We start from the raw sequence: 116,761 nt of genomic DNA on the forward strand, positions 1-116,761 counted from the left end.
AACAATATTTGGGCAATAGAAAAATATGTTTTTCAATGTTATGCCATTAAGAAATAGCTCTTTTTAAATGATACTTTTGGCTCTCTATTAAATTGTCCTTTACTTTCTTTTTTACAATGACTTCTATAATATATGGGACAGTCTATATGCTGTGTTTTCAAATAAATTTTTGTCACTTTTTAAAATAAGCTTTCCTCATTAATTCTCAATGATTGCTTCTCCAAAAGAATTTCTCAATAATGATTCAGGAAACTCAAACCCTAGTCATTCTAAGTATTCTTCAACAAATATTACTTCCCCTTTAATCTGCATTGGCAGGGAGAATATTCATTTCAAGAGTTTTCTAAACTAATGAGAAATCACAAGCCTAGTTCCACCTGTCCCCCCTCCCCCCCAAAAAAAACCCCCAGCCCAGGCCCTATACTTAAAAATAGCATTGGGCCAAAGTATCATTAAGCAACTGTAGAAAGCATGTATGAACAATGGAATGCCAGAAAAAAACAGTTAAGCTCTTATATTTGCTCCTAACCTTTGAACACTAGGTTAAAAATAAAACTTGAATATCAAAAATTGTTCTCATTTTTAAATAAATACTGTAACTGCTCCCTAATTTAGTCTAAATGAAAATATTTTTGCCAAAAAATTCTATTTTCAGACAATGCAATGCCTTTCTTGGACACAGCATGTCAGATCTGAGTTAAGGGGCTGGGCATTAATCAAGAATATTTTGTTACAGTGATTAAATGATCCAGAATGAAAAAGGTGAAGTTCTTTCATGTGTGTACTGCAGTATCAACCTCTCCCCTTCCCTCTCCCCCATAAAAAATGACTTAAATCCCATAAATAAGTGGAAGTAGGCTACATAGTCTCTATATTCTTTGATGTGGTTTTGCTTATCCTCCTTTTCTCAAGGCACCTTTGGGCATGGTTAAGGAAGAAACTTAGTACCTGACCATAGAGGGCTGAGAGAAGAAACAAATCCACATCGTCAATGCCAAGCAGCAACTTGTCTGCTCTGCTCTATCCCATGTCATAGTGGATTCATTTTCCAGGCTCACACAGGGCTTTTGTGCCAAAGGCCACCCTGGCTCCACTGAGATGACAATTGTACTTTCAGTCATCTGAGATTTTGCACCTAAAAACAGTAAACTCCATCATTCTGTGAGTTAAGTAATCACCTAGCTGGGACAAGGTGACTTCTGGTGACCTAATATATTGGATGTTAAACTTAAAGCTTACCTGGAAACACTTCCAGAGTGGTAGTTCCTGTAACTTTTCCATATCTATTAGCAATACCATGTATGAGAATCCTGTTTGATGGTGCTAATCCCACTCACTCATCTTAACTTTTATGTACCTGTTTCTGGGCACTGCAGGTGTATTTATGTTTGACAAATTTAGAAGCAATAAATGGTTTGTATATTTAGATCACAGAGAAGCATTTTCCCTAAAAGTATAGATCCATATTTTAAATTAAGTAATGCCTGGAAAAGGGATGTCAATTTGGTAGTGATATTTTAGGTAGTATAATAGGAAGAGTTCCTTGGAAAAAAAAACTCTATTAATATAGGAAGAATTTATAAATTTGGATTCTAACAGTCTATCAGTTAAAAAAAGGGCTTTCTCCTTAAAGCCAAATTCCAAACATAGTAATCATCACTGATTGTGAATATAGAAATGACACTTAAGATATATAGCATTTTTTTTCCTTTCCAAGACAGGATATTTTCTAAGTAGAAAGCAAATATTTCACTAATATGTACATTTGCAACTTATGCCCACACATGGCCCTCACTGTGTGATGGTGCCTTGTACCACCATGTCCTGTCATGGAACAAGAGGCACTTTGAGATGAACAAGACAAACCAATGTTCATTTTCCTTTTTTACAGAAGAAACTGTTTGATCTTCTTCTGTGCACTTTCTCACAAGGGTTTGAGAAAAGGGACCCGAAAGCCCAATTATCAGCTTCTGAGATCCACAGGAAAGCTCCACTTTAGCGTTTTATCACGACTTGCTCATATGCGCCGGATCCCACTCTGAAACAAGAGTACAAAAACAAGGTTTTAAATCTGGAGCCCAAAGTTTGAGACTTTATCACGGAATTGTGGTTAAATAATCAGGAAATTTTAGCAGGGAATAATGGTTAAAAACAAGCAAACACCTCCATATTATATGCATTTTGGGAGGAATCTAACTTAGGCCAGTCCCCCTAGTAGTTTAGGTTTGATATTAGAACAAGGCTAGACACTTTTACCTCATACAACAGTTAAAAAAAAAAAAGCAATTCACTTAACCATAGCAGGAAAAAGATATTTAATGAGAATAGTCAGTAAAGACACCTTGAGTTGATTCAACAAAGTGAAACTCCCTTGTCCACGTCACCCATTGTAATCCACTAGCCAAATCTATGAGAACACAACCCTTTCTCTCTCGCACCCAACACCAGCAGATGATGAACTAAGGTCAAAAGTCTGAGCTCTTAGTCCACAGAGCCAACCAAGTTACAAGGAATGTTTCAATACTTTTAAAGGAAAAACTACCTTAATCTGCATGGAGGAAGGAGTAAAAGACATTGCTCCCATCACAACATGTTTTTATGATGAATTTTCACACATGAAAGATTTCATGAAAATAAAGCATGCAAAATAAATTAGTGGATTAATGTGTTTAAATTTCTATCAATTTCCATCACCCTAATTCCAGGTTCTGATCATATTAGACTACCGTAAGAATAGGGTGGTAACTGCTTTCCCCTGGCTTCTTCCCTTTCCAAACCATTTCATATTACTGAAAGAATATTAAGAAGATAAACATCATTTCACAAATGAGGAAACTGAGGCGCAGTGAGGTTAAAAGACTTAGTCAAGGCCGCACAAGTGGTGACAGAGCCAGGATTTGAACTTGGGTCCTCTGATTCTGGGTAGCTAGGTGATGTAGTGGAGAGAATGCCAGGCTGGGAGTCAAGAAGGCCCGAGTTCAAATCCAGGCTCAGACACTTACTAGCTTTGTGACTCCTGGGCAATTCACTTAACCCTCTTTGCCTCATCTGTAAAATGAATTGTAGAAGGAAATGGCAAACCACTTTAGGACCTTGGTGAAGAAAACACCAAATGGGGTCACAAAGAGTCAGACACAACTGAAACAACTGAACAACAACCACCTCTGATTCTAAATTCAGCATCCTTTGCACTACACCATGCTGCATTCAAACACGATAATACCACCATGTGAACAGCAACAACTGGGAGGAGTATAGTGTAGAGGAAAAGCGCCGGTGTGAAGATGCTGCCTCCATTCAACAGCAACAACTGGGAGCAGTACAGTGTAGTGGAAAAGCACTGGTGTGAAGATGCTGGCTCCATTCCTTACTAAATGATGTGAGCACAGGCAAGTCAATTCACTCGTCTGAGCCTGTTTCCTCATCTGTAAAATGGAGATGCTGATGCTTGCTCTATGCACCTCACACGGACATCTCAAGGCTCAGATGAGAGGGAGCTTTGTATAAATGTTGGCTTTCATTATCATTGCTATCATTCTCATTTTTTCATATGATATAGATTTCAGCTAGAAATAGGCTTGGGATAAGTGGCTAGCCTGTTATTATTGAAAACTTTTCATTCTATGTAACTTAGAGATGAATATATGGGATAGCAACATCTATTAAAATATCATTTCTTAAGTTTTTATGAATTAATAATTTGCTCAGGCAATTGGGGCAACAGCTTGATTTATTATGATGGTCTAGTACCAGTACAATTTATTGGCTGAATTTTTCAGGCTATTTTGAGGTCTGTATTTGTAGCACGGGAGTTTGCCATCTGCAATTCCATAAAAGATGTAGAATTCTGATGCCTAATTTTAGCCACCAGGCCATATCTTGCTGGGCTTTTGAAAGGTGTTAAATTTTTACAGCCTGCAGTGTTGGGTTACACAGTCTCCACCATTTCCTCTCAAAATCTCCTTTGTTCACTAAGTCCAAGATCCTTAAAAATAACCCTCTGTAGTTTCTTGTGCAGTGACCTGGCCCTTAATTGACATCATAAATCCTGTTTCCACAAATAAATACACAACTCAGCCAATTTGTTGGACGCTTCTTTGTTAACATTGTTGGTGACTTCACATGGATGTCTCCCTTTAAGAGCCTTTTGCTTCCTCTGTTGGATCTTAAGTCATTTCATAGGCTCTATCGAGAGGTAAGTCACTTTCACTTACATTATACAAATCCGATGGTTCAGATCATTCAGGAAAATGATGTCTGCTTATAACCAAAGCATCTTTGTAGGGTTATGACCAGTTTAATGTGCTCTAAGAATGTCTATCCTTTTTAGCATGGAAGTGTTCATCTTTTTATACCTGCCTTAGGTTGAAAGGCCTTCTGTTTTGTTAATATGGTGCAGGTTTTTGTTAGAGTACTTTCCAAATGAGTGATGGTCCATTTTACAGTTCTGAAAGGTATATGTTAAGAATGGTATTGAATAAATGTTAATAACTTTTTTCCCATTAAGTTTGATTTCAGAATGCCAGTAAATCTTTTATCCTATCTGATTACCTTTTATCTCAATGTTGGTTTTTTTTTCCCTTTTTGCCTACAGAAGACCAAGCTATTTGTAGGTTATCTCACTTGCTCAATATAAACTTTGCATTTGAGATCAAAATCTTCAGATTGTATCTTTCCTTATCATATGTGTCTTATACTTACCAAGTCCAATGACATTTTGATGTCGCTGGAGAAAAGATTCCATGACATGAAGGAGGTGTTTAATTTTTTTTTTGTGGAGTCATATAGCTAGATGTCATTCACATACATCCAATAGGTAACATGGTGTTTTGGTTTGACTTCTTTAATTTGGAAGCCATATTCAGTTCTTTTTAGAAGAGATAACAGATTTAAGGCTAAAAAGAACCATAAGGGGCTTAAAGAAGTTCACTTAAAAATGCCAGATCCAAGTCAAAGCCTTTGCAATAATCAGTGAAGGGAGTGTGTATGTTATGGCCTTTTGGAGCAGTTTGTTTAATAATTACTGATTGATAATAAGTCACCTTCTATATCACTGGACTTTGGGACACACCCTTTTTGCTCTTCAGCCAACATACTGTTTTCTAATTAAGTGTTTTTTTTTTTTGTGGGATGCAAGTTGAAATGCTTTGTATAAATTATGTAAGCATGGAGAGTTTTGGAGAGTTGCACTGCTATTCTCCTTCATGATAACAGCCATGTAATGCCTTTTGTTAAGAAAGCTGGTATCAGCCTTATGTCTTATAGAAAGCTGGTAAAACGCCTTTCTAGTAATTCACATACCTCTGAGAAGTATTTGAGCCAATCATTCTGGATCTTATCAAGCCCCACTGCCACAATCCAGATGACTATACGTTTTCTACATGTCTTCCAGGGTTTCTCTCTTTCCTTTGATTTCTTTACCTCCTAAGTCTTCACAGTAAAGTTGCTGGCTTCTATTGAATTGTTCTGATTGTATCACCTTAACCTTTTGAATTTTACTTTCAGTTGCTGCTTAATGGAATCTAGGATTTCTAATATGCTTTTGTTTTCTAGATTTCTTTCCATGTGTGTCTTTTTTTTTTGCCTTTAATGGGGTGAATTTAGCATTCATGTTTCTCTTGCATGTAGTAGTTATTGCTGTAATCTTCTAGTGCCTTTCCAAAGATCTTCAACAGTTCTCGCAAGCCACTTGTGCCAGGACAGTGTTTGATGCCTAACTATAGGGTTTTATTCCTTGATAGTACCATCTTTCCTTATATGGTTCTTACTGTGGCAAAAGCCAGCACCCAAACTACTCTTTGTAAAACTTGAAATGTTTTCATATTTTCTATCGAATACCAGAGAAGACTATTACCACCAGTTGTTTTCATGTTATCAAATTCAAAAAAGGCTTTTCAGAATTCTAGTTTAAGCATACCCATCTCCTTTTCAAAATCATTTGAGACTCTGGTGCTGTTGCCAGAAAGCAATATGAAGCTTCTGATTATAGCTGGTAAGATGTTTCTAATTTTGTTATGATATAGTATTGGTGCATAATTAAAATATTTATCTCTTCAGTCTATTTTATGTGCATTTGTGGTTTGCCTACTTTAGTGGTCAGAATTATCTGGACTGAAGCATTTTCAACAAGTGGAATGTTGGTATTTGATTTGTTCCAATGTATCTTTGTCTTTCTGTGGTACAGAACACAAAGGAACACAACTCAATTTGCTATCCTCCTACTTAAGCTAATCACCACAAATACTTTAAACAGGGCCAGCCTGAAACTCTATTCTGCCCTGTCTACATCTTTGACTCTCAGAAGCAGTTACATGACAATGACTGGGGTATTAACATCATCAGTGGTGTCACCAGAGCCCAATTTGCCAGGGTTTCAGAGTTCTTGACAAGTTTTCAAAGCAGACGAAGATCTACCCTATGTTGCTACTTACTTTCTCATGACATTGAGGATGGGTTGGAAATTAAGAGGGTTATTATTATTACCTTTTGGAAATCATAGGATCATGGAAGGGACTTTAGAGGCGACTGAGTCTAAATCCCTTATACAACAGATGAGGAAACAGGCAGGGAGAAGTTAAAGGACTTGCCTAAGGTGATACAACTACTGTCTGAGACAGTATTTAAATCCAGATCTTCCTGGCAAAAAACCCAGTGCTTTATCCACTATGCCATGTTATCTCTTGTATCATTTAACCTTTCTAGGCCTCAATTTTTTATCTGTAAAATGAGGGAGTTATATTGGTTGATCTAAAGACCCTTTCTACCTCTTAATCCCAGGATCCTCAACATTGTACAATTGTCTGGAAGATCCTTGAGGGCAGGGACTGTCTTTTGCTTCTTTTTGTATCCCCAGTCCTTAGCACAGTGCCTGGCTCACAGTAGGCACTTAATAAATGCTTATTCACTGATTGATAAATGAAAATCTTCTAGCAGTAAAGTCGGCATTCCCCAAGGCTCTGTCCTCAGACTCCCTTCTCTACATAATCTCTCTCTTGGTCATCTTATTCTGTGGATTCAATTATCACCTCTATGCAACTCCTAAGTCAGTCTCTTGAGCCCTGACCTAAACTCTGATCCTATATCTTCAATTGTTTGATAAGATGACTAAATCTGGACATCCTACCAACACATCAGATTCAATAGATGGGGGTTTGACATGGATGTTGATTCAGCAAAGGAGACTGAAAAGGAATAGTAAGATAGGAGAGGAATCAAGAAAGAGCAGTGTTGTGAAAACCTAGAAAAGTGTTCAGTCTCCAGGAGGAGGCTGGTCAACAGTATCAAATGTTGCATGAAGGCGAAGAATGAAAATCAAGGCTATCATGATTGGCAATTAAGAGATCATTAGTAACTTTGGAGAGAGTAATTTCAGCTGAAGAGTGAGGCTGGAAGTCATATTCTAGAAATTTTAGAAGAGAGTAAGAAGACAGGAAGTTGAGGCATCAAGTACAGATGTTTTTTCAAAGAGTTTGGCTGAGAAAGGAAGAAAGGATATAGGATGATAGCTAATCAGATGGTGGGATCTACCGAGGGTAGTGAAGGATGGAGGACACTTGGGAATCTTTGTAGGCAACAGGGAAGGAACCTAGGGAGAGATCCAAGATTAGGGAGAAAGGGAAGGTAGTGGGGACAATCTACTAGAAAAGATACAAAGTGATGGGATCAAGGATATATGTTAGAGAGGTTGGTCTTGGTGAGGAGTATGGCCATTACTTCATCGCAGACTGGAATAATGGAAGAAACAGAGGAGGGCACACTGTGCCACCTAGCTGCCCCTCTATAGGGACTCAGAAAACCACAAATAAACATTATCTATCTATAATGTCACTTGTATTCTCCATACCTTCCAGTCATTTGTGTAACAGTGAAGATGCAGTCTATTATGGAATAACTGTTGTAAAAGCCTGCTTCTGCCCTTCATCAAAGATGCCCTGGATGTGTGTGTGTGTGTGTGTGTGTGTGTGTGTGTACATTATTTTCAGTGGTAAGGGAGGCACTGGGAAAGTTGGTAGATGATGATATTCTCTCAGTCACCTATTTTGGGTAATAGTTGGTCTTTTCCATTTCTTGTGTTTTCTGTTCCATCTCCAGTTTCAACCTTTAGTATTTTGGGGATAATTTGTTTATTTTCTCTCTTGTCAAGCTTTCCTTATATTTATTGCTTTCTCCAGCACTTCTCTGTTTTGAGTCAACAGTGTTCAAAATCTTCTACCATTTTTCTATATGAGTTTATATTCTACGATGTGTGGTGCCCTTCATATTTAAAAGCAACCCCCCCAAAACACTGGGGGTAGAAGTAGACTGTAAGCTCAATATGTGGCAAAAACAGCCCCTCAGAATTAATGTAATTTTGGGCTGCATGAAAACGTGTCCAGAACAAGGTTGGTGACAGTCCCATTGTATTCTCTTGACATCACTTCTGGAATGTAAATACCAGAGGTGTCAAATTAATACAGAAACAAAGGCCATTTAACCATACATAAGGATTAGTGTGGGCCATACAGTGACAGGTTTCTCTTTTGTTTGGTCATTTCATTGTGTCCTATTCTTCGTGACCTCATTTGGAGTTTTCTTGGCAAAGACACTGGAATCGTTTGCCATTTCCTTCTCCAGCTCATTTTACAGATGAGGAACTGAGGCAAACAGGATTAAGTGACTTGCCCAGGGTAACAAAGTTAGTAAGTGTCTGAGGCCAGATAAGTCTTCCTGATTTCAGGCCCGGCACACTGCCACCTGGCTGCCCCTCTATAGGGGCTCAGAAAACTACAAATAAACATTATCTATGTTGTGTTATATTTTTATTTTGTTAAATATTTCCCAATTACATTTTAGTCTGATTTGGGTTGCACTCAGGCCCACAATGTGGTCACATGTTTGACACCTCTGTTGTACAGAGTTTGGGAGCTACATTTTAGGAAGGTCATTTATAATTTGCAGAGTATCTGTAAGTGACTAGGGCAGGTTGGCCAATGCCTTTCCCACTGTGTACTGGAATTTAGAGGATGCAAAAAATTTTAAAAGATATTAAAATGTAATTGTCATGTAATTAAAAATTTTGTTATGTTCATATTTTGACAGCATTGAAGTTAATAAGCAAGAATAATTAAATTAGTTATACTAGGAAGCTACCAGACAGTGGCTATTGGGATAGTTACTCTGTAATCCTTGCTCTCTTCAAGTATAAAACAAGGGCTAGATAACCTATAGGTTCTTCTATCTCTAAATCTATGATTCTATGATAAACATCTTGAGCTCTTCTTTCCCTTTTCTTCCTCTCCTCCAACCTTTACATAGCTACATACTACAGGGCTGTCCAAAATACGGCCCGCGGGTTGCATGCAGCCCACAGTGTGATTTTATGTGGCCCATCTATGGGTTTTAATTTTCACGAGTGAAAAAATAAAACAATAATTTGCATGAAATGCATATTAGATTTCTTAATTCCATCACTAATAAATAATCTCGTTGATGTTAATTTTCTTTGGTGTTTTTAAGCAGTATTACGGATGGAAAATATCGCATGTAATTTTCAATTGATCTGGGGATGCGTTCTGTCTGTACGATGCAGACCAGTCAGTACGCACCTACCTTTATACTGTTGTGGTGTCACTTTGTTGTTTTGTGTTTCCTTTCGCGCTTTGCTCCTTTGCCTGTCATATTGATGATGTGCGTGTTTCCCTACTTTCTATTAGTGCACTATATTTTTTATTCTGGGTGAGGCCCTTGAATAATTACTTTATTTTAATGCGGCCCAAAGATAGCCTAAGTTTGGACAGCCCTGACATACTAGATGGGCTCCTATGTAGGTGGCAGCCTTCAAAGCAGAAGTGTGGCAGTGTCTAGGGGTCTTCCTCAGCAGGGGATAAAGTCCTAGGCTCTGTGAAATCCTCAGATTTCTCCCATCAGGGAACTGATGGGGGCAGGGGGTCACCCTCCTCACATGAGAGGGCCACTGATCTAGGATCTTTTCCTCCACAGTTAATTTGATTTCTGCTTTCTTCAGATGTTGCTTTATATTGCTTGCTCTGGGCACCAAAGCAGCTACTTCTGTTGCTCAGGGTGGTAAGACAACTTAAAACTATGAAGACTGGCCAAAGGGACTGAGGATATTTAGCCTAGAAAAGAGAGGATTTCAGGGGAATATGATAGCAGTCTTCAAATGTTGGAAGATTAGTCCTTAGAAGGCAAAACTAGGATGAATGGTTAGAAATTACAGTAAGGCAAAATCTGGCTTAATATTAGGATGAATTAGAGCTGTCAAGAAGTATGATGGACTACTTTGGGAAAGGAGGAGTTCTGTCACTAGAGTTCTTCTAAGGTGGGGTGAATGATAGGGATGTGGTAGAATGAATTCGCGTCCCATGGAGGTTGGGCCAACTGATTTCTGGGGCTCCTTCTAGCTCTAAGATCATTCCTATTATGGGTTCACTTGAAAATTTGCAACCTTTTTTGCTGTAGTTATGAAGAGTTTCAGCCCATAAGTATTTCAAAGTATTTAAAATACTTATTTTATCCTTAAAACAGTCCTGTAAGGCATGTAATAAATATAAGTATCTCTCATTTTCAGATGAAGTAACTGAAATTTAAGGAAGGTAAGTGACTTTTCCCAAGTTCCACAGCCAGTCACTGACAGTGCTAAGAACAGAACCTTGGCTCTTTTGCTTTCAAGCTTAATGCCTTTTCTAAAATTACACAATGTTCAATTTAATCTCGATTTCTTTAAGAATCTGTTTAGAATACATACCTATTTGGAAGGTGATGACTGCCAAAAGATGTACTCCCCCCAGGACCCACAAATAGCCTCAGTCCTTCTTCTAAAAATTAAAGTAAAAACTGTGTTATTTTCAAGTAATGCAAGTCATGAAAAAATTTCATTCTAAATGTTAGTTTCTCCAATTTTAGAAATTTATTTTAAAATTTCAAGTTATATTTTAAAGTTAAATGTTCTATCAACTCTCTCAAGTTACCTAAAATCCTTTGTTAACAGTGCTAGAGAGATCAGTTTCTATGAATCTCCATTAATAAGTTTATTTCTTTGTCTCTACAACCACTTAAATAATGAAAACTCAGTCAATTTCAAATGATATTTGTTTTCTCAAGCGCAATAAAACTTTTAATAGTGATATATACACCCTCAGCTACGGAGAGAATTCTGGGAAAGAAAAATTCTATTGTTGGTTTCTGTTTAAATATCATATCCCTGGGACTTCCAGTTACCATAGTGCCTTACTATTCTGATGTAAAGCTGTCACAGATATTCAAAACAATTCATAAAGAGGAAACTGATGTATATTTATAAATCCAGACCAGGACAGAGGTTACTTGTCTTTTGCTTTAAAAAAATAAAAAAACAAACCACAACAAACCTGTTACAAATATCTTTGCTTTTTAACAAAAGTCCACTCCTTGTCAAGTTCAAAATACACATTCAGAAAAAAGTAAGCAAGAAAACTGGTCAGGATTAAAACATATCTATTTATTTCTCTTTAATTAAATGGCACAATCCATATATATCATTGAATCTCCTCTGCTAACTCCTGATTTCCAAAATTTATTAGTTGTATAATTCTATGCATACCTTCTGCACTGGAGTCTAGGCTGAAGTCTTGACTTTGCAAAATTTTTTCAACAACATCATCTGCATCCACTCTGGTAGCATCAACGCGTTTTAGTTGAGATTCCACAGAATCTTGCTTCACAGGGTGCCTTTGAAAATTAAGTATTATTTTATTAAAATTTATATTTTTAAATTTTTAAAATATTAAAAATTTCCCTTTTTATTTTCCATGACATCAAAATGTAGTATTCTAACCAGAGACCCCAAAACATACCTGTTGAGTTTTTCTGATGATTCATCACTATCTGGTTTAATGGGCGTATCAAGATGAAGATCAACTACTTTCTGTTCAGTGTCATCACACGGCTCTAGGATGCTTTCGATACCCGTTGATGTGCTTCCCACTGAAGCATTTCTCTTGTGGCAGAGGTCAGAAAAACTAGATGACCTGGAGTGACATGTACTATAACCTATCAGTTGAAAATTAAGCTGGTTACAATGCTGTTGTCAATAACAGTCTAGGTTTAAATAATTTTGCAGTATGAATACTTAAAGAATTTAACTTCATAATTAACTTCTACCTGACACTTTTGATTGCTGGCTTGCATAGCTTGATGTTCTGGAATGTCCACAGGCACCGAGTTCATCTGGAACTGAGGCACTCTTTGCTGACAGATCTGTAATATATTATGATATTATTAATATCGCTGATGGAGGACTAGCCTATGTTCACTTCTGGAAGGAATGTCTGGACTAACTTGTGTTCTCTGGATTCCTGCTGCCGCTTTCTTGGAGGTATGGAGTGGTTACTCCAGGATCTCAGGGACAGCTAACACTTCAGACCTGTGAGCTTTCAGTGCTCTCAAAGTGGCCTGATCGAAGGCAAAGTTTGATTGCTGCCCCTGTGGTCTGAGCTCTGTAAGTCTCTGACCAGGGTTTTGGTTTGAAAAACATACTTGGGAGCTTGCTCCTGATTGGAGTTGTAGTAAACTACCTAGCACTTAGCACAGTGCCTGGCACATAGTAGGTGGCTTAGTAAATGTTACTGCGGTGGGACCGTTAGCCACTTAGAAAGCTCTACTGGTTTAGAGTAATTGGTTCCTCTTTGGTCTGTGACTGCCTTGGTTATTCAGCTGCAGGTTTTAGAGGAGGTTGGAAGCTAGAATTGAGAATTCTGCTCCACTCTGGAGAACTTGCTGCTTCTTTAGTACACAACCTACTGCCCAAGACCCTGACCATGACCCTTTGGTACAAGTCTCCTCTTCTATATACCCTGGAAGTGACCCAGAACTGGATAGCGAGCAACAGAATTGCCAATAGGTAGCTATTCCTGGACCCTGTAGAAGGTTAGGTACCTCTGTGCTGGATATGAGACCTCTTCTTGCCCCAGTGCACAGCCTCTTCCTATGGTAGACTGGTCTGCATAGCATCCTCCTAGCTAGACCCTGTGCACAGTGTCCACAGACCTCTCTGTCTTTCTCCCTATGCAGACCTGGGCTAGAAAAAATGATTCACTGTGCTGTTTTCCTTGGATTCCCCAATCAGGACTCAGTCTGGTACCTTTTCTAGATCTGTTTGGAGGAGTTATGAGAGAGCTCAACTGTACGTCTTCCTGCTATTTCACCATCTTGGCTTTGCCTAATAAATTCGGGAAAAAAAATGTAATTGTGCTTTACAGAGGTTTGTATAATAAGAATTCTATTGTGCTTTATTAACCCATTTAAAGGATAACATCCATTTAATGCTGTTTCTTATAATCTGAAATAACTCTGTTTTTCAAAAGTCTTAAAGAAAGAAATCACACATACTCTTGATTCAGCGATAGCACTATTAGGCCTATGCTCCAAAAAGGCCAAAAACACATGGAAGAGTCTCATATAGACAAAATTATTGTGTAATAGCACTTTTTATAATAGGAAAGAACTGTAAATAAACAAAGTAGGTAATCATGGATTGGGGAATAGCTGAACAAACTATGATCTATTAATATAAAAGAATATTATTACACTTTTGCAAAAGAAATGCTAAATCTAAATGATTGAAACTTAAGATGACTCATCGGAACTGATGCAGAATGAAGTGAGCTAAAACAGAATAATTTAAACAATGACCACAGTTATGTAAAAGAAAACAACACTAAATGACTTCAGAACTGCAATCAGTTTTGACTTGAGAAGCCTAAGGTTAAACATGCCTTCTGTGTCTCAGGAGAGAGGGGATAGACCAGTGGTACGGAATTAGTTGTATATTTTCAGACATGCCCAAAGTTTGCGTTTGATTTGTTCTGCTTGACTATATGTGTTAGAAGAGAGGATTACAAATGGGGTCAAGAAGAGTTATCTGGAAGTGATAGCAGTGTAAAATAGAGAAATAATACAAAAAAAATTATAGGAAGAATCTCAAAGCCATACCTGACAACCCAAGGTGGATTTTGAGAGTCTCTCCACCCTTCCGATCCTCATGTAGAGATTCAGATTCACCGGCAATTGGTATATACATTGATGTGGATGGAGGCCTGTAAGTAAACATTTGTAGGTTTACTATTTATGTGTGAGGCTGGAATATTATTTTAGATTGTCTTTTCTAAATGTTTTCTCTAGCCTAATTAGAAAAATTGACTAATCCCAGCTTTCCCATGACATTTATTATTGTCTGTTTAATATTCCCCCAATACTATAATAAGAATTTTAGGTAATATTTGACTTAGTTTCTTTTCCCCTTGCTTGAGATACCACAAAATCTCACGGGCATCTCAAACTCAACATGTCTAAAACAGAACTCATTAAATCTACTGCTCTTCTGAACTTCCCTAATATTGATGAAGGCACCACCAGCTTTACCATCATCCAGCTTTGTAACATTGGTGCCATCATCAACTTCTCACTCTTATTCATCCCATATATCTGATTAATTGCCAGATTCTTATTTTTAGTTCTACAGCATCTCTCCAAACATTCCCTCCTCTTTATTTACACAACTACTACTGGACTATTACAACAGTCTCTTAATTGATCTCCCTTTCTTAAGTGTTTATGCACTTCAATACATCTTCTAAACTGCTGGCAAAGTGGTTTTCAGGTCTTACCATGTCACTCCCCTATTTAATAAATTCCAATGGTTCTCTATAACCCTAAAAATAAAATATAAACTCTTCCCTTTGGCATGTAAAGCTCTTCAAAACCTTGTCTCTTCCTAGCCTTCTAGTTTTCTTACATATTGCTTCCTCCCATGTAATCTAGGGTCCAAACATAGTGGTCTACTTGCTCTTCTTCCCTTAGGATGCTACCTCATGTGTCCTTGCCTTTCTACTGTCTTCCATGCCCGGAATGTTTTCTCTCCTCACCTTTGCCTCTTAAAATCTCAGGCTCCCTTCAAGACTTGGTTCAAATATCCACTTTGGCAGGAGGCCATTCTCAGTCTCCCTAGCTCCTAGTGCCTTCTTTTCTAGGATTACTTTGAATCCATTCTATGTATTTTCTATTTGGCTCCCACAGGAATGAAAGAACGTAAAGGGCTGTTTTTGCTTTTTGTTTCCCTGATGCTTAGTACAATGCTTGGTACAAATTAAGAGCTTAATAAATGCTTGCTGATTGATTGGATCAGTGCTTGTTGAATCCCTTTAGAGGGGATTCTTGTTTAGATATAGGTTGGATTAGATGGCCTCAGGTCCTCCTTATCATTTTTTTGCGAATGCAGGGCCCTAGTGATTTTTTAAAATCAAAGGATAGCCTTATTCTGTTATTTTATCTGTAGAAAATGAGATGCCTTAGCATTTGCTGCTTTTGCAGCGTGCTTCTCAAGTCTCTTGTACACCTTCCTCTGTCAGTCCTCACTTTCACTGGCAAATATTTTGGCCTCCTGTTTTACTGAGAAGATCTAAGTCAGACATGAATTCTCTCATATTCTCATTTTATTCTTAAATATACTTGGCTTCAAGAACAGCTTCTTTCTCCTCTTGTCTTAGAGGAAGTGACATGACTCCTTTTTCAAGGTTAACATATTAATTTGGCAATGCCTTTAATCCTGTCTCTTCCAGACTCTTTTGACTTTACTCTATAAAAAATTCCTTCCTCCTCACAACATCTTCAATATCTTCCTAACTCATTTGTCTTCTCTTCACCATCCTTTCTGCTTGACTCTTCTGTAACCATAAGAAAATCAGTTCTATCTTTGCTCCTGTAAAGGATATGTTTTTCCACAGCCCCACCCCTTTTCCATTCACCATTCTGAACTTTCCAAACCAAAATAAACCTTCCAGGTCAATGCTCCTCTATGTGTGTAGTCTCCCTACTATTAGAATGTAAACTGCTTTAGAGCAAGAATTTTCTTTACTTTTATATTTGTATACAACGGGCTTAGCATGGTGTTATTGTTCAGTTGCTTCAGGTGACCCCATTTAGGGTTTTCTTGGCAAAGATACTGGAGTGGTTTTCCATTTCCTTCTCTAGCTCATTTTATAAATGAGGAAACTGAGGCAAACAGGGTTAAGTGACTTGCTTAGGGCCACACAGCTAAGGTCAAATTTGAACTCAGGTCTTCCTGAATATAGGCCCAGTATTCTATCCACTGCACCACCTAGTGGCCCACTTAACACAGTGCTTGGTACATATTAAACACTTTAATAAAATGCTTTTTCATTCATTCACTGATTCTCACTCTCCAATAAACATTCAATGGAAACATCCCCTATAACTACTGTTCTATTTCTTTTCCCTCTTATCACTAACCTTCCTGAACAAGTGGTCTATTTCAATTAACTCTAGTTCCAAAATGGACAATTCTCTCCTTAACTCCCGGCAATCTACAGAACTGAAACTGCATTCCTTAAGGCCATCAGCCTCCTAGTCAGCAAATTTAATCATCTTGCCTCAATTTTTATTATTCTTGACCTCTCTATAGCAGATACCATTGATTAACCTCTCCTTGCTAAAACCTTTTCCTTCTTTATTTTCTAAGATAATCACTAGCCTGGTGCTCTTAGTTCAAACATTAGCACCTTCATATATAAAATGGGTATTATTTTACCTTCCATGGTTGCTATGCAGATCAAATGAGTTATTAATGTAAAGAACTTCCTAAGGTGCTAGGTGTGTGAATATAAAAATATCCCTCAGTGCTCTGTCAGAAATCTCACCTATTCTTTCAAATATTAATGTCTTTGGAGATGAATTTCAAGATATCTCTAGTGCCCATTTCTTTCATCACCTCCACTGTACACTTCCAACTGTAATATATAACACTTTCATTATGCTATTCCTCTGATCTAAAACTTATGGTTCCCCCATTGTTTGCCAAAAAAAAAAAAGTCTAAATTTCTTAGGCTTACATTGATATTCATCCACAACCTGGACCCAACTTACCTTGCCAAAGTAATCTCTTGCTACTTCCTTACAAACAACCTCCATTCCAGCTATGCTGGCTTATTCCTTGTCCTTCAATCGTACCTGTTTTTCCTGCCTCTATGCATGGAGTTTCCCCCTCAACAGGCTCACCCTCTCCTTTCTATTGAAATCATGTCCATCTTTCGAAATCCAGCTTAAGTCCAAATTTCTCCATAAAGCCTTTTCTCAATATGTCATCTGGAAGTTGTCTCCTCCTCTGAACTAGAGCACTTACTACTTGTACCACTCATTTGGAATTTATATACCGCCTTGTGCTGTGGAGTGTATTTTCATTTGTACCCATGTCCTTATCTGACCAATTATACTGTGACCTTAATGTACCTTAAGTGTCTTTTTAAAAAATCTACCACAGTGGGTTGGCACATAGCAGGTGTTCAACAAATGGCTGCTGATTACTTGATAAAATGACAGTCACTTTCAAAACTGACCTGGATTAATGTTGTGATTAGAAAGTATGTAGACAAATACCAACATTTGTCAAACATTGTGCTCCTGGGACTAATGGGGGATATGAAAGAAGAATAGAACGTGGTTCCTATTCCTAAGGGGATTATGATTTATATGAGGAAATAAAGACAAAGTCACTTTTAACAATTACTGACAATAGGTAATCAGTTGTTAGTGTTAATACCAAATATTGTGGAGACAGTGAGTAAAGAGCTTATTCTAGGAGTCTGGTGGAGAAAAGGAAAAGGGATTATAGGATGATAGCTTGATGGGACACTGAGGTCAAAGGAAGATTTTTTAAGGAAAGGGAAGTCTCAGGTGTGTTTGAAGAAGGCAGTAAGGAAGCTTAGGGAGAAGTTGTAGACATAAGGTAAAGATGATTGAAGCTGTAATCTGCTGAAGAAGATGGGAGAGGATGAGATCCAATGCCCAGTAGCAGGACTTAACTGCAGGTTAAATATCTGAGAGGAAATAAAAAGTTGCCTGAATAATGAACCTGCAAAGGTCATGAAAATGACTATAGTAAATATTGCAAAACAGCAGGGAAAATGAGATGGGGGACTGATTTTTTTTTTAGGGAAAACCATTATTTCAGTTTTGGATATATTGAAATGGGGGCTTCAACTACTACTTCTTGAAAACTGTAGAAACTAAGAATTGGGAGAGAGCTCACTAGTCATTTAATTCAAACTTTTCAGGCAATGCAGAAATCCCTTCTACTACATTCCTAACAGGAGTCAAACAGCAACTTACTACTTGAACACTTCAGTATCTATAAAAAAGTTCAGTCTAGTTTTCAGTAGCTCTAATACCACACAACAAAAGTATAAACGCCTACTGTATGCAGCACTGTGATGACTGCCAGAGGAAACACAAAGGTCAGATGAGAGATGGTGTCTGCTGTCGTGGAGTTTGCAGTCTTACAAGGGATAAAACACAAACACTAAGTTACAATTCTTACAAGGGATAAAACACAAACACTAAGTTACAATATACAATATTATATGAAAAATACACTAGAGAGTCACAAACCAAAATGCTATGTGGGATGAGTGAAGGAATTAGCAAAAGCTTCAAAAAAGACGTGGCATCTGAGTGGGGCTTCAAAGGATGGATAGGAATGCAGCCAGTGAGGAGGGGGAAGGAAGGCATTCCAGGCCAACAAAGGCAAAAGGGTGGGAAAGTCCAGTGTTCACAGAGTAATCCACTTTACCAATGACATATGGAGTATGTGGAGGTCAATCATAGTGAAATCCTTATAATAGGCTGACATCTTCCAGCCTTTAACCCCCATCTCTTGGCTCTAGCTCTCCCCTTTGGAGATGCATAGAATTAGGTCCAATGACACTGTTTAAAACATCTCAAAGCAGAAAGTGTGATGGTGGACAATCACAACTCTGCTACTCATTGTCTGAGGTACTGGACAAGTCACTTCACCTTTCTGGGCCTTGATTTCCTCATCTGTAAAATGAGGGAGTTGGACTAGTGCTTCTTAAAGTGTGGGTTGTGATCGTATGGGGCTGTAACCCACAGTTTAAGAAGTGCTGAAGGGATCATGAGTGGAAAATGTTTTTAAGAAGCCCTGGTAGATAAACTCAGTTTGCCATCTCACTCTAAATCAGATTCCTCTAACCACCTTCTTTTCTAGTAAAACATCTCCAATTCTTTTAACCATATGATGTGCCATAAACGCCAGGTTTTCAAAATTATTCTGGACACATTCTATGGTGTTAATGTCCTTCTTAAGTTGTCAAACCTAGATGTGGTCTGACCCCTACAAAGATCAAGGGGCCCTTCACTTCCTTTGCAAATCCCCATGGAAGGGCATTAGGCAAAAGGGGCACGCTAGTATAAAAGGAACATTATAAATTTGCTGAATAAAGTTAAATTTGTAGGACTTTTTGATTAGATTTGGTTATAATGTATTAATGATGGTATTGCAAAATGATGTTGTCTGGGTCATCTTTCAGTGGAAGGTAACCCTGGTTCCCACTTTAGATACTACTTATCACTTCTGACTTTTCAGGTCTGTGATCTAGATTTATAATGATTGATTATGGTTTGCCCATATGATAAGTCTAACCTTTACTTGAGGCAAGAATTTCTCAGCTACAATGCTGACTTGCCTTATTTGAAGAAGGCTTCAGATAGTGCATGAGACCCATTTAGCCACAGCCCTACAAGTAAAACTAGGAGAAACAGTATGATCTCGCAAGTTGCTCTCCCTTGAGATATCAAGATCTGGAAGCCATGGGTACCCTCCAGCAGTAACTGTCAGGATTTGGGTCCAGAATACTAACACAACCCTTAGGGGCAGGATGGCTACTCTGTGTGTAGGAAATGCCTGTCCAGCCTAGCTGCACACCTCGATGGGTTGAATGGAGACAGAAGGTGGGAGTAGGTGTGAAGGGAATAGGGTGGGGACACAAAGTACTTCAGTGAATACTGCCAAGAAATTCCTGGTTGGCACATAGATTTCCCTGAATTCACTGGTCAGATGAACTTATTCTTTGACTTGCGCCCTTGGGGATTCCATGCCAAGAACACCAAGGTAGCTTTCTTATCCTTGAACAAAATGGCAGGCCACCATCAGGCCCCCCCTTCCTGGGTGGCCACTCCCTGATAAGACTTTGAAAGCTGTTGAAGGAACTTCCCAAGTTATTTTGTCCCTAATCTGCCAATCAATAGATGTGCTAGTTCTACCAGGCGAAGGATTCACTGTAGAACATGCCAGCATTTCTACATTCTGGCCCAGAACCTCCAGTGAGATCAGCATACATAAATGGGCCAGTCCGAGGAAGACTTGGTAGATCTAGTCTAGGATGAATTGGATATGATAGGGCCAGCAAAGACTCTACTGGCTCTCATCAAACAATGTACTTTAGCATGTGGGTGGATTGACAATAGTCTTCTTGTGAGTTACACAGACCTTGATCTCCAACCCTCAGGCCCAAATGCTCATTCCAGAAAGACCCATGAAGCTTAGGGGGGTAGAGTAACCCAAACTGACCCTAGCTATAAAATAGGGCCTAGAGCATCAAGGAGGAGGTATGTTTGTTTTGTAGTCTTCTGGACGCTGGTTAAGGGCATGCAGAGATAGGAAAACATATGTGTTCCATAGCAAGAAGCCCACTATCAGAAGTAAAACTTCATTTTCCTTTGGTCTCTGATAATCCAGAACAACATTGTTCTTGCTCTTCCACCTGCAACTACCAAGAGTCCACTTACTCCAAGTCCAAGCTTTGGTGGATATGGGAGTCTCCACCAACTTTTTATACATAGATCTGACCCAGACTACAGCCCTGGCTGAACCTATAGATAGTAGCAGCCATCAATACAGTTAGCCCTTATGACTGTGCTAACTCAGTAAATTCAATCCTCATGATCCTGAGTTGGGAGAACATGAGAAATACCTATCAGATGTATACAGATATCAGATCTCTTATGTATACTTTCAGTTGTTCTGAGGAATCAGTACCTAGCTTGCCACAATCTAGACAATTCTTATGATGTAGAGATAATTTTTATCTTACTGTACAACTGGTTGGAAGAGTTACAGGGAAGGTTAAAGGGCTACTTCTTTAGAACTAGACACCAGCCACACTGCCACATTAGTACCAGAAGTTACAAAGTGTATATAATGCCACTGAGGGGAATGGTTGTCTCCACAAAGACTGTAGAGAGTCTATGACTAATTTAGTTATCAGTGTCCCTATCTAAGAAACATCGGAGAACTGTATCTATAGCTATGTATCTATCATTTGTGGGGGAAAAAGAAAAATAATTAGAGGTCTAAGAGCCTGATAACAATGGCAATGCCATTACTAGAGGAGATCTGTGCCCTTTGCCCTTTCTCTTTGAATTGTTATCATTTTCCCTCTGACTGAAGTAGCAGATTCAGCTTAAGGACTGTTTTTTTCAGAGTGCTGGTCTTTCCTCTCTCTTCCTGTTGGGCAAAAGGACACACAAGAGCTCTTCTGCTCTCTCTTAGTGGCTACAGAGGAGGCCTTGTTAAGCCTATGCCAATAAATGTTTGATAAATAATTTTTATTCTCCTCTCAGGAGTATTTGTCTTGTATCCTTAGGGGCTATTGTTAAGGATTCTATTGACATTTTACATAAGTCATTTTAGTGAGCTTGTACATTTGTTATTGAGCTACAAATTTTCTGACTGTGCATGTGCTCCAGTTTTCATTAAATACCTCTCTCTCACTCTCAAGAAAATTTGTGTGTTTAGTCAGTGGGATTTAGCCAACTAATATTCCTTTTGCCCACTGCTGAAAAAATTGTGGAGGTACAAAACAATGGCCCATGACATATCTGGGGTATTTGAGTTCCATTAACAGATAAAGTGGTAGAATACATAGGCAGTATCTTCCCAAAAGTGTATATGCTTCAGACTCTTTGACATTCTTGGTGAGGAAAAATGAGTAGTCTAAATTAATTTCGAATTAGGGCTATTGAAAGGCATGTCATTTGCAATGCATAATAACCCTGAGGTTTTCTAGCATTACATGAACTCAAATCTTTCAGAACTTGCTGGATGACAGATAATTGTTTCTTTGATTATATTTTGACTTCACGGGACCCTGGCCAGCACCCTGGTAAAAGGCATCCTCCAGTACTAGCACCAGAGCCAACTGTTCATAAATTCAAATAAATGTAATTCTGAACAAGAGGAAATGGGATTCCTGGAACTTATTAAGTAATGGATCAGGGGAAAGGAATGTTGTACATTGGAATGGCCATGTGATGGCCAGAAGTTGCAATGGGAGCTCCCTGTAGTTACGAAAGCCAATTTCTTAAGTTTAGATATTGCAATTGTTGTTTTAGCCCAATTTGTCCAGCTCTGACCATATCCTGCATGAATTTGCTCAAGTAACCAAAGACCTTCTGTTGGACTACTACTTAAAGAAAGTACCTTTAGGGAGTTTAAATAATGATTGGTCACTGTCTCAGTGCCATGATCTTCAGACTCATGGTCAACAAGAGTTGAAATGGCAATGGCGTATCCTATCGTAAGCTGGTAAGAATGATATAATCATGGTTAAAGTACTGTGGACATTTATAGTAGCATTTGAGGCCTAGTACTCCAGAGTAGCATCAAAGGATCATAGATTTGGAGTGGGAAGGTACTGAAGAATTATTTAGTCCAGCTCTTTCACTTTACAGATGAGGGAACTGAAATCTACTGAGATTATATGAACCTCCAGCACACCCCAAAAAATCAAACCAATAAAGTGAATGTTATTTCCCCCCCAGCCACTTCAATTTTCCACCATGCATATTCTAGGCTGTGATAATCAGTGAATATGGTATGCCCCCAGATACTCATATAAGGTTTATTATGCCCTGCCGCTCCACGCCCCCCCCCCCCCGGATATTTCACAACCACTCAACCCTGACTAAATTTCACTGATCTGGCAATAAGAAGACACAATCATACATAATAAAAGGGTTCATATATATAGGAAGACTTATGTACCAACCAAATTGGAGGAACCACCCCTACCCCACCAAGAAAAGAGGTGGTTTCAGATAGTCTCTCTTTCTCTCTGATCCAGGTTATACATCCCTGCCTCAGAAGGCTCAAGAGACAATGCTGGGATTATGTCATGCCAGCCTACTGGGAGGAACTGTCCAAGACATTCTAGGCAAAAAAATTCTAGTGGCTCTACCCTAAATCAACAGAACACACCCATGCAGGTTTGGCAGCAGTGTATGGGATGATAAAGCATGCTGGATTAGAGGCAGAAGGCCTGAATTCAAAGCCTAGCTCAGCTACTTGATACCTGTATAACTTGAGGCAAGTCACTTTGCTCTGTGGGTCTTAGTTTCTTCTTCTGTAAAAGGAATAGATTGGACTAGATGATCTCTGAGGTGCTTTCCAGCTCTAAAGCTAGGATTCTGCGATCCTGCATATATGCTATGTAGGAATGAAAGATCCTGTAATAGAAAGACATTCCCCCCCTTCCCCCATGGTCTGTCTAGTGGTCTGCTGGAAAGAGTGCTGGATTTGGAGACAGGTGAGCTTTGGGTTCAAATCTAGGCTGTGATCAACCCAAAAGACTGACAGAAATGGTCTCTACCATAGAAAGAATGAGAAACTAGGTGTAAGTAGTAGTCAAGGAAATCTGTGTCATACCAGGGTAAGAGGAACTCAGTTTGAATGAATTCCTGTGTTTAGAGATGGGGGGAAAAAAGAGCATGGAATAAGTTCTGACTCATACTTTACTAAGTCTCTGGAACTGCTCACTGTTATCAGTACAAACGACATGCCAATAAATCTTATAACTCAAAGAGTAAACCCCTGAGTTTCCAAAACACAGTTCAACTGCCTGACTGCCCTTAAGGTCATGTGCTTCCAAAGATTATTCAAACGACTTACTTTCCATTGCAGAAGTCTGCATTCTTGACTAACCACAGCATGCAGGTATAATGATTCATGGTATTTTTGATAGATATATTAATAATTTTTTGTTTTGTTTTCCTTGGCATTGAGCAGAGCATAAATAAAATGTTTTTATTTTCTAATGCATGGTAAGTCAGATTGTATTTCCTTTCAGACATTCATAGGGTGATATATAAAATGGTAGTCATTAAACTGTTTAATTATTTTCAAAAAAATACTGCTGTACTCATTATTTCCTCAAAATAGAAAAAAAAAACATTTATTCAGTGAGGCAGCATGATCTTATGGAAAATATCAGCACGGAGACTCAGAAAACCTGGAATCCAATCCCATTTTTAAACCTGACTGATTCTAAGTCCTTAAAGAAAATTTCTCAGGCTCTTGTACTCCATAGAGCTCATCACTAGTAAAATTACTCAAATAAAAAAGAATAGTAGTTCATAAAGAAACTATGTAGGAAAAAATGTAGAAATGAAGGATTCTATTAAGACAAAATTTTATTCAGTTCTTAATTTGTATGACTGATTCATTACTTCATAATATGTATATATATGTACATATATGTATGTATATATATATACATATATATATTGTGATAGCTTTCCTAAGTTGCTTATTTTTAATTACATTCCTTCTTTTGTTCTTAACTTTTTAGCACATGTAAACCTAAGTACTGAAACAAAAAGGTTACAAAGAGAAAATCCACTTCCTCATTTTTGGCAATGAAATAACACTGGGGCACTTGCTAGCACGGAATTGTTGTGAGAATAAAACACAACCTACTATTCAAATCACAACATACAGTGTTTTTTTTAGTGGTGACATGAATAAAGAGAGTGACTTGGCCAATAACACTCGATAGAATAAAAAATAATAAAATTATCAGGTATAATTTTAGCCACTCATTTATAGAATGATCCTGAAGTAAAATAAAAGAGACTTTATAATGAAAAAAATTTGATCTTAAAATCTCTGTTCTTAATACTAATGAAAATGGACAAGCTTAATAGCTGATCAGAATAAAGAGTGTCACTGGAAAAAAAAAAGCCTGGCTGGACATTCAATGAGAGGTAACTGAAGGGTGTCCATGTCAACTGGTATCCATATAATGTCAAGAGACAAAGGAAGACCTTCAGCACATCAAGTCAATCACCATGAAAGGTTTAACAGAAGACAAATCACCCAGGATGGACTTAGATGGGTCCATCCAAGTACAGCATACAAATTCTTGTCTTCAAATTCAATTCAAATTCAAAATTCAAATTCAAACTCTCCAAAATCCACAGCAAATTTACAAAGAGAATGAGATGAAAAATTGCACTATCATTTGGTGAATTTCACTATTAACTGACTATATATCCCAAATACTACATAAAATTATCACCATTCTCATATTTTATTATGCTACCATTTGTGTATTATATGGGAAGAAGCAAATTATATCTGTAATTGGTACTAAAGACATTACTTTAACTGTAGGAATATAATTTTTAGTTATGGTTCTGTTTATTACTATCAGCAAAGACACTTTCAATTCTCTTATGAATGAGACTCATTCTTGCCATTCTCTTAAAGATTAGAATTATATATGTATGGCTCCTTACAGTACATTTAGTAGCTTAACAATTTTTGTTTTAGAAAACTCACGACTGTTTTTCTAGTATTTTATCTTTTATTTATTAAATATTTCAATTCTAATTACTGCACTCCATTGTACTATAATCTTATGAATATTGCTGAAATAATGTAAAGCTCAGTTAACTCACATTTATTTCTATCTTAAATGGAGTTGAAGTATATATCTGATGTGCAAAATACTCAAGTTTATCTATGTCAAAAGTGAGAAAGAAACATAAGAAAACATTTTTTCACATGATATATATCACATTTCTACTTCACTAAAGGGAGATGGGATGAGAACATCTGGCCCCAATTCACAAGTGGGGTTATCAGATATTCTTTATATGGCTATAACCCTGAAATAACTTGCTTCCTCACAACTACTCAAACAACTCCTCATCTGGTGACTACAGTTAAAGCATAACTACAGTAGTGCAGGAACTAGGAGAGAGAAGTGCAAAGAATTGGTTCCCCCCAACCCCTGAAAAAGTCTAGTAATTATCTAGTAATTATTAATAAATATAAGAGGGTGGCTCATATTCAATCGACCAGGTAAAACCTGGATTCTGAGAGAGAAATTTAGTTTGCTCAAAATTCCAATGTGGTGGTAAAACAATTAGACCAAACATAGCTTGAAAGAGGAAACTTAATTAGATTTCTCTGATTCTTAACTTTTTAGAAGCTGAGGTCTTTGTACGGGAACAGAATTTTAAAGGAGGAAAAGGTACTACATAACAAGGATATCTTACATACATTGGTGGTAATACTTTAGAGTTTTTAAGTTGCTTTCACAATACACTATTATTTTGATTCTCATAACAACCTTGTCAGCTTAGTAGTACTATTCTCATTTTACAATTGATATAGGTTTTGAGAGGTTGGGTGACTTGTTCAAAGCCTCACAGACAATTAGGAGAATGCAGGTCCTCTGACTCTGGTTTCAGAGCTTGTTCCAAACATCATGCTGCCCCCTACTCAAGGGCCAAATAACATTATAACTTTTGACAATAGCAGGTTTTACTTCTGTGTGCAGGAGGACAATTTGGGTAAGACAACCTAGTGTCCTGAAATTCAAATGTAGAAAATGAAATAATAACCTCACAATGAGACATAATAAAATTTTCCCTAATCCAAAGACAACTTTTTTTGGGGAAAATCACCTTTCTTATCTCAAGGCCCCATGTTTTTTGCTGCGTACTTTAAAATGAGTATAATTCCACACTGATGCAGTAGGTAGTTCAAATCTTCCCTCAGAGACTTATTAGCTGTGTGACCCTGGGCAAGTCATTTAATCTCTCTCGGTTTCACTTTCCTCAGTTATAAAGTGGTAATAATAGCACCTGCACCTACATCATCATCATCATCACCACCACCACCACCACCACCACCACCACCATAGCTAACATACTGCTTTCAATATGTGCCAGACATTGTCCTAAGTGCTTTACAATTATTATCTCATTTGATTCCTCACAACTCTGGGAGGTGGGTGCTATTAGTATCCCTATTTTACAGATGAGTAAACTGAAGCAAACAAAGGATAATGCCTTGACCATGGTCACAAAGCTAGTGTCTGGGGCCAGATTTGAACTCAGATTTTCCTGATTCTAGGCTTGGCACTCTACTGTGCTACCTAGCTGCCCCTCACAGGGCTGTTTTCAGGATCAAATGGGAATTACCTGTAAAATACTTTGGAAACCTTAACACACCGTATAAATCCTAGCTATCGTTAACTACAAAAATCTTATAGAATTCAACACTTAGAAGTGTTCTTCATATATTTTACTGCAGAAGAGAGAAAAAAGGAAGGGAAAAACCAGTTAAACTTAAAAGCCTTCAATGCCCTCTATGGTCTGGTTCTGGCTTTATCTAATACTACACTCAATCCACATACTTATCTGAGCTGCAGCCAGACCAGTATTTGCCCTCATAGTACACGCCTCACACTTGCCTGACTCCATGCCTTTATTCACATCGTTCTCAATACTGGAATTGCCCCATCATACACACTCCTGTTCTTTAAAGCTTAGCTCAAATGCAACCTCCTACATGAAGCCTTATTAGCTTCTGGTACATATAGGGGCACTGTAATAGTAAGTGGTGAAAAAAACTTGGTAAACTGAATAGAATTTCCTGATGTTCCTAGTAATGCTCACCCACCCAACATACCACTTTCTATCCCTCTTAGGCACTCTTAAGGTATTATTTTATATTATACACTTTTGTATGTATCCTATCCCTGTTTAAACTCCAAGCTTAATGGAGGTGGCAGAGAACCGTCTTAGTAAATTCTGAATCCCAGGGCCGCCTCCTCCTCCCTGCTCAGGCTGAAGTACTTAGGATGATGTTCGGCACGTAGGTGGGTGTTTAATAAATGTTTAACTAAATTAAAGAACTTCCCTTTTGAAAACATATATGTGTGTAACAGATCTTTTAAAAGTGTGATATAGAAAATCTGAGAAATGGATTTTACAGAGAATCTGAAAAAGCTATCTGGTAGGAAAGAGAAACTGATAAGCTGCAAAAACAATTTGGATGGGATACAGCTTTTCTGCAATACTAACCCTTTAGGCACAAAAGTTTTTATTAACCCTACAGTGAATATAAAACTTAACCATCCATCCGCTTCAGAAAGCTGAAAGTGAGGGAAAGTTAGGTTTGCTGTGGTTTAACCCCCAGAGTGCCAAAAAGCAGTAGGTGAACTGAAGAAGCTGTTGACTGAACTCCTCTTGCCTAGGAAAATATTAGCACTGAATAAAAGAAATATATATGCTTACTCTTACTGATTTGAAGAGGCACTAAATTAATTTAATGTTTAACTAAAGCAAAAAAGAAACTACTACAAACCCATGAGAGATACTATACCTGCATAGGCTATTAATCTCTAAGAACAAATTAACATTTACATTTAAATTGTTGAATAACATTCAATATGTTTTCATTACTTCATAGAGCTAGATAAAAAAAAAGCACAATTATTGAATCTACTTGCGCTTAAATTTGGCCTGATCCAGCTGAATCTATCAAATGCTACATGGCTTTTAAGAGCTGCTAGAAAGTCATGCTGCAGATTTCATAAAATCATTTGGAAATAATTCTTCAGACAGCTGTTGTTACCAAATGGAAAGCTGCATCATAATTCCTCTAAAGTGGCTAAGAGAATCTGAGACTTTTGATTGGTCTATAGCAGATTGTTAATATTTTTCATAAAGAAAACATAATTTCAAACAAAACACATTGTGCTTAAATCTTCAGAAAATTTTACTTCAAAACTTCTGACATTACCAATTTAGACTACAATATCTAGTAGGCCCCAAGGGCCAAGTGATGATGGACCTCTTCACACTGACAGTAGGTAGGCTGGTCTTCAGATAACTATCTCTGGGCCTTTACTCAAAGTCTTTCCATCTTGTTAAGTCCTAGCAAAGCTTGAACTATACTCTTCTAACCTTTAAAAACCCAAGGTCAGGTCCAAACAACAATAAAGCATTAGAGTAAAACTTAAATGGAGGCTTCAGAAATTAATATAAAATTTTTAGAAAAAAAACTTCCTTTAATTCACTATATCCTTAAGATCTCAACATATTAAACCATCTACCTAAAATAAAGTCAAGAATACAGTGGTGCCGTTAAGTACTGAACTTGCAGTTTCAGAGCTTCAGTTTTTTTTTTTTTTTAAATAACGTGACTTTTGGGATAAATAAATGTAGCAGTTCATGGTGAATTCTAAAGGTCCTAGAATATTAAGGGTACTTTAATCTTAACTACAGCCATTTGTTTTGTCAAAAGTACCTATAATGATATCTTACATCAGAAATCCCTTGTCTCAATGAAGTGCTACTTCCAAATGGTTTTGAAAAAGATATTCAAAAGGAGCAGATTAAAATATCAAGAAGATATGCTCCAGGGGCAGCTAGGTGGCATTGTGAGTAGAGCATCAACCCTGGAGTCAGGAGGACCTGAGTTCAAATCTGGCCTCAGACACTTGAGACAATTAGTAACTGTGTGACCTTGGGCAAGTCAATTAACCCCAATTGCCCTGCCTACTCCACTCCAAAAAAAAAAAAAAAAGAGATATGCTCCTATAAGGAAGGCACAAATAAGAGGGTAGAGAACATGTGGGCAAGGATCAAAGGAGAGAGAAACAGATATGATACTATGGTAAGAATATACCACAGACCATGAAAAAATGAACAGCGAGCTCCAGTGGGTTATGAAGCTGACAAAGAAGCCTAACTTAGGGGCACTGTGGACAGAGCACTGGATGTGGAGTCAGGAAGCCCTGGGTTTGAAGCTGTCTTTGATCCTCCCCAGTCATTCAGCCTCTCTGAGCCTTAGTTTCCTCATCTATAAGGTGAGAGGGCTTTAGGGGATGCTCAGAGAGAACTAGCATGTCTTGACTTTTGTCCTGCCACTGGACTTTAATGACTCTGTAAGAGAGACTGAGGCTGATGACTTTGTACAACTCTGCCTCACTTCAATCCAATTCATGCACGAGTCAAGACATCACCTGTGATGTCACTGGTCCCCTTTAAAAAGGAATGACAAATAACAACAAAGCGAGAACAATAATACCTGTAGTACCTACATCTCAGGGTTGTTGTGTGAATCAAATAAGAATAGAGAAAAAACGTTTTGCAAAATTTAAAATGTTATTTATAGATAGATACATATATACAATCACTTACTATTATTATATAGTAGTGGTCTGGGCTTCAACTATCCTGATATTTTCCAATCTTCCAAGTGTGCTCTCCTCTCTTCTCCACTCCCCCCACCCTTTCCTTTTTCCTCCCTCTCTCTCCTTCCTTCCCCTGCTCCCTCACTATCCCCTTTTCTCTCTCTAAAAAAAGCAAAAGAGATGACTGATTGATTCTTGACTTGCCTTGATGATAGTTTCATTATTTGAAAAGTGGTTGCAATGAAGGAAACTATTACTTTGGTCCTCCAGATTCTGGACAATAAAAAGGAATTGGGGGCTGCAAAAGGATTTCACTGACAAATTTGTTTTTTAAAAAGGTATACACAGATGATGAAAACAAGTGCAGTTAAGTAAAAATGACTATATAATAAAGTTACTGGGTGCTATACAAATGTACGCAATACAAAAGCCCAAGAGGCACCAAGGGCTGTGATAAATGCTATGGACAATTAAGAAGGGTTTTAAAAAATCATGTTGGGAGCAAGGTGAAGATCAAAGAAGGTATGGAGCTGGTATTCAGGGTAGGTGGGATGATGATAATAACTGACATTTAGACAATGACTTGATATGCACTGTTTCATTTGATTTTCACAATAACACTATGAAGAAGGTCATAGTTCTTCCTTTGTTTTTGAAGAGGACCAATGACATCACAGATGACATCTTGATTTACATGTGAATTGGATTTAAATGAGGAAGAGCTACACAAAGTCCTCAGCTTCACTCTCTCTTCAGAGTCAAACTCCAGTGGCAAGACAAAAGTCAATATGACTGGTGATGGCCCAGGATGCAGTGGATGACCTTGGCTTCTTCACTGTCTGACCAAGCTCTAAGGGCTCCACACTGCCTGCTTCAGTTGCCTTCATGGCCATTGGAACCAAGTGTTCTCAATTACTCATTCTGCTGGGCAAAGTCTTCATATGCTTGGAGTAGACAGCCCCCTTAAACTCACTGACAGGTTTGAGGCCTGTTGGTTACCCTCAACCTGGTTTAGCCCGTCTGCTGAGACAGTTTTACCTGGTGTGATTTAACACGTGCAAGCAATGGGAATACAGAAACAAAGAGGAAAAACAATTCCTATATTTAAGAAGCATAAATTCTACTGGGGAAGGGCGAAAGGGAGAGGGAAGAGTACGATTTACACAGAAAAGTGTGATACAAGGTAATCTGAAGAGGGAGAAAGGATTAACAACAATGGGACTCACGTGGGTGGTGTGACCCTTGAAGAAAGTGCAAAGGATTCCTGTGAGCGCACAAGGGGATGGTTCAAACAATATTATCCGGGTGAAACTGAAAAGGCTAGGGAACTGAAAGGAAAGAGAGGGCATAGGAGAGGTATGGGACAATGATGCCTGTGATGTTGGGAAGCCAGGTGACCAGAGATTAGGGCTGAATTGCTTCATTGTGAATTGAAGCAAAATAAATGAGGCGATAATAAGATGTACAAATTCTCACAAGCGTCAACTGAAATATGTGTTAGGCTCCTGCGGTGCACAAAGCACTGTGCTAGAGGCAGGGGGAAATAAAATTTAGATGAGTCAAGGTACTGCCCTCATGGAGCTTACAATTCTAGGAAAAGGATATGATATGTATTTTTTAAATGACCATTGTTGTGTGTGTAGTAAATAGTAGTGGAAGAGACCCCATTTAGGACACGTATGATTGAAAAAGAAGGTGGTCTAGTCATGGGGCGAGGGGTGAGGGATTGGCATCTTCAGTACTATACTGGGATCCAAAGGAAGGTCTCTAGTACCATCATCTTCTATAGAAGATTTACGAAAAGACACAAACAGGAATTGTACTGAATGAGTTCAATTACAATTGGTACTGGTGGTGGAATTATCTTACTAGCTGCACGGCTCTGAGAGAATTACCTCACCTTTGCTTGCCTCAATTTCCTTATTTCTAACATGGGGAGAACAACACCTACCTCCCAGAGTCGTCGTGAGCATAAAATGAGATGATACCTGTAAAGCATTCAGCACAGTGCCTGGCACTAGGTAGGCGCTACATAAATGTTCGCTATTACTATTATAGCAATGAAATCACAAGTTCATCCAAGTATAGGAAAGCTATGCATTATTCATTTTGGGGGGAGGTGGGGGAAGAGAGAGAGCTTGAGTCAGGGAGGAAAGTCCAGATCTGTGATTTCATTGGTGGAAGGAAGGAAATTTCAGTGAGGAAACTCTCCCTGCCAATTCAGATCAACTCTTTTACAATTTATACTCTTAAGAGAATTGCTAGGGGACATTGAGAGCATAAAAAATGACTTGTCCTGACCAAGTCATTCAGATAGTATGTATTAGATACAGGACTTTAATCTAGGTATTCTAGACTCCAAAGCAGGCTCTCTATTTACTTTACCACACTATCTCTCTAAATACATACTATGAGCATTCCTAAGTAAATATTTCTCTTATCTTGGGGTCATATTATCTTCCTTGAAATTTAAGTAACTAGGTGTATAGAGAAAATATATGTCTAGACCAGAGGTTCTTAACACGGGACTTGCGAATTTGTTTTTTACAACAATATTCTGGGAATCCCCTCCACAAGCCATGGCCTAGTCTCTGCTTGAACACTTCCCCTGATGGAGAAAAAAAAAGAGTACCTTTTGAATTGAAGTCATTTTTTTCTCTTAAGTAATCAAATCAACATCACTATTCCTGGGAAGGCAGTAGCAATCATTTGCTCTGTGACTTCAGTCACTAGGCACTGCTGTAGGCTCCTTCCTGGCCTCATATGTCTTCCCAGAACCAGGAGTTCTTAACCAAAAGCCTGTGGATTTAACATTCTGATAATTGCATCTCAGTAAAACAGAATTCCTTTGTAATCCTCTGCATTTTATTTTATATGTGTTGTCTTCCACTATTAGAATATAAGCTCCACAAGGGTGAGGGCGGTTTTTGTATCCCCAGTGCTTAGCACAGTGCCTGTGATATAGTAAGTGCTTAAAGACTGGATGAATTTCATTTAATTTCCTTCATTCTTAAGTGTCTACTATCTCAGTTCACAAAGGAGTCCATTTCACTTTCAGATACCTCTTAATGTCAGGATGGTCTTTCATACACTGACAAGTGTATCAATCTGTACAAGATATTTTAGAGATAGATCAAAAGAAACCATTTTCAAAAGACAAAAGACCTATCAGCTCAATATAAAACAAAATTATTTCCAGGAAGATTTTGAATATTCCTTAATTTTTTTCTGGGTTGTACACATGATAAAAATTTAAGGATAAACTTTAGACATATCACTCATTATTAATACTTCGATAGAAATTCCAATGCACTTACTGTGCATAAACTTACGTTTTAAAACATGGATCACCAGACATGAGCTGCATACTGATTAAGACCTAAGGATGACAGAAACAAATAATGTTTAAAAAAAAACCATCTAACATACAGGGAGCTTCATTAAATTATATTCACTACAATAAGCCAATTTACATAACTGCTTTATATTGAGAATACATCCTGGTATCGATAAATATGAAATTTAATGTTAAAAACCTAATAGACTCAGAGATGGAAGAAGAGAGGACCAAAACAAAGATGAGTACTCCACCAGTAAGTTTTCTTTCAGCGATCTGGGTTAATGCTTTCGTTTGTCTGGGCATGCCTTAGAGTTGACTAAGAAAAACTAAGCATAGGAACGAAGTGATGACTTAAAAGAGGAAGAGGAATAGAAAAAAAAATCTTTTAAAAAACTTAACTCAGAAAAGACAATATTGGAAGAAAAAAGAAACTTAACTCTTATAACTCCAAATGTGAATGCATTAAACAATCTAATGAAACAAAAAGAGTTACGGAAGAAAACAAAACTTCCTAATTTATTGCTTATAAGAAAAATATCTAAAAAGCAAAGTCATACAAAGAATAAAAATGAGAAGCTGGAATAAAATTTGCTATGCATCAGGCAAATCCAAAAAAGTTGCGGTTGTAATCATGCTATCAGACAAAGCAAAACTAGAAAGTCTACCTGGAGGGAAGGGTCATGGCTCCAGGGCCTCTATCTAAGGAGTCTCAGCACAAATTTCTCCCTTTTTCTTACCAGCTACACTACTTTTGGACTTCTCCATCTCTTTTCCCCAATAAGGGTACCTCCCTTTTCTCTCTCCTCCATTCTGTGTTTGCTGCTTTCTTTTGTGTGCTGTCTTCCCCATTAGATTGTAAGGTCTTTGAGGGCAGGGACTGTCTTTGTTTTTATTGGTATCCCCAGAGATCAGCACAGTGCCTGGTGCATAGTAGGTCCTTAAAAATGTTTACTGAACAAAAGATAAACAAAAACCATAAACAACACACCAACATTAATAGTAAACTTAGATAAGAAACATAAAGCAAAAATTAAATGAATTACAAAAAGACATACATAGGTAGCAACATAATAATAGGGAGGAGATTTTAATCTTCCTCTTTCAAGAGGATAAACAAAGATAAACAAAAGGTAGAGAATTAAACAAATTACTGGAGAAATTAGACCTAAAAGCCTTATGATGGAATCATAAAATGGCACATTTACAAAAATTGACCACTAAAGCACAAAGAAATTGCAAATGAATATAAAAAGGCAGAAATACTTTAGAGACCATAATGCAATAAAAACAGTAATCAATTTAGGGAGCACAAATAAAAAACACAAAACTAAATGGATTCTTGATAATGATATTCTTTGGCCATGCTCAGCCTTCTCCAAAGGTGTCCCCCAAGTCCATGCTCTTGCCCCATAGCATGAAGTGAAATACTGAGTGCTTCTACTCCTTGCAAGTCTTACAGGCAATTTTCTGATGCTGCCCCCAAACCGTGTTGCTCCCATACAGATGCAGCAGTTGTCTACCATACTTATAATCATGGCAGTCCAAGCTTTCCAGAAGTAACTTTTCTGTAGCTAGAACACGATATATGTAGAATACGACATTATTGTATATCGGTCAGTCAGTCACTGTTTTACTCACGTCTTCTGAAATAAAACCAACTCCATTTGCCCAATTTCACCCTTTAGCTACTGTCTTCTTCCTTGCCTTCTTTTCACTGTTGGACTTCTTGACAACACCTGCTACCTCTGTTTAACTGAATTACAGAATTATAAGATGTGAGAGCTAGAAGGAATTTAGAGTTCCAACCCCTTTATTTTACAGATGAGGAGAGTACGGCTCCTCTCTGGCCATCGGCCGGCTTACTATTGTAGGCACTTAGCAGAATATGAATTGGAACCTCGTTTTCTTGACCACCATTTCAGTGTGCTTTCCACTATACCATGAGTACTGCAGTTGGCTCAGGAGGCTGAGCAGTTTCACAGAGAGGAGCATTTACCTGATTTGAGTAGTTCAGCAGATACAAAGAGGCCTCAACCTCTTAGTCCAGCCTGTCTTTTAGTCATTGGGCCACTTCAACTATAAGCCTAGTTGGGATTCACAGATGGAGGGCTCAATAAATTTTCTCCATCAAACACAGTGTGGGTGGTACTGTGAATACTGTGGGCAATTTGCTCCCCATTTCTTCTTCAATGGTCTTTAATCTGGGTTTCAATTCATTAGCAAAAATGTATTTCTCAAGGTCTCCAATGGTCTCCTTATTGTCAAGTGCAATTGTTTCTCTTAAATCTTCATTCTTCCCAATGTTTGTTGTATTTGACGAACTGTTGACCACTAACTCCATTCTTCCTTGAAATTCTATCCTCTTAGCTTCTATATTATTGCCTCTTTTTGTTTTCTTTTTCTTTTTGAGAGGTTATCCTCTCTTTACTATTCCCTGATGTGAACTTTGCATTCCAGTCAAGCCCTGCTTAACTTTCCCAGCTGTCAAGTTTTACCCATCCTGCTCCTTCCATCTGGAATTTCCTTATCCCTTCTTTTATACGTATCCAAATATTACCCATCACTCTAAAGTTCAACTAAAGTAGCACCTGTTCCAGGAATCTTTCCCTGGCCATTCAGGTCAGTTATTTTTCTGATCTCTAGATTCAACCACTATTATTGGAGCTAAAACTATTAAAATCTATCTATGACAGATACTGATAGAGAAATACCATCAAGGCTGGTGGGGGGAGGGAAGAACAGGGCAGGTTGGGCCAAGACTTTACCTGGGGTTCTCCAGCCAACTATTTGCTTGTTACTTTAACTATTTTGCTAAGGAAGAATTAAATTCAGTTATTTTTATGTTGCTAAAGGCCTATAAGTGCTGTCAGTCCTCTAAATTTTGGTGTCCTAGGGCAAAACCTGAGTGGCCCTGCCCACTGATCACACCACTTCATCATATACTGCCAGGAATTATTACTCAACTATGTCATGTGTAGTAGTTCATTTCATCTCCCTAACTAGATTATGAGCTTCTGTAGGGAAGAGAGGGATCTTATCCTACATGCCTTTTGTATTCCCCTCAGTGATTAGTAAGGAAATAGTGACTGGTGACATTTCTAGATCCTCAATTACCACCTTCCCTACTACAACCACCCATCATCATCACAGCTGAAATTTATATAAAGCTTTAAGGTTTGTAAAGTGTGTTACATCCATTATCTCCTTTGATTGATTACAGATGAGGAAATGGAAACTCAGAGAGGTTAAGTAATTTGCTCATTGTCATACAGAAATGTCAGAGGCAAGGTCTGAAACACTATCACTTATTTAAAGTAATCACAGAACAATAACAGCCTCTACAGATAACTATAACTTAATTTTGAACCCATTTAACAGCAGTGGTTAATGTTTAGAACCATTAACAGCAACTGGAGGATACTAAAATGGTTTAGAATGCTATAGCTTCTAAGAACCAATATTCACTGAAAGCCTCCAGAGGCCATTTGGGTCATCTATTTCAACATGTGGATATTTTCACAAATATGTTATTTTTACCTTTTTTTTTAAGAGAGGAATTTAAACTACAGTTTTATAAACAGAAACAAAAATGTTGACAGTTATAGATATTCAATAGATTCTATTTTTTTCAAGAAAAAGTTATTTTATTTGATATTATAAAGTCTATATTCAAGATCTGCCTCCTCCAAGCAGGTTTTGCCTTTCCTTGTGTACTTTGTATAGGCTTTTTGTTCTTTAGTTTACCTTAAGCTTTAATTTTTTTTTAAAGTACAGGTATTTTGTTAGTCAATAAGCATTTATTAAGTACTTATTCTCTCCTAAGCATTGTGCTAAGTGCTCAGAATACAATGAAAGGCAAAAAGACTGTCCCTACTTAATATTTCTTTAATCTTTTTTCTTGTACTTTAAATCTGAGGTACAGAAATGCTGGTCTTTCTTCTTTTTCCAGTAATCTTACAATACTTTATATATGCAATATCAGAGGCAGGGAAAATTCTTCCCATTTAAGAAATAAGGAAAAACTTGACTGAGAAGCTAATCTAGTGTCAATATAAAAATCAAGACAGAAATGAGCCATAATCTAGACTCCTAATTTTTTGTTCTGTACTTTTCTATAACCACAGGTTAAAAAAAACAACAATTTTAGGTGTACAAAAATGTACATTATAAATGATCATCCCTCCACCTTTTACTCTGTCACCATTGCTCCTATGGTATCCATTATCTTTTATGTAAGGGATGATGTACTTAGAAGGATTATATACATTTTCGCATCTTCAGAATTAGACAGCTGCAATAACCTGAAATCTGAATGAGGGCAACTCTCTGAGTTACAGTATTTCTATTTGTCTTCCTCCTTTATTCTACAGCTTCTTTTCTTCATTTAGCCTTTAGGACCAATCCTCCTTTCAAGTTTAAATCAATTTTCTCAGTAGGCTGCGTATGGGAAGGGAAGGCCAAAAACCTATTATAATGAGATGTCAGTAGGGCCTTAGATAGTCTGAATATTCTTGTAGACAAGATGGAGAAATGTAGACTAGATGATTTTGCTCGATTTGTAGTTAGCTGAACGACCAAACCCAAAGACTGTTGGTTAGTAGATAGAGATCAACCCAAGGAAAGTTTCTAATAACACTAAAGGACTATTTGACATGTTTACCAGTGACTTGGGTGAAGATATTGAAAGCAAATGTATAAAATTTTTCGATGACAAAACTAGAAGGAACAAATAATATACTGGATAGCAGAATCAGGATTTTAGAAAATTTTTGCGGGGTAGAATAGGCTGAAACTAGCAAGGCTACATTTATCTCTACAAAATTTCAAGTTCTACACTTAGGCAAAACGAGGGAGCAACAATTCACAATAAAAAGACCTAGGTACTTTAGGTAACTACAAATTTTAATCAGTTAACTTTGTGACATGGCTTTCAAAAAAAACTAATACAAACTTAAGAGAAGACTATACTTACTAGAAATGTGTATAGACAGAGGGAGGTGATAGGGAACTTTACCCTGACAAATACCGTGTTCAGTTCTGAGTCCCATATTTTAACAAGGAAACGGACAAAATGAAATGTATCTAACAGAGAAAATTGTTAATCCTGCCATATAAGAAATGGTTGAAGAAACAGAACTTAGAAAAGAGAAGACTTAGGAGAGATGACGGTTGTTTTTTGGTATTTGAATCTCTGTCAGGTAATAGTAAAACTTTTCACGTGTTCCCAGTTCTACCTTTTAGAGCTAAAGATAAGTTACAATGGGTCATACTTTGGCTCAGAATTAAAAAGAATGATTACAACCATTAAAAAATTAAATGAAAGGCAACAAGTAGATAAAGCACCGGACTCAAGGTCAGGAAATGGTGGCTTCAAGCGTTGCCTTTGATATACTAGCTGTGATCACGGACAAAGTTAATTAACTTTTCTGTGACCTAGGCAATTCCTTAAGATGGTTATAGACAAATTGCCAACCCACATAAAAGGAGTTTCCATACTGGAAGTTCCTCACACTGTCAAAATCCTAAGTGTGTACCACCCTCTTTCCCCCAAAATGAATGCGTTTTGTGGGACAGTGAGTTCCTGTCATTGGAAATGTTTAAGCAAAGCTAAGTTGATCATCTCAGAGATGTTGTGGAGGGGATTCATGCATTGGGCAGGAGGCTGGATTTCTATGATTCTTTGTCTCACAACATTTCTCCTTCAAACATACTCCTGACATTTCTTCCTTTTTGGTTTGAATCAAAATTGAAGCTACTTTAACCAAAATGGATAGTTCAGGGATGGGGAACCTGTGGCCTCAAGGCCACATGTGGCCCTCTAGATCCTCAAGTGCAGCCCTTTGACTGAATCCAAACATCACAGAACAAATCCTCTTAATAAAATAAATAAAATAAAACTTGGACTCAATTAAAAAAAAAACACCTAGAGGGCCACATGTGGCCTTGAGGCAGTGGGATAGTTCCTATAGAGATAAGCTCTCCTATTCTCGTGTTTTACTGAATCACTAATCTTATCATTTGTTCAGCTCCCAGACACAGGTATCCCTTTTCACAAAATACGGTCATTTATTTACAAGAAGAATATTTTCTTTCGCCCTGTTTGTTCCTTCACTTAAATGTGCAAGTACAGAGGCTTCCTACATTATGAGAGACAGTTAGTCTCTTTATAGAAATGTTCTCTCAATACTTTCTAGCAAAAGAACATTTGGCCTTTTTAGATTTCTAAGAAAAGGCAGGAACTGTCACATGGTCAATCTCTATGCCCCTTTTTAATGTGGAGGCATTAGGCAAACAAACATCCCTGAGATTTCAGGGGTACAATGTTTACCCAATGAATGCTTATGTGGCAAGGACCAATTGGAGATGGTTTCACTGAGGTCCTCCATGCCTCCTCAATTATTTTGTTCAAATAGGTCTTCAGTTCCTTGGCAAAATTTTAATGGACTGTATGACTACCAGGCTCCCAGAAGGCCAAAAAGGTTATTTCCACATGTCACTACAATAGCTACCTTACTACCTTTCCAGCCCCTTCTCAGTTTATAGTAGTTGAAAGCATCCTGTTCCTTCTCCCAAGTCCCTGATGGATTGGTCTCACAACTAGCCTCTGCTCCAGCTTTGCTCTCTCTCATTTTGTTGCCCAGGTTGTACTGCTTCCTCTCTGTTGTCATCATTATTTGCCCTAGATAGTATTTCTCTCTGCTGCTGTGGTTCATCCCTGCATGTGGACCCCACAAGGAGGAGTTGACATAGATCACCTCTATTATGCATTTATATGTCTGCCACAGATTCTAAGGAATTACTTTTCAGGGGCTTGTAGGCTCTTTGGAATACCCAACAATGAATTTTCCACCATTCCTGGAAGTGACCTTTTAAGGGGTAACTATTCCTTTCCATATGGTTAGGGCACCAAACGAGGCACATGAGGGTTCACTAAAGTGAACACTTAGCTGCGTCTGTCTACTTCACTGACTTAGGCCAGGCTGTTCCAACTGCTGAATGCTTCCATGGTTTTGACTAGATTCTCTTCTTTGTTTCATTTTGTTTTGTAGGCCCTTCTTTGGCTCTGTCTCACTCCTAGAGCCTTCAAGGAGATAGTGTGGCATTGTGGAAGTCAAACTGTATCTTGAGTCGTGAGGCCCACTGACTAGATTCTTTTCACCTCAATGTTGGCTATTACTTGAAAGCATGCATTTACATTTATTAAAAAGGAGAAAACTGATCCATTTCTATTTAATATCTGTATATACATATACACAAATGAAATTTTCTTACTTTAAGAATGGAATTATCCTGTCTTGTGTTTTTGGTATCATAACCTTCTAGTAAACAGCGACGAGTGGTATTTCCTGATCCAGCAAACTCTGCTAGGTTTAGATCTGCAAAGCCCAACTATGAAGAAAGATGGAAAACATTAGTAGAATATTTAGAAGCACTAGTCAATTCATTTTCTATAATATTTTGCTAATGAACAAATGTCTGTGTCACATGTTTCCCTTTTATAGAAGACGTTTTATAACTTTTAAAGTCCTTCTACAAAATACTCTCATTTGATCCTCACATCTACTCTATGAGGTAATCAAAGCATAATTTTAAGATGAAGTTACTGAGGCATATAGCAAAGCAGGTCACAGAATGAGAGGTGTGATGGCAGAGTATATGAAGAGCTGGCCACAGAGCCAGGAGTGCCTGTGTCCTCACCCTTAACCCATCCTGGCTGTGCCACATGGGGAAAGCCACAACATTTCAGTACTCTAAGTAACTTTCTAAGACTCTAAGGTACAGAGAAGGTAGAGGGAATTTCTTCAACTGGGAGTTCCTTGTGCCAATGAATTCACAGGCCCGGTTGCTATTCCTATTTCTTACAACTAGTAAGGACCAAACCTCAGGTCTCCTGTCCCTCTCCAGCTGTTTGTTCTTGCCATTATATTATCCTACCTTCTAGTCCAGAAAGTTCATTATTTCCAGACAGACACAAATTGCTACTTTTTCCCATCTTTCCTGATGTCAGTTCATCTCTACCTCACAGTTCACCACTACTGCTTCTTGGTGCCAATGGCTTGAGATGGCACAGCTTTCATGCTCCACTCAGGAATCAAGTGATCCAAATGCTTTATCTGGTACAACTTCTGTATTGCCACCTCCTCTCAGTTTACAGTAGTTGAAAGCATCCTGTTACTTCTAACAAATCCCTAATGGACTGGCCTGGCCTCATACCCAGCCTCTGTTGTCAACTAGAAACTCACTCCAGCTTTGCTCACTTTCATTTTGTTGCCCAGGCTGTGCTCCTCCCTCTGTTGTCATCATTATCTGCCCCAGAAAGCATTTCTCTCTGCTGTTGTGGCATGTTCCTGCATCCTCCCTCTAGCTTCTATTGCAACTTGGCCCCATCTTTTTACTGCCTTAGAGATAAATGGAAAATCAAGTCCATTTTCCATGTCAAAGGACATAAAAGTTAAATTCTTAAAGTAAAAATATCATATCTTCAAAAAAATTAAATATCTGTTGCCATAACTAGAATGTTCAAGAAAAACTAAGAATACAACTTAACATCTATTGTTAATATAAATTACCACCAGAATTAATATATAAAAGAAACCTGAGCCATTTAAAAAAGAGTAATAAGATTCTATTTACAAAGCAATGTACTGTTTTAGTGGCCTCTTGGTGGTGCAAAACTGGTTCAACAAAAGACAAAATAAGGTTCTAGTTTATATGGAGGGTCATAGCCCAATATGTACTCAACCACTAACCATTTATCTAAATCCTACTATGTTCTAGACACCATGCTAGGCACTAGGGATATGATGATAAAGTCTATCACAAGGAGTTGACAACATATATAAACATGCAAAATACATACAAGGTAATTTTGCAAGGCATTAGCAGCTTCATGTAGCTTTATCTTGAAAGAATGCAGATTGAGGAAAGAAGGGAGTGCACACTAAGCCAGAGGGACAGGAAATGCAAAGGCATAGAGAAAAAGGAGATAAAATCTCATGTATAAGGAACAATTAATAGGCCAGTTTGGACAGACTATAAATTGTGGGAAAGGGAGTAATACATAATAAGATTGGAAAAGTAGATTTGAGGCAGGTTGTGAAGGGCTCTAAATGCCAAATGGCGGAGTTTGTAGTTGATCCTCAAGGAAAAATGGGGAGCATCTGGAGTTTATTAAGTAGGAGAGGGACAAATTTACATTTTAAGAAAATCACTTTCACAGCTGTCTGGAAAATGGACAAGAATACAGAGAGACCTGTAAGGAGACTACTGAAAAGCTCCAGATAAAGGGTGATAAGTGTCTGAACAAGGGTGAAGGCTGAATGAAAAAAAGGGACAGATGTGATAGATATCATGTAAGTAGAAATGACAAGATGGACAGGGTGAGGGGCACTGAAGAGTCAAGGAGAAAATATTTTGTGAACCTGGAAAGATGGTGGTGCTCTCAAAAGTAAAAGGGAAATTCAGAAGAGGAAAAGATAATCAAATCGTTTCAGATAGTACTACTATTTCATGTGAGAGCTTAGATGGTTATGGGATATCCAGTTCAAAATGTCCAGTAGCCAACTGGTGTTGTGGGAGTAAAATTCAGGAAGGGAGACTAGGGCTAGATATATAGATTTAATAGTCATCTGCCTAGAGATAATGATTAAACCAATGGGAGCTGATAAGGTCACAAAACAGGGTAGAGAGGGAACAGAAGAGGCCAAGGACAGAATTCTGAGTTATGCCCATAGTTGGGGGGAAGGGGAGGACAGCGTATGGAAGGAATGATACAAAGATGTTCTAGCAAATGAGGCTGAAAAAGAATGCTCAGATAGGTGGGAAGACAAAGAAGAGAACCAGTGTCAGAAAAACCTAGAAAAGAGAAAGCATGTGCTCAAAAGCATTCAGGGTTACAGAGAGGTCAAGAAGGATGAGGACTGAGAAAAGTCCACTAAGTTTGTAACTGAGAAACCATTGTGACCTTTGGAGAAAGCTATTTCAGTGGAGTGGAGAGGTTGGAAACCAGGTTGAGAAATGAGCGAGAACAGGGGAAATGTAAGCAATGAGGACAGATAAGCTCTTTCTCAGTGTCTGTCTGGGAAAGGGAGGAGAGAGAAAGAAAAATAAGTTGAGGGGGTGATAAAGTCCCCTTTGGCTTCACACATTAAATTATAGGTACTAACTATCTATCTTTGTGTCACATGACATTGTAATTTCACACAATGAACAGCATCAAATGCTAAATCCACTGAGCTTTTGGGGTCCAGGGCGGGGCTCCAAAAATGTTTGAGATCTGAGGGATTTATATGCATGATAATCACGTGGTCATTCTCACAGTCCAAGGATTCATTGGTGACTGCAGGAATGCATGTATCCATTAGAGGTATGCTAACCCAGGACACCAGAACTAGCCAGTTTCCAAGAGCAGGAGTTTCAAGATAATAGGACTTTACAAAGGGAAGAGTATGAACATTTCACCTCAAAGCTCGAGCACAGAATATACATAAACAGATCCACATTACCCTCATGAAAGTTACTAGGTTTTAACCATTTTTTTTCTATATTTATGGGACTCTAATTTCTTTGTGCCTTCCTTTGTTTATACTGTTGGCACAACTAATTGTCTTATAGTTGAGTCTTCAATCAGGAAGTGGCACATGTAGTTGAGATAAACTGCATCCTGAATTGCTCAAATTTCAGGCCTACAAACAGCAATAAGGAATAAACAATTTTTAAAAAAACATTACTTTAGAGAACATATCTATTTACCTTTGCATAAGCCTTTCCTCCTTTTAATTCCTGCCAAAGACACAAAATACAACCACAAAGAAATTATTTACCAAAGCCTTAAAATATTATATATCAAAGAAATCACTATCATGCACATTCATATTTCATAATAAAATGCCAAAATACCATAGGAGGCTTTAATTGCAAACAAAATGTCTGAGAGTAGAAATGTCACATGTAGTAGGATCTTTTTTGGAGGGGAAAGAAGGCGGCAATTACATTAACAACACGTATGTATCCATTTGAGGTATGGCAACCTGAGTTAGCCAGAATTTTCCCAGGATTCAATTTGTACGAGAAAGATGAAAATGACATGGAAAAAATGATAGTAAGGATTCAATCAAAGAAGGCTTAACGGGAATATTCTGGACTCTTGCAATAACATGAAAGAAAGAAAAAACTATGCTTATTAAATTCTACCTAAAACAAACAAAGAAATACTAATACTTTTTAAAAAGTTTTCAGTGACAAAGGTTGCAACAAAAAAAGGTTTTCTGATTAGTCATTAACTAAAACACTCCTACTCCTTGGCTATTTCTATTATATATAGATTTTACAGCCTACTTGGAAACATAATCGTTTGAAGATAGGCAATTCTTGATGGGCCCTCTTGAAATTATTTAAGCCCATTAAAAAAAATCAACTGTAGTCATTTGCAAGAGGATTTACAGTAATGTAAATGCCAAACATCAAAACAGCAGAGCAAAGTTACAAGTTATGATCTTTAACAAATGTTTGTTGAACTAAATTTGAGGCAAACAAACTAAACAAAATAATGAACACCACAGAAGGTAGTGAGTACAAACTCAAACACTGGTAACAACCTGGATCATTCATGATTTAGAGTATTTAGAAGTATTCATATCTCTGTACATAGATACAGTAAATCTTGATGCACAGGAAAACACATTGCATCCTCTTTACTGCTCCTGCCCTACAACTAACGATACATTGCACTGTTATTTTAACACAAAGAATAAGGTATGTAAACACAGTGCAGTATGGTAGAGAGGATGCCTCTCGCAAATGACTCTTTCCTTTTAAAAATGAACAACAAACCCTATCAACACAGCGACTAAAATGCAAAACTCACCTTCTGCCTATACTTTAATGATAGTTTCCTATTTATGTGTTTTTGTTTTGTGTGTGTGTTTTGGTAATTCTATGTCCAGGACCTCTTTAAAAGTTTCATTAATATTCTATTTTTAAAAATGCTTAAACAGTAGTTAAATAAATGATGACTCATCCATTTCTATTTCAAGAAGGAGAGATTATCTTAATTCTGATTTTGGTAACAGGCTTATACAAGCTCAAATTTACTAGCTGAAATTGTACTTTTGGTCTAATACCAAAATATTGTTCTCCAAAATAATATGACACTTAAAATTTACAAAATGCTTTCACATACATTATCTCATTTGTGCCTCTCAACAAAACCATGAATTAGTTATGGTAGGAAGTATTACCCTAATTTTACAGATGAGGTAATTGAATCTTAGGATGGTTAAATGACTTGCCAAGGTTACATAGCTAATAAGTAGAAGCAGCAAGATCTGAATACAAATCTTCTGATTCTCCAGTTGTCCTTGTTTTAATAAGTAAATTCAGCTATGTGGGTGAAAGAAAATTAAAGCTGCCTACTTCATTCCAAAGAGAGAGTCAGTAAGAAAGCTAAAATGCATCTCTTTTGATCCAGCATAAAACAACAGAGTATTCAAGCTTATTTAAGATCTCTTTAGATGAATTTGCTTTTTTTTTTGTCTTCTAAAGGTACTATTATAGTATCATATACTTATACGTGTATTTATATATTCTTTACGCACATTTCCAGGTTTATCTTTTGTTTAACCCCCAATACGATTATGCAGTATCACTAATAGTAAGATATACAATGTTAATGAGACAGGCTTCTTGCCTTGTATTTACATTTCTGACTTTAAAATTTTCTTCAAATTTACTGCATTTCTGTAGCAAATTATAATCACAATCATGGGAAGCCCAATAACATGACATATCATAGGTATATCAAAAGAGAAAAGGCATAGCATAATTATACAAAGAAAATTACTATGGAAATAACGATGGTTTGTAAAAGGGATAAATTGTGTGCTATTTTTACCTTCCTCACAGAGACCCTGTAGATGCAAGGATCCAGAACACCCGTAGTAGCACTTGCGCTCATTTTGCACATAAATGAGAATTTCTTTCTCCAGTGAACACAGTTTGCTTGTACCACCTCCCTGGAGGAGAAGACAATGGAACCAGTTAATTACTGTAACAGATTTGTGTTTAAAAAAAAATTATACTCTTGTACTTTAGACTGATAAGTGATACTGAATTGGCAACTAGGATTTTTAGAAAGTAACAAAAAGACAAAAATACAAATTGATGTTCTTGTTCTAAAAATCTGTTTAGAAGATTTGTTTCCTTTGAAATATTTTTACCACCCAAAGTAAACTAAAAAGAAGAGAATACAACTAATACCCCAATATGTCTGCATAGTTACCTCATATAAAGCTATAACATGATTTATTGAAATAAATTTAGCTATATTCTGTTCCCTTCTCACCCCCCGCCCCAATCCCATCCCCCTAGAAACTCTGGGATCATTTTATGAAGTATAGTTACATGAAACCACCTTAGACGTGAGTGGTTCTACTGAGGTATCTAGGGAGCTTTTAGAATTCTGCTTGAAATATGGCAGGAGGCACAATTTGTTAATATATTCATCCCACAGTCAGGTTTGCTTCTGAAAGTTCAGTAGGGCTCAATAGCACATGGCAGTTTAAGAATCCTTCCCATGATAGAGCTGGTCACTAAGGGCGTACAAAGTCTCATATAAGTGGAGCCTAGGCCTTTCAGACTTTGTGGATGCCTGAGATCATGTGAGTCATCATACCCTGCTCTGCTGACCAGATGTGTTTCCATAAGGAATGAGGGAGGACAGATCTACCACAGCTGAAGCGAAGTACTACTTTACCATTCCTGAGATCTTCTCTGTACCATAGCTAAGCAAAAAAACAAAATAAAACAAAATCCTTTTGTAAACTGGACCTGCAAGAATCTGATTTTGCTCTAACACTGAACCAAACCAGGGTGCCAACATTAGGCCTCCCCTAATACAGGGCTGCTCAATGAGGTGGTATTTGAACCCAAGTTTCCCTAACACTGTGTTCTATGCCATGTTGCCTCTCATCTATAACTAACAGTCTTAGAGGTGTGACTGGGTGCTGAGAGGTTAGGGCAGGGGTGGGGAACCTGTGGCTTTAAGGCCACATGTGGCCATCTAGGTCCTTAAGTGCTGCCTTTTACTGAATTCAAATTTTACAGAACAAATCCTTTTACTTTCATTAATACATTTTTGTTCGTCTTATATACTTAATGAATGTATTTAAAATACCAAAGAATAAAGTAAGTCTCAATGAAATAATCCTCCCAGATTGACCGGCACAATTAGAACATTAGTAAGCCATGAGGGCTAAATTGACGGCTACCATACTCATTGTTTAGTCCTAACTTCCCTTGCCCGACTGGTGCCACTACTGCACAAGGCTGCTTGGTGAGAGGCTATGGGAGTTGAGTATGCCAGTTTGTTATCAGCTTTTGATAATTGTGCATTGTGTTTCTGTTTGAAGTAAAATTTGTGAATAATTGCACAGCTCAACAGTATTTTAAAAATTCTGTCTGCCTAGGAGCCATGTCATGTCAAAGAAGAAAAAGAGAATGCTGAAGGAAGAAAACAGATTTTTAATGAGTGGCAATTGCAATATTATCTTGTTTCTGCTAAAGATAAGATGATTTGCTTGCTTTCTGATACTGTAATATCAACATTAAAAAATTCAATGCTCATCAGCATTATGACACTCAAAAGGACCACAAATATTTTAAATTAGAGGAAGAGGGATGAAAGGTTGTATTGCAGAAATTAAAAAATGAAAAGCAAAAGCAAAGACAATTCTTTCAAGCAGCAGTAAGACCTGGAAATAATGCCACTGAAGCAACTTATAAAGTAGCTTATATACTTGGGAAAAAAGGGAAGCCATTCAGTGATGTAGAAATTGTGAAAACATGCATTGTCAAAGTTGTAGGATGCTTAGACCCCTATAACATTTTAAAGTACAAATAGCTGCCTCTTTCAAGGAGAACCGTACATAACTGATCAGCAGCATGAATTAGCCTTCAACTTAACAGAACAACTTAATGCAATACTTCAAAAGGAAAATATATATTATTCAATCCCTTTGGATTAATCAAATGATACTACTGACTCGGTGCAGGTTTTATACTTCATTTGGGCCATAACAGAAGATTTTCTTTGCTATGAAGAGTTACTTGCTTTGGGCATGCTAGCAAACAGAACACAGGGAACAGATATCTTCAACAACTTTCAAGATAAATGTCATGAAGTTGTACTGAATTTGGTAAATTTAGTGAGTGTGTGTAAAGACAGTGCACTTTCCATGACAGGAAAATATGAAGGGTTTATTGCACAGATTAAAAAAAGTATTAACAGATTCAGATGCTCTCATTTCCTTTCATTTTATCTTTGCATCAGCAAAACCTCTGTGCTAAAGCTACTATTTTAAGTGGCACTCGCAACAAGTTTATAAGTATTGTTAACTATATTCATGAGCAGGATGATATATGCGAATCATCTGAAGAATACACAGCTGTTAAAGACCTATTAATTGGAGAATATAATGAAAAGTTCACTGACTTAGAGAATCATGACATCTTACTCAAATTAATATTTCAGCCTCACCCAGTTGATATCACCAAGGCAACTAAAGAATTACAGATGGAATTGACTGAGCTCTCAGTACATGATGTTTTGAAGTCATTGTTTGATGCTAAGAAAGATCCAATTGAAATATGGAAAAATGCAGTAGAATACCCATACCTTTGGCAACATTCCTGAAAAATGCTTTCTTGCTTTTCAATCGCCTATTGCTGTGAATCTACATTCTCCTACCTAACCCAAATCAAGACACCCTTAAGGTCACAAATGACTGATAACCATTTAGAGGATCAACTGAAACTGCAGACCTCTACATTACAACTAAATATTCAAATGCTTTCCAACAAAAAGCAGACACAACAAATTTGTTAAAAGATTAGTTAACTTTAAAATTAACAAATAGTTTTCATTTTTTGAATTTATGAAGTACATAGTAGTTAGATTTTTTACAAAACAATGTACATTTTTAAGTATATCTAATTGAAGTTTCTTGAATGCAGCCTTATTTGATTACAGCTAAATATTAATGCAGCCTTCCAACATGAAAAGGATCCCCACCCCCCAAGTTAGCAGATTTGCCCATGGTCATAGGGTCAATATGTGTCAGAGGCAGGACTTGAACCCAGACTTGGCCCTTATCCACTGTCATTATGCCTCTAAATGTAATAAATTCCAAACAATTGTGAAGTATTAAATAATGTCAATGTGGAGACAAACTCCCATAATACAGCAAATCATTGTTACTAGTTAAAATTGTAAGGTATGCTAAAGGTAAAGTGAGGCTGGCAAGAAAAATAGAAAGGTGCTTTTTTTTTTTTTTAAAAAAAGCTATATTAGGGAAAAGAGGAGGATCAAAGAAAGCAGAAAACTGTGACAATGATAATGGGCAACAGTGAAAAAAGGCAGAGCTCAACTATTATTTTCCTTGTTTTCTCTGTTGAGAATAATAATTTCTGTACTGGAATAGACAGTATGGAAAGGATTAACAGGGAGCTGGTATCAACAGTAAGTGGAACAATGGTACCTAGCTCTTCTTGGTGAGTTCTGAAAAAAATTGGTGGACCTCATGGCTGAGGTATTCTCTGCAATCTTTCAAAGATCATGGAGAAAAGGATAGGTGTCATAGGACTAACGTTCTACAAGTGTTCTTTTAAAGGAAAGAATATAGAGTCTGCAACTACATGCCAGTCAATTCCTGTCAAAATTCTAGAAATGTGTTCATAAAGAGATCATGAATGATTAAAAAAGGAAGCAGTGACAAGATCCATCATTTCATGAGATTAATCTTATTTCCTTTTTCAGACAGGGTATTTAAACTGGTAAAGATCAGGATAATAGTTGACCTAGATTGTAACAAAGCATTTGATGAAGCCTCTCATGCTATACTTGAGGACAACATGGGCAAGATGGGGGTTAGACACTAGTACAATTAAGTAGATTTATAATGGGTTAAACAGCCTATAACGGAGAGAACAGCTTGATGCAAAGAATAATTATCAATAGTTCAAAGATCACTTGGAAAAAGGTCTCCAGCAGAGTGCCCAAGTGATCAGTGTTTAATATTCTTATCAATGACTCGGGTAAAGGCATAATGGGCAGGTTTATCAAAAATACAAAGCTCAGAAGAATGGCTAAGAAGATTAATGAGAAAAAAATATGATGCACAATTGAAACAACTCAAGGCTGACCCATGTAAACAAGTTACTGACAATGAAAATGGGTAAAAGTCATTGTAAATTAAATTGACAAAAATTGATATAAATTGTACACAGAAATTTAATGTAAATCAACTGCCATAAGAAGGAAACCAAGAGTCTAAAAAGCAACTGAATTAGCAAACACAACTTACATGCCAAATGGAGAAGGCTGGCAGTCAAAATCAATTATCAGTTTACAATATAAAATTGTTAGTAAAAATTTAAAAGTATGATGGAAGATTAGGGGCAGTATTGCCTCATAAAGCAGAGAGAAGCAACAAAAGGTATTTAAAGAATGCTTGGTGAAAGACCTAACTAACCAATGTTATCCAAAGAGAATTTAAAGATGAAAATGAAAAAAGGCTAACAAAACAGATGAAAAATGGAAAAGATCTGCAGAAACTTTTTTTTTCTAGGAACAAGCATTTATTTCCTCTCCCTCAACAAAAGCCTTATAACATATATGTATAGAGAAAGAAACAAAAAACTTGGCCTCATTGGCCATACCTCAAAATGTATGTCTCATTTTGTATCTCTTATCCATCACTTCTGTCAGGAAAGAAGGAGGTAGAGGAAGAAGAAGGGAAAGAGACAGAGAGAGAAAGAGAGAGAAAGAGAGAAAGAGAGAGAGAGAGAGAGAGAGAGAGAGAGAGAGAGAGAGAGAGAGAGAGAACGCATTTATTAAGCAGTAAGTTCCAGGCACTTTTAAGGGCTGTTGAGAGAAATACAAGTTAAAAAACCAACCAAACAAAAAATAGACTCTACTCTCAAGGAACTTACATTCAAATGGGGGAAGACAGAATATAAAATGGAGTTGAGGAGTGGAAGAGTAGTGTAGAGGCTAGGCTGCAGGTGAAGAGGTAGAAAAGTGCAGAGTGAGGGGTGGAGCCAGGAGTGAAGTCAGCATGGCCTGGGTGCTTTATGAAATGGTGGCCCAGACCAGTGTAGCATAATTCATTATCAGTCCTCTCAAAATCATAGTTGGTCATTACATTAAAAGTTCTTAAAGCTTTCAAAGTTACTTGTCATTACAGCCTTGCTGTTATTGTATATGAATTGTTCACTTAATTCTGCTCAAAATTTTTGTAATAAACAAAGGTGGCTATATCTAGTTGTTAGACATCTTTACCTGGACGTCTTGTTGGCATTTCAAACTCAGAATATTAAAAACAGAATTTCTAACTATCTCCTCAAACCCAACCCTCTTTCTAATTTCCCTATTTTTGTTGAGGGCATTATCATTTTTTCAATCATGCAGATTTATAACTTTGGGGTCATTCCTCCACCCTTCTTTCTTCCCTCAACCCTTCCCCCGATACCTAATCAATGCCAAAGTTTGTCAGTTCTGCCTTTATAATCTCTCCCATATCTGTCCCCTCTCTCCACTAACATGACCCAGTCCAGCCTTAACTCTCATTTGGACTACTATAATAGCCTTTCAAAATAAGTTTTTATTGCTGTCTTTTGTTTTTTTACATCATCATAGTTTTCTCTGGTATCCCTCGCTCTCTCTTCCCCCTCCTAGAGGGCCAACCCATATAACAAATGGTATTTTTAAGGGAAAAAAAAACAGGGAAAAAATCATCATAACCTATCAATACATAGAAAAAAAAGTCTAAAAAAGTATAATGCGCAACCCTGTCACATGCACTTTTGAATTGTGTGTGGCTGTTCTTTCACTTTACACTGTTGTAGTTTTTGCATATATTGATTTTGCGGTTCTGCTCACTTCACCCTGTATCAGTTTATATGGATCTTTCCATGCTACTCTGTATTCATCACACACATCATTTCTTGCAGCCCAGTAACATTTTATTATACTCAGTTACCACAACTTGTTTATCCTTTTTCCACTCAATGGACATCTGCTTTTTCCCCCAAGTCTTTGCTACAAGAAAAAGTGCTGTTATAAATACTTTGGTATATATGAAGACTTTCTTCTTATCTTAACCAGTGGTCTCCTTGGGATATAAGCTCAGTAATGGAGTCTCTGGGCCAAGGGGTATTTAAGTCACTTTATTTGAATATTTCCAAACTACTTTCTATTGAGTTCCTTGAAAACAATGACTACACAAATGCCAATTATCATAATTGTTGTCATCATTCAAAAGTGAAATTAGATCAGGATGTCAAAAGATCTTTCCAGAACACATGAAGATTAAGATTTCAGAAAGAATTTTCTTACTTTAGTCATCACTCATTTAGTAGAATTCAAGACGGGAAATGGGCTACTACCCTTTTATTTGTTTTAGGGACTCATCATTCAATTTCTTTGTTATCCAAACCTTCCTTTTCTTCCTCCTGTTGCTAGCTTTTGTCAATTTTGTGGGATAAATGCATATCAATTTTGGGAAAGTCATTAGCATAGAGATATTTGCAGATCACTTGGAGGAGGGCATCCAAGGTAGACATCTCTGTGATATATCAAGCTACTCCTGAGGAAATTCCTTCTACAAATGCAGATCAGCAGCTGAGCTACAATTTAATCTTACCAAGTTGTCTGAAAGATTAAATGACTTGCTCTAGGTCATATATATAGCTAGTAAGTGTCAAAGGTGGCAAATCACATTTCAATAATAATAATAAACTTTATTTATTCCACATCCATTCTCTCATTGGTCCTTATAAAAACCTTATGGAGTAAATAGGGCAGATATTCCAAGTGACAGATAAGGCAATTGAGACATCGACTGTGATTTGCCTAGTATATAATAGTGGAGTCACATCTTACACAAGGCTCACGTTCTAAATGCAACATGGTAAAGGAAATAATCAGGGAGATTAAAAATTCTGTAAGACAGGTGACTGAACGCCTTCTCATTAGGAGGCTGTGTCTCTTGAGGTTCTAGTTTGAGCATGCTTTATTTCATTACATTTTGCTACAATGGCAGGCATATGTGTGTGTGTGCGTGCGTGTGTGTGTGTGTGTGTATATATAAGTTCATGTATTCTAGCAATAAATTTAATGCCTTTTAAAAATCTTTACTAATGATTTTACTCTTAATTAGCTAGAAATATCATTAATGTTTTATTTGGATACAATAATATTTTACAGATGAGGAAACTGAGGCTGATACAGGTTAACTGGCTTGCCAGAGTCATAGTACTATTAAGTGTCTGAGGCAAGATTCAAATCCAGATCCTCTTGACATCAAGGCCAGCATGCCACCTATTCTATCCACTCTAATGTGCTATGATATCTCCTAATTTAAGTTGGAAATTTCTCACCCACAGCCCAAAAACCATTCTAGGAAGACTAAAAATCTAAATGAGAGTTTAAACTTTGGAAACAACTTTCTTTCAAATGCTGAAATTCAAAACAAACAGCAGCCACATTCACACTCCTACTTTATGCCCTCTGCAGAGGACCTGGTTCACCAGTGCTCAGACTGGGCATTCTTTCCCTTCCCTACTGCCAAGGTTGAAGGAACAGGACATGCTCAGAGTATCTCTGCGGATCCTCTGTCCAAGTGTATGGCCAGGGCTGCACAAATATACTGGGAGATGGAGAACAGGAATAAGAAAGAAGGTTAAGAAGAACAGGAACATAGGTATAAAAAGCCCCATGAACTTTCACAGATGCCCTGGATGCCGGAACTTAAATTCCTCTACCAGGTTTAGCTCAAACAGCCAGGGCAGTGGGGAGAGGAGAAAGGAGGAAGTGGTCATTGTGTCAACAGGCTGTTGGCCAGGGGAGCCATGACTCCGTGCTAGTCTTTATAGCAGAATTTGTAAAGTAAAATATGCATATTATACTGTAGAACTGTACATACAAATTAGTACTGAAGAGAAGAATCCAGGTCTCTTGACTCTCAATTCAGTGCTTTCCCTACTATTCCACAAGCTAACCACAAGATCAGATTCTAAACTTACCAGCTCAGAACTTGAACAAGATCATGTTTTAAGCTGCTGATGTTTAAATTGGTAAAAACTTTAATTAAAAAATAGTCTTAGGCTCATATCTGATATAGTCCCTTGTACTTATGCTGGATGTAGGGACATTTTTCCAATGGCCTTTCAGCCATTTCACCTCATTTGAAGCTCTGCCAGGAGAGGGTAAGAGGGGTCATGGAAGCCATGTAAGGAGAAAAGAAGTGATCTTTTCTGCTTGAAAGATCAAGCTTTTCTAACCCAAAACTCTTATCTTTAAAGTAAGGAAACAGGTCCTAATCGTTTAACACCAAATCCAGATGGCTTTGTTGGGTGTTGATTTTTTTCATATTCTTATCTTACCAATAGTCTATTCAGCAGAGCAATTTTCTGATATTGTAATCAATATAAGCAGTCAATAAAAACTAGCCCATTAAAAAGGAATGTGAAATTATATAAAATAAATGCTCTATGAAAGGTCTTTAGCACTATGCTGGAACAAGGACAGGAGCAATTTTTATCCTTTCTAATGTATCCAGTGGTTATGGCAGTTGATGTCTATAACTATATCATTCTATTTGTTTTAGAAACACTTGCCTTTAGCAGTGTTAAAATAAATCTTTTTTTGTTGCTTTGTTTCTTTTAAGTGGTTAAATGACTTATGAAATTCAAAGGAAGCTGATGAGTCACAGAAGAAAAAGCACTAAATGTGACTTTGGTCACAGTTGCCAAATACTTTTTCTGACTGTGTTTCCATGGTAACTAATCAATATAACAAGCTGCCTAAGTTTGCAAATGAAATGGTAAATGTGTAATAAATGTAAGAATTTTAATGAAATTAGAGATTACCTTTATGAAATGTTCTCTGGTCAGACTATACAAGACGATCTGGCAATTGAGTCCTGGAAGGGCCCTTAGAGATCATCCAGTTCCTTAGAATATGGTTTAGTTAAAGGCAGTCCAATTCAACAAGCATTAAGTATCCATTTTCTGCCAGGCATTGTACTCAGCAGGGGGAATACAAGGACAAATACAAACCAGATCCTGTTTACAATTCTTCAGGGGGAAACAAATACACTAATAAGTCAATGCAAAATATAAACGAAGTAAATACATTGTAAATTTGGAGAGAGGAGATCAGCAAAGGCTTCATGGAGGAGGTGACATCTCAAATGAGCTCTGAAGAGGGCTCAGAACTGCAAGAGGCTGAAGGAAGGAGAGCATTTCTGGCACCTGGCATGGGAAAAAGATGGAGTGGTGGGTCTGGTAAATAGTGAATAACTAGTCTACTGGAAAAATCTTTTCACATTCTGCTCTAATTCCACTATTAAACAACAACCATAACGACATTTATGTAGTCATCATTTCCAAAGGAACTGAATGGATCTGCCACATGCTCCATCTCATTCAGGCACTGAATTTTAGATTGTTATATGTCATAGTATACAGATGATAACAGGAACTGTTTTTTAGAAAACAGACCTAAGGAACTGCTTTCAAGAATTCTAGTACTACCAAGAATTTACGCTGTTGAGTCCAGTTTGATTTGACCTTTAAACAAAGTGAGACAACTGTTATACATTATCCAAACTCTATATTTTTCACAGTTAACATAGGTTTCTTTTTAAAAGATATGTATCACTTAGGGAATAGGAACTCTAGGAAAAACAAGGAACAGAACTGAAAAAAAAATTAAGTACTGAATATCTAAATTGAAACCATATAATTATAATAATTTTAGCCACAATACTAAGAAATGTCCTTCAATGACATTACCAAGATAACTATTTTGTTCTGTGTACAACTGACATATCAGTCCAAGCTAACCTGAAAAATGTAGTGGAAAGCTATTTAAAAAAAATAAGTGACAAAAATTTTAGTTTAATATGATGTTCCCAAACCAACATAACAAAAAGCCAATGTTCCTTTAATGTGATTTTCTACTCATACAGGAATATAAAATTTTAAAAGACACTTATAACAAAGTTTTATGAGTATAATTTGTTGGTATGGTAGTGACTTTAACACCTCTTTTGTATAAATACTTGGTGCGTACTGCCCTCAAGGAGCAAACTGCTATTTTTAGTGTAAGCATTTGTACCCTGGAAATTATCGGGGCTTGATTTATTGTTCTGTTGAATGTCTAGACTTAAGAAAGTAATGGGGAAAATGTTAACAATGTAAATTAAATTTAAAAGTGTGTCAAATGTACTTTTTTTTTTTGACGGGGGGGATAGCTGGTTGTTCAACATTTATCAGCACTTCATTAGGCCTCAGCAGCCAACCCTACATTATTGCAGTGAGATCACTTTTTGCTAACTACACAGTTACTTACGTGGATACCTAAAGTAACTAGGATTTTGTGGGGATAGGTGCTCATTCGCTAAAGCAGACTGACTTCTCTCTCTGAACTGGTAGACTGTTGCCTAAAATGTCATTGCCTTGTGGCTAGCTCTCTCTAATTTAAATAGGCTGGTCCTCATGATCCAAACACCCAGTCCTGTCTGGGTCAGGAGTCAGGAGAGAGCTGATCTCAAAGCACTGTAGAAGTAGGATGATTATTAGGATATTAGGATGATTATTAAATCTCAATGCTGCCGCAGCAAGTATTTCACACCTCTCTGGGCTACAGCTTCCCATCAGTAAGATGAGGAGCTTGGACTAGATGCAGGGGTGCTTTCAGGTCTAGTTCATATGGTCCAATATGCCACAAATAACCCAAGACAATGGAAGCTGACAGAGACATATGCACATTTTTGGAGTCAAAGTTCTAGGTCCAAATTCTACTTCTGCTGCTTAGTACCTGTGGCACAATTAAGAGCATTGGGCAATTATGACTTCAGACACTTATTAGCTGGATGACGCGAGGCAAATCACTCAACCTCTCTCAGTCTCAGTTTCCTCATTTGTGAAATGGGGATAATCATAGCCCTACCTTACAGGACTGTTATGAGGACTAAGTGAGATTACATATGTAAAATGCTTTGCAAACCTTAAAATTCTATATGAATGCTAGATAGAATATTGATGATAATGATAATAATTATTATTATTTGTAAATGGGGAAACTGGAACCCAGGAGGTTGTGACTTAGTAACAGTAATAGCAATTACAATGATGATTGTGATAATGATGATGTTGTTGTTGAAGATGCTGATGATGTCACAACCACCCTCGGGTCCCAGTTTCCTCATCTATAAAATGAGTGGATCAGGTTAGATGGTACTTTCAGGTTCCTCCCAGCAAGCTCATTCACTCAGGTGATCTTTTCCTCTCTTCTGATGTCCTCACTATGGACATTTTTCTGGTTTAAGATCTATTTGCCTAATTTTTGGAATGCTGATTTTACATTTAGTTTTTATGCTACATGAGACATCATTAAAAGCATGTTTGACTGGAAAAAAGGTGGGCTGGTGGCAGCAAGAGTACAAGACAATAAATGAACAGCTGAAGTGCTGCATTGGTAGCTACAAAGTAATTCATTTCAATTTTTAAATTTATGTAGAATTTTAAGGTTGGCAAAGCATTTTGCAAACTTTAATCTCATATTATCCTCACCAGCACCCTGTGAGGCAGATGATATCATTATCAGGAGTTTACAGATGAGGAATTGGGAGATAATGAAATCGGGTCAGAGCACAGGGCACTTCAATATTATTCTGAAAAGCAGTGGCTTGTAAGTTAAAAGAAGAAACCGGAATGTTTCTAATGGTACTAGCAAATTAATTTTATAGCAAAAAAAAAATCCTACTGTAAGCTTCCTATTTGGTGGATAATTTTTAAAATTATTGTAAATAAATCAATGCAAGGTTCTGTAATTCATACCCTGAAGTAAATAAAGTAACGGCATTTTCGAAAAGTTTAAAGATAATAAATTTACAAGATATATTTTTGATATATTTCCCAATATTAAAAATACCTCCTCTCCCAATGAAATAGATGTAAAGACTTGCTTATTAATCACTTGCCTGGTCTACATTTTATTTTGAAGACCTAGATGTTTCTTGATATCAATGGAAAAGGAACTCCTTCCATAGACTGATCTTATTTCATATGAATAATAATAGATTGGTAATAGACTCACCATCAGATAACAAGTACTTGAACCTCAAAATGTTTTGGTCATGGGTAAATAAAGGGTGCTCTGATTTATCCAAGGGACATAAATTTTACTATCATTTTTAACTTTCTTTTTTCCTGACCCAGACCTGTGATTTCATGGAACTCCAGGTGAGTCACTTTCTCTACCAATGCTGATAGACACTTTTTCTGCACCTTCTAATTTTATAAGTGGCTCAGGTGGCTTGTCCAGGGTCACACAGCTAGTATGTCAAAGATGGGACTTGAACCCAGGGCTTTCTGGCCCTGAGGCCAATCCTCTCTCTCCTGCATCAGTGGTCTCCACACTTTTATGATTACACACTCTTATCAGTGAAAAATGTTTGAAGAAGGACTCCAAATATGTGTATATCACTTTATTTATAATATATGTATTACTTATGAAAAATAGAAATTAAGCCAGGATAAAATGATCTTTGATCCTAGAATCAAAAGCAAGCCACTGGAGTTGAGTAGGAGGGCTGACATGATTAGACCTGCACTTTAGAAAAACCACTTTGGCAGCTGCCAGGAGGATGGATGATGGGAGTGAGGCAAGACCTGAGGCAAGAAAAACAAATTAGGAGGCTATTACAACAGTCCAGGTGAGAGGTGATGAGGGCCTGAACTATGGCAGAAGTTTTGTGAGTGGAGAGAAGGGACACGAGGGAGATGTTGTGGAGAGAAACATGAGGAGACTTGACAATAACTGGATGTGTGAGGTGAAAGCGAGTGATACTGAAGTTATAAACTTGAATGACTGGAAGGATGGTGGTCTCCCAGACCAGAAGTGTCAAACTGCTGGCCAGCAAAACTTTCAACTGAGGCCAGAGTCAGATTAAAATGTAAATAGGAAACATTTAACAAAATAAATGTAAATTTATGGTTTTCTAAGTCAAAATGCAGCTCACAGGGATCCATTTCTATTTGAGTTTGATACCACTGTCCCAGACAAGAACAGGGAAGTATGGAAGACTTGGAAGTTGGGTGGGTTTGGGGAGAAAGACAATGTCTTGAGATTTGTGATGAAGACCCATGGTTGCTCATCCTGTCTGACTCACTCTGTCCCACCAAAAATGAAAAAGTGGCGGTGGGGGAAGGGCTCTTACTGGTCACTGCCCAACTTCAAGGTAATCTGGGGGACAGAGGCTAGGCATCTAGGAGTGGCAGAATTTTCCCAATGGTACTTGCACAGATGTTGCTATGCATGTCCAGGTAGTGGTTAAAATAATTTCCAAGGGTGGGTTGGGGTGGTGGTGGTGATGTAATGCCCAGCTCAGAAATGGGAGAGAGTGGGAGCTTAAAGGTGGGGGAAAGTATTGAGGTATAAGGCTAAGTCTGGTTGCAATGGAGACAAGCCCCTCAACTAGTTATGGCAGGGAGAGTGAGATGGGATCCACCTTCCCATCTTCCAGTTAGTAGATCTCATATATACACATACCATGGGGTTAGGCCACTGCCTTCTTGGTGTCAGGCCATGACCCCTACTTCTGAGACTCCTGCACTCATACCATACCACACTGTCTCAGTAGCATTTTGATGGTTATCTGAAAGGCAGCTGTGACTAGTAGTTGGTTTTTCTATCTAGGATTTATTTATATTGATGAAAGTACAATTCTGTATTATTTTTATATGCTATGAATATGAAAATTATAAAGGATTTTTATCAATAAATATCTGTGTAATTTTAAAGACATTTGTTTGCATACTATTATAAAACTGCAACAAATTCTTAACTTGATTTAAATACAAAATTATTTGCATATGTTATTTATGAAAAGTAGGAAGGGTGGCTTTTTTTTTTAAGAAGGAGGCACAGCTATGTGAGCTTTCTAAATTACCGCTCGATACAGGATTTGCAGAAAAATTCAGACAAAAAGCTATAGGATGGAGAAGTTATGGAGAAGTAAACTAAACCAATAATTGCAAAAAGAGATAGACAAAGGGCAAGCTGACTTATAAGCAGAAATAAAATTTGCGGGGGCTAATCCATAAAGCAGTAGTAAAAAAAAAAAAGGATCGTTAACATTTATATAGTCTTTATTATGTGCCAGGTACTTGTAACAGTCAGGCAATAATAACAATGTAGATGATAATTGTCAAAATGCCTCTGTAGTTCTGTATCAGAGTATCTGAGATTCTCCACATAGAAGGTAGCAGAAGGAAACCATTTATTCAGAAACCAGAGAACCATATCCCACAAGCCATTTATCCAGTCTATCACAGCAGTAAAACATTCCACACACAATATAACAATCTGGAGCCTCACCACTCCAAAACCTCTCCCATCCCCTGCTGGGGTCTTCCCCAAAACAAACACACAGTACAGCTAAGTCAGCCTGTTCAGTTCTAACAATCACAAGGGCAGCCATTAGCAGCCATTACTGCTCTGTCTCTTCCTCCCTCCCCCTACCCCTCCTCTCTCTCTCTCTCTCTCTCTCTCTCTCTCTCTCTCTCTCTCAGCATTTCCTGTGACATAACTTCCTTTTCCTGTCAGGAAGCTCCTCCCACCACATGTAACTTAGGCTTCCTATGACATAAGCAGGTCACATGGCCTATTAACGGGTGGGAAAGATTTTCAAATCTAAATTGCTACTACAGTACTATGCTAAACACTTTACAATTATTATGGCATTTCATCCTCAAAACAACCCTGGAAGGTAGGGGCTATTATTATCCCCATATCCCCATTTTACAGATGAGGAAACTGAGGCAAACAGAGGTATAAGTGAGTTGTCCAGGTTCACACAAGTAAATATCTGAGGCCAAATTTGAACTCAGGTCTTCCTGAGTCCAGGCCCACCTAGCTACCTCAAAGCAGGTAAATTCACATAGAACGCAGAGGTGATACTGTTGACCTGAAAGTTTGGTTAAATGAGGCAAACAGACTAGGTGATATATAAATTCATATTGTTTTATTCCCTTAAAGCTAACAGATACATGTATACACGGAGCCAAAATTTAAATTTTGACTGTCCGATAAAAGAATGGGAAGCTCTTATGTACGTTTTAGAACAATCCCAACTCAGGATGTCTGTGTCACTCAAATTTATGATCTCCATATTATGTTTAACCATAGTATGAGGAAGGAATTTTCTTAACTGAATAGGTTATAAATACAATAAGAGAGTTGACAAAGTGTCAACTGAAATTACAATCTTGGATATCTGTGTTTCTTTTACCATTAACATGACATAACACAGCATATATCCATAAAATATTAAGATAAGAAAAGTCCCATTATTTAAGGTAGTGTCTGGTCAAGATGCCTAACTTACTTTTCCTTGGTAGTCATTAACAGAAGAATGCTTTGGTCAGCTTCACCTGGCCCTGTAGTGTTGACACAGGAAGGGGCATTCTGGATTTACTCAGAGAACAAAGAATATCTGTTAGCTAAGGTGTTTCTTCTGGTTAATTAGTTCAAGCCCTTTATTGAGGTTCAAATGATCTTAAATGATTATCAATACACACAAGAAAGCCTACAAAATACAAAGATGCTGTTGAGTTTGACTAACAAAGACTCCTCTCACAAACTCCTAGAGCAATACCTCTAGATTTTTCAGAGCAAAGGGTGTGACATAGTGAGACAAAAGAAGAGTTGAATGAGCAATAATCTCAATGCTGCTGCTATATATTTTATTACCCAGAATACCAGGTAAGAGGCTTTAGAGGTAACAGAAGTCTGGAATAGGTGCAGAAAAGGTCACCACAAAATCTCTCTTTTTATACATTTCATCAATTAGAGATTTTGTTGTTGAGTCAAGTCTGGCTCTTCATGACCTCATTTGGGCTTTTCTTGTCAAAGATCCTGGAATGGTTTATCATTTTACAGACGAGGAAACCGAGATAAAACTGAGGGTTAAGTGACTTGCCGAGGGTCAAACAGCTAGTAAATGTCTGTGCCCACTTTTGAACTCAAAGGGGATGTGTCTTGCAGACTCTAGACCAGACAGTAAATTCGCCTCTCCCTAGCTGCCCCAGTGGGCCAGCAAACCAGGGAGGCTTAAATTAACTGCCATACTTCCACACCTTCAACTGTAGCTATGGTGAAACAGGAAGCACCTGAGCAGATCAGAAGCAATTTGAGTAAATTTCTCCATGAGGTGTGTCAGCCCTTTGCACAAGGGGGCTATAAAAAAGTTTTAGGAGGTTATCAGGGAATTCCTGAAATTTGAGGGAACCTCCTTGCAGACTGCTTTTTACCTTCTTGTGGATTCCTTTGATCCAGGGTTATTGGATGTTTTTCTTAAAGTAACTGTTTATATGAACCCTTGGGCTCTGAGTGGTCCACTGTACCAGACTTGGAACTAAGAACATCCTCATTCCCAATTTATTGGGAATTATTTAGACAATCAAATTTATCTAAGTCCAGACTGTTTCAATCTAATCATTAAAGTAGGAGGGGATAAAGGTCAAATGAGATTCTACTTGCCGACTCTTAGCATTACTACTGTATTTGTGGAATTCTTTTCCTTGTGACCTTTAAATATATTTCCCCTCCTTTTTCAGCTTTTCTCAAGCTGAGGATTCAACATGTTAGTTCAGTGATCTAAGGACTCTCTTTAACCGCATTCTAACCATAAGAAAGAGCTCTTAACTGAAAAGGGACGGTTCTAATGAAAGATTTTGCATAAAATGTTCATAAGCCATTTTATAGTGAGTTTGATCAATATGTATTTGTGGACAAGAGAGCTTAAATAAAAAACAATAATCACGCCTCAAAAGGTATCGCAACCCTTCCTTCCGGCCAACCAAGAGCAAGGAGACAGAATGCTGTGCATTAAGGGACACTGACCGGGCCAGCGTCCTGGAGCACGGAGTATGTGGAGAAGTGTAAGATTCACCTCTCCCAGCATGTCATCTGCGCATTCAATAAGCATTCTATTGATATCTCCACAGGTAGATCGGGAGACTTGGGGTGGAGTGACTGTTCAGAAGTCAGGTTAAAAAGGGCCTTAAAGGGGCAGCTGGGTGGTGCAGTGAGTAGAGCGCCTGCCCTGGAGTCAGGAGGATCTGAGTTCAAATCCGGCCTCAGACACTTGACCCACGTACTAGCTGTGTGACCTTGGGTAAGTCACTTAACCCCAACTGCCCTGCCAACAAAAACAAACAAAAAAAAAACAAAAAAAAAGTGTAAAAAAAAAAGGGCCTTAAATAGGAGTTTACATTTATTCTTAAAGGTAACAGGGAGCTGCTAGACACAGGGGTGGGGAACCTGGGGCCTCATGTGGCCCTCCGGGTCTTCCAGTGTGGCCCTTTGACTGAACCCACACTTCACAGAGCAAATCCTTTTATGAAGGGAATTTGTTATATGTGGTTTGGATTCAGTCAAAGGGCTGTACTTGAGGACCTAGAGGGCCACAGGTTCCCCACCCCTATTAAAGTCTACTGAGAGTGGGGGATGGCGAGGAGATCAGATCTATGTTTAAAGAAAATCACTTTAAGGAAGACATTTGAGGTAGGAAGACCAAATAGGAGGAGGTTGTAACAGTATAGGCAAGAGAGGGTAAGGATCTAAACTTAGGTGGTGGCTGTGTGCGTGGAGAAGAAAGGGCAGAGGTGGGAGATATGAAGGGGGAAAAAAAGCAAGATTTGGGAACTAAAATTGGATATGTAGGGTTAGTGGAAGTGAGGAGCCACTAGCTGATATGGAGACTGGGGTTGCTTTCCACAATAATATGGAAATTTAGAAGAGGGTGAGTTTGGGTGAGAAAAGATGATGATTTGTCTTGGACATGTTCAGTTTGAGATACCTATAGGATATCCAACATGAAATATCTAAACAGGCGGTTAGCAATGCCTTACTGGTGCTCAGGAGAGATGCTAGAGCTAGACAAACAGCTCTAGCAGTCATCTGCATAGGGACAGTAGTTTGACCCATGGGAACTGATGTGGTCACAAAGTGAGAATGTATGGAGAGAAAAGTGATTAAGTCTTAGGACAGAGCCCTGGGTATCCTCCGTGTTGGGCATGGGACAGGGATGAGCCAGCAAAAGGGACTGAGAAGTAGCCAGGTGGAAAGGAGAAGCGCTGAGAGCAATGTCACAAACACCCAAAGAAGAGAGAGGTGGCCAATACTATCAAATGCTTCCGAGAGGTCAAGAAGGACAAAGACTGAGATAAGGCCATTAGAACTGGAAATTAAGAGATCACTGGTTACTTTGGGGAGAGAAGGTCAGAAAGCAAACCGTAGGGGGTTAAAAAGAAAGTGGAGGGACAGGGGTACATCGCTTTTTCTTACAGTTGGGCTGAAAAAATGGGGTAGAAATATGGGAAGATAATTAGAAGAGGCAATGCAATCTGGTGAGTGTTTCAAAGATGAAAAGACTCGGTTACATCTGTAGGTAGTAGAATAGGAGCCAGGAGATGGAATGCTACTTCCTTCTAATGTAGTCATGTTTTGCTAAATCTAATTGCCCTACTAAAGAAATAAGTCTGTGACAATGTCCTATTAACCACCGGGACCTAAACATTTTTATTTGCCAGAGAAATAAGTATTTTCTGTTTCCCTATGGTTTCCTTTTCTTTGTCATCTAGCTTCTCTTGGCCAAAACAGACAGAAGAGAAACTGCAGAGGAACACTATGGGTTTGAATCCCTCATGACTCTCTCTCTCTACAAGACTTCTGCTCCATCTGACTCTGCTTGGAAACTGCAATTATTCTTATACTTAATAGGGTGATCCTCCTCAAGGGGTATTAAATTTAAAAAAAAACACTCTGCTTTAGCATCAAGCTTTTATTTACTTTAAAAAATATTTTAAAAATCATTTGAAAAGAATAGTCACTACTTACTGGATCCTAGGGATACAAATACAAAAGTGAGAAAGTCCCTGCCCTCAAGAACCTTACACTTTACTTAGAGAGATACAATACCTCACACTACTTAGCAGCAAGCATCTCACAGCCATCCTGAAAGTCTTCTTGGGAATTTACTGAAGACTTCCTCTAGTAAGGGAGTCCTGCAGGAAGAGATCATTTTTAGAGTACTCTAAACTAGAATGGAGTTGGGTATTATTTCTTTATTAAAGAGTGGCTATGTCTATACACATAGAATTACGGTGACCTTGTTGGACAAATTAACCAGTTAACTTAATTAAACTGGCTAATGTGATCCAAAAGGTCAGTGTGTATGTAAATAAACCCTAGGACAAATTTCCTCTTGGTCTTTCCCAAGTCTTACCAAGACTTATTTTCGTCCCTTTTTCTTTCTTGGTCCTATGACCCTGGATCAGAGACAACAGCAAAGCCATCATGAAGGTTCAAGGTAGTATTTTAAGAGTTACTTCTAGAAGCAATGCCTTAAACCCAAAAGAATAGGTAATGATAGAAATTTCAGATCCCTGGTTGGTAGTGATGTTTGGAGGTAGAACATGCAGGGGTAGAGGACAGAGGGAAGGGGTGAAAACCACACTCTGCCTAGGGCTGGGCTTGCCTAGAAAAAGTATAAATAAAACATCAAATTTGGAATCCTTTGTATTGCTACAGAGTCCACTAGTTCACTCTAAAATGGATTGCCTTTGATGAACTAAATTATGAAATTTTAATTAGAAGTTATTCTAGTAATGATTCAGTCAAATGAAATTAAATTAACATGGTAAAGACCAAAAAAAATCAATATTACAGGCATATTACCCTTTTCATTAAGACAAAACAACTCTTGGATATAGGCCATTTTCTAAACTACATTGCTTAAAAGTAGCATTCAAAAAGGAAAATGCGGAGCATTTTTTCAAAGCAATCAATTAATAGATTTAAATATAGAAAGAGAATGCACTTAACTTTCAGTAAGTGATAAGAGAAACATAAAAATCAGGTAGGATCTCATATACATGGGATTTTTAAAGAAGAGTTGTATGAGAAATGCACCTTTTCTTAAGAAATGTAGAAGTCACGGAAAGAAGGAAATCAAAGACCTATTCCCTATTCAAAGAAAAACTTTCCTAGAGTTAACTGTTGCCATGATAGATAATGATCAAATGCTACGAACAGGTAAGTGTCTCTCTTTTTTAAGGCAACTGGGGTTAGGTGACTTGCCCAGGATCACATAGCTAATAAGTGTCTGAGGCAGTATTTAAACTCAGGTCTTCTTGACTTCAGAGCTAGTGCTCTATCCACTATGCCACCCAGATGCCCCTGAACAGGTGAGTTTCAAAGAAAGAAGTACAGTCTATCAATAGCCATAATGCTCCAAATCATTCATTAAAGAAATGCAAAGAAAGCAACTCAAGAGTCCCATCTCATTGGGAAAGATTACAAAGGAGAAAAATGACTTTTGGAAAGGCTACAGCAGGAAGACAGGCACTCAACACTACTGGTTACTTAGTGCAGCCATTCTGACAAACCATGTGGAACTATGTTGCAAAATGTCACCAAACTGCGCATACTCTTTGCCCCAGCAATACCACTACTCGGTCTACAAGCTGAGGTTGAAAGAAAAAGACACATGTACACAGAAATATTTATGGTAGCTATTTTTGTTGTAGTACAAAAACAAAAGCAAACAAAAAAAGGGAAATACAGAGGTGCCCATCAGTTAGGGAATGGCTAAAAAAATGACAGTACGCGAATGGAATTTTATTGTACAGTAAGAAACAACAAAAGGGACAGTTTCAGATAAAACTGGAAGACTTGTAAGAACTGATTTAGAGTAAAGTGAATAGAACTAGAAGAGTAACATACAATAATTACAACATTACAGAGAAAAATAACTGAAAAGATGTAAAGAACTCTGATGAATGCAATGACCAACCACAGTTCCAGAGGACTGATAATGAAGCATGGCACCCACTTACTGGCAGGGATGCTGAACTCATGGTGCAGAATTAGACATATATTTTTGGACATGGCAAATCTATGGATTTATTTGATTATGCTTATTTGTTACAAGGAGTTTTTTTTTTTTTTACAGTAAAGGACAGGGGAAGCTAGCAATAGGTTTGCCAAAAAGAAGAAATAAAAAAAGGTTATTGAAGCATTTTGAAAAATGCACAAAAAAGGGAACAGAAGGAAGGTCAGTAGAACACAAATGAGCAACAGTTTGAAAAAAATGACATGCTGAATTTATTATATTAAAAAAAACCCCAAATCATAACAGAGACTTGTAGTTTCACATTTTTTTCTGTTCTAATTTATATATGTCCTTTCTTTGGGTTAAATTAAGTTCCAAATAAATATTTTAAAAAAGAATTTGCTGTTAAAGCTCACAATTATATTTCTTTGGTTTAAATACAATTCACAATTAGGAAATAATATACTTAATTATGTTTTAGTATTACTTTATAATTCCTGTTAAATTCAAGTGACAGATAACTAAGGAGACTGATTTAATTATTAGATGCTGCTTCTGGATCCCTACTCCAGAAATAAAATAAAGATTAATTAAATGCAATCATGATGAGGACAACTAAGCTCAGTACTAGTGTTCTTTTCACAACAGCCAGGTTTGCCCTATTCAAAATATTGACTTAAAAAAATTCTTAGATTTAATTCAATAAAATATTTAATTAAATATGTTATATATGCAAAGCACTGTATTTGCTGATGTGATTTAAAAGTATATCTTTACCTCTTTTATTTACAACAAACACTTTCTTCTCATTAGATTTTTGATGTTTCTTAGATGTTCACAGCCAATATTTTAGACTTGGGTATTGGACTGGATGTCTAGGCAAGATTATAAAGACAATCATGATACATATATACACTTAGATACATGATTTATATGTATTCATGTATCAAGCACATAATTCATAGTTATACAACTGACTGAAAGGTATAGAAAATACATGATCTTATTATGCTTGTTTGTTGACAACAAAGAAGTATTTTAACTAAGTAGCTGAAAATTCAGCCTTAATAAGGTTCTCTTCTAACAAGGTAGCTTTTATGCACAGGTTGACATTATGTAAGGTTGCTTGTAGAGGCAACAGAAGTAACTTTTATTTTACCCTCTGATAATTAATATCAATTGAGGCATGAAACAGGGAGATTGATGCTTGTCAAATGTTTGTTATTGTCCAGGAGGATGTATGGAGGCAGAGACCAAATGGAAGGGGTTGATGGTGAGATCCTTTAGCTCTTTGTGGATGGTACTGAACTGATTGCATCAAGGCCCAGAACACTGCTGAGCTGCCTAAATGAGGTCCATAATTATTTACGAGTTTGGCCTGACTACTTGTATAGGAACACTGAATTTGGGAGCCAGAGGATTTCGGTTCAAAGTCAAGCCCTGACTTCCAAGGGCTGAGCAGAGGAAGCACTTGGCTGAGCTCTCCCAACATTCCCCTCCAAACAACTTTAAAATAATGCCTCAAATAGAATTCTGGAGTGGCAGAGCCCAAAAGGTTGGGGTGAGATATTCATTCAAAGCCAAGTTCTGCTATTTGTTACCTGTATGACCTTAGGCAAGTTTATTACCCTTTTAGGTCTTCAAATTTCTCATCCATATAACAAGTAGGTTGGACTAGATCTCTAAGATGCATTCCATTTCTAAACCCCAATCCTGATAAAACTCAGGGGTAGGGTTCAAGCCTTGGCTATGCCACTTACTAACTGTAGGACTTTGGGTAAACCCTTCACTTTACCTTTCTAAGCCTTGGTTTTTTCCTCTATAAAACAGGACTAATGTTACTAACTGCCTTCTGGGGTGATACCTGTGAGAAGGTGATGTAACATAAGTAAAATGCTTTGCAAACCATAAAGCCCTACATAAATATAAGCTATTATTATGGTGACAATCTTCAGACCTCTCCTGGCCTTCTTCCTATAGACTTCCTATAGACTCCAGTTTGTCAATATCCCCATTAAAATTCAGAAATGGACATGATACACTAGACACAGTCTGACTAGAACAGAGCATATATTTAAAAAAGCTAATGTGATGGGAATAGTGGACTGGGTGAAGGGAGAACTATGTTTTAGATGCAGTTTGGCTACTAGGATGTAGCATGATTGGGTAAATGACTTAATCTTTTAAAGCTTCAGTTTTTTCATCTGTAAAGTGAGGGTGTTCACCTAGTTCTTCTTAGGTCCCTTCTATTCTAAATGTCTATTCTATAATCAAAATTATTTCTCATTGTATTTCATCCTATATCTCAACATACTTGTCATCCTTAATAATGCAATAAAGTATTCATTAAAAATTCTTCTGGAAAATAACATCACGGTGCATGCTCCGACACGATTAATCTATGAAATATGGCTATGATGTAACAAGATTTTGAAGTAGCCTCTAAAACTGGGCTCAAACCTCACCTTTTCCATGAGGTCTTCCCTTTTCCCCTTATGCAGAAATTATCTACTAAGTCTGGCACCAATGAGGTGAGGCCCCTGGGAGTGGAGGACCACCGGGCTGAAAAGGAAGGGCAGACCAGCCCAACTTGGAAGATGGTGCCAGTTAAAGCTTCTGTGACCATCAGAACTGAGATCTGGCCTATATAGGCACTTATAGCCTAAGACAGCTGGAGGACCCAGTCTCAAAAAAACAAAAATTCATCTTGTTCAACCCATTCATTTTACAGTTAAGAAATAAAGGCCTGACAAGTGAACTGGCCCACTCAAAGTGTCAAAGTAGCAAAGGTGGGAATGAAAGACCGATGTTATGCCTCTTGATTCAATGTATCTATCATTAAGACTCAGATCTAAGCATCTCTACCAGTTCTTTGAACAGTGCTGGTACAGAGCCAAGACTTAACCAATGTCTGTTAAAGAAAGAAAGGTCCCATATACACCAAGGTATTCACAGCTGCACTTTCTTAGTGGGGGGTAAAAAAATGAAAACAAAGTGGATGCCCATTGATTCTGGAATGGTTGACCACACTGTGGTAAGTGAATGTCATGAAATATCGACTTGTGAGAAATGATGAATTTGAGGAATTCAGAGAGAGAAGACACATGAACTGAAGTAGATGGAGGTTAAAATTAAAACAACATATACGATAGCAACAGTAATGAAAATGAACTAAATCAAAACTGAGTGTTAAGTAATTAAAAGAGGGACCATGGTCTAGTGCAGGGCTTTACAACCGTAGGTTTTTGTTGAAACAATAGACAATATATTTTGATTTGCCATTTTAGCAAGAGCTCTGCGGTAGCTCTGCAGTCAGTAGCTTAGCTTCATTTACTAAAGCATTTATGTAAATTTCTATGCTTGTAGGCAGGCTGCATAAATTACACTAGGGGCCCCCTGCGCATTTTGGACTGCCCTTGTCTAGTGGACACAGTACTAGATTTTAAGTCACGAAGACGTGGGTTCAAATTTTGCCTAAGACACTAAGTGTTCAACAGTAGGCAAGTATTTAACCTTTCTGTGCCTCAGTTCCACATTTGCAAAATGAGAGGATTGGTTTAATGGCCTAGTTGTAGAAAAGAGTTGAGGAAGTAGCTCTCTTTTTTCAGTAGAGTGGTGGAGGGGACTAAGAGGACAGATGTGACATATACTGTTGCAGTCACTGTGTCATTTGGTTTTACTTATTGTTGTTCTCTGTTTCACCAGCTCATTTGGTGATGGAGAGGAAAGTTATATTCATAAATGACTGGGACATCAATAAAGCTTCTTTTTTTGTTTTTAAATAAAGGACAAAAGAGAGATTGAACTATTCTCTAAGGCAGCATTTCCCAATCTGTGGGCAAACAGCCCTGGAGGCCACCGAAGTTACCATAAGGCATCCTTTTCATTAAATAATACAGCAAAGCAAAAAAAAAAAAAAAGAACCCCCCAAAAGTGACCATTAATAAATAAGGTTGATTTGTCATCTTCTGTTTCATTATTTAACACCTACACCTTATGTGTACATATATCCATGGTATTTTGTGAATATGCTTTACACATAATGGCTCTGGGCAAATCTAAAGAGATCAGTTCTGTGGAACAAGCTGACCCTATTACATAATTTTATCTGAACCAATTCTCATACAGTAGCATTTCAAAAAGTGCACCATCTTTACTATTATGCCAAAAGAGGATAATATGAATTGTGGATTTAAAATTTCTTGTACGGTTATGAAGAACTGTGGTAGCATGAACAGAGAGTATTTACTACAGATCTGCTGAACAGAGGGTATTTACTATAAATTTGCTGATATTTGCTATTTACTACAGTTCATCCCTTAAAAGACAATTTTTAAAACATTTATTATACCATGAGTGAAAACCTTAGGAAAAAAAAAAACACTAATGGGAAAAGAAAGTGTCCACAGCTTGTTTACAAAGTAAAAGATCCAATAAACATATGTGCACATTAGCTTCCTGGACACTCCCAGAACTCACATGTGCTTAACCACAGCTGCATGTGAAAGCTATAAAGTACTGTATTTTACACATTAGCAAACAAACAGACCAAAAAATCACCCAAAACAAAACAAAACCCAAACTTCAAACTGGGGAATACCGAAAATACAGGAATTTTGCACATATCAAAGGAGAATAAATTTGAATCTTCTTCAACATATAATCCACAATGCTCTCACTAAAGTATCTCCAATCAGGCCCCTACCCTAAGAAAAGGAGGAAGGGATATTTAGACACAGACAGCTAGAGTAACTGATAAATATTTATGAATGTAGTCATTGACTCTAAATTCAGTTCAACTACCAACTCTTTCATTTGACTTTCCCAATCATATGCTACAGACAACTGGGCCCAGATCAAGTTAAATTTTCAGTAGGAGCACCTGAAATTGTCCAGCACTACAAATCAGGAGTTGATTTGTTTTTTTGTTGACTGAGCTTAAAGCGATGGAGAAAATTTTTTAGTCAATATGCTCCTAGGGATCCTCTTATTAGGTTTAGTGGCTCCCTTTTCTATTTGGGTCTGGCACCCCTGGTTTACAGCACTGGGTGGTTACATGACTACTTGCCCTGGGCCACACAGTCAGCAAGTAGGGAGGCATGACCTGAGTCCTGGCATTGCTGTCTTCAAGGCCACCTCTCTATTCACTACTCATATGCTGTCTTTCAATTGCATGTTCCCAACATGAAAAAATGAATTCATTACACCTTTCTTTCCCTGAATTCAGGAGCCATTGTAAGGGCAGCATGGCATGGTGGACAGAATAACCAGAGTATCATCTCGGTGCTCCCAGTCAGCTCTCTAGGCCTTAAGTGAAGTTGATTGACATTGGTAGAGGGAATTCCTTACCTGAAGTCTTTTAAAACAATTAAGTCACAAGTCTGGTAAAAAACAAAACTAAACCCCAAATCACAAATGCCTTTCAGCCTTTTTCATATAAATTAATATTTAATGATAGTTGAGAATATCGTATCTTCCTAGGAGAAAAAACACTCCTCTGAAATAAGCTGGCATGACTTACATTCCTTAAATTGATTAAGAATTATTTGCAAGGTAATTCTAATCTAGGAAGCTCCCCCTAGAAGTGTAGCACTTAAGGATCTACTCAAATATTCAGTAGATTGAAATCTACAATTACATATTTTCTCCCCACCTCCACACACCTGAACCAGTTCAACATGGTTTAGTCCTTGGAAATTCTGCTCTTACTCTTCCATTCTAGGGATCCAACATTTTTGAGAAGAGGGGGGATTTTTATTTTCCAGAAGGTCTGGGAGAAGTTATGGACAGTGAAGTCCCTATGCAATACGCTTTAAACCATGCTGGAAAAGTCTATAAATCCAACTTGTTATGTAATGTAACTATTGTTAAAGCCATTTAATTGACAACAAATATTTACTAAGTGGCCACTCTATAAGCACTATAGGGAAATATAAATGCTCTCACGTAGCCTTTAGCATAGGAGGGGGATATGATATACACATAGAACTTTATAAATAAAATTGAATATGAGGGGAACAAAGTACCATATGAGGTTTGTGACTCAGATGAAGAGATGGCATTAAAAGCTGTTCCTTGGATTGACTGGATTTCAATCAGGCAGAGGCAGGAGGAGGGCAGGCTTAAGAGATATAAGGAAAGAAGAAGTGGTTCAGAGAGAACCCCAATCCTTTCCCACATAGCCCCCATCTCCAACATCCTCCACCTTAAGAGTGATGGCTTTGACAAATTTCCGCTCAACCCTACTCACTTGTCATCTACTCCAAAGAAGCCTTCTCAGCTTTCAAACTAGGGTTACAGAGCCCAGATGGATGGACAGAACTATGAACTCTACAGGGCCACACAAGGAGAGATAATTACTATTCATATGCATAACATTTTAAAGTTTGCAAAGTACTTCCTCACCACAACATTGTACTAACCACATTTTTTTTTACAGATGAAGAAACTGAGGCTTATTTGAGGATTATTGAATAATTCCACAAACTGGGAAATTACATATTACTGGTTTGCATGCCACTTCATAACTTCACCAAAAAACTGAGGACATTTCCTGAGAGGGCCCTTTTTTCTTCTCCTCATCTAATATTCCACTGACATCATCCTTCTTCCTTTAGACTCTAATGATGAGCTCTTATGCTCGTCAAGGCCAATCCTCTACATGTACCTCCAACCCTCTCCTTTTATCTCCCCCAGCAGACAGTCCCCACCATTATTATCCCTATTCTCTATCACCTCTTTTCTTTCCTGCTGCTTCCCAAGTCTGCCCCATCCTTATAAAATCCTCATTATAAACTTCTCTCCTTCCCTTCTTAAACTCCTTAAAAAAGTAACTTACAGTCTAATGCCTTTACTTCCTTTCCTCTCACTCTCTTCTAAGTCCTCTGCAATCTGACTTCTGACCTCATCACTCAAATGAAACTGCTTTTTCCAAAGTTACCAATAATCTCTTACTTCCTAAATTTAATGGTCTTTTTTCAATTTTAATCGTTCTTGACTTTACTGAAACACCACACTATTGTTACCTTCTCTTCTTAGGTACTTTCTCCTCTCTGGGTTTTCCTGACACTGCTTTCTGCTGGTTCTCCCATCAGTCTCATTTGCTGACTATCTACCTATATCATTCCCATAAACTGTGTTTCCCCAATCCCTTAGGCCAGGGGTGGGGAAACTGCAGGCAGCCTCAAGGCCACATGTGGCCTTCTAAGTCCTTGTGCGTGGCCTTTTGGCTGGGTCTAAATTTTACAAAACAAATTATTTTTATTAAGGAAATTTGTTCTGCGAAGTTTGGGTTCAGTCAAAGGACCACATGTGGCCTTGAGGTTGAAGGTTCCCCACCCCTGCCTTCTGTTTTCCAGCTAAACACCTTAGCTAGTGATTCTCTCATCCCATATGCACAATTATTACCTCCAGGCAGATTTATCTAGTCTTAGCCTCCCACAAGAGCAAAAGTCCCAACTCTACATCCCACCAGAAACTTGGAATCCACTCCTCCCCTGAGTCCCTCCCCCTCAGCTCTGGCAGGTGAGCTTTTTGCCTGTTCTTAGAGGGGCCAACCTCTAAAGATATCTTACAGAAATCCCTTCTACAAGCCCCTAAGCAAGCACACTTTGGCTGGGTCCCCTTCCAACCTCTCTTTTTTTGGCTCCTCTCCTCAACCTCCACTCTTTTCCGGCAAGTTCCTGAAGGTAGGAGCTGTTTTGCTTGCTGGTATTTATATCCTGGGCACTTAGCACAGTGCCCAGCACTCTGTAAGTGCTTGATAAGTATTTTATCTTTCTGTCAATGAAAGTAGATGTCCCCTAGGGATCTCAAACTCTAAAACAGAATTCACTATCTTCCCCCAAACTTATCCCTCTTCTAAACTTACCTATTCCTGTGGATGGCACCACTATCCTTCCATTCAACCCATGTTACACCATACTTGTCATCCTCAAGTCTTCCCTATGGCTCATCCTACATGTCCATTCAGTTGCCAAATCTTTTTTTTTTCTCCATCTCTTGCATACATCTGTTTCTCTTTACTCACACAGCCACTACCCTGGTTCAGGTCATCATCACTTCTAGTCTGGACTATTGCAAAAGTCTTCTAATTAGACTTTCTCAAGTCTTACCTCAATCCAATCCATCGTTCACTCAGCTGCCAAAGGGAATTTTCCAAGGCCTAGGTCTAGCCATGTCACCCTTCCAATCAATAAACTCCAAATGAGACCTTTTACTTTAGATCAAATATAAACTCCTCTGCTGGTCATTTAAGTCCTTTCACAGCCTGGCACCTTTCTATCTTTCTAATTTTTTAACACATGACTCTCTTCTATAAGATATGCTTGTCTAGCCATATGGGCCTCCTTGCTATTCCTCACAAACATCTCTTCTCCCATTTTGAGATCTTTGCACTGACTGGCCCCCGTCCCCCGCCCGCAACCTCTGGCTCCTTGAAGGTGATTCAAGAGCCAGCTCCTGCACAATCTTCTCTTACCCCTCCAGCTGCTCAGAATGCATTTGGTTAGGCACAGATTTATGTAAATGTTGTCTCTCAGATTAGACGGTAGGCTCCAAGAGGACAAGAGCTAGTTTTGCTTTTATTTGTACCCCTAGTGCTCAGCACAGTACCTGGAATATAATCAGTGCTTATTAAATGCTGGCCGATTTTATTGACAATTTCCAATTGTTATCCAGCTTGCAACACTTTCTAGAAAGCAATGTTATAAGTGCAAAGACAATAGGTATAGAGTACTGACATTATACAAAGCCTATGTTCAAAATTTCATTTATAAACTGGTTATTTGGAGTTTGGAAAGCATTTACACATAGAAACAATTCCATAAATGAGGATTAGTTTCCAGACTAGCCCAATTTAAATTCTATTTAATCTATAACAAAGCTGAAATATTTTGTTGCTATATAAGAGAAAATGAATGACACTGAATAAGAAGTTTCCCCAATTTATCTCAAGTACTGTTTTTTTTTTCCCTGAGGAAACTAGGCTTAATTAGAAATTTTTCTGTAAGAATTTTGAAAGGGGGTGAGGAAACCAGAGATTTTCCCAAGGTAATGTGACAAAAATTAGAAGAAAGGAGGCCACTGATTAATAGAATTGAGAGTTAGAAGATACTTCTGTGATCTAATACATTCATTTTACAAATATGGAAACTAAGAGCTAGAGAAATTAGGTGGCTTGCACAAGGTCACGCAGCCCTGGATCGAGGATTTAAACCTAGGTCCTTACTCCAATCCAAAGCTCTTTCTACTGTATAAAGAAGCTATGTTTTCATCTATGAAAAGGAGATTGCCTAAGCTTAAAATTAACTGACCTTTGAAGACAGAGAAATGAAAAATAGGATAGAGGAAAAATGGGGAGGGCGTGGGGATAGAATCATAAACAATAATGTCTGAACTGGAAGGGATCTCAGTGCTTTTATTTTATTGATGAAAATGTAGACAAGTGACTTGCCCAAGGTCACAAGGGTAGGAACCATCAGAAATAAGGTGGTCAGGAAGAAACATTGTGCCAAGTACTTTTAAGCTTTGGCCAACAGGCAGGCACCACAGCCCAGGACAGCTTTATTCCTATGGCTGGAAGGAAAGGGAGGGACAGGGGACTTAGATGGATAGAGCTGGCAGGAGGACTGTTCAGGGCCATATGTCTGACACCTCTGCCTTAGGGCACTGTGAGGTTAGTTGACTTGCCCAGTCATACAACAATTACATGTCAAAGGTGGACTTGAACCCCGGTCTTCCTAGCTTCAAATTCAGCTCTCTATTCACTCTCCCATGGTGCCTTTCAGTATTGTATATTACTGTTACGAATAAAGGAAATGAAATTTTTTTGGAATAAACTCTTGAGACTATGGCCAGTATTTGAAGAAAAATCAAGAGTTGCTACTAACCTCTCTCCCCAAGCCAAAGAACAAAAATTCATTCGTTTATACAGTATTTTCTAAAGCTACTACTTTCTAATAATGGAACTTCACTCAGGCACATTTGGCAGACTTGTCAACTAGGTTGCTTCTCCATTTCTTCCAAGGCTGGAAATTCTCCAGACTTTTAATGCATATTGCTTCACTCCACCCCACGACCAAACAATAATGCTTCATTCTCTAAGGGCACACAATAGGATTAAGCTAATTGTGCAACAAGTATAAGAGAGAGAAAATTCAGAACTGGAAAGGTCTAAGGAACCATGGAGTTCCATTAATAAACCTTTCAAGGCCTTTCAAAGTTAATCATTATTAGTGAATAATTTAAAAAGTAGCTCTATGATAAAAGAATGCAATAAAAATTGTTGCCACTTCTGTGAAGATATCTGACTTGAATTAAGATTGGATTCTCACAGTTCCTGAACCTACAAATCCACAATACCACCCAAAGCAAACAAACACAACACAAAAACCCAACTGTGATGACCACCAATGGTCCAATGTTAGCCCTCTCAAGTCTAATGGCCTGTCAGGCACAAGCCTTTGGATTTTGAGGTAGACACTTTAACCAAGGGGAACAGGAAAGAGCATTATAAGTTCCCTGAAGGTAGGGACCATGCCTAGTCTTTAATATATAATTCATAACATGCCATACAATAGCTGGGCCTTGGGCAAATTGACTACTGACTCATATCAAGTTGGTTTCCTGAGAAAGAGGAGTGTCTCTTCAGTGCTTTCTGACAGAAGTGGGGATAGGAAAGCAAGAAGGGAATAAGAATTTGAACAGTGCCTACTATGTGCCAGGCACTGTGCTAAGTATGGTGTTTTACCAAATATTATCTCATGTGAGGTAGGCGTTGTTATTATCCCCATTTTACAGGAAACTGAGGCAAAAAGAGGTAGAGAGACTTGTCCGGAGTCACACTGCTGGTGTCTGAGGCTGGTTTTGAACTAAAGTCTTCCTGAGGCCAGGAACACTGCTCTTTCCATTCCACCAGCAATCTGGCGCCAGGGCTAGTAATTAGGATTCCCTATCAAGCAACTCTCTTGAGTGAGAGTCAAGGAAAGGAGAAAGATGTCAAACAGCAATCTCAGTAGCTGCTTGGAGCAGTGGGGAGGGTACAAGGTCTCTCCTTGGAGAAGAGTTTGGAAGAAAGGACTGCTTTAAAAACAGCTTCTTGGGGAGAGCAGGAAGCTAGCTCTCTGGAGGTGAGATGAGGAAGGGAGGAGAGAGGGAATGGAGGGAAAAGGGCAAAGAAGGAAGGATGGGAAGAAACCAGAGGGGTTAGGGAAGAAAGGAGGAGGAATAGGAGGGATGGAAGGGAGCAAAAAGGAAGGGAAAGAAGGAAAGGAAAAAGAAGCAGGGAAAGAAGAAAAAGGAGGGAGAAGGAAAGGAAGAAAAGGAGAGAAGGAAAGCATGTAGGGAGGCAGCAGAGAAGGAAGGAAGGAAGGAGGTAGGAAAGTAGGAAGGAAAGAGGGCAGGAGGGAAGGGAAGCAGCAGGGAGGGAAGCACGGAAGGGAGAGAGGGAGGAAGGAAGGAAGAAAGGGAAGCAGTAGAGAAGGAAGGAGGGAGGGAAGGAAGGATGGAAGGTAGAGAGGAAGGGAGGAAGGAAGGAGGGAAGGAAGGCAACAGGGAAGGAAGGAAGCAAGCAAGCAGGTAGGGAGGAGGAGGGAAGGAGGGAAGGAAAGCAGCAGGGAGGGAAGGAAAGGAAGAAGGAAGGAAGGAAAAGGAAAGAAAAGGAAGGGGGGAAGGCAGGCAGCAGCAGGGAGGGAGCGGTCACCTGGAGGACTCGGCGCTGAAGCTGCCCCCGTCCAGCAGCCGCATCTTGCAGAAGAGGATCCCGTTGACGAAGGGGACCGAGGAGAGCTCCTCCAGCTCGAAGTCCACCTTAAACTTGAACTTCTTCTTCTTCATCATCATGAAAGCCATTCGTCGTGGAGCCAGGCGGGGTGTCGGCAGGGAGGAGGGGGCGCTCCAGGGGCGGCCCAGGCGCCCCCTCAGCGCCCCGGATCCTCCTCTCAGCCCCGACCCATGGTGGCCGGCTCCCCGAGCCCGGAGCGGGGCCGGAGGAAGAGCGGCCGCCGCGGCAGCCTCTCGCCTCCGCTTCCCCGGCCGCTGGAGCTGCGGCGGCGCCGGGGGCGGGGGGGCCCCGGGGAGGCGCTCGCCCGCAGAGGCGGCTCCTCCTGGCCCCGGGGCTCCGGCGGAGAGCTGCCGCGCTGGCGCCCGGGGTCCCCGCGGCGCGGCCACGGCCACGGCCGCCCTGCCCGTGCGTGCGTGTGGACTCCCGGTCGGAGCGCCAATAACCGCCACGGCCGAAGCCGCGGCCGCCTGGAGCAGGAAGGGAGGGAGGGGGGAGGCGGGGGGAGGGGAGGGAGGCGGGCGGGCAGCGAGGCCGGTGCAGCTCCTCGGCCGCCTCAGCCCTCGCCGCCGCTGCCGCCGCCTCTCGCGGGGCCAGGGCAGCGCCCCCCAGCGGCCGCAGCGGGAGTCGCCGCGGGGGCGGGGTGGGGCGGGGCCCGGGGAGAGGGAAGGGAGGAGGGGGAGGCGGACGCCTAGGCTGGGAAAAATAGCCTCCCGTAGCCTCTGCGCGGAGTGTGTCGTGTCTTTCCTTGGGTTAAAATAGGCTAAAAAAAAAAAAAAAAAGCAGGAGGAACCAAAAAAGAGCTTCCCTCTAACCACTTCCTTTTTGTCTTTGGCTTTTCATTTTCTGTTCGTGCTGCTCCTGGTCCCCACCCTCTCCATTGCTCTTCTCTTCTAGGGAGAGCCCTGGACTTGGAAAGGAGTCACGAGTGAGACAGAGAAGAGAGAGACAAGGAGACAGGAGAGAAAGGGGAGAAATAGAGAGCAAGGTGAGACCGAAAAGAGAGAGACAGGAGAGACAGAATCGGAGGAGAGAGACACAGTGAAAGGGAGAGACAGACAGGAGTGAAAAAGAGGGAGCAGAGACGGAGACAAAAGAGTCTGAAGAGAGAGAGACAGAGCGCTAGGAGCAAATCTTAGGGCTATCCAGCCTAATCTTTTCGTTTTACAGATGAAGAAATCTGAGGATCAGACTTGCCCAAAGACACACGTGGGTGGTAAAGGGCAGAAACAAGAGCTGAACCCAGACCTCTGACACCAGAGCCCAAGCTCTTCCCACTATACTACGTTGCATGACTAAGCTGGGTGCCCTAGCCTTCAAATGTAAGACAGGAGAGAACTCTAAGGTGATGGGAAGGGGCGCCCTCTTAAATCTGACTTTACCACATGATGAAAAACAGATGCCCACTAAAGTTACATTTGGGGGCAAAGGGATTTTCAAGATTTCTTGAGAACCCTCAGTGTTCTGCTCTTTGCACTCCCCCCCCCCAAATTACATTGATTATTGTATCTCTGTCCTATTATAAAAAGATGCTAGCTTCAGGAAGGGGTGTGGTTATCATCACAGGGCTAATACTGTTCCGGGTTTAAACTAGCCTTTGTTTTGAATTTGCAGCTTCTGCTTTGAGAACCTGCTGCATGCTGCCTGTGACTGTGATTCTTAGTCCCCATACTGTGTGAGCTCATGCACCTACATGTCATTGTAGAGGGCAGCCTCCAGTGTGCTGTGCCAAGGTTGGAAAGATGCCAGCCTGGTTCTAGAGTCATTTGTTGGGAATTTGACAGCTCCTGAGACATTTCTGAAGTGAAACTGAAGTACCTATTCAATCAATTCCACTATTTCGTGGTGGGTTTTTTTTTTCACCTTAAACTTGTCAGTCTATGTTTATGAGTATTTTGTGATTTAAAGCATTTGTTTTATGAAGAAAGAAATATATACATGATATATAATGAATATATACTATAATATATCATAATAAATATATAATACATATATTACATAGCATTTATTAAGCTTTAATTTTATTAAGCCAGGCAATGTGCTGAGCACTGATGATACAAAACCAAGAAAACAAGACAGTCATAGCCCTCCAGGAACTTAACATTCTAATAGGAGAAGTTAAAACATAAAGAGGAGCTGGAGAGTGTAGGGAAGTAGGGAGAGATGGGAAGAGGAGGAGATCTGCCTGGACCTGGAAGGTGGTATCAATGTTAAGCAAACCAGAATAAGAACCAGAACCGAAGTAGTTATTTTATAATTGATTTACTTTATACTTTGAGTACATTTCTAAAAGGGGCTTTTTTAATACCTCTCAGGCAGTCTTTGAATTTAAGCTAAACCTAATTTTTAAGAGATCTTCCCTCGGACTCTGGGTGGGGGGTATAATGAGTCAGAGAATGCAGGAAAAGCTTAGTTCAGGGGTGGGGAAACTTTGGCCCCTAGGCCACAAGTGGCCTCAAAGCTGCAGGTTCTCCACCCCTGCCTAGTCCCCTTTCTTCTTTAGAGGTCCAGCACTCTCAGGATTGAACCTACTCGGTAGGAGCCTAGAGGTGTGGCCCTTTAGTGGGAGAGGCTCCCCACTCCCACCTGAGATTACATATACTTATCTGTTTACAAAATTTAAATTACAAAATTTATTCCCCCTTTCCTTTGTTCCATTGTTTTCAGTCTTGTCTGACTCTTAGTGACCCCATTTGGGGTTTTCTTGGCAAAAATAATGGAGTGCTTTGCCATTTCTCCAGCTCATTTTACAGGTGAGGAAACTGAGGCAAACAGAGTTAAGTGACTTGCCCAGGGTCACACAGCTAGTAAGTGTGTGAGGCCAGATTTAAACTCAGGAAGATGAGTCTCGGCACTCTTTCCACTTTCCCCCCAGTTACCCATCCCCCCTCCTCCACTACAATGTGAATTCCTTGTTTTCAGGGACTAGGACCCACCACAGTGCTTTATACCTAGTGGATACTTAATAAATACTTGTTGGATTGGACTGAATTAAATTCTTTTCGAGGGATGCTGTTAAATGAGAACTCCATCTATAAAATGGAGATATTAATATGCTACCCATATTTTTGGGTTGTGAGAAAAGTGCTTTGAAAAATTTAAAGTAAATTAATAATACAGTGAAGGCTCAGAGCTTCCAGTGGATAGTAATACACAGGAGGTGTAATTTTCAAAATTAAAGGATAAGATTTTCAAGTTTAACCTACGATACACAAGTTCCTGTCTATATCCATTTAAACTCTGCCATGCTAGGAATGTCCTTATCACTGTAGAGTGTGAGAAGTAAAGAGGCAGAGAGAGATTAGTTATGATTTTATTGGAACAGAGAACTCATTGATGAAGACACTGCCTCCCAAGGCAAGTCAGCACCTTCTCTACAGATTGTAATCTTAGAAAGAATTATCTAGAGCTCTAAGTTAAGGGGATGAAGAGAATAAGTAAATATATGTATGTACATATATATGAGCACATATATATGTACATATAAACAGCCAACTATGTGCCAGACACTTTATGAATATTATTTCACTTGATCCTCATAATAGCCCTGAGAGAGAGGCTCTGTTATTATCCCCATTTTACAGTTGAGGAAATTAAGGCAAAGAGAGGTCAAGTGACTTGCCCAGGGTCATACAGCTAGCTAGCCTCTAAGGCTGGATTTGAATTTAGGTCTTTCTGACTCCAGGTGGAATTCTATCTACTGTACCACCTAGGTACCTGTTACCTCAGGCAACTAACTTGTATTTAGCAAAGGCAAAAGAAGTAAATATTAATTATAAAATAACTATATGTTGTTTTCTGCCCTTAGGAAGTTTGTAGGGTAATTCCAAAAGACCCAGGATGAAAAATACTAAAGCATACTTTTTTTTTACTTTATTTTTCTTTGGGGTTTTTTTGTGTATGTTCTCTTTTACAACAAAGTTAATATGGAAATGTGTTTTGTATAACTTCCCCTGTATAATTGATATCATATTGCGTTCTCAAGGGATGGGGGAGGGGTAGAAGGAAGGGAGAGAATTTGGGATTCAAAATTTTAAAAACCGAATGTTAAATTTTTTACATGTAATTGGGAAATTTTTAATGAAATAAGTAAAAATGTGTTTCAGATAAGTTTGCAGACTAGTAGGAGAGTCAAAATAATAATGCACGTAAGAAAATAGAGAAAAAAGAGTATGATACACCCTGAAAAATGGCTTAGCACAGTACCTGGCCCACAAGTAAGTGCTTCCTCCTTGCTATCTCTTCCTACTTCCATCTTTTGATGAAATCACTCTACATTATAGATACACAACCCCACAGCCCTGGAAGCCCCATCAGATTCATTCTTAAGACCCTCGGCCCCTTGAGAAATGTCATCTTATTTGAATAGGTGTCTATTACATCAAAATGGAGATTTGTGTTAGGGAGTAGTAAGAAATAAGTTTGGATGGGGTTGGCAGGAAAGGATTGGAGGGATCCTTAAAGGTAAGGCAGAGGAGCTTGAGTGTGATGCAGTGGGTAAGAGGGAACCATACTCCTTCTCTTCCCCCTCCTAATTAACATTAATATAGAGCTTAGTATGTACCTTTGTGCCTATAGGCTTTGTGCTAAGTGCTTTACAATTATTATCTCATTTGAAACTTACAACAATCCTGGGGACTAGGTGCTGAGGTCGGCTTTGAAATTAGGTCTTCCTAACTCCAGGCCCAGAAGAATGACATGAAAGAAGTACTATTTTAGGAAAATTAGCCTGAGAATGGCATGAATGAAATTGGAGGCAATTACCCAATATTTGTCTGAGGAAAAAAATGCAACATGTTTGAAAAAAAAAATCCTACTTCGCTATTTTGAAACTCCTAAAAAGTGGTGAACTTTTGTTCAGTTTATCTTACCTGGAGAATCTCTGCATATTTTCCAGACAGATTAAGTAATATGTGATTAATTCAAATTGTTACTTCAAATTAAGCTATAATAAATAGTTACTAGGGAACTACAAGAGGAGTGTAAATAAAAATTTTATAATTTTGCTTCAAAGAAATGATGGTAGTAAAAAAAACACCTTCCCTCTTTGTTATGTGGGTAGACAGTGACATAACTAATATAACTGAAGTCTGACATAAAAGTAGGATAGACAACTGTCTTAAGTACAATCTTGCTTTGAAGGAAAGGAACAGTCTTGAAGAAAGACTCTTGAGACCCTTTTTTAAATAATTTTTATTTTTTGTTATTACAAACTTGACAAATACCAACAAAAACAAGCATTTCCAAATTTATAAAAAGGAAGAAGAGGATTACATATGAAACTACAAACACTGAAGTCCATTTCAACAAGATGATTCCATTCCTTCATGTTGGAACCCTCTAGGGCATCTTTGGGGTTGGCCCTGCTTATAATTCTGAACCTCTATTTGGAATCTTGGGGAAATCCCTGTATTAGGTAACCCAGAAAACTGATACCAAGTTGGCCCATTTGAGCACATTATAATCAATATTATCAATTATTATAAGCAAAGCAAGAAGAAGAATCAAGGAAACTCACAAACAGCCAATTTGCAGAATCATAGAAAGATAAGAGTTGGAAATTTCTCTGGCATTAGTTAAATGAACCCATACTTGAATGGATATGTCCTCTACAACAGCAACAACGTAATAACAGCCAACATTAATATTATTATCCCCATTTTAGAGATGATGAAACTGAGGCAAATGAGGTCAAGTGACTTGCCCAGGGTCACACAGATAGTAAGTGTTTGAGGCTTGATTTGACATCAGGTCTTACTGACTCCCAATTAGGTGCTCTGTCTACTGTGGCACCAATCAATTCCCAACAAGTAGTCATCCGTCCTCCACTTGAATACCTCTGGTATTCCCTTTTGGATAGCTCTACTCATTAGGAAGTTGGTTTTTTGATTTTTTTTTTCACATCAAACTGAAATCTGCCTCTCTGTAAATTTCTCCTCTTGTTAGTTCTAGTTTTACTATCTTGGATCAAGCAGAATAAGCCGTATGGAAAGGTGGTATAGTCAAAAGAACTTTTATATTTGCTGCCTGAAGATTTAAGATTAAATTGCTGCTCTGATACTACCTGCCTGTGTAGCCCCAGGAAAGTGACTTGAAAGTGTCCTTGTATCACTTCCTCTGACCTCCCTTTGAGTGTACCTTGTGTGAGTCTTCTGGCCACACTCTCCTAGAGCAAGGTAAAGAAAGGAATGAGCATTTATTAAGTACCTACTGTATACCAGTATAATATTAATTAAGGTGAAACTTTTTTACAATTTTCTCTTTTGAAGCACTTATTTAATCAAGTGCCCTTGATAAGTCTGGCCTTTGTTTCTTTGATGATCTCCTTGCCTCAAAGGAAAGCCTGGTTTGCATGGGTTTGAGTGACATGTTTGTGATGCCAGAGGCTTTTACACCACATGGGTTTGAGTCCAGGTTTGTGACACTTTGTCATACATTGTCACTTGCCCTTTGACCCTGAACAAGATATATAAACCCAAAGGTTGGCATTCTCCCTTGGGGCTCTCACTCACTGGAAGAGTGGCATGTGACTTGAAAAGACTCGGGGCAGCCATTGTTGAGAGCCCCGTGGGCCCCCCCCCCCCCCCCCCCGCTTGTAAACCTAGATGTTGATGCCTTCCTGGTAACTATGAATTGTGATTTGAATCAAACAAGGTCTGTCTGTTGATGTTTGTAATTTATTTGTATTTGCTCTGAAGTTCAGGTTGCCGGCTTTTCCTTCTGAACTAAGTGAATGATATTTGTATGTTGGATTAAAGTAAGATTGTGAACCCCTTAACGTTACTTTCCTTAGTAAAGCAGATCAAAGAACCTGTGCTGGCAGCTCTTGCTGCTGGTCTTGTTGGGTCTTACACCCCACAACAGCTGCTAGCCAAATTGGTGTTACAACCAGGCACAGTGTTAAGTGTTTGACAAATATCTCATTTGGTCCTTATAACAACTCTGTAAGTTAGGTGCTTTTTTGATCCCCATTTACAGTTGAGGAAACTGAGGAAGACAGTGGTTAAGTGACTTACCCAGAGTTACATAGCTAATAGTTTTCTGAGGCTGGACTTGAACTAAAGTCTTCCTGATTCCAGGCCCAGCCCTATCTACTGTGTCCTGTAGCTGCCTAGGGTACCGTGAAGGGTTGGAGTATTCTCAAGTGTTATCAGCTCAAGCCTCCATTCCAGGTCTGCTGAGACAACAAGCACTAAAGTACAAACATTTCTCCAACACTTTGGGGACACACTCTCCCCTATAACATACATACATACATACATACATACACGTGTGTGTTCATGTATGTGTAGATATATTTGTATGCATGTGTGTACATATATGTGTATATATGTAGATATGCACATATACACAGACTGAATGTAACCTGGCCCTCAAAGTTCATTTGCATAAAACTCTCCTCATTGGTGGAGTTTGATTACTGGATATTTTATGCTTTCCTGAAGGATAGATTTGTCAAGAGCTTTAGAGAAGAGAACTAGGTCTTCTAGCTTCTACTTGGGAAGGAAAAGACATGGGGTTCCAGATCCTTGTTAGGGAGAGGTTCTTGAGGGGAGAAGCTGACATGTCGAAGAGCCTCGATTATGGCCCTATCCTCAGCTCGCTACACTAGAAACTTTGGAGAATTTCCTCTTGGGTGAGACCTGGGACTCTCTTTGTTGAGCTGAAATATATCAGATATCGCACACACACATACATATATGTGGTTGTATGCATATCAATCAGTAAACATTTATTAAATGCCAACTATGTGCCAGGCACTGTGCTAAGTGCTGGGGATACAGAAAGAGGCAAAAGACAATCCCTGCCATCAAGGAATTTGCAATGTGCACACACACACACACATACACACACACACACACACACACACACAATGTTTTTCTTCATAAACTAGTTGATTCCTTTTCAAAACATTTCTTTGCTAGTATGTAGTAGGTTTAATTTAATATCCTTCCTTCTACTACATCGTTTCTTCTCTTGTTCACTTCTGATTTAATGGCATTCCTTATCATTGGAACATAAAGATATGCTGGTTGTGAATGATTCATAAGATTCAGTTCCTTGTTGACAAGAGCCAGGTTCCTTCTTTGTTCTGGACAGTGTTTGGATGGATGAGTATTCAATGAATTTTATTTAATTGATATTAATGATGATGATGAAGACAGTGATAAATACAGCAGGCAGCAAAGGAGCCTTGGATTTGTTCCAGTATAATAGCACTCTCAAAGTATTCAGGATACCCAGATTCTATGTAGCTCAAGGACTCATTTCCTTTATTTCTGAGAGATATTTATATTCTTGGATCAATATGTTAGCAAAATGTTTTTTTGTAACCTTAACATGACCTTCTAGGCTAAGAGAGTGTTGGAGATATAGATTTCTTAGTATTGTCACTACATCAAGGAGAAAACTCTTAAAATAGCTTAAAAGATCTTTACCTTCAGTGAAAGAAAAATCCCCAGACAAAACACAGCATCATCAGAATGACTAGACTTGGCTTTAAGATTTCAACTCTCAGGTCCTATTAGAATTTAAACTGAGATAATTTCTATTAGGATAAAATTAAATGTGGCTAGTAACTTAAAAACAGATACAGTAGATAAGTTTGATAATTCCCACAGATAAAAACAATAACATTTACTTTTCTAATTCCCACACATAATTCTTATTTTATAAAGTGTTTTTTAAAAGTAATTTTTGCTTTATGGTGGATCTGATCAAAATGGAGAGATCTTAAGGGTACCTGGAAAAAGAAGCGCTCTATTATCACATTCCAAAAATAGGGATAGGGAAACACATCATGAAAGTTGAGTACATTTATAATATGAAATAGCTTCAACTGCCTTGATCTATAGTAATGGGTTACTAGCACCTTTCTTCCTCATCTTAAAAAGCATGAAACTATGAATACAACAAGCCCATTGTGGTCTTATTTTTTTTAAATCTTAAAATTCAGATTTTAATTTCATCTTTTCTGAGTCTTGCCTTCAGTTTCAGCATCTTTCTTTGTAAATAAACTCTTTTTCTCTATTTGAGGGGGAGGTAAACCAAGTCTTAAGGAATGTTGTAACTGCTAGTGCTATTTCCTCTTCCTGGCAGATCATAAAAGACTAGTTAGGAAAGAAGTGGAGGATGTTGTGTGGGCAGCAGGAAGGGTACTGCATGCTTGGCAAGTCAACTTGGCCAAAAGAAACCACAACAGGTGCACCATTGCCCAACCTCACCTTCATCACATTTCTCCACTGCCAAAGCAAAGTAAAGAACTAAGGGAAGAATCTGGATCATACATATACAAGACCCTTCACTCACAATGGCAGAGATAACAAAACAGAATGAGTCATGTGTGCAAACAATTCCATTTAGAAGCAAATTCTTTTCGTGGATTTTCCAGACATTGGCTTCAATTCTTTGCTTTGTTTTGCTTACAGAGTTGACTTCTTAGCTCAGTAAATTTCTTGATTGCAAATACCTCAACCATGGAACCATTTTTTTCAGGCCAGACACACTGACCTTTCTTTATTGTTTCCAGTCTCCTAGCAGAATGGATAGGAAGGAAGGTGCTAACAAACTATCATTTGCTAACACCTTGTACTTCTTCACTTTCCCTGCCCCCATTCCCGACCAGATCCCATTTCCAGATATAGACCTTGTGCTCTCAATTTTTTCACAACTGCTACCTTTTCTAGTCTTCTAAACTGGTTACCTTTGCTAACACTTTGACTTAGAGCTTAACAGAAGGTTATGTTTTACTCAGAAGTGACTGCAGTTTGAGCCACGCCCCATTTTCCCCAGGTCTATTTGCTGAAATTGATTGAAAAATTGTCCATAATAGGCAAAGGAAGTCTTCTAGAAATAGCTGACCCAGCAGCAGAGCAAATCTTCTTGATCTGTTTAGCATATAGGTAGAGGATCTCCCAAGGTTCCTAGTATAGTAATCTGTTTATGGATCTCTACCCATGGGGAAACCCCACAGTCCAGGACTGTTCTATTCCACTCTGTAAGACATACTGCTTATCTTTTAAAGACCCTACTGGACAATCTGGAGGGTATTTTATAGGAGCTGAAGACTTTTGATATCAACCTGCAGTCCTAAATCACAAACCAACAAATTTCCTGGCTCAGAGAAGGGCAAGCTAGATTAGTCTAGCTTCATCAATGTCTTAAGCCTGGTTTGGTCTTATAATTGTAGCACCTGAAGCAAACCCATATCACTTTGGGACTTCAGAAAAGGTACCCTAGGTTTAAATAATCTGTGGAGAAGTGCTTATTAAATATTATAGCTCATGAACTCCTATTGATGTTACACACACACACACACACACACACACACACACACATATACTTGTCATGCAGAAGGTCAATAAATTCAGAGTAAAGGCATTTAATGAAATATATCAATTCTTCTGTCAACAAGCAGTTCTTAAGCACCTCCTATGTGCCAGGCACTGTGCTGAACCCTTGGGGTACAAAGGCAAAAGTAAAACAGTTCCTGACCTTAAGCAGCTTATATTTGGTTCAGGAAGGCAGTATGTACATATACAGAGATATGTAAAATATTTTTCAAATATGTTCAAGTTTATTTTGGTGGAGAGGAAGCTAGTAAGCTGATAGGATCAGGAATGGCCTCATGTAGAATGTGGCACTTGAGCTGAATCTTTTTTAAAAATTAAATTTTATTTTCCAATCATCATTTTTCTCTTCTACTTTCCCCAATCCTAATTGAGAAACTAAGAAAAATAAAACCCTTGTTTTAGTCCAACAAAACAAATTGCTGCATTAGGCATGTCCAAAAAGATACTCTCAATCTGTACACTGAATCCATCACCTCTATCAGGAAATGGGTAGCATGTTTCATTGTGAGTCTTTCAGAATTGGGTTCGGTCATTGTGTTGATCAGAGTTCCTATGTCTTTCAAAGTTGTTTATCCTTACAGTGTTGCTGTCATTGTATATCTTGATCTCCAGGTTCTTCTAACTTTTCTATCTCAGTTCTTGTAAGTATTTCCATGTTTTTCTAAAACCATCCGATTCATCATTCTTACAGCACAATAGCATTCACATCACATACAAGATTCCAAGCATGATCAATTTATTAGTTAGGTTAGTAGTAACCAATAAAGTGGGTCGATGGACTTTCTCAATGACCAAAGACCCTCAGTGAGGGCTGACAAGGGTCTTTTAAACTTAGGTGTATCTTCCTTCTGATTGGCCTTACAGTGTATCATTTGACTCTCTACTGGCAAAGGTAAGACAATCCTGATTGGTAGACATTTTAATGAGGAGGTGGGTCAAGAGTCACCTCCCCATTACTTCTTGGGAGATGGGAGTAGTGCTCAGGTGACAGGATTAGGGTGCAGACATCAGTGTAGTAGGCAATGACTGAATCAACTTGAATGTGAGTTAAGTGGGTAATTGCAAGACAAAACTTAACCTTAGGCAAATTTCTCTGGAATGTAGGTGAAAGGTGAAGCTATAAGAGTAAGGATTATTAACTTATGTCAGCTTGAATAAGTCTTAAAAATAGAATTAAAATCAATTTTCAATTTTACACAGTCTAGCCTCCTCATTTTACAGATGAGGAAATGGAGGGAAGAGAAATTAGGTGACTTGCTCATGGTCACAAAGCTAATAAGTGTCTAAGAAGGAACTTTAGTCTTCCTGACTCTAAGTCCACTATTCCACAAATGAAAGAATGTAGAGGGAAAAGAGAAGAAGGCTTAGGACAAATCCTTGGGTAACACCTATAGTTGGGGGACATGATAAGGTGAATGAGAAATGAAAAGTAGCAACAGAACATTGCCCTATATACCTGGGGTATACTCTCCTATAAATACACAATCAATAGTGGGAAGAGTAGAAATGATTAAGAGTCGAGATGTTGGGCACACAAGTAAGGAAGATATGATGAGGCAGTTAGGTAGTTAAGTAGTGGATAGAATTCTGGACCTGAAATCAAGAAGACCTGAGTTTAAAGTCAGCCTTGAAAATTTACTAGTTGTGTGACACTGAGCAAGTCACTTAACCTTCTTAACTACTTCCTAGGATTATTGTGAGGATCAAATTAGGTCAATCAATCAATAAATTTATTAAGTGACTACTATCTGCCAGGCACTGTGCTGAGCACTAGGAATACAAAAAGAAGTAAAAGACTGTCCCTGCCCTCAAGGATCTTACATTTGTAAAATAACTTGCAAACCTTAAAACACTAATGATGATGATTATGATGATGATATGTGGAGAGGCAACTCATGTAGGGAATATGTGTGGCCAAGGCATGTGTAGAGGCACATACATGGAAATAATATGTGTGGCCAAATCACACACCTTGTATGACAACTCAAGCCTCCAACTCTCTAGAATCATTGGTGTCATCTAGCGATGCCATTCTTCTGTTCTTCCTTCTCCTGCTCCAAGTTAGGCCTACACCTGAGAATTGTGTTTCTAATTTTCCCTCTAAATGCCACAATGTTTAGAGAGCTGGTAATGACCAAGCTGGGGGGAATTGTATGCACACACACATTTTTAAGATTAATCTTCATTATTAACATTTTTTCAACTCTAAACAGTCATCAAAACAATACATTTTAAGCCTTGATTTGTAGCTATTTTACAAACTTTTGGAGCTGGCCCCAGTACACCCCAGATTTCATTTATGAAAAAGCAATACATCTTTCCATTAGGAGAAACTGTAAGTTCCCAGAATCTTAGTTTCCAGGGTTCAGGTCCTTTTAGAACACAGAACATTCAGCCAGATAATTAGAGCCTATAGATATTTGGTCTATCTTTTGAACTCTTTATCTTGGGCTGAGTTGCAGTTCATTTTCTCAGACAACTCTCTGACTTTGGGTTAGAATTTCCATATAACTCCCACTTAACCCCCCATGAGGATCCTGTGACCTCCAAAATCATTTCATCAGTGAGAAGATAGAAGAGTGCTGAAAGATATGCTGAAAGACTCCACAAGAATTGTATGGGACCGAGGCATCAAAGATTTTCCACTAAATCCAAGATCCACAAAGTTTCCTATGCAAATAAATGGGTGTGGCAAAGCAATATGTTGAGGAGAAGGAAGATAACCAGCCTGGAAAAATAGGCTGCAATCAGATTGCAAAGGGCTTTAAGTGCCAAACAGAAGAGTATTTTATCCTAGAGCCAATAGGGAGCCATTTGAGCTGTTTGAGCAGGGTCGGACCTATATTTCAGAAATAGCAATTGGGCAAGATGGATTGGAGGAAGCAATGGATATAGGAGGCCAATTAGAAAGCCAATGTAAGAATCTAAGCAAGAGGTGATGAGGCCCTGAAATGGGGTTGTTATGTGAGTAGAGAGAAGGATACAAGTAATGTTGCGGAGGCAGAATCAATAAGACTTGACAACTGAGTGATTAGACATTGGAGGGGGTAAGAGTGAAGAGTCAAGGATGACTCTGAGATGATCTTGGTGACTTAATGAATGGTAGTTGACTTGACAGAAGTAGGGATAAGTTGGCAGGAGGAAGATAATGAGTTTGGATCTTGGAAGGTTTGGCCATGACAGATTAGCTCAGGTTCAGATTTCTAGGGACTTGCCTACACTCATGAGGCAATAATATCTTCAATGGCCGCAACTGAATATAGCAATTCTCCCAGCTTCCTTCTAGCCCATCCATGGCAGTCCAATGCCCAGTGTAAGAGAGCTTAGATGGCTGAGGGGGTATCAGGCCAGCCTACCTCTACTGCTAGGGTCCTTAGCATGGCCAGAGAGCAGTCCTATTTATAGACTTGACTTATTGTATGGAAAACAAGGTCCCAAAAGAGTTCTCACTTGTTGAGGTCAACCAATTTCTATAGCTTTCCCTATGGTCCTCCTGTCTCTCAATCTAAAAAAAAAATTCCCCAACCAGTGGATGCTACAGGTCTCAGTTTTAGTGTACTCAATGAAAGCAAATATTCTTGAAATCCAGGGCCTTCTCCACAGTAATTGAAATGATAGATACCTTTTTACTTTGGCTCAGATTTGTGACCCAGGAGATCAAGCCCCTATGGGTCTGAGTGGGGAGGAATTGATCATCTGAAAGACCACCTTCTCATTCAGTGGCTATTGAAATTTGATGACAGACTTTGCATAATACAGTCACTGCGGGAGCATCCGGCAACGTTACTTTCTTATCCTTATAATGTAGGAGGCATTATCCAGAGCAAAAATATCTGGGTCTAGCTATTTAACCCCAACTCAGGACGTCAAGACAGATCTCCTGTTTGAATACCAGGCACAGGAACAGACCCTGCTCAGAAGAGTGGGAGAATTTAGCTAATAAGTTAATCATGCTCTTCTGCTGGATACTTATTCCTGGCGGCAGCAATTTTAGTAAGCTAGATCTACTTAGTATCCAGATCTTAGGTTCAGGCTCTGCATGTGTTTCTGAAAATAAATCAACAGAACATGCAACTTCCCACTTTTCCTGTTAGTGAATGGCGCTATGTATCAAGAAGAAGAATTGGAAGTTATGGCTCTGTAGACTGCAGTGTACCATCTGCGACAGGCAGCAGGAGCAAGATGGTTTTACCCAGGCACATTTGTCCATATTTCAAGCTGGCACAGTTCTTGCAAATGCAGGATGATTAGTCTCTGATTTGTTTCTACATCTCCAAATATGTTTGTCATTCCCCCTTCTACTTCTGCCACAGAAGATTGTTCATCCACGTGGCCTTATTTAAAATCCTCTCTACCATCATTTAGGCCTTCGGGTATCCAGGTACAACAACAATAATAATAATAACAATGATAAAAGTAAAATAATGCTTTAAGGTTCTCAAAGTTCTTTACCATTATTATCTCATTTGAATCTCACAATAGCCCTGGGAGATTGTTGTTCATCCATTGTTCTTGGAGAGGACCGATATCACTACAAACATCATGTCTTGACTTTGTGTGAACTGAATTTGAGTCAGCCTCACTCTCTCCTCCAGAGTCATCAAAGTCCAGTGGCAAGACAAAGTTCAAGACAACTAGTGATGGCCAAGGATGCAGTGGGTGACCTCGGCCTTTCTGAATTTTCCCAGGTCTCAGTTTGTCTGGGACTGCACCCATTCAGTAACTAAGGCCTGGGCAAGAATTGAGACAAAAGTTGGACCAATTGATAGGTGCTATTATTATCATCCCCATTTTACGTACGATGAAACTGAGGCAGGCAGAGTTTAAATGATTTGCTGCTTGCTACAACGGAGTGAGGAAAAGGATGTGGTTAGCGTATGGCAGCAGTATAAGGATGCTGCCTTTGGCAAAGAATATGTAAGACAAACTGTTACTCACTGACCCTGGTGCTTTTCCCACCCTCTTTTGTGTATCCATTCAGAACCTACACAGAACTACATGTTCTGAGAAACTCACTCTGGAGAGACTCTGAAACAAAACATCCGACAGAACTTGCCCTTACTAATAGAGTGATCATCATAGCCAGGAATTAGATGTTCCAGACTTTGATCAACCCAGACCTATCCATTCGCTGTGATGGTCATTTTGATACTAGAAAACTTATGGGCTTTGTCCTTGATGGTAGTATTAGAGTCATCAGTATAGCAGAAAATTAGTTTTACTACAGAGCAATTTAATCTTAACAGTTTGCTAGTACTGGGAGTCATGTAGATTGCATATATCCTGAGGGACATTGGGACTGACCAGAAAAGAGGGTTGTTTTGACATTCTCTAGAAAAGGAAGGAGAATTTTCCTTATGGTTGAGAATTCAAGTGTGTTTTGTCAGGTCAAATAAAATCTGCCCTATTTTAAATGCCATGAGAGCCCAAGTATTTTCAGGGAAGCTGAGGACTTATTTAGAAGAGCAAAAATCCCCCAAATAAACTCTGTTCCCAGGGTTTACCCAGATGGGGCATAAACTAGAGAGATTTTAAGAGAGACCTTGACCTCCAATTATATACAGGTCCATTGTGTCTGGGACCCAGTTGGTACACAGTTGACAAATATTTTTCTTTTATTAATGTAATATAGCTGTAATGAATACTGAAGGAATATGGAAGAGGATGATTAAAAGAGAGACAAGAAGGAAAAAGTAATAATATAATGCCTGGCAAATGTCAATTTTATATTGTCTTTTCCCCCTGGTTTTAAATTCTGAATATTTTTTGTTCAAAATACTTTGCTGTACCTTAGGGGTCCATAACTAAATATTTTAATTGTGCCAATGGAAAAAAAAGATTCACTTAAATGTTCAAATGTAAGAAGTAGTGCCACAATTATTTGTCCCAAATGCATTCTTTGGCCAACATCCTGAAGTTCCAACACCCTCTAATGAGCTGTTAGACATATTACATTACAGCCACATTTTCAAAAACTGGCTTCTTTGTCTTCAAACTGAAAAATAAGCCCTTTGTTCACCAAAGGCATAAATTCTACTTCTGCCAATAATCCTTCTCCATGTATTTTAATTCCATTTAGCAAACACTTACTGAGCAAATATGAGCAAGGCATTGTGCTATTCACTGGGGATAGAATGATGAAAAATAATATTCTGCCCTCAATATTCTGCCTAAAATTCCTACCCTCAAGAAATTTACAGTATAATTTAAGAAATCATTGTGAATATGCCAGCAAATGAATTAGAATGCAACAAAATATCCACCCATGTTTTGTGATTATGTAATCTGGGAGAGCAAAAAGACATTAGAGAAATAAAGTACTTACCAGAAAGACATGTCAGAAAAATGTAAATTTCAGATGTTAGGGACTAGGTCTATGATTTCACTGGTATAGTGAACTCAGAAGGCAACTAGATGGCCCAGTGTAAATAGAGGGCCTGGAGACAAGAAGACCTGAGTTCAAATTTGCCCTCAGACACTTATTAGCTGTGTGACCCTGGAAAAGTCACTCAACCCTGTTTGCCTTAGTTTCCTCATCTGTAAAATGAGCTGTAGAAGGAAATTGCAAACCACTCTAGTATCTTTGTTACAAAGAGTCAGACATGACTTAAAAGACTGAACAACAACAAAAAGGGAACTCCACGGTGAGAAGGAAACTCTCAACCAAGGCAGGTAAGTACCTTCTCTGCTACTTTTAGTATTATTGCGAGATTAAGTGACTTCCCTAGGGTCACATAGCCATTATGTGTCAAAGGCAGGACTTGAACCCAGGTTTTCCTCTCCCTTCTGCCCCACCTCCCACCTAGGCTGACTCTCCAGACATTATGCCATGCTTGTAGGTACAATATCCCTCAAAATGAAAAATATGCATTTGAAATTCATCTATGCCTTTTTTTCTCCTTTAAAATGAGTGCCAAAGTAGTTACTGTTTAATAGAATCTTCTTATGAGGCAGCATTGGATTTGGAGACTGAAGACCGAGGCTTAAATCTAAGCATGGAAATTTACTAGCTATGTCACTTTTCAAAAAGTTATTTTGTCTTTCAGAGACTCAGTTTTCTTATCTGTAAAATGGAAATAATCATCCTTACACCAACAACCTCCTGGGGTAGTTGTGAAGAAGGTAGTTTGATAAGGGATCCATGATTTCATCAACAGAACTATCGTCTTGTACAGATCACAGTGCTTTCAAAGAGGCTCTACTCAATTCATTGGAGACCTTCCAATTGATCTTTTAACATTTGGTAGGGAAATGGTGGATATCAGTGAGGAACTCAGACTTGTCCATATGTTGGCTTTAACTCTCACTATGTGAAAGTTTGCCCACCACCCACAATAATCATATAGTCCCATGGTAATATCTTTTCTGCCACTTGGATGAAAGTCATCACTATTAATATTCTGTAGCCTACTCACACCTACCACCTACATACTTCTCCCCTATTGATGAATCTTTCTGGGGCTGGTAATAAACACATAAGTCACTTTTTCTATGCTCTTTAAATTTCATTTCCATCAATCCCAGGTCATACAAATTGTTTTGAGGCTTCAGCAAGACTAAAGGAGGCATTTAAGTAATTTTGGAAGGAGAGAGATAGAGCTGGAGGCTTTTGCCCTGAATTTCTGCCATCACCAAAAAGCTGTTCTCTTATACTTTTAAGTCTTATCATGCTGTACCAAGATAGTGTCTCATGATAAACATCACCAGTGTTACCTTTGCTATGCCCCTGGACTGGCATAAGAAAATAAATTAAATCACCATTGTTGTTGTTCAGTTGTGTCTGATTCTTCATACTGTCCATGGGGTTGTCTTGACAAGGATACTCGAATGGATTGCTATTTCCTTCTCCAGTGGATTAAGGCAAACAAAAGTTAAGTGATGTGTCAGGGGCACTTGGCTAGTAAATGTTTGGGGTCACATTTGAACTCAGCTCTTCCTGACTTGAGGAACAGCATTCTATCTACTGAGCCACCCAGCTCCCTCCTAAATCAACATAGCATAGTTCTGATAAAATGCATGGGTAAATGGCGTGGATAAAATTGCTACAACTATTCGTCTTCAAGTCACGATTATTTGAAATCTTTTATGTTAGCAAATTTATCATTTAATCTTCATAAAGTCACTGAATGGTATAGCATGAGCATAATTAAACGAAGTGTAACATAACTCTTTCCTAATACTATTTAAAATTCTAAAACTGTTTTTAACTCCATAAAAACAAAAGATTTGACTACATTCATAGGCACTTTGAATGGTGAAATAAATACATGAGTTGACAATCATGAGCATTTTTTTTCTAGAGGCATGACAATTCTGAATCTGGGGCATTGTTCCTTTGAATGTTGATACAATTCAAGCTCATGCTTTATTATGTTGACATATTTTCAATTTCCAATAAAACGAATCCAAACTCACCACTGAGCCAATATAAATCTCTTCCCATAGCATATCCTGTAGTTATCCTCAAATCCCAGAAAGAGTTGGCAACGGCTTCTAAACTAAACTCCTATAATGGAGTTAATTAACGTAACTGCACTTGAGGTTGACTGTTTGAATATGCCAGGCTGAGTACAACTCATTTTCAAAAAATGCTTTATCATAACAAAATCTTTTTAAGATATTATCCAGATGGAGGCCCCAAACGATGCTGCATAGTTCTTTTTATAGTAAAACCATCTGTTTCAGAAAAATGGAACTGAATGAAGCATTTAGGATCCAAAGAGTTATGTATATTAGAGGGAATTTTGGTGGAACGAGCCTGGCTTTATGTGAAAGAGGCTTGGTCCCAAGTCATCTTCCCCATTAATTCCTGAAATTTCACCATTAAGTATTTATTTATTTGTATTAAAAAAGCAAATAATCTTTGACTGGTGGTGATCTTTTTAGAATAGAAATACCCTCATTGGGACTAACTACAGTTTTATCTTAAACAATAACAGCTACATAATTTGAAATGAGTTTATTATAAGATCTTCTTGACAGGCCAAATGAAAGTACTAGGTAGAGTTTTGGGTATGTGGAAAGAGCAAGGGGAACAGAAAGAAGAGGTCAGGACCCCCTCCAAACAGGACATATTGATTCATTGTTTTGCCTACGGCTGACTTTGCCCCCTTGAGATCTTGAGAAAAGACACGTAAAAATCTAACAAATTTTTAAAAATCTCCTAACTTGATAGGCATTCTCAGTGATCATTGCTTTAGTTTATTACCTGGAGGGTTATTTACTTTACCTTGGATGTTCTTAGACTGCTAGATGGTATTTCCACTAGGGAGGTAGTGGGAATAAGTATGATCATTTAGGATGACGAATTCTAGCTTGTTTTAAGCCTCAATTTTGTGACTAACTAGTTGCTATATAAGTTGTTTTTCTGCAATAATATAAGCACTTGAGTCATACAGTTTGGCAGGAAGGTGTGTATGTGTCCTAAATCTGGCAAACATCTGATAAATATTTGCTAATGACATTTGGAAACTAAAGTTCTGATTGTTTCCTGTCATCATGAGCTTCAGAAATCGATCAATAGTTAAAACTTAAATGTAAATTGTAAATGCCCTTAGCCAGAATCAGAAAAACCCACTGGAGGCCCCAGCCTTCAGCCTGTTCCTAGATGGCTTGGAACTATAAGCATCCTATGTTTAGTCGAGAGGAATGCCAACTGATGGACACTTGCCATGATACCACCTAGGAAGGAGACATGTGACCTCTACTGGGCAGAGAGGGAACCTTGTGGCGAGTATCCATAGGAGACATGCTCAGCAGGACCTTTAGAAAACAGGCTGGCAATTTGGTGCTAGAGGGGTTTACGTTTGTGTTGTTGAAGAGATAAGTGCATGCTCTAGATTAATAAAATTTGGTTTCATGTATTGATGGATTGAAGTCTGAATTAATGTTGGTTTTTTTTGGTCACATCTGAGTACAACTCCCTCAGGCATTTACTTACTTAACTATGAGACCCTGGGTAAGTCACTTGACCTCTCTCATCCTCGGTTTCCTCATCTGTAAAATGGGGATAATAATAGCATCTCACCCATAGGGTTGTTCTGAGAACAAATGAGATCAATCAGCAAACATTTATGAAGCCCCTACTATGAAATCTTAAAGCATAATACAAATGTCAGTTATAATAATAATTGTAGTAATTATTAATATTCCCACATGGCTGATGGATCATTCATTGCTTTCCTTTTAAAAAAGCATTGTTTTTTGTTGATATCTGTTGTTCTTATACCTTCATCTCAGAATGTATCCCTTCCTACCCAGTAAGCCGTCCTGTTCTTTGTAAGAAAGAATAAAAAAGGAAGGGGCAGGCGGAGGGCAGTTTAGCAAAACTAAAACATCAACTGAGTGTGGTAGCATACGCTCCATCAAACATTCATAGCATTTCACCTCCTCAAAGAAGGAAGGGAATAACATTTTCTCATCTCTTCTTCAAGACCAAATATGGTCACTATAATTACACAGTGTTCAGTTTATTTTAATTTTTTTTTTGTATTTACATTGTTGTAGCCATTGTTTATATTATTTTCCTGGTTCTGTTTACTTTCTTAAGCTAAAGTTTATATAAGTCTTCCCGCACTTCTTTGAAGTCTTTATACTTATTATGTCTTAGCAGAGTAATAATATATGACCACAATTTTTTTCTTTTCTTTTTTTCCAATTACACATGAAACAATTTTTAACATTTTTTAAAAATTTTGATTTCCAATTTCTCTTTCTTCCTCCTTCCCCCTCCTATCCCTGAGACAGCAATTTGATAGAGGTAATACATGTGCATTCATACAAAACACATTTCCATATTAGTCATGTTGTGAAAGAAAACAGACCAAAAAAAAATAAAGTAAAAAATAGTATGCTTTGATCTGCATGCAGACTTTCATTGGCTCTTTCCCCAGAGATGGATAGCATTTTTATTGATAAGTCCTTTGGAATATCTTAGATCTTTGTATTGCTGGGAATAGCTGAGTTGTTTACAGATGATCATTATACAATATTACTATTACTATGTACAGTGTTTTCCTGGTTTTGCTCACTTCACTTTGCATCAGTTCATGTAAGTCTTCCCAAGTTTTTCTGAAAGCATCCCATTTGTCATTTCTTATAGAACAAGAGTATTCCATGATAATCATATACCACAACTTGTTCAGCCAATCCCCAGTTGATGGACATCTTCTTGATTTCCAATTCTTTGGCACCACAAAAAGAGCTGATACACACACACACACACACACACACACACACACACATACATACATACATATATATATATATATTTACATATAGGTCCTGTTCCTTTTTCTTTGATCTATTTGGGGTACAGACCTAGTAAAGGTACTGCTGGGTCAAAGGGTATGCAGAGTTTTGTAACCCTTTAGGCATAGTTTCAAATTGTACTCCAGAATGGTTGGATCAGTTCACAACTCCACCAACAATGCATTTTCCAACATCTTCTCCAACATTTATCATTTTCCTTTTCTGTCATATTAGCCAATCTGATAGGTGTAAGATACACTACAATTTGTTTAGCCTCTCATTGCTTTAAATGATGGTTGTCCTGGGCTACCAGGGCTCTACAAGGAATCCAAATCTCAAATTAATTGATATTGCCTCTTTAAATGTGCTGTCTTTCTTTACCAGGGCAATGCTACTGATTGTCTGTTAATAAGATATGCACCTTATCCTTTGACCCAGCAATACCACTACCAGGTCTGTATCTCAAAGAGATCAAAGAAAAGGGAAAAGGACTTATTTATACAAAAATATTTATAGTGGCACTTTTTTGTGGTGGTAAAGACATGGAAATTGAGGTGATGTCCATCAATTGGGGAATGTCTGAACAAGTTGTGGTATATGATTGTCATGGAATATTATTGCGCTATAAGAAATGATGAGCAGGACAGTTTCAGAAAAAAACCTGGGAAGATCTATATGAACTCATGCAGAGTGAAGTGAGCAGGACCAGGAGAACATTGTACATAGTAATAGCAATATTGTAAGGATGATCAACTGTGAAAGATTTAGTTACTCTGATCAAGACAATGATCCAAGACAATTCCAAAGGTCCCAAGATGAAAAATGCTATCCACTTCCAAAGAGAGATGAACTCAGCACAGATTGAAGCATATTTTTTAAAAAAAACTTTCCTTATTTGTATTGTTTTGTTTGTGTTTTCTTTTACAATATAGCTAATATAGAAATATATTTTGTATGACTTCACATGTATAATTGATATAAAATTGCTTGCCTTCTCAGGAACTGGTGAGAGATGAGAGAGAATTTGAATTTAATGATTGTTAAAAATTGTTTTCCATGTAATTGGGAAATATCTTATGAAATAAAAATAATTTTTAAAATATGAAATGTACCTTCAGCTATTTATAGTGGTAGATTTGCATTGCATAATCCAAATCTAACACCTGGTCCCCCTTTTTAACTCAAATATCAGAGATATGGCTGAATCATGGAATAAAATTTTTCTCTTTGAAGTCTTTCATTTTCCCCTCTAACCACATAAATTCTCAAGATTTTTTTTAAAAAAGTATTCCATTCGATTAAAAAGCAAAAGGAGAGTTATATGCTAACAGATTTTTCAGCTGAAAGGGAGTTCAAAAGTCATTTATTACAACTTTTTCATTTTACACATGAGGAAATTGAGACCTAAGAAATTAGTTACATAGTAAGTAGTGTAGCTAAGGTTTGAACTGGGTCCTCTGATTAAATCTAGGGTTCTTTCCACTCTACCACAGGGAGCTGTGAACTCAGTACAGTGATTATTTTAATTAATGTCTCTAAGTCACAGTGCCTACAGCCAAAATGAAGAAGAGCTTTGAAGAACAGAAACAAGCAATACATTGAAGTTGAGAGGCTGTTTCAGAAGGGCAATAGCATCAAATTAGGCTAGAAGATGGAGTTGGGAGTGATAATATGAGGAGATAAATTGGGTTGCAAAATGGTTTCCCTGTACTGATAGGGAGCAGATATAGACATTAATGAAAGGTGTCCTATAGATAAGATTATTTATTTGCTAAGTGATTACGTTAATATGTTAACTTTCTGATGAAGTAATTATTGATTTCTCCTTTTAGATAATTATTTTTAGATGAATGAATAACAATAAAGCATACGACTTATTTTGTTTTGCTTGAGCTTTCTTCATTGACTTTTGTTCACATTTAATATGTGCAGTTTCTTGTTATTGATGAAATATAATATAATCCAAGTCCTGGAAGATTAATTCTTTAATTAACTAATAATTAAAGCTTTGCAAAACTTTCATTAGTAGGATTTTATATTGATTTATAAACTTGAAATATAGTATACTTTCACTGGGAGGTTTGAATGTTTTGCCTGAAGTCTCAGGCCACTTTCTGAAAGAGAACTCTAGTTCCTGAAAAATTGTGTAACCCATATTTTTGTAAATTGACTCATATTTAAGACTGAACTGAAACAAAGGGAGGTCAACATTAAAATGATCCTGTTCCTTATCCTGGAACTGACCCACTGAGGAACTGGATCCTCCTTATGGGGACTAAATCCAGCCCTTCAGATGTTGTCCCCTGGGGGGCAAAACTGAAGTAACCCAGCCCTGGTTATCTGGTGAACCAGAATTGAAGTTGAAGTTGTCTGAGTCAACATGAATTTTTAAAGTTTCAGTCATTTTACTCAGGTGGCCTGGGTGCCCTGTCTCTCTTCCAACGCCACCCACTCTGATGTTTCTAGTGTCCATGGATGGGACCTGCCCAGAATCTCCTAACTGTACCATCCTCCAATGAGCTATGAACTATTCCAGTGTATAGAGGACAGTAAAAAAATGGAAGTTAGTCTTGATGGGGAAGGAACCCCGCTGATAGGATGCTGAGTGTGAGTCAGGGAAAGTATGGTAAATGGAGCAAACTGACTAATGTACGTGAAGTGAAGGGAAAGAGAGGCATAATTGGCGTCGATGGCAGTCCTAGCGTCTTTGCCTGGGTTCCCCTTTATCATGATGTGCAGAGGAGCTTTCATGGGTGCTTGTTTGAGTCGGGATTTGTGGTTTGGGTGCTCTTCTTATTAGATGCAGTATACCAATATGCAGCCAATTAACAATAGCTGAGATTAGATTCAAGCTTCTGCTTTTTATTTGAATTGTGTTCTCTGTCCTTGCTTTTATTTCCTGTGCGTGCCTGAGCAATTCAACAATATAGCTGTATCGAGGAGAGAGCCACAAGGTTCTGCTTTTGTCTCAGTCAAACATTTTAATCAATAGCTTAGATGAATATATGGAAAGTGTATTTATCAGATTTAAGGATAGCAGTACCTGCCTGGCACATAATGGACATATGATAAATACTTATTGAATCAAATTGAGGATTGAATAAAGTTTTAAAGGAATTCTGACACGCTGAAATACTGCATCAAAACTAACAAGATGAAATTTCATTGGGACAAATAAAAAGCTCTGCATTTAGGTTCCAGAATCAATTGCACAGGGCTGTAGAGACTGGTCTAAGTAGAAGCAGTTCATATGAAAGGCATCAAAGCAATTCAATAAATACATATTTATTATTTATCTGTGGGTCTTAATTGACCACAGACTTTATAAGAACCAACGGTGGGGCTATGACTGCCAAAAACTAATGCAACCTTAGGTTGTATTAATAGACCAGGAATCAGAATTAAATTCAATGGACTACTGCAAAGGTCCTTATTCCAATTTCAACTCTGATCCTAACCAGGTGCATGACATTGAGTAAATCTTTTAACCTCTGTTGAAGAAAGGGTTGAACTCAATGACCTAAAAATCCCCTTTCAGCTCTAAAATTCTATGGAGTTTGGTATATCTAGTTTATGGAAGTAATAATCCCACTATATTTATAAGATCATAGATTTAAAGAACCTTAAAGATTATCTGATATAACCTTCTCATTTTACACTTGAGGAAACAGTCCCAGAGAGGTTTTGCAACATGTCCAAGGTCATACAGATGATCAAATAAGGGACTGAAGTCAGGTCATCCTGACTCTAAACCCAGTGCTCCTTTCTCCACACCACAGTGCCCTACTTGTGGTTGGTCAGACCGTGTCTGGTACACTGCGCTTGATTATTAATGCTTTTTTTTTTTAAAGTAAATTTTGCTGATGACCTTTGCCTTTTCAATCTGTGCTCCCCCTCGCTACATTGTTACTTTGTACAAAGAAAAACAATTAAGCCAAAATGTCCATTATAGTGACTATCCGTGATGATGTGTCCAATATTTTGCCCTAGTAATCCTTCTCTTCTCTAATGTGAAAAGAGAATACCATCTGTTCTCCAGGATTTTCAATGATTTTTTTTAAAAGTTACTCAGAATTCAGCTTCCTTTTAGTGACCTTTAAAAAATTTACATGATTGTAGTCATTGTGTACATTGCTGTCTTGGTTCAGTTTATTTCACTATGTGATAATTCATATGATCTCCACCCATGTTTCTCTAAATTTCTAGTGTTTATTTCTTATTGCACAATAATGGTTTGCTTCATTTACATACCGGTTTTTCCAGTCATTGCCCAAATGTTGGACATTTATTCTCCCTTCCCACCCCTCCCCCACCTCCACTTTGCTACCACAAAGAATGTTGCTTTGAATACTTTGGTATGTATTGGACCTTTGTTTCTGTCTTTGAATTCTTTAACCCTTTCACTCAGTAATGAGAGTGTTGGGTCAAAGGGTATGGACAGTTTAGACATTTTTCTTGAAAAATTCCCATTTGAAATCTGGCATGGTGGAATGAGTTCCCAGGTTCCCTAACAGGCCTCCACGTTATGTCTGGATAATCTCAATAGGGCATCCATCCATGTGCCCGGGTTTTCCACAGCCCCTCCAGCAATGATGTTCTCATCTTTTGTCATTTTGCCAATTGACATGGTGAGAGGTGACACTTCCAAGTTGTTTTGATTTGAATTTATCCTACTATTGGTGATTTGGAGCATGTTTTTATGTGGCTGTTGATAGTTTGCAATTTTTCTTTTGAAGAGGTAGCTGGGCCAGAAATCAGATGCAACTAAACAGCATCACAGTCAGCTAGGTGGACCTGGAGTCAGGAAGACTCATCTTCCTGAGTCTCAAATCTTCAACTACTTTTAAGACATTTTGAATTGGATGTTTAGTAGACATCATAAAGAATAGCAACGTGGCTCACTAGAGAGCTGGGCCTGGATTCAGATAGACCTGTGGCCTCAGACTGTGTGAACCTGGGTATGTCACTTAACCCTGGTTGCCTCAGTTTCCTCATCTGTAAAATGAGCTGGAGAAAGAAATGGCAAACCACTCCAGTATCTTTGCCAAGAAAACCCCAAAAGGGGTCACAAAGTTGGACATGACTGAAAAACAACTCAACAACAATATATATCTTAAAACTCAACATGTTCCAGATAGAACTCAATATCTTTCCTCCTAAGCTTTCCCCACTTCCAAACTTTTCTATTATTATTTCTCAGTCCTTCAAACTTAGAAGCTAGGTGTCATCCTTGATGCTTAACTATCTCTCACCTCCCCATATCCAATCTGTTGGCAAGGCCCTGTTGATTTTACCTTTGTAACATCTCTCCACCATGTAACCTTCTCTCCTCTGACACTGCTTCCCTCCGCTCTAGTGCAGGTACTCATTACTTCACACCTGGATTATTGCAATAGCCTGCCTCAAGCTATTGCCTTTCTCCACCTAGTGGTCAACGTGATTTTCCTAAAGCATAGGTCTGACTATGTTAGCCCCTCCCCACCCCCCCACTCCAGCGGCTTCCTATCATTTCCAAGATCAAAAGAAAAATCCTGTGTTTGGGCTTTCATAGCCCTTCATAACCTGCCCCTCTCCCCAACTTTTCTAGTCTTCTTATACCTTACACCTCTCTCTCCCATGAACTTTTTGATTGGCCTTCCTGCTGTTCCTTGAATAAGACATTCTATCATCTGATTTCCTGAGTTTTCTCTTTTAAAAACTTTTTAAAAAAATAAGTTTTTTATTGATATTTTAGGTTTCTTCCATCACCACAGTATTCCATTTATACCTTCCTTTAGCCTCCTAGAAAACTATCCCCTATGACAAATAATATTTTTTTGAGAGGGAAAAAAAAGTCAGCACAACTGATCGATACATTGAAAAAGTTGGAAAGTGTTCAATGTGTAACACCTGTGAAGCTCCCAGCTCTACAAAGGGGTAGGTCAGGGATATCTTATGTCTCTTCATTTGATTCCTATTTGATCTTTATAATTTTGTTGCATTTACCTTTGATTTTTTGGTAGGTCGTTCTTTCCATTTACATTGTTGTATTTTCTGGGTATATTGTTTTCTTGGTTCTGCTTACTTCACCCTGCATCAGGTCATACAGATCTTTCCATGCTTCTCTGTATTCATCACACTCATTATTTCTTAAAGCACAGTAATATTTAATTACATTCATGTACCATAATTGTTTAGCTATCCCTCAATTGATGAGCATTTATTTTGTTTCCAGTTCTTAGCTACAAATGCTGCTGCAAATATTTTGGAGTATATGTGACCTGTTCTCCTATCATCAATGGCTTCCTTGAAAATATAAGTTCAGTAATAGAGTTTCTGGTTCAAAGTGACATTTTAGTCACTTTATTTGCATAATTCCAAATTGCTTTCCAAAATGGTTGTGTCATTTCATAGCTTCACCAACAATATTATTAGTGTGCCCATTTTCCCATAATACCTCCAACATTGGCTATTGCCATTTTTGTCAATTTGCAAGGTATGAGGTGAAACCCCAGGGTTGTTTTGATTTGCATTTCTTTTATTATTGGTGATTTGGAGCATTTTTTCATGTGAATATTTTGAAATTCTTTTGCAAATAGTTCATATTCTTTGACCATTTATATATTGGGGAATGGCTATTAATATGTGTGTGTGTTTGTGTGTGTGTGTGTGTGTGTGTGTGTGTTTTATATAACCTAGATACTAAATCCTTATCAGAAATATTTGATACAAAGATTTTTCCCCCCATTTGACCAATTTCCTTCTTATCCTATGTTAGAAACACGCTTGACACTGAAATTTAGGTATCAAGGACAATTTATTTTAGAAGAATCCAAAAGAGTTGGAAACATTCCTGGCCAGGAGTGTACTTCACTCTTCTTTGGGAAGAGGAAGTACTGCTTATAAAAATGAGATCAGCTTTATAGTGTTAGACGGACACAGCTTGATGCACCATTAACTCAGTACCTCCCCTCAGAGAGCAGATTGGTCTGCTCCACTCTTCCTGATACACCTCTTCGTATGTTCTTTCCTTGATATATGTAAGCATATCCCCCTCACCTGGTCATATGTCCCATGTTAAAAAGTGGTGGAAAACTCTTCCCTGTGGGTGTAAAAGGTAATATTCAATTACCCAATTAAGCATGTGTGGTAGCCATTTGACCCAGTTCTCTCTTCAACCCTACCCATTATCTGGCCAGTTTAGGCCAGTTTTCCTAATATCCAGCATTTTCAGAAAACCACTAGCCCTTCTCTGATTCGCTGGGTCCACATACCTTAGTTAATTTTTATTCCCTTCTTTGTTCGAGCTGACAATTAATTATTCTGTGGAAACCTAACTTTCCCTAACTTTTACTAATCTTTCACATCCTAGATACATTAATGTCATCTGTATAGAAGCTTTTCAATTTTAAGTAATAAAAGTTATACATTTTATCTTTTCCAATTGCCTCTATCTCTTGTTTGGTGACTCCAAGAATTTTTGATGACTGTTCCCTGAGCTTGTAATATTCTCCTTCCCCATCACATTCTCCTGGCTTCCTTGACTTTCTTCAAGTCCCAACTAAAATCCTACCTTTTATCAGAAGCTCTTGCTGTTCTCTCTTAATTCTAGTGCCTTGAGGGCAGGGACTGTCTTTTACCATTTTTGTATTCCTAGCACTTAGCATCATGCCTGGCACAAAGTAGATACCTAATATGTTTGTTGACTGAGTTACTACAAGGGGCAGAACTAAGGCCAAAGGATAGAAGTTATAATGAGGCAAATTGAAGATTGCCCCTCTAATAATCAGAGCTATTTGAACAATGGAAAAAAAAGATGGCCCTAGGAGGTAGAGGTCTCCCTGTCATAATTGGTTCCAAGAGTTGGAATAAGTCTATCTGGATTCCTAGTACATCTGAATCAGCATAAGAAAGGGAGACTTCAAAGCTGAGTCTTATGCTACCTTTTTCAGGACAGACTGAGAGACTGAATGAAACAATTATTAATAACCAATGATTTTAAAGGTTCAGTCTTTTGAAGGACTTTACAGATAATGGGATTGGGCTAACTTTCTTGTTCAGACAGACCCCACCCAGGTGGGGTAGCCATTGTGGTCTACTCAGGTTTGGGTGGGAATAAATTCTTTGAATAGATTGCCCAAGGCTGGGAGTAACTTAAGAAGTAAATGACATGGTCAAAGTTCAGGTCCAGGCCCTCATCATAATATTCATTTTCTAATTAATTGTTAACTAATCAAAGTTGATTGCACCTCTCTTCCAATGGGCATATTAAACTATGAGCCCTGCCACCATGATGGTATTTGGTCTAAGAGAAAGATGGCTAAATGACAATCCATTTATTAAAATGACATGATTAAATTACCCAGAAATTATATCTCTTGAATCTTTTAAATTGCCATAGGACAGAGGTGACTTTGAGGAATCCAGTCCTTCTTGGGGCCCTGAATCTGACTCAGCTGCATTGGAGTTCCAATGCATAGAATGTATGCATGTCACAGAATGTACTTTACGCATTGTACATACTGCTAACTTCATCACTGAAAGTATTCAGACAAAGGCTGAATAAACATCTGTCAGGGATGCTATAGAACAGTTATTTTTTTCCCATATAGACAAGAGTTCAACCAAAGTTGGATTTTAAAAGATTCCCTATAGAATGTAGAAGGAACGTTGGAACATGCAGGCCATCAATCAGTTATCACTCTTGGAATAATTTAGGGGAAAAGAAAAAGTTTAAAGAAAGGAGATGAATAAATAGTGGTGCAGTATGTTGTAGATATTTTTGAATCCAGACTGGGTCATCCACTTTGGTAGCTGGTCCTTTCTGCTTTGTGTCATCTGCCAGTCTGATAAAGTTGCTAACTATTCCTTTATTTGAGTTCTTGAAAAATACTCAAAGTATGGAGCAAAGAACAAATGTTCTGAGGTACTCCACAAGAGATCACGCTCCAATTTGATATAATGCCAGTATTAACTACTCTTGGAGTTAAAAGATCACTGAAAGGAGCTCAGAAATCACATATTACAGTTCTTTCATGTTCTGGATGTAATTCATCCCATGTTTAAACAAAATCTGTGAGAGACACATTTTTATTAATTTGTAAGCATTCTACTTGGAGATTTCTGACCCATGTAGTTCTTCCTACTATGTCAGAAAAGCCTCCTCTCCTTTAAGCAGCCTCACAGTTTACAATACTTGTGAAACTGTAAGAAACGGGGGAGCAGTTATGTTTCCACAGAGTTGAAAGCATTCCTCTTCCTCCCCCTCCCAATCCCCCACCTTTAGCAGAATGTAAGTCAGGTGACTGGTTAGAACTAGTTCTAATCAAAGCTCTGGGGTGAAAGGTTAGAGGCTTATGCACATGATTAAATGAGCCATTTGAGGATGGCATGAGGTAGGCAGTCAGGGGGTTGTATCTGGCCAATGAAGAGCCTGGTGGGAGATTTGAAGGGATGGTCAATAACAGTACTGGTGTCCATCTGAGTCCTTTGTACTCTCCTGTACTCTGTTCAGGGGACATACCCATTTATTCAGACTGAATAAATATAAAACATAATCAAAGTGCCCCCAACCTCTACCGCTTGGGTGGCGTCCTTTCTCATGGGAAAGCAATAAAATTCCTTTTTGCCTTCTCTCAAGAACATTCTCTATTTTTAATGTGAGTAGTGGTCTCAGACCCACACAAAACAAAATATGAAAAAAATTCCATAGCAATTATAAAACAAAAGCATATTCTTTCAGCTAGGGTTTTTAAAATTACTAAACCAAGAGATAAATATTCTTGTCTACACGCAAACACCCTAAGAGAAGATAGACCTTTCCAGAAACTAACTCCCACCTCTAAAGATTCAACTGTAAACAAAAGGGGCACCTTTAGATCTGGTTAATAAAATGACATCGCCACCTAGTTTAGTTAGCCTAAACAAGACAGTTTTCAGTACTTCCTTAGTTATTGGTATAAATTCCCTCTGCATCTAGCTACTAATTCTGTTAGAACAGAATTAAGATCACTCTTTAAATTAAGTCTTCTATTCAAGGGAGTCCAGGGAGGTTAAAAAATATTGAACCAGAAACAGTGCTATAATATTAATTTTTAATTTTTATAACAATTTTCACTTTGGTGGCTTGAGTTCATTGAGGACAGCTATTGTTCAGTCTTTGCAGTTGTGCCCAACTCTTCATGACTTCATCTGGAGTATTCTTGACAAAGATCCTGGAGTGGTTTGCCATTTCCTTCTCCCGCTCATTTTACAGATGAGGAACCGAGGCAAACAGGGTGAAGTGATTTGCCCAGAGTCACACAGCTAATAATGGTCTGAGGATGGATTTGAACTCACAAAGATGAGGCTTCTTGACTCTAGGCCTGGTACTCTATCCACTGCACCATCTATCTATTCATCTCCTTTCTTTAAACTTTCTCTTTTCCCTGTCTAGTCAGAAGTTCAACCAAAGTTGGATTTTTAAAGATTCCCTATGGAATTTAGGAGGAAAGTTGGAACATGCAGGCTGTCAATCAGTTATCACTCTTGCAGTAGCTACATGATAGACCTGCCTCCTCTTCTGGTCATACCAGAATAGCATACTTTACAGTAGATTACATCCCTTATGGAACTTTTCCTTCACAGTTTTAATTGGCAATATGGCACAGCTACTTCTTTTAACCCAATATTTGTTATATATGCCTGGGATGAAACACTAGTTTTTCTGTGGATTTTGTTTTACTTGAAAACTGATTAAGTCTGAATTATTCATAAAATGTTATACTGTGTGTGCAAATTATACAGTATTAATAGATACTTTGGGAATTCCAGCAGTTTATAGTATGTGGCTGGGAGAATGACAGAGTGTATTCTGACCTAGACTCCTGAAAGAGATGGCAGTTTGACAGAGGTTTGGGAGGAAATTATAGCACAGTCATCAGATAGTGTGTTGATGACCTTGGAATGGGAGCTGACTAAAATTGAAAAGAAGATCATTGGCCTACCTTTTGACTAGCTTTGAGGAAAACAGGGACAAGGATTATAACTGAAGTTCTAGATTTGGACAGAAGTTTGTAAAGTAATTAGGAAGGAGACTGATAGCTCAGTCAGTTAAGAAATGGATTTACAGTAGAATGCAACATGTGTTCTGTTGTTTAAGTCATGTCCGACTCTTCATGACCCTATTTGGGCTTTTGTTGGCAGAGATCCTGGAGTGTTTTGCCATTTCCTTCTCCAGCTCATTTTCTAGATAAGGAAACTGAGACAAACTGGGTTAAGTGACTTGCCCAGGGTCACACAGCTAGTAAATATCTGAGGCAAGATATCTGAATCTTTTTGATTCCAGGCCTGACACTCTATCTGCTGTGCCGCCTAGTTTCCCAAATACAACATAAATATTAGATAATTACAGTATTCTTTTGCTTTGCTCTCCTGGATACTTCACATTCATTTCTTTTGTTAATTATTACTTAATATTGTTAATTTATAAGCATATGGCCTAGGTTTAGTCCTGAAATTAAGTATTCTGGCTCTGATTTCTTTTCTCTTGTGTGTCTGTTTTGCACAAATTCTGATAATGGCTATGATATTCAATTACACTGCCCAGACACATTGCACCTGCTTACATATGGAACCTGTCTAGCAGGTATATCTAAAGAATTAAGGTAAATTATTTTTAGTTAGACTTATAAAAACTTAGATTAGAATTACCACCAGACATCAAAGCAATAAATGTATTAACATCTTGAAGTAATAAGAAACTTCAGTCCAGATAGAATCATGAGGAAAGGACCTTGGAGGCCATATTGTAAACCCCTCATTTTACAGATGAGAAAACTAAGGCAAAGGAAGGTTAAGTAACATGGCCAAGGTCACACAGGTAGTGACAGAGTGGGGATTTGATAGTGTCAGTTTCCAAAAAAAAAAAAAAAAAAAAGAACCAAAACAAAACTCCAAAAGCAAGCAAACAAACAAAATGCTTGATCCTGATTCTGGCTTGTTGCTACTGGAAGAAATTTTTTTTACCCCCAAGGTATGCAGAAGATGACACAACTAAGTGTTTGGACAAATCTTGAGTTAAAAAAGCAAATCATCTTAGCACTTTCGAGGTTTTAAATACACAGCTTTTTTTCTTTCTTTCTTTCTTTTTTTTTTTTTTTGGCAGTCCTAAGGTAATCTGGGATGATAATTTCTGCTCATCTTTTTTCCCCAAAAAAATCCACTGGGAAAATACACATATTCTTAGTGGGACTAATAGAAATGGTGGATGGGCTTGGGGATGGTGCCTTGCTATGTTCCTTTATTTCTCCTTTCCACATTCTTCCTTTTTGATCTTTTACAATTTAATAAATTCAACACCAGTGCTGAAACTTTTTTCCAGACATTTTTTTTTGGTGGTATGATCCTCTTAATGCTATAAAATCAGAATTCCTATCCCAGGAACTGGATAGACATAGCTGGAGGGTAGGGTGTGGTTGTTGTTGTTCAGTCCTGTTGTGTGCATGGACCATAGCATCCCAGGCCCTTCTCCACTCGAAGTCTGTTCAGTTTCATGTTTGTTGTTTCTATGACATTATCTATCCATCTTATCCTTTACTGTCCCTTTTGCCTTCAATCTGTCCTAACATAAGGGTCTTTTCCAGTAAATTCTGTCTTTTCCTTATGTGGCCAAAGCATTTAAGCTTCAGCTTCAGTAGTTGACCTTCCAGTGAAGAGCATGAATTGATTTCTTTAGTATTGACTAATTTGATTTCCTTGCAAAAGTTTTCTCCAACACCACAATTTGAAAGTGGCTATTCTGCAGCACTCAGCTTACCTCATAGTCCAACTCTCACACCCATATATTGCTACTGGAAAAAACATAGTTTTGACTATACAGACCTTTGTCAGCAAGTTGCAGTCTCTACTTTTTAGTCTGCTGTCCAGATTTGCCGTAGCTTTCCTTTCAACCAGCAAATGTCTTTCAATTTCATGTCTGCAGTTGCCATTTGCAGTTATCTTTTAGACCAATAACATAAAATCTGACAATCCTTCCATTTCTTCTCCCTCTTTGCCAACATGCGATAGGACCAGTTGCCAAAATCTTAGTTTTTTAGATGTTAAGCTTCAATCTAGTTTTAACACTCTTTTCTTTCACCCTTATCAAGAGTTTTCTTAATTCTTCTTCACTTTTTGCCATCTGAATGGTATCATCTGAATATTTGATATTGTGGATATTTCTCCTGGTAACCTTAATTCTAGCTTTTGATTTATCTAGCCCGGCATTTCACATAATGTATTCTGCATATAAGTGAAACAAATAAGGTAACGATATTCAACCTTGTCGTACTCTTTTTCTAATCTTAAACTAATCAGTTGCTCCATGTTTGGTTCTAATTGTTGCTTCTTGACCTGTATACAGGTTCCTTAGGAGACAAGTAAGATGATCTGATACTCCATCTCCTTGAGAACATGCCACATTTCATTGTGGTCCACACAGTCAAAGGCTTTAGTGTAGTCAGTGAAGCAGAAGTAGACATTTTTCTGGAACTTTCTTGCTTTCTCTATAATCCAATGAATGTTGACAATTTGGTCTCTAGTTCCTCTGACTCTTTGAAAACCAGCCTGCTCTTCTGGTAATTTTCAGTTCACGTATTGCTGAAGTCTAGCTTACAGAATTTTAAGTATAACCTTACTAGTGTGTGAAGTGAGCACAATTGTTTGGTAATTTGAACATTCCTTGTCATTGCCTTTCTTTAGGATTGGAACATAAACTGATCTTTTCCTATCCAGTGGCCACTGTTGTGTTTTCCAAATTGCTGACATATTGAGTGCAGCACTTTAATAGCATTATCTTTTAGGATTTTAAATAGCTCAGCTGGAATTCCATCACCTCCACTAGCCTTATTGTTAGCAATACTTACTAAGACAGACTTGACTTCATTCTCCAGGATGTCTGGCTCTAGATCAGTAACCACACCATCTTGGTAATTGGTGATGTTAAGATCCGTCTTGTATAGTTCTCCTGTGTTATTCTTGCAACTTCTTAAATTCTTCTGCTTCTGTTAAATCCCTACCATTTTTGTCTTTTATCATGCTCATTTTTGCATGAAATGTTTTCTTGATATCTTTAATTTTCTTGAAGAGATCTCTTGTCTTTGTCATTCTATTGGGTTTTTTTTCTTTTTCTTTTTTTTGCACTGCTCATTTAAGAAAAACTTATTTCCTTGTTATTCGTTGGAATTCTTCATTCAGTTGGGTATATCTTTCTCTTTCTACTTTCCCTTTCTCTTTCCTTCTTTCCTCAGCTTTACAGCTTCATCAGATAGCCATTCTGCTTTTTTGCTCTTCTTTTTCTTTGGAAGGTTTTTTGATGCTGCCTCCTGTACAATATTGTAAACCTTCATCCATAGTTCTTCAGATGCTCTGTCTTCCAGATCTAATCCCTTAAATTTATTCATCACCTCCACTTCATATTCATAAGGAATGTTATTTAGGTCCTACCTATATGGTCTGATGGTTTTCCCTACTTTCTTCAATTTAAGCCTGAATTTTGCAATAAGAAGCTCATGATCTGATAGTCAGCTGCCTTGTCATGGCAGAGGGGCTTTTGTAGCTCAATGAAACTATGCAAGGTTACCCAAGAGAGACAGGTCATAGTGGAAAGTTCTGACAAAAAGTGATCACTGGAGAAGGAAATGGCAAATCATTCCAGTGTCTTTGCCAAGACAATCCCATGGACAGTACTAAAATGAAGAAAGAGATGATATTGGAAGATGAAATCCTTAGGTCAGAAGGTGTCCAACACACTCCTGGGAGCAGAGGGCAACCATAAGTAGCTCCAGTACTAATGAAGCAACTGGGCCAAAGCTGAAAGGAAGCTCAGCTGTGGATGTGTTTGATGACAACAGGAAATTCCTATATTGTAAAGGTCAATGCTGCATAGAAACCTGGAATGTAACATCTATGAACCAAGGTAAGCTGGATGTGGTCAAATAGGAGATGAAAAGATTAAACATCTTGGGTGTCAATGAACTTAAATGAATGGGAATGGGTGAATTTAATTAAGATGATCGCTACATATACAACTGTGGGCAAGAATCCCTTAAGAGAAATGGAATAGCTCTCATAGTCAACAAAAGGCTAAAAAGAGCAGTACTGAGGTATAATCTCAAAAATAACCAAATGATACCTGCTGGAATCCAAGACAAACCGTTCAACATCACAAGTCTATACAAGCGATACAAGTCTATTCTCCAACCATTGATGCCGGAAGAGGCCAAAGAAGATCAGTTCTATGAAAACCTACAACATCTAGAAATAACAATAAAAAAGATATCACACTTATCACAGGAGATTGGAATGCTAAAGTAAGAAATCAAAAGATAATTGGAATAACAGGCAAATTTGGCCTTGGAGTTCAAAATGAAGCAGGGCAGAGACTAATAGAGTTTTTTTTGAGATAACTCAGTGGTCATAACAAACACTCTTTGTCAACAACCCAAAAGGCAACTCTACACATCGACATTACCAGGTGGTCAATATAGAAATCTGATTATATACTTTGCAGCCAAAGGTGGAGAAGCTCTGTATGGTCAGTTAAAAAAAGACCTGGACCTGACTGTAAATCAGATCATGAGCTTCTTATTGCAAAATTCAGGGTGTGGACAGGTTTCTATTCAATCCCTCTGCTTTCTCTATATCAATTCTTTAGGGTCACAACCCCAAAAAGTATTACCACAAGGATCAATCAAAGCAGTGAAGAAACGAAGATAAATTACCGGCCACCTATATTTCATTTTCCCTTCTCTGCCCTTCCTTAGGTGTCTCCTTTCCTACAGAAAGACTGATCCCAGCTCAAAGCCAAAACCAAAACGAATCCCTGGTGGTAGTCTCCGTAGCTGCCTTTACATGTCTGAAGCTCCTACTGTGTGCAATGCACTGAGCTAGGCTGATAGGGACCCAAAAAGGAGCATAGCTAAACAGACCACAGGTGGCTCAAGTCAGGATGCTCAGGA

At 38.2% G+C, this 116,761-nt stretch overlaps 1 protein-coding gene across 2 annotated transcripts; it reads right to left on the reverse strand.

Annotated features, from left to right (window-relative positions):
- Positions 1-403: 403 nt before the first annotated feature.
- FAM102B (family with sequence similarity 102 member B) lies at positions 404-79,327 on the reverse strand. 2 transcript variants are annotated; one of them, XM_036769364.1, is made up of 11 exons: positions 79,126-79,327; positions 46,352-46,472; positions 44,212-44,241; positions 40,732-40,848; positions 33,452-33,498; positions 13,969-14,072; positions 12,136-12,234; positions 11,832-12,027; positions 11,579-11,706; positions 10,745-10,814; positions 404-2,038 (listed from the first exon to the last, which is right to left on the reverse strand). In XM_036769364.1, exons 1-11 carry the CDS (start codon positions 79,272-79,274, stop codon positions 1,996-1,998), a joined length of 1,104 nt encoding a protein of 367 aa, XP_036625259.1. In that variant the 5' UTR covers positions 79,275-79,327; the 3' UTR covers positions 404-1,995. The 2 variants fall into 2 exon arrangements, with proteins under 2 accessions (XP_036625259.1, XP_036625260.1); XM_036769365.1 differs by having other exon boundaries at positions 12,139-12,234; positions 79,126-79,325.
- Positions 79,328-116,761: the final 37,434 nt, after the last annotated feature.

Source organism: Trichosurus vulpecula, chromosome 7 (genome assembly GCF_011100635.1).
Source record: "Trichosurus vulpecula isolate mTriVul1 chromosome 7, mTriVul1.pri, whole genome shotgun sequence".
NCBI lineage: Eukaryota > Metazoa > Chordata > Mammalia > Diprotodontia > Phalangeridae > Trichosurus > Trichosurus vulpecula.

Bases quoted from the DNA above. Each gene is read 5' to 3' on its own strand.
- FAM102B (XM_036769364.1), bottom strand. From the start codon at position 79,274: ATGGCTTTCATGATGATGAAGAAGAAGAAGTTCAAGTTTAAGGTGGAC. The intron at 33,499-40,731 runs GTAAGAAAATTT...TGTCATCCTTAG, and splicing joins AGGATAATTCCATTCTTAAA to GTCTTAATCAGTATGCAGCT. The intron at 12,028-12,135 runs GAAGTTAATTAT...TTCAACTGATAG, and splicing joins GCAATCAAAAGTGTCAGGTA to GTTATAGTACATGTCACTCC.